The sequence below is a fragment of the Lagopus leucura genome, unplaced genomic scaffold, assembly GCF_019238085.1.
Source record: "Lagopus leucura isolate 7727_CA_CO unplaced genomic scaffold, USGS_WTPT01 Super-Scaffold_100157, whole genome shotgun sequence".
Lineage (NCBI taxonomy): Eukaryota > Metazoa > Chordata > Aves > Galliformes > Phasianidae > Lagopus > Lagopus leucura.
Genome location: NW_024962334.1, coordinates 35,438,403 through 35,547,003, shown reverse-complemented (window position 1 = coordinate 35,547,003; position 108,601 = coordinate 35,438,403). Strand labels below are relative to the sequence as shown.

The 108,601-nt window shown below is 38.6% G+C and overlaps 2 protein-coding genes across 2 annotated transcripts in view; both read left to right on the top strand.

Moving 5' to 3' along the window:
- The first annotated feature begins 17,669 nt into the window (after positions 1 to 17,669).
- Positions 17,670 to 90,399, top strand: ODAD2 (outer dynein arm docking complex subunit 2). Its single transcript, XM_042888902.1, has 19 exons — positions 17,670 to 17,893; positions 18,901 to 19,058; positions 20,268 to 20,463; positions 21,015 to 21,121; positions 21,602 to 21,738; positions 22,693 to 22,809; positions 26,453 to 26,670; positions 27,613 to 27,729; positions 27,934 to 28,078; positions 43,534 to 43,680; positions 43,996 to 44,205; positions 44,356 to 44,592; positions 46,321 to 46,431; positions 46,940 to 47,094; positions 49,860 to 50,102; positions 55,359 to 55,473; positions 69,041 to 69,229; positions 69,801 to 70,022; positions 89,966 to 90,399. The coding sequence occupies exons 1-19, from the start codon at positions 17,670 to 17,672 to the stop codon at positions 90,077 to 90,079; spliced, it is 3,162 nt and encodes a 1,053-aa protein (XP_042744836.1). The 3' UTR covers positions 90,080 to 90,399.
- Positions 90,400 to 107,477: 17,078 nt separating this feature from the next.
- The window catches only part of MKX (mohawk homeobox), a 42,273-nt gene continuing 41,149 nt past the window's right edge, over positions 107,478 to 108,601 (top strand). The window contains exon 1 of the mRNA XM_042888815.1: positions 107,478 to 107,659. Within this exon, the coding sequence (XP_042744749.1) occupies positions 107,478 to 107,659 (182 nt within the window). The remainder of the gene's footprint in view (positions 107,660 to 108,601) is intronic.

Genomic DNA, 108,601 nt, shown 5'->3' with positions numbered 1-108,601 from the left:
TGAACTCACTAAAACAGTGACAACCAATTCGTGGGGGCCAGCAAGAAGCTTCAAAATGATGCAGTGGGTGCAGCCCTTCGCCAAGATGGCTCCAGAGGCTGTGTTGGTGCAATGGGGCAGGCAGGTGGAACCCAGCACCTCGCAGAGAGTCAGAGGGCTGGGGGCTTCTGCAGGGCTTCAATGTTGAGTGCAGCCCAGGCATGCTGGGGATGGCGAGGCTGTGGGCTGGGCTGGGGAGAAAGCTTGGCTGCATTTGTGAGGGCTGTGTTGGGCCAGGCTCCTTCAGAGCCACAGCTCTGGTGGTACAGATGAAGTTCCATTTGCAGCCCTGGCTGCTATGAGGACTAAAGTGCAACATTTTTTGTGCTTTTTTGTTTGTTTTTCTTGTTATTGAAGACTGGCTTGAACATTTTGTTATTACCAGTGCTATCTGGATAGTATGAAAGAGCAGCCTCAGTTATTGGCCCTACTGGAGCGTTACTCCAGATGTTTTCCTTTACACAGCTGTTAAGCAGGAAGTAGAACCAAAACCAAAGATTGATTTGAACCATTGTTATGTCAAAAAACAGAAACGAAACTGAATTATTATCTTCTTGTGACTTCATCGAATTCAGATCATCATTGGCCACAGCTGGATCCAACCCACTCAAAGCAAATCAAGAAGCGCACAGACTTGCACCGCATTTCTGAAGAGGTGAGACTTTGAGGGCCATGAGCCTGCATCTTGTAATGAGTGCAGCAAACACTGCCCCCATGCCAACATCAACTCCATTTTATTGTGTGTTGTGCATGTGTGCATACATATGCATATGTGTGTGTTTATCAAGAGCTGCAGTGTATACCAAATCACTCCGATGGAAAAGGCAGGTATTCAAAAAACTGCTTATTGCTTAAATTGGAAGATTAACAGAATTAACAGACATCTATTTGATAAAAGACTGAAATTTCAGCAAATAGATCAGCAGTTCTACTCACTCGGGTCTTGCCCGTATCCCAGGCAGCATAGATTTTTATATTTCAACTCCACTGTTTTTCCCCTATTTTGTGAAAGTCAAAAGAGCTTGATTGAATGCAGGCTACAGATGTGTTTGCTACAAACCTCGTTAAACATGAAATCCTGCTGGGATTAGTTTAATTGTTCTCTAAATAAAAAGGCAGCTTCGTACATAGACCACAATTTTGTGCTTGCCAGATAGAGAAATGTGAAGCTGTCAGAAGATGCGGGATCTGTCGGTGTAGGAGTATCGCTGGGCTGCCTGTTGCCTTTCACATGATGCTGTGGTGTAGAACACCACCCCACAGGTTTCGTTTTACAGCAAATAGTCTCTGTGGTGGCATCCTGTGGGAACAGAGGTATCAGGTTCTATTTTCCCTTCAAACATCCAACTAACACGTACACCGTCCTGAGCTGCACTCCCTGTTGCCATGGGCCAGGCTCAGGCCAGGGGCTCTGCAGCCCTGGGGCCAGGAGGGGAGCCAGGGAGCCCTGGGCTGTGCCCGTGTTCAGGAGTGGAGATACTGTTTCTGATAAGAGTAGAAAATAACTGAGCAAGAGAGGAAAATACTATTTCATTTTTAATCTTCTGAAGTTTATTTGACACTTCTGATTTTCAGACACTACTAATATGACTGCAAACTCTTCTGTTTTTCTTCTGGCTGCTTGAAGGCAAGAGTTATCTTAAGGAATTTATAAATGTCATCCCAAAAGTTCCCATCACCTGAAGGTACCAAACAAATAAAGACATTTCTGTGACTTTTCAAGGATCTGGACCTGCCTTCTCCTACAGTCAGGCCACTGGGTCCTGGGAAGCGCATGGTTGTGCCCGTGTCACTGACTGGACAGCTGCATCCTTAGCCCTGAGCTTCCCTCATGCTCACAAGCAGACCTCCTGTTGGAACTCCTGGCTTGCTCCCAGTGACTTGTCTATCACAGTGCCACTTGTCTATCACAGTGCCCATGGAAAACACATGAGACCAGACTGTCCGTAAAACTGAGATCTTCTGTACTGAGCAGAGGAAGGCAACCGTGCTATGCTGCTCCCTGTGCAGCTCAGCTCCAGCAGTGGTTCCTTGGCTCGGGTTCACTGGTATCATGTAAAATCCTTATGGATCCTCACAGTTTCAGTGCTCAGAATTGATGAGTCTTCCTCTCTTTCAGCATCTTGAGAATAACTTAGTTTTTTTTTTTTTTTTCATGCTAATGCAACTCCCTCTCTTCCTGGTAAATTGCCTCATTTTGTGTTATTGGAAAGTGCTTAGTCTGAATTGCTTCACTGCTCATATCTAATGGCTGCTGCTGCTGCTTTCTGTATTAGGGGTGTGGGACAGGGATGAAATACCGGCAGATACCTGACACCACTTCAAGCCTTAAATGAGCGACAGTAGGAACTTCTCCTATAGCTGGGCTCATCTGCACCACTGAGAAACACAGGGCTGGTTATGCAGTCAAGTGCTAAATGGAGAAGATGGCGGAGGATAACAAGAGCGGTGCTATTGAACTAAGTTGGGAAGTTTCATTTTGATTTTAACAGAATCAGGATTTTACCTCTGGTCTTCCTGTGCCTGGGAAATGAGGAGTGATCTTTGCTTAGAAGCCGCTGTAATCTGTTGCCAGGCCTGGCTGATGTACTGCCCGGCTTTGTGCTTGCTGTGTGGTCGCTGTGATCACCGCCCACGATGGGCTGCAGCTGAGGGCTCCCCTGGGTGCAGGGACTGGCACTGGGGCCAGCAGCAACGATGGTCAGTAGTTGGGTGAGCCAACAGATGTGGGAAGCTGTTTGATTATTATCTTTGGATCACTGCCTGGCAGTCAGTTGTGGGTGCCCCGTCCCTGCAAGTGCTCAGAGCTGGGTTGGATGGGGCCCTGCACAGACTCAGCTGGTGGGGGCAGCCCTGCTCATGGCAGGGGGTTGGAACTGGGTGGGCTTTAAGGTCCCTCCCAAGCTAAGCCGTTCTATGATTAGAATCTGGGAGTGAATTTGAATTCAAATAAATCCTAATATGAAAACAATAATGAATTTGCTGACAAACCTACTGAGTCTTTGTCTGCACTACCCAGTGTAAGTTGCAGCGTTGTGCTAAGTGGGCTGACATGCCCTGTGCCGCTCAGCTCCTCCAGTGTCACATTTCCCTTACACCTATGATATGTTCCTGTCCTGCCTTCTCAAATGCTCTCACACACTCTTGGGATGGAGGCCACAGTTCATCCCCATCACTGAGCACCCCGTGCAGAACTCTCCAAAACAGAATTTCAGAACAATTAACCTTAATTAACCTTAACTCTTAAGGATTTTCTTTTGTTGCTATGCACACCTGTGAGCTGTTGCACACAAGTTGTGACCCCGGTGCTGTTGGCTGTCCCTGTGAACGCACGCAGCACACTCTGCCCGCCAGCTGGGCTCAGCTCCAAGGGCACAGCACTGCAGAGTTCAACTTGTAAATCACGTATCTTGTTTTTTCGTTATATTTCTGCGTAATACTTTCCAAACTCTTTTTTATTGTATTCCACAGTTAAAAAGCCACCTGGATATTCTCTTTTTTTTTTTTTTTTTTTTTTTTTTTTTGAAGCTATCTCTAAGCCTTTCTGCATGTTTTTGCAATGCATAAGGCAGAGCCAGACGACAGCGGCTTCAGAAGACTTGTACAGCTGGTGGCTTTTTGATGATTTCATTTCACAACACTTTTGGAATAAACGTGGGTATTAACGAGAACAATGAGCAACATGTCAGCTGTACTAAAAATAAGTGATCTGTTTTAGAGAAATATTAACACTTTTGTCAGTGCGGTTTCACCTGTGCATAATTCTGCTACAGTGGAGTAAAAACCAGAGCCCAGCAGATGTATGGTAAGTACACAAGTGGGGTGAAGCAAGGAAATATCCTAAATCCTCTGCACGAGAACATTCTGTAAACGTTTTAAGGAGTAGCAGATGGGAATATATCCAGGTGTTCTTCGAGCCCTGCTGGCTGGTTAAAGGGAGCAGCGAGGAGCTGAAGTGACAGCACTGAGATCTGTGAAGATGGACACATGTGGCTGGGGTTACACAGAAGGAGCACAAAAGGAACAAACTCTTCTTTCATGGAACAGCAGAGGACAGAGGCTGTGAATCTTTACAGCATTCTCCAAGTAGCAGTGGTTGTGGGGAACCTCCATAAATACCTTGTTACACAAGAAGTAAAATCTTATTTATCTGAAGTAAAACAGCCCCTGCTCTGCTCTGCTGAATGCAAAAGGAGAGACACCGTGAGCTGACGGCACGCAGCACTGCTGCCAGCTCTCAGCAGCACTGAGGGTTGTCACCAACAGCAAAACATGGAGTGCTCAGAGAGGGTAATCAGTTTTATGCATTTTTCAATTAATACGAAATGCTGCTTTCCCACTTTCACTGTGCAGCCCGGGCTTTAGAATGTCAAGAAATTATTTGACATTTACAAGAGACTGCAGGCACTCATACAAATCATTTTTATTCATTTATCCATCGTAGCCACCACACAGAGTGAATAGTTGGCTCTGTGCAATTAGTCTCCACGCTCTCTGACAATTTCGCCACAGATTATCAGGAATTCTATTAATACTGCAAGGTGGAAGCACTGTTCACCAAGTCTGTTATTTTACTTCTGAAAATACATCTCATTTCTTATAAATCTGATATAAATAGGCCAGCTGACAAGCATCCCAGAAGAACAGAATACACTCAGAATAGTGAGATCTGAACTGACGTATTTTTGGCCAAAAAAAAAGTTATCCAGGCTGTATTTGTCTGAAAGTTTAAAAATAGGAGCCTTTGTCATCTGTGGCAGGAGAGGCCAGGTTGAGCCATGATTGATGACACACGAAAGAACACTGTAAGCTTAGAGAATGACATCAGAATCATCAGAATTTAGGGAGATTTAGAGCGTTCCCCAAAGCCAGGGTGCAGGGATTCTGGACGAGACGCTGCAGATGATACACAGCGTGCTGCCAGACAGCAGCTGTACAGAAGCCAGGAGCCACGGTGCTTTCAGATTACATTTATAAATGATTGGTATAATTTGTTTCAGAAACATCCACTTTTAGTTCAACGTGTATTCTGAACCGTTTGCAGCATTTCGGATTTGCTGCAAGCCTTGCTTTCCCATCACAGCAGCCCATCGTTCCCTGACCTCTTGCAGACGCCTGCTTACACACCATGGTTCACAGTCAGACTGCAGCATCTGTGTGTTAGAAGTTTTCTTCCCAGCTCCCAGGCTAAACCCAAGCTGTCTGTTAGCCTGCTAACATGGGAGTAACAGAGCAGAGAAGGTGCATGGATTGCGCTGCATGCAAATAACCCTTAAATGGCACAGCGCTGCCTGGGATCTCTGTGATGGAATGGCCGAGCAGAGCACGTGCTTACAGAGCAGTGTACAGAGCAGTGAACCCCTCTGGGAATACTGCACTTTTCTCCTTTGATTCCCCACCTATGGCAATTCTTTTCTCTTTATTGTAATTTTAGTAAAAATGAATATAGTTACTGTAAGTGCATAGTGCTACTTTGGATTCGTTTAGACCTGTTTTGATCTGAAATAGCTTTTAAGTGCAAAGAAAGCAGACTGTGTGTCCTATTTCCAAGAAATACATTTGTACCTATTACAGTTAGAAGCGGCATCTTTCGTTACTAAAAAGATAGCTGTTAGTACGAAGGGAGTTGTGGAGCTGTTCAGCTCCATGCCTCTGACAATGCTTCGTGCAAAATCAGCTTTCACACTGCGGTGAGTTTGTTGCAGGAAGAGATAATTGTGCAAGCTACTCCGCAAGTAAAGCTTCCTTGTTTCCTGCTTGTTTGCACATGGCTCTACCAGTAGCTGCCATTGAGCTGCGCACACTGTGCTCATTCCTGCTCTGACAAGCCACACTGTGCATGGATTGAAGCCAGTTATTACCCATGGAGTTCTCACCTGTGGTGCTGTCCCTGTGGAGCTCCAAGCCCAGGAAGGAACCATTGGAGCGCCATGCTCCTGTCAGGAGAAGAGGCAGCAAAAGGGGAGAGGATGCTGGAGGGCTGAACGGCAAGGTGGAAGGAAATGTCTCAAACTTCTTCCTTGTACCAAAAACTAAAATAGCAAATGTCAGGCTAAATACAGAGAGAGCATTTGTGAGCAACACTGTTTAAGATACTTCTGCTAACCTGAGCATTGGGAACGTTGCTGTTCAGCACGTGTCTGGCCTTGCAGCATGTCGCTTTTTTAAGCTTTCAAATGGAGATATTGTATCACAGCCCCAACACACACTGACGCCATTAATGAATCAGTGCTGTGAGTACATATCTATTTTTACTGCCTATATGCAAAGCAATTGTTAGGGATTCAATGGACGCTGTGTATTTCTCCCTCCCCCCCCAGTCTTAACACTGTACAGCAGGAAGAGAACACTAAAAATACTGCACTGTTCTGCTGGTGAAAGTTGAAAAAGACACATCAGACACTTTACTAAAAAAATGTCTAGAAGTGATGCATGACCCTTCTGTTTACTCTCAAAATAAAACAGGATGGTTTATGTAATGATGTGATCTATCTCATAGCTCACAAATTAAAGGAAAAATGTATAGCAGTTATATACACAGCTAGCCATATATCAAGAGGAGAAAGAAAAAAAGCCACAGATTTCACGCAAAGAAAATAAGATGAGACCAGGAAAGCATACAACTTTGCAGATTTCTGTTGTATAAATATCTGTGCCAGCTTAAATACTTTGTCACTCCTCAATCTTACATGTCTAATCAAATGCCACGGAGAATTATGATTTCTTCCAAACATGCCATTTATTTATTTTGTTTACCCTATTTTATCAGAAAATTTTTCTGTCCCCCTATTAGATGATCATAGCTTTGTGAAACATTGCATTTGGAAGTGTCCGTTCCATGTAGCTAGAAGAGTCATAGAGCCCTTAAAGATTCTTAAAGAAAAGACCTCTCAGACCACCTAGCCCAGTGCCAGCCCATCCCCTCCATGCCCAGTGACCACATCTCTCAGTGCCACATCCACACGCTTCTTTAACACTCCTGGTGAGGGTGACCACCACGTCCCTGGGCAGCGCACTCCAAAAGAGGAAAGAGAGGCAGCCTGTTTCAGTAGAGGTGTGCTCAGTTCCACCATAGGCATTAGTTACGTCAGTGACCAGAAAACTGCATGAGTTTTTTCTTGCAGTCCTTGTGATCATATACTGAAATGGAAAAACTGTTATTTGTTTCCTTCACTTTGTTTACTTGAGATGCAGCCTGTGTTTTTGTTGGAGCACACAGCCACATACTCAGGATGCTCTCAAGGAACCAAAGACGAAGTTCAGGCAATCCAAATCCACAAAAGCAATTCAGAAAACCTCTGCTTGACTGACTGTAAAACCTGAATTCCCTCAGCTCCATCACTTTGGTCCGGTCAATCTGCTGAGTGCCAATGCTTCTGTTTCTCTGAACTACCTTCTCTAGCTTCTTCTAAGCCCCAGGAAGGACAGACCTGCAGGTGTTTCCTTCACACCATGTGCTTTGGCATCTTCCAGGCCATCCCTCGGTGGGCTCTGGGACCCAGCTGGGCTTTCCAAGGAAGCTGCAAGCCGTGAAGTATTCAGGTTCCTGTATAACCCAGAGCCACGACTTCACCGTCCTCAGCTCCGGTTTGCTTTGCAGGCACGTTGCAGTCACTTCATCAGAAAGTAGCATAATATTTTGAGGTGTATCTAAATACAGTCTGCACTCAGTCTCAAATGCGAAATATGAATTTAACCAAAATGTGGAGAAGGAAGAATGGCCTCATTGTCCACGCTCTTATCCATATGGCAGACAGCAATAAGTACATTCCACTTCTAGATAGAATAAAAAATGCTGAACTTCAGTGTGAAGCCTAAACACAAAGAGATAGATAGAAATCATTTTTTCCCCCTGAAGATCACACTAGTCCCTCACCATTTGGAGAACTTAATTCCAGTTTTGCTTACTTTAAGCTGAATGGAAGTTTTGTACCAAATTAGGGCAGCTGAGTCCTTCCCCACAGAGAAGTACTGAGCTCACTGGGTAATCTTCTGTAGTGTTGCCAAACCATACAGCAATCATACGGAGGATATGGATGGAAGAAAGGGTGCTCTGCACAATAATTCTGTAGCGGAATCACCACTGATTACAGAGAGGATACTTTATGGGTAGTGGTAAATTATGAGGTTTCTCTGGTAAGTGAGAACATTGATTTACATGAGTAATGCAAAGACTCGCATGTAAGCTGAACTCAGAGTTTCACTGTCAGCCCTAACACATCTATTTATTCCACAGATTTGTGCTTAGCCACTTATATTTAATTACAATCAGTTGTGCTGCCTCCATTTTCTGTGTTTACTCAGAGAATCACATTCCTGAGGTCAAATGCAATGACATTTACGCTGTAGGTATTCAAAGACATGCTTTGCTCAACATTCTGCACGTATCTGAGGACAGATTTTCTTTCTGGAGAAGATGAGTACAGTTCATCAGTCCTTCCCTACCTGAACACTTTTCACACACACCAACGTCACTCAAGGCATGCCTGTGCTACACAGCGCAGTGCTGAGCAGGGATCACCAGAGCAGCTCAGGAGGAGCCAGCCTGGGCAAATTGAGCAGCTTCACCACATCGCTTAGTGCCACATTCTGTCTCATTTACTCCGTTTCTTAGCAGAGTAAATCAGCTTTGGCAAAGCACTGCACAAATAGGCTAGCCTGCTTCCAGGGCATGAGCAAGCTCTGGCACCAAGCTCTGCACCGTACTCCCTGTGCAGTACAGCACATCCAGCAGGGGATGCAAAGGACTGCTGGCATAAAAAATTTTGCAGATTGGAGTCCTCAAGTTCTGTTCTGTGCTTACCCATTTAATGGCACAGAACTTTTTTAGCACTTAAACATCACTGCTTCTAATGTAGTGGTGCTTACTAACAAAAGTATTGAAAAAATACAACGTTGTAGAATCGATCACTCCAGCACAGCAGTTTGTGCTTACACAGTTAAATACGCTTCTATCTCCTTAAACAACAGCTGATCACAAGAATTCTTCAGGACCTTCAGCCTAACTGCTTCTAATCCTGTCATACAATGACCATCCTTACTTCCAGTGCAAAAGCCTTCACCAAAACCATAATGAACCACAAACCCTTTACGCTGAAACCTCAGCCAAGAAATTTAATTAATATAGCTACATTCTCTTTCAGAAAGTCACAGGGATGAGATGATTTGAAAGTCTGTTAAAATCAAGTTAAACTGTCTGCAGTCTGACTGTATTGCTGATGGGCCAAATTTTCACCCCACAAAATCCACAGACACTGATGGCAGTGGGAACTGATACTAAAGCCTCGCCCTGTAGGATTTTCCAGCAGGGCTGGAATCCTTTTCCAAACCTGAGCAGTGATTTCAAACCACCCCATAAAACAGTCCTGGCATCACAATCGGCGACCTTTACAATACAACAGCAATAGATGCTAGCTTGATATTCCAGGAAAAATGACGCTCAAAATATTCAGTGCTGCTCCTTCCAACGCCAAGCAAAGCCCGTGTGCTGGCATTTTGAAACAACGGCAGTTTCATCCCCTACATTTCACAGCCCCAGTTGAAAGCTTGCTGGAAATCCACAACTTTTAAAGAAAAAAGCAAAAAAAAACATACATGAAATGTTCATTTATGCATAAATTGGGTGTAAAAAGAATAGAGGGCTTTGAAAAACACCTCTGCTTGAACTATAAAAAATAAATGAAGATGTAGCAACTAGACACAACTATTTCTATAATAAACAAACAAAATATGAGAGAGCTTCAGATCCTCTAAAACAACTGTAATGACTCTAAATTTCGACTAAAACACTTGATTTTCTGCAGTTATTACAAGAGGTAGTGGAAAAAAAGCAGAGGAGTAAATGTACCCATATGGAGGACTCTAATATCCATGGCACAGATCTTGAGAATAATACCAGAAAATTGGCTGAATTAACTGTATCAGAATGTACACTATGCAAGAAGACATGTATATGTAACACGCAGTTCTGTTTTTCTCAGTAAAAATAATTTTGATAAAAAGAAAAATTTCCTCCCCAGTTTGAAGTTCTACTGGAAATGGGTTTGGAATGGAGTTGCTCCCACCCATATAACGTGTATGTTTCATCTTCACATTGACTTTAGATGTCAGTATCGTGAAATATAAACCATGGACTTGGTAGAGGGTTGGTCTTATTTTGTTTTGTTCAGTAGCTTGCATAACACAACCACAATGAAGCAGAAACTGAGATAAACTATTTTTCTACCAGGCGCTGGTTTAACGCTCAACCTGGCAACATCCAGCTTCAGCTCCACACTGACTTTACAGCCAGTTGCTGCTCAAACCCTGTAGCATTTTGGCTTTATTCTGACCTGCACTCCTCTCACCATTTCACATTTTCCCATATAATATTACCATACCACCATAAATGATAGAAGCAGTCTCTTCAAAACCTGTGATTGCTCCAAGGTGCGTGAATTTCTGCCTTACAATGACCTACAAAGAGGGGAAAGAGCCCTGATGTCTTTTCTTGGCCTTTTTTTTCCTGATTGTATAATGGGAAAAATGATTTGGAGTTTTTATCTTTTTATTTTTTATGTTACTTTCGTATGAAGTATGCAGGGAATTATCCAGAATACTAATTCTGCACTGGTAATTGCTTAGAGAGTGAACTGGGACTACCACGGTGGTAACTGCAAGATGAATACCTTAGAAGTACAAAGGTATAAAAAATAGCTAAAATCCCTCTTTTTAAAATAAGATCATGTAGTGGAGTGTTTTCTGCATGTTTGTATCAGCGCTTCATGTGAGAAAATGGTCTTTATGAAACAGCCAAACTCTCTTTCCTGATTAACAGCGCCAAGTTAAAGCCCAAAATATTTTCCACCAATACTTCTCATTTTTCCTCTAGGAAAAGAAATCCATAAATGGAGATTACTTATGACATACTATTTCTAATTTTAAAACAATCCCCCTTTCACACTCTTGCCCTAAAACAAACAGCCCAATCCTTTCTCATTTTTCTCCCTCAAAAAAAAGCGAGAATTTTTAAAAACCAGCAGGAAAGCAGAAGGCATTTGGGCATGTCAGTAGCGTTCATTTGCAAAGGATTATGTCTGAAAGCAGAGAACACCCTTCAATCACAGCATGAGACACACTGGTGTGCAGCACTGCTCTTATTATCAAGTTATTTCCAACGTCCAGAACCACAGCCTGAACACAGTAACTAATAAACAGAGGTAGCAATTTTGTTTGCTGCATTTTAAACTACCTCCCCCTTTTCTGTTTTACTGAGCAGATGGCCAAAACCTTTTGGAAGCTGCCAAAGTGAGAAAGGGTCTAGAAGCCCTCAGTAGGGTGCTTGATTTGGGGGGTTACTGCTCAGCACTGGCTGCTCAGGAGAAAAATCTGATTCACTTTTTGTAATCGAATCTCGACTGCTTTGGAGAAAAGTATCACTGTTGAAGATCCATTCATTTTTATAATAGAAATTAAAAACTCTGATTGACACTGGAACCTTAAAAGATTTCTGTATCTTTCTGATACAGAAACCCTATTCATTTTTTAGTTACACTTCAACTAACAGGCAAGTTTTAAAAAATCTTGGGTACTTCATATGAATACTGAGTTGCCACGCTATTAAAGTCAAAATAATTAAGTAGCTCTAGCAAAAGTACTTCATATAAACATCAGAATGCAAAGATACTCCTTCTATCTGGAAAAATATGCATACAAGAAAAGAAGGAAAAACTGAAGTGTGGAAGAATTAATCAGAAATGTAAAGAGAATCGGCCATTAATCTTTTCTCTGTACAAAGGGCTGCACTGCTACACGAAGCAGCAAAGGCGCCGTATGGAGCCAATACTTCAGTGACTCTCTACAATCAGCATCTTAAAATAAGTTACAATTGAGATGATAATCACATAACTGTGTTCCAGAATATCCTTCTCCAAAGCTTTCCTCACAGTTGTTACACATTCACACATTCTAATAGGAGAAATGTCAAGCTGAAATATTACGTGAAGAGGATATAGTGTGATAGGGTAGAAATTTAACAGAAAAATCATTCAATGTAATTATTCCCCAGTAAAGTACTACTAATTCAGAAAAAAAAAAAGACTGGGTTTCATTGAAAAGATACGTCAGCATGTTGAGGTCTGTGACAGCCTGAACTATATCTTGTTTTGATGCTACACAGAAAATATATGAAGGAATTTACTATATGTTAAAAAAGCACAGTGTTCTTACCTGGTACTCCAACTGCTGTTATGACATAGACCAAGTCATAACGTTATTGAACAGTACTGGGATTTTTTCCTCCAAATCATACTCAAAAAAACTCAAAAGACCTCGGCAAGCAAAAATGAACAAAATAAGAGAAGAAACAACTATCTAAAAATAGATGGAAGCACAGACTAGTAACTAAGTTCATATTCTGAAATATTCTATTCCTTACTGATAAAAAAAAAACCTATTAAATCATGTTCAATCTTGGACTGTACACCACGATTCCCATCTGGAAGCCATGTCTAAAAAAGAACAGCAGCATCTCTGTTATTGTCATTGTTGGGAAAAGAGCTATCCAGAAACTCATCCAGAACTTCTTAACCAAAATATTTTCTTGCTTCATTTTTCTTGAAGACTGTTGAAGTAACCATCTCTTTGCCTGACACCCATGCACAAAACACCATACCTTTTTGTTTCTTGCATTAACTCCCACTTGAAACATTGACTTTTTATAATTTTCTTTAATTTCAAGAGCCAAGAAGCTATACTGAACAGTGTCCAATGTTTAATAAAGCTCACTTGACATCGTTTGGCCTTTCTGAAGCACATAAATACATAGAAAACAAGAGGTAAGCAGATAATCACAACACAGAAAGCAGAGACTCAGTGAAAAATGAGTAGTCACTTGCTTTCAAAGGATAGGTTTTAAGCATTCTTTTTTATGAAAGGAATGTTGAAAGAAAAGATATCAACAGACTCATCACGTCCTCTCTCTTTTTGCATTCTCTGAGAACTCTCAAGCTGAAACCCTGCCATTCTGCAGAGCACTACTTTAAAAAGATGTAACAACAGATTGCAAAAAATTAAGCTGCATTTAAAAAGTTCATTAACAACTCTAGGCACCTAAGTACTGCCTTTATACACATACAAAACAAAGTAAATGCAACAGAACTAGATCTTTTTATTTCCCTTTCATTTGCCTCTTCATCAAAACAGCAGAACTTTTGTTTGTTCCATGAGCGCCAAAAATATGTAAATAGTTGCAACAAGAGCAAGTGAATGAGCAACCAACAGAATCTGACAAATATGAACTCATTTTCTCCCAATTTTTAACTTGTCTGACAAAGTGCCCGTGAATGGCTAAACTGCTACTTAAAGGAACGAATACACGATATTATTTACCTTGAATGGCCTTTTTTATTTTATATAAGCTTCCACAACAGTTTTTTTTACAGCTTGTGTTACTGTTCTACTTTAAAAGTATTCCACTGAAATGTGAGGAAAAAATACACGAGCAAAACTGCATACACACTCTGGCTGCAACTCTGAGACTGTAAAAAATTTTCCAACAGCCTTTCTCTCCATGTTAACAAATTCTTCATATTCCCCATTTCTTTGCGCCAGTAACTAATGATCTCATCTTTGACTAAGCTCAGGCAAACATTTCATCTACTGTTTTATCTTTTACATTAAGAATTGTGCAAATGACCACACATTTTTCATCCAGTCTTTAATTTCTGTGTTTTCAAGTCACCACAAGAATACTTTCACACTCTTATAAAATTGCTCAAAACTTGAGCTCTTAGGCAAAGCTTTCTAAGATAGCTGTTCATATTCTTTTGCTAAGAGCACTGATAAATGAAACCCGCTAAAAGCAAAAAGTGGTATTAAATAATAATATCCTTCAGTCTAGCTAAAGTGAGAGTTCCTAAGTGCTTCTATTTTTGTGACAGCTGATACAAGAAGGCACAACTTCTCGTCATCCACCAAAACAAGCCTGAGCACAACCAAGGAAATCACCCAGGGCTTCATTACCAGCAAAATAACAGCAGCAATGACTTGTTACAGCCAACTTACATCTGATAATATGCAAAAGAATACAGTGCACAGAAACCAAGAGCAGGAACAGAACTAGCTCCTATCACATAAGGGAGTGAATGAAGAGTTTTGGCACCGAAGACAGTATGCTGTATTTTCTTTCCTTTACAAATGGAATTAGGTGTTGTAAGGCTGAACTGCTATATTTTGCTTAAAACCTACAGAAAGCTACTAACTCACCAGCTGCACATGAAAGTAAGGGAAAAACAATTGTTTGTATAATTCAACTTCAAGATAACAACAACCACAAACATAACCTCACAAACAAAAGCAACGCAGAATGTAGAAGTTGAGGAACTCCAAAGGAGATAAAGACAATCAATTGCGTTGTAAAGGGTTCTGGTAAAATAGTATTAGAAACACTGTCACAGCTACTTAAGAAAAATAACTTATACTGAAACAGGCAAATAAGGGATACTAAGATAAATGAAATGAATAAATTGCAGGCAGGGACTAGAAGAGCTAAACTTGTTTAGTCTACTAAAGTGAAGTCTAAGAAAAAATCTCCAGTTCAAACTGGGTGTAAAAACTAAGGAGGAGGAATAGCTGTTGAAAATATGGTAAAGGTGCAAAACCAAATAAACACAAACTAATCACATAAGATTAGAAACTGAATCAGAAGAGCAGTCTTCAGAAGTGTTAGAATCCTCCTATGAGAACAGCTGAGCTACCAAGAAATAAATGGCAGAAGTACCTCCAACCTCTACGCCATCCATAGCCCACTAATGTCTGTTTCCAGACTCCTCACTGCTGGCTCACTGGACGTGCTCTGCATGTTCATTTTTTAACTTATCTGCCTCCACAGGAAGTTCTATTGGTAACGAAGCCAAGTTCCTTTTATGGTCAGTGGAGATGTATGCTCTGTCAGGGCAGAACATGCCATTTATCTTAGCCACTGAAATATCTTCCTTTCTCACTCTTCAGTAGAACAGAGTGATCTCATTTAAGAATTCTATTTCTTACTCCACCGACTTCTTGCTTAAAATACTTAGCTCTGTGTGAAAACTCACTGTCTTCACTCCTCACCACCCATGGTACAACATGCTTTTATTCCCTTTCATGTTTTGCTGTTTGCACCTTCTGCCTACCGATTTCAACATTTACATGGTCATTATTTCAGTAAAAAGAAGAGGTATAATCCATTCTGCAAGTGCCTTCATCAATACTGTTCAAAAAAGGAAAAATAATAATAATTGCATTAAGTCCTAAGCCAGGCTTTTGACTAAAAATGCTCTTTCATTTTCACCTAATCAAAAGATCCATTTTCTGTCTTCTCAGTCTTATGCAGCAAACCAAGAAAAGCCAATGCTATTCTTAAGTCATTACTGTGCAGACTGCATATACTCATCTGTAGTTATTGCTGGAAAGGTTCAGTAAGTAAAATGTGTACAGACAATCATCTCGATGAAAAAATGCATTAATCCCACACTGTTATTCTTCGAGCTACATCCCCCATACATTTCCTGACCCTCCTCATTATTAGCGGTTTCCTACCCAGCTGAGTTCTCAGTTGGTAAAATAACCCTTGGTTGCGTTAACTCTATGTTGTTGGGACAGCTGGGTTCTTCAGCTAGACTGCCATTGAAGGGATTCTTTTCCTATGCCTTTGGAAGGAGATGCATGGCAGTAAGAAGGTGAGCGCAGCTTGCTAGCCTCAGCCAGAATGCACTCGTAACCATTTCTCCTGGGTTGAAGCTGGCTGTCACCACACAACGGGCATTTTGGCCTCACGCCTGGGGGAACAGCAATGCTTTCCTCTCTGTGCCTGGGCTGCTGCATTTGGATATTTATCATTTTGCCCTTAATATGTGGGGAGGACTTTATTCATTGGCATAGCTTACCTTCATTTCCTTTGCTTCTTTCAAGAAGCACTAATTTCACGTTATATTTTCTTTAATTAAAGAGCATTTCAAGCATAATCTGTCATGCTGACTCAAGAAATAAAAACAGTCCATGTTAACCTTATGAATTAAAGCTTGTAATGACCAAAAGCCAGTGAAAGGTTTGAGTTGTACCGGCTTGACTTCAACCTATGAAGCAGTCAGTGGTCTTCCTTTAAATGCTGGTGCGAAGCATCTTTGACCAACTGAATGACTTCATTCAATTCCACACCAAAAACACATTCCTGCTTTCATTATTTTACATACAGACATACATGCACAGCTTCTCCCGCTCTATGCTGGGAAATTCCCTGCCCTTTTTACCTCAGCTTCCCTCAGCATACCCACGGCTGCCCGTCGGGCCGCCCGCAGTGCAGCACCGCGCTCGGGCAGCGCCGCTTCCCCTCGGCCCGTCCCGCCCCCTGCCCGGAGGCGCGACCGCTCGCGCTGTTTGCCCGCTGCTCCGGGTAACGGCTGCCGCGCGCCCCGCCGCCATAGCAACGCATCGCTTCGCTTGCGGCCTGAGAGGCGATGGCGGGGGCCGGCTCGGTTCGTCCAGGGCAAGGTATGGCCTCACAGGCTCGAGGGGCGGGTCTGGAACTTCTTTTAATCCCCTCCGTTTAAAAAAGCGGGGGATAGTCACTGAGGGAGTTGTGTATGTGGGTCTCCTCGCACAGAGGGGGCTCATATATTGTTTGTAAGAGCAGCGTCAGCTTTGCAAGAACCTTTTGTCCTTTGGAATACAGAGGGGTGTCCAGCAGGGACAGAGAGGTGATTGTCCCTCGGTACTCCGCCCTCGTGAGGCCCCAGCTGGAGCGCTGCGTCCAGGGTCTGGGGTCAGCAGCGCAGGAACGATGCAGAGCTGTTGGAGAAGGTGCAAAGGGGGCTGGAGCACCTGCCCTGCACAGACAGGCTGAGGGAGGTGGGCGTGCTCAGCAGGAGAAGAGAATGCTGCCGGGTGACCTCATTGCAGGCTGACAGTATTTAAAAGGAGATTATAAAAAGGAGGGGAATCAACTTTTTACAAGGGTAAGTGGCGATAGGACAAGTTTTAAGCTCAAGGAGGGAATGTCTAGATTGCATGTCAGGGAGAAGTTCTTTTAAAGAGAGGGAGGTGAGGTGCTGGAACAGGGTGCCCAGAGAGGCTGTGGATGCCCCATCTCTGGAGGTATTTAAGGCCAGGTTGGATGGGGCCCTGAGCAGCCTGCTCTAGTGCCAGATTTGGAGGTTGGTGGCACTGCCTGTGGCAGGGCCGTTCCAACCCAAGCCATTCTATGATTCTGTGAAAATGAATGTTTTTAGTCCTGACAGATCTGCTGTCAGCTCCCTGAGTTACTAATAGTGCCAGGAAATAATCAAAATTAGAAAGTTTTTTTTCCTTTTTTTTTCTTTTTATCCTTTTCCCACCAGTTTTCCTCTTCACTTTAAAGAAATTTGTCAAGCTCTTTTCTTCAATCCCCCCTTCATGAATTTACCTAAAGTAAAAGAATCCAGTTCCTAAGTACGTTTGTTACAGAATCATAGAATCACTTGAGTTGGAAGGCACACTGAAACTCTCCTGCAGCAAACCAGGAAACCTACAGCTGTGTCTAATTACAGCATATTGTCCTTATCATTCAAGAGCTCAGTTTAGTCATTCTCTGTGTTTGTTTGATAAGGTGTCCACCTGTGAGACAAGCCAAGACCATGGGAGCGGCACTGGCAAGAGCTGCACAGTGGACTGCTGCTGGTTCTGGAACTGGCACGCTTGAAATCACTCCTCTGAATGAATCTCTTTTAAATCAGATTGTTAAGTTTGCAGAGGATTTCAGCACTAGACACCCTCAGGAAGCAGCATTTGTCTTCAGGGAGCCCCTAGAGTGGAAAACGCAGTTGGGCTGTTCAGCGTTTGGAGAGGGTTATGAGACAGAGTAAGTCTGAGCTATAGCATGGTTTGAAATGTTGGAGGTGAACAACAAAGTGAAATTGTACTAATTTGGTGTAAAACTTTAGTGTATTTCAGATGCTAACATGGGTGAGATTCTTTACCTTTATATATTGAAATTTTTAACTTAAAAATGTTTTTGTTTTTGTTTTGGAGAGTTTGTGACTGTTCTGTGTTGATTGTGATACAGACCTTCCTGGTTAGCAGTCTGTACAAACTGCAGTATCTATTCTTATGACTTCTGACAAGGTGTCTAACTGATTAACTCTGTGATTCTCAAAAATGTTAGAAGTATAGGTTTTAATGCTGCTTCTGAAGTGGACTAACAAGCACAACCTTGAATTTCAGCTTCTTTGGGAACTATAGTTTCCAAGATCTTTATGAGCAGGCAGTTTTAATATACTAACACAATTTCAGTCTTGATCAGCATAGCAGTTATACTGCTTTGACCTACTTTTCAAATACTTTAAGAATTCTTCTAGAATTTCAAAATTAACATTGAAAAATAAATAGTCCAGAGGCACATGCTTGTTTCTTCAGTCTAACAAAATGGTAAAAATACAGCCAGATAAGCTGTATAAGCTTCTCTATGCTGCTTGATTCTTTCTTGTGGTCAGTATTTATGCCTGTATATTTCTTGGAGTTTTAAAAAAGCAGGAGGAGGAGACAGGAAGTAGCAAGCTTTGTTGTAAAACATAGTAACCTAAGCCTAAAGAAGGGACTTTCAGAGAGATTTTGATGGATGCTGTCTGAAAAGATTTCAGTCACAAACTCAGCCTTTCAAAATTATATTTAAAGGTGTTACCAGGGTAAAGCAAATGAGTTACAGGTGTGATCTGCAGTGAATAAATTGGTTTATCCTGGAAGCTTACTGAAATACATCTTAAAGAAATTGTAATGATTTATCATGTGAAGCTTGAATAACATTCAAGATTCATCTTTTAAAATTTGCTGTTCCTACTTTAAAAAGATATCATTTACTTTTTTTTTCAGTGAAGCAACTGTTCAGTCTGAAGCCAAAGATGAAGATGGACAGCCCTTACTTCTCCTCACAGCCTCAAATCTCAAAGTTCGCAATTTTGACCAGCTGTCCCATTTGCTACAAATTAACGTGGATAAAAAGTTAAAGGAAGCACAGGCATGCCTTGAAGGTTTCCTTTTTTTTTTTTTTTTTTTTTTCCCCCCCCCCCCCCCAGTCTTTCCTCTTAAAAAATATCTCTTTTCCTTGGATTTGTGTTTATGAAATGTGAAAAAAGAAATGCATGTCTTCATTGTAGGTGTTTGAAAAGGCGTTGACTCAAGAACGTGGCTGAAAGTGCTGATCCAGGGCTTAATGAAGTTTCTGTTCTTTTACTTCACAGTAATCAGTAACAGAGAAATATGAAATAAAATTAAACTGCTGATTTGCATATTCAAAATCATGTATACTGAATAATGCAGACTATATTGCAACAGACAGTAGGTTTAAGTTTCAGAAGAACAATGTATCATTAGAGGCTAATAGCACTTTTTTCCTATGTCCATAGTTAAATGCCCTTTTAAAATGTTACATCCTGTAAGGATTTTCAAATTAAACCTCATATGCTTAAGACATTCTTACCTGCACAAGCTTCATAGTGTACACTTCCAAGTCATTCTCACAAAAACTTAAAAACACGGGCACAGCTACTTTTGTGGTGTCGTATTCTAGTCCCGTGTTTCCAACCAACAAGATCCCTATGCTAAACTGGATATCCCCCTCTCACGGGAAGTAAAAGAGATCAGAAGTATTTCTAAGTACTGTTAATAGAAATTGGATCTGCAATATGTAACTGTAAATACACTGAATCAAACTTAAGACTCATCTGAGCCGAGGTCCTGTCGCTGATAGTGATCAACCATGGATAATATGGGCAGAGTATCGTGCTGATACATTCACAGCTGCATGGGACTTCATTTTCAGGAAGAGGGCAAATTGTTTTTGTAAAACCCACCGACATGCAGTCATGTCACTCTTTACCAAAAAAAAAGGACAGCTGGCACAGCTGAAGAAGTAATGGAGCCATTGGGAACGCTGCTAGAAAACTTTAAATACTTTCTTTAACACTAAATCTTGTTTCCCAAATGATCTGTTTTCAGTGAGTTAAGCCCATTCGTTTCCTGTTTTGATCATCAACTGGGCATATTTAGAGGAAAGCAGACTTTTGATAAAAAGAACTATTTAATAATCATCTCTTGATTTCATGATTTTTTAAAAAATTAATTTTGTAAATCAATAACAAAATTATTCAGCAGTTGAGATAAAAAGTGTTAGTCTCACTAACTAATCTTTTCTTTTCAATGTAGCACCCCATTATATGGATTCTATTTCATGTTTACAGCTAACAGGGATCCTATAGTTAAAATTCTTGGCCCTGAATATGGGACTGTTGAAGGAGAAGATACATCACTGTTGTGCTTACTTGAAAAAATGAAAAAAGATGATGATCCTCAAACAGAGATGAAAATGAAAATCGCTATTCTTCTTCATCAGCTGGATATGCAACTCCTTAACAGTTCTTTAAAACACATTTCACAGTAAGTGCACTTCAAAGGCAACCTTAGTATGTCAGCTCATGCGTATTTTTCATTGTATTGTTAAATTACATTGTTTTCAACCCACAACATGTGCTTTTCATGTAATATAACTATATTTATTGAAATAACTTTCACTGTTTGCTAAGTTACCGAAAAGTTCTTTTCCCTAAAGATTTTGCTGTAGGTGTGGGTACGTGTGTGCCTACAAGTGTTTAGGTTTTTTTATTGCATATGTTTTGCATTTCATAGCAAATTGAAGTAATTTGTACAAATAACAAAGTAGCAGTTAAGTATTTTCAAGGAACTGATTATTTCTTCGTGAAAGCACTTGAGTCTGTTTCATAGTTACAAGAACTTCCTAGCTGTGAATTAAATGTCTTTGAACTAACAGGTAAAACAAAGAAAATCAATGGTAAGTGACCCATCCCAGACCTCAGTTGCTACTACTAAAACTTTGTGTACAAGAAAAAAATCGTATTATATTCCATTTTAATATCTCAGTGTGCATCCTTTTGATGAATAGATTTTAGACTGTTTTATATTAATTGCAGAGATGTAAGACTAAACCCAGCTGCTGTGAATAATGAAGTGAATCTTCTCAAGAATTTCTCTGGGAAAGGAGAGAATACAGTACTGGAATCACTGGAATACACATCAGGTCCAAATTTTATCATATCTAGCATTTACATATACCTTTATTGAAGTACTTGACTGTTACATGGAATGTGTTAAAATAATTCCATTAATAAATTAAAATTGTTCTTTTTTTTTCCTCTTTAAAGATAGGAAGTCAAATAAAATGTATTTTCAGATATGGAATGTGCTTCTCTAGCCTTTACTTAGAGAAATATCATATGTCTTCATTAGAAGTAGAGGTAATAAACTGAGTCCTTGAACATGAAACGTGTTAGGCATAGTCACAGTTCTTTGTTGGGTTGGGCTGTGGTGCACAGAGTTTTATATGACTGATTCCCAACAGAGTGTGAATACTTAAGTGTAACATATTGTTCAAGGAGCTTGATTTGCACGTGTATTATATTAATCTTCAGAAAATATAATTCTAAATTGGGTTTTAGTTTAACCAATTTAGTTAATTAATTTAGTTTAAATAGGTTTAACCAATGCTAATTGGTTACAGATTACACATTCTCTAATGGATGCAGAGCTCCTCCATGGAGACAAGTGCACGGGGAAATTTGTTACTTAATCATCAAACCACATGACACTGATCCTTTGTGTATCACTTGCAGCACAGCAGGAGTGTTTTTAAATGGAGTAAGTAATATTAAGGAATACCATAGAGTAAAAAAAAATATTTTTATGTGCTACAATAAAAAGTCCATCAGGTTTGGGGTAACAGTATTGAAGATGTAGAGTTAGTTTGCTTATACTGATGGAGAAGAAATAGTAATCTAGTAGTGGGAAGGAATAATATACTAATTTTCCCATACATTTAGAGTGCTTTTTCTTTAAGCTCTATAGCAGGAGTGTATTCAATGTTTTTTGGTAGCAGAGCTTGTTTGGTCTTTGCATGTGCCTGAAGTCCTTCACACTACCCCTATTGAAAGCACTGTGGGACTAGGTACATCTCTAGGTCCTCACTGATCCTGATCTAGGATGTGATGTTACTGTATGGCTAATACTGATGATGCTTTATATTGTCACTCATACATATGAGCTTGCATTTGTATTCTTATAAGATATAAGCAGTTCTTTCTACTTTCAGTGGAGCTATTCTAGAAATTCTTTATCTCTTTTTGTCTGCTTTTCATTCCAGTTAGCTCTTTGCAGATTTTGTGGAGGGATAATAGTCCTTTATTTAGTTTAAGCAGGGACCGATATTTTGAAGAGAAACTGATGTCCATCAAGTGTAACTTTACGAAGTGCTTTTCCTAAGAATTAAAAAATAGATCACATTTAGTTTGTTTGCTTTTGTTTGTTTGTTTTTTTTGCTACGAGTCCTAAATCCTTTTCAGTTGAACAACATGCAGTACGGTGAACTTTAACTTGCAGAACTGCATATAGGACCTTAATTATCTGATGGATCCATAGAGGTGATCCATGCATTTTCAGTGTCATTTACTGAAGTCTGATGAACTCTGTGCTAAGTGTGAGGCTTCTGCACCTAATTCTTTACAGTGCATGACCCATGTGCTCTTTGGCAGTGTTTTATAATACAGATTGAATTAAGCAATACTGTTAATAACTTCAATTTATTCTTTCTTGAAGGGTGAAATAAAGGGTAAAGATGAAATTAACTATGAAAGAAAAAGTGATGTGTATAAAGATATTGTCACATTTTTAAGAGAAAGATCACCTAAGTTTGTGGAAAATATGGCTAAGCAGGTATGTATATATTGATTGTAAGCGTATATTCTAGTTTGTACAAATGTATATTGATAGGAATCACATTATAGACCTGAATATTGATGTTCTATATCAAAGTTAAATCTTCGGTTAAATGCAGAATTTTGAAGTATGAGAGATGCCTTCATTATTTTTGTTTGCACATTCTCAAATCTCAGTTAAATACATGCTTTTTGTGAATAATTAAGTTGTGGTGTAAAAAGGGAGTTATTCTGTCTTACAGAAGTAGTAAGTTTCATCCTTACTCTAATCACACCTTGAATTCAGACTTGTTATTCTAACCAACTTACCTTCCTGACAATTGCGATGTAACTTAAAGTGCAATAGCTGCCAGTTTACATTCAGGTAGTTGTTAGTTAAGAAGTACTGACATCACAGACTTTATTTTATGGCTGGTCTAAACCTTCTGAGAGATCAGTTTGTGCTTCATAGTAAGTTAGCTCCACTGTCATGAAATGGAAAATAAAAACCTTAATAAGCAATAATTATTAATGTGTAGTCTTGAATAAAACATACATGTGTTCAAGATTTCAGGAAGGTACAATTCTTCTTCACTTTTGTTTATTTGAAAATAACAATTCTATGATAAAACCATGAATTGTGTGCTTAAAAGAAAGTCTTAGTGTCTGCTTAAAGGCACAGAATTGACTGGGGTTCTGTTACTTGTGGAGAGGGCTTGTACTCCTTGTGTCCAACTACACAGCCTGTTCCTCTGTAGCATGGCTTCAATGAAACCTCACAAATGCACCTTCCCTCTGGAATCAGCCTGAATGCAGAATAAACCTGCATTGGAATCTAATGTATCTGCAAGCTTTATGCAACTGATACTGGTTCAGCTGGTCATGTCCTTTGCAGATGTTAGCAGAACCCAGCCCAATCACAAAAGAAACAAATGAAAAAATATAAAAAGAGGAACTGCTGTTGTATGCATATGAAAAATTTCTCAGGTCAACAGGAAGAGCGACATCAGCAAAGCTAGAGTGCTTACCTCGAATATGGCACTTGATATGTAGTATTAATACTAACCGTCGTAATGCTTAATGTTATTAAAATTGCTTACATTTTAGAATTGTGGACTCAAGTTTTTGGTTTTTCATTTTCTTTACTTGAAAGCAGATACTACACTATTTCAGTTATAGTTCTATCATACAGTGTCATGAGGTTTGATCCAGCATGTGAGGTCAGTTTCTAATTTTGCATTAAAAAATTCTACTTGTCTTCTAATGTTATTCCTTATGGAACACTGGAAATGTCACAGTAGGAAAATATGATATTCTTACAGAAAAGGTCAACTTTTTATGACAATATTTTTCCATGATTGAAACCACTTGAATTTTTATCTTCATTTTTTGTTACTCAAATATAAGTAGCCCAATTTTTTTTTTTTTTACAAGAACTGCCTGATTTAAATTTCAGAGCTAAGAGTTATGTGTCCAGTTTACACAATCACTGTTGTTTCAGTCACTAAAAAATGCATTTGCCATTTGTTTAGAGCTCTAAATTAGAGTTAGAAGCATCATGTTTTGTTTGTTAAAACAGAATCAGTTGTGCCACTACAATTGTAGTTGTTCCATCATTCCTGTTATTAAAAAAAAAACCAGCACATTTTTTTCAGACTTCTGTTGTGCTTATAACAGATTAATAGCTTTGTGGTAAAAATCATTACATTGTAATTATCTTAAGGAGGAAGACATTAACAGGGAAAAATTCATTTGCTTAGGTACCAGTCTGGGGAGGTTTAGGGCTGATATTTACTTTTTTGAGACAAGAAAATTTGACAGTTCTGAAAGAACAGTACATTTTAAATTGTACACATAGGTACAGTAGCTTATGGTAATGGAATTAAATTTGTAAGTTGTTTCGTTCAAAAGTGCAATGAGTGCAAAAGTTCTAATGTGGATTTTACTTATCCTGTATGCAAATATTTCTTTAATTTTATATCTACATATTGGTTTACATTTCATAAATGGGCCAATGTATGAATGTTTAGGTCGTTACTGTTTTAAAGCATTATCAAAGTGATTTGGCTTCATGTGATGGTCATGAAATGTAAAATAAGTTGATATTTTAATATTTTTCAAAATTCTAATTCTAAATGGCAATGGAGCTGATAAATATACTGTAACTATGTTTAAAAGTTAAGTGTTTAGAAGTTAAATAAGACTAAGCAAATAGAATTTACGTTGCATTCCTTTAGTAGTCACATATATAATTGATTCTGTATTCCCTGAAGAGTGTCAGCCATGCCATCCTATTCAATAGGAATATCCTATCTGGTTGCCTTGCTGATGAGCTTGTTTAGTACACTCTGCATTCTAAAATTAGAATATGAATGAGTTATTTCTGTCGTGCAGAACTACATTTGTGTTTAAAGGAAAATCACCTCTGCACTAGAACTATAAAAAGGACAAAAAAACTATTTTCGAGATCACCTGTATAAAATAAAGTACAACTGGAAACAGTTTTGGTTTATTTTCTGAGGAGCATTTCAAAAGGCTAGTTATGTACACATATATTGCAGAGCCAATTAACTTGCTTAATATCTTCTTGGCCTTGTTTGTTAGCATCTTCAAGTGCTGTGTTGGCATACACTGCTGTAGGAAATATACTTTTAAAAACATGTTTAGCTGGTGTAGCAACAGCATCAATTCCCTGACAATCACAATAAATTGCCTTGTTTAGAGTATCTTTTTGGAATAGGAGAATTAACAAGAGTTAATTTATGATAAGACATTTGGGTTAGCAAGCTAGGAACAGCCCATTCTCATCAGAGACTAATCGAAGACAGATCATACTGTGACAGTCTCCTTAAAACTGCCTTATATCAGATACGAAAGAATGTCTTTGCCTATCTGGTAGAGACAGCTGCAACAATAATGAGTAACGATCATATGCTATCTTTCCTGTAAAAATTGAATATGTTCCAATAGAAAATAACAGTTGACAGGAATCTTTGCTGTTCTGGATATTTTTGATCAGCCATGGTACCAGACATTGACAGCTGAAGGATTGGTAGGTGCCACTCAGCTCTGTTTTGACATGTGTCTTGTTCACCATTGTCTCTTTTGAGAGACAGAAAATGAAAAAAACTGAAATGGAAAGCATTTATATTAATTCTAAACTATATCAAATTAAATTACTTGGAACTGAAGTCTAGCAGTTTATTATAGCCTATTTTCAGTTTTACTTTTGTTTATTTTTTTGATGGGATTTTTTTGTAAATGCTTTGTGCAAGGAAATATTTATTAATATAAGGAATCCATAGAGAGCAGAATGACCAAGTCTTAAAACTTATTGGGCATTAGCTTCTATAAAAGTGCTTGTACTGCAAATTATTTGACATACTAGGAAATGAAATACACTCAATACCCAAGTCTATTCAAGAAACTCCAAATCTATTTATTTCATTTATTTTGAAACTTTTAGTCTGCATGCAGTTGCTTTTCAGATTAATCTAATGTTTCATTCTTTTAAAGGTAATCTCATTTTATACATATAATTTAATTCTACATTTAATAAATAATAAGCCCTTCACCTCAAATTTTGCTGATAAGTTATTGTTTTAATGTCCATTGCTCATTTAGAAGTATGACTGGCAAACCCTATCTTCTTCTTTTGTAAGGAATTTACATTTTTTAAAGAACCGACATATGAGAAAAATGATCAGCATGTAGAAGTCGTTGCTAAGGTCTCCGGCCAATCCCCAAACCTTGATGATTACACAGAAAAGAATGAATATGAGAAAAAGAAAAGTTCTGCTGAAAAAAGCAGATCCACTGACAAGAGGATATTAGAACCATCTATGAAGTGGAAGAATATTGGTCTTTCTGCTGCCCGCAGGTAAGTAGTTATCTTTATAATTGAATTTTCTGTAGCTCTCCCTAACTTGTGCTAGCAATTACTGTTATTTCTGTTTTAGTATGACCAACCCAGGCAAAAAAGTACATTTCGTTTTCACAGCACTGTAAATTAGGAACCAAAAAAGCACCAAAAGTTTTCCTCAGTTGGGCCTGGGACTCTTCTTGGAATACAAGGAAAGGAAGATACATAATATTGGGCCCACGATCAAAACAGTGGAACAGTTCAGTGTCAAGAACAGCTAAACAGACTAGGACTCCTCTACCTGGAGAAAAGATACCTGGAGGAAAATGAGAGTTTTGAAAACATGAGTTATGACTGAAGAAGGTGTCTGTTCTAATACAAAAAACATAGGACATCAAGTGAAGCGAGTCTCAGTGAGACTGAAAGTTCAGAACAAAGGGACCTATTTTTTTTCACAGAACACATCTAAGCTCTAAAAATATTATTATCATTATTATCATTATTATTATTATTTGCCACAGGATGTTAAAGTCCGTTCATTTTCTTGAGATAAAAAAAAAGCAAGCCGACAAATTCATGGGAAAAAAAAATAATTCAGAACTGCTTATGTGAGGACACTTAAGATTTCCATGAACCAAAATTTTCTGAGAAATATTCTGGAAAAAAATGATTCCTCTGTTGATCTTGTACTATTACCTAGAAAGCTGCTAGTGGTCATGGTTGGAGATGGTATGCTAGGACAGATGAACCAGTGGTCTGGCTGCATATACTTCATTGATCTTGTTTTACATACAGGTTGGCATCATGCAAATTTTATAATATTCCACTGTTTTCATAAAATAAAATTAGTCATTTAAGATACAGCATGTTTTCTTTTTAATGAAATCTACTGTGCAGATTCACGAAGTCGTATGTGCTGATATAATCTGTATCCAAACATAGCTTTTTCTTACATTTTAGTGACAAAGTTGCAAGAGAAAAAGAACAACAGAGAAAGAGTACTGTATCTGGGAAAAAAAAAAAGAAAGCCTCTGGTACTTCTTCTGAATCTGTTAAAATACCATCAGCTTTAAAATGGTATGGCTTACTTTTCTTTTCTTCAAAATTTTAATTAATATTTCCTCTATTTACAATATTTATCACCATACTTAGTGTTTGGTAGTGATAATCACGTGTTTCCAATGCTATTATTAGGCAGGATTGTTATATCTATTTAACATATGCTTGTTCATAATCCTTTAAAGCTATCTAAAGTGAATGATGGTCTTCATTCATTTTTAGTAAAATATCAGACATGTTTGAAGAAGTTAGTGAAAGTTCTTCAGAGACTGATGAAGATGAAGAACAACCTGTACGTCACCAGGAAGGAAGCACTGATTTGCCATCAGAATACTGGGGAATTCAGAAACTTGCAAAATATTTAAGGGTAAGTTAGGAGTATTGATTTAAAAAAAAAAAAAAAAAAAAAAAAAAAAAAAAAGCCACTTTCTTTTTTTCTTCTGTACATCTGAGGACACCATATCAACTTCTTGTTCTTTGTATCTTTTTTTTTTTTTTTTTTTTTTTTTTTTGTTTTTACAATAGCCCTGCCATGACACATGCTTGAAGACTTGAGCTGTTTGCTTTCCTAACACCCACCCTTATTCCCCTGCATTTTTATCTGCTGTTTTTGGCTTATGTAGACCCTTAGATTAAGCCATCTGTTCAGTGTTATTTAAAACTTAAGATGGTATAATTTCTTTATTAATTATTAGGTTTCTATTTTGCTTTTCGAAACTTTCCAAGATATTTCTTTATGTGGATAGTAACTTTCAGGAGTTTTTATTAAAACTGAATACTTGCCTAAAGTCTTTCATCAACTATGATTAACGCATGACTGAAGTAGTTCTAACATGGTCTTGTGTCTGGATAGTTGCTCTCAGTGAGCAGGAAAATATATGATAAACAGATCCTCTAAAACAAAAAAGACTTTTTACACAGAGTTGTTGAAAATCTTTTGGAGTATACAAGTAAAGATTCTTAGACTTCTGTGTATATCTGAAAACAAAACAAAACAAATCCCCTCAACTCTTCTGGAAAACTCTAGAACTAGTCATGTTTTTCTCTCAGGAAAAATTCCTTCACAAGTTTGTACAGGAATTTAATGTAAGTTACTAATGAAGTTGCTGGTTTATCTATTTTTTTGAGTACAGCTGCAGAGCATACACCTCCGACAGATAAAAATGATTGTGTTGTTGTACTTGTTGGTACAACAAAATTATTGATGAGGAGTAAGAACAGATTGATCTTCTTCCAGTCCTTTCAGCATCAGAGAAAAGTATTTTAATGCACTCTCAGTGTTTTTTCTTAGCTTATGTATGTGAGACCTGTGCTACTGTCCGTAGCCAGAGGCATGGAAACAGATGGATAATGCAAGTCTCTAAATTCTTTATGCTTCGTCCTTTCTAGATTTAACCTCTATATTCTTGTCATTTTAGCTACTCTAAAGTAAATCTTCATGAGTTTAATCTGATATAACATCCAGCAAGTAACTTGTTCAGCTATCGCTAATGCTGAACACACTACATATACGATTTCCGTGATACAGGTTGTTTTTTTGTTTGTTTTTGTTTTGATTTGCATGTGATTTCAGTCCAAGATGAGGTTTTAAAATCTTTCAGTTGACTGACAGCTTGCTTCTGTTTTATGGACCACGTCTTTGTACCTTTCTGAGAGTTGAGAGAAATAACCATGTTGCTTTTTAGTAATAACCCTCAGATCCTCCCAGAGAGAATACTTGGAATTCGTTACTGTTGATGAACGCCTAGAAATCTTTTCATTGGCATATCTATGAACCACCCTCTTTAGCTAAATGGCTCCTGATGATGTAGTTCACAAACTCTCTCTCCTCATTAGATCCTTCATATACATACACTTAGATTTTAGCACTGGACATGATTCAATACTGAAACATATTTACATTTGTTTGAAACCATTTTGAGTGAAGTATGAGAAGGGCAAATAGGAAAACAAATTTTTCATGCTCCTCCATTTTAGAAATAAATGTATTTTATTTGAGATGTCAACACGCAAAATTACTTAATGGCTTAGAACTAGAATTAGAATGGAGATCCTGTAGTGAGTACCTGGTAAGATGTATTTTTAATACAAAATTCCATCATATGAAAAGACTTTGTTTTCAGAATTTAAATGTATACTTGTTCATGTTTTAATGTACACCCAAGTCTTCCAAGCTATTTAAACTAGATATAAATTAAACAAAGTAATTGAAGATATACTTAAAATAGTTCTCTGTCAATTTTTAGCTACGTAAAGCAAGAAATCCCTAGTGTCAGATAAAGCTGAAAAGAGATGCCTCTGTGCCATACCACAGACAGTGGTTGAAATGCTTTATTGATGGAGTGCTACTTTAGCCTGCACATGGAATTAATTTTAATTCAAGTATAAATACTGCACTTCTGGCCAGACTTGGAAGATTTTTTGGCAATCTTGTTGTTCTTGTAGGCAAGTGTTCTTGACACATGCAACGTAAGAGAACATAAATTTATGACTGCGATATTTAAGTATCTACAAACATATTTACATAGACGCATACATTTTGGAGGGTTTACGTTTTGAAAAGATGAATACATTGTTTGCACACTTTAAAAATCAAAGGAAATAAATAATAGATGTTAGAAAATGCAGTCATTTCTAGATGTGACTATTTTTGAATATCTGCTGCAGTAAACATGATTTACAGTTCAGCAAGACTCCATAACATTAATGTACAAACACAAAAGTTCCATAAAACCTGGAAAATACCTGGTTTTTATGGCTCTATTAGATTACCAATCTTAAAAAGACAGTTGCATCCTGTATAAAGTAAATTTGCTGGGTCCTGTGAATTGTACTTGCAGACAATGACAAGGACAAAAATTCTAATACAGTGGAAATTCCCTTCTGACTTTTTGCCCTTCCCTGTTTTGCCTTTCTCTGTGAAAGAGCAACCATGTTGGAATTGCTCCACTGGGAAGCAGCTGCTTCTGTGGTCTGGCTCCTTGTCCTACCTTCAAGCTTCCCAGAGCTGCGAAACAGAACATAGAGCATGTGTCTGATTGCCATGTCTCCTCATTGGCTTAAGAATGGGCAATAAAGGAAGATCAGTGAGGTTGGTGACAGCATTGTGTTAAGAATCTTTTGGGACTAGATTGGGTAAATTTGGAATGAAGAATTGTTAATATTTCAACTAAGTGAATTCTACTGTTACAGCTTAGTTCCGATTTTACATTATCTATTAAAATAATGTTTCTGACATATTAGATTTCTGGAGGAAGGACTGCATTGTACATGTGAAAAAAACTTAAGAAATAGAGTGAGGGGGTCATATTTTACACCAACTTTTTTGCTAGAATAGGAGATCGAGGGGTACCAGTACTTTACCTTCTTCTCAACAGAGCTGAGGTTGATCACTGGGAAAAAAAAAATGATCAAAAACCACTCTACCAAAAAAAAATCAAAAACAACTCAAGATTCATCTAAAAGTCCTAATTTTTTCTCCTGGGAAACTGGCTCAAGGAATAAGTATCAAAGAAATCTAAGCTGTCAGTCAAGTTCTTATAATGCAAGTGTTACAATGAGTTGGGAAAGAGCTACATCCCCTTTGCAGTGTAAGCAGAGCTAAGACAGAAGACTGTCGTGGCTGGTGGCAGAATTTATTTCCATTTCTTAGGGAGCTCAAACTTATCAGTTACAGAAATGGAATTTGCAAGAAGACACAATGGTTTCTTGGCTGAGATTTTTGTACATGGATAGTACTAGCATTCTTGGGAAAGAAATGTACTGGTTAGAAATGCAGGTGAAATAATGAAAATATGCAGGAAAGCTCTGCCAGGAGCTAAGATGAAGAGTTTAGAAAGAAAGGTTAAATAGATATTGTTGATAAACAGTATGAGAGGGTTTTCTTCCCAACGAAAAGGCAGAGAGACATCTGGAGATTGATATTTTCATGGTTGGGGCATATCAAAGTGCAGAAAATCCATGTGTGAATGAAAGGAAGAAGTGTGGGCAGGAAAGGTTCAACCTGTTGCAGAAACAGGGAGCCTGTTTCAGAACACTGGACTCAGAGTATCCAAAACAGTCTTAAACGGAAGAAGCGTGTGTGTCTGGGAGTTCTTTTGCACTCTGTGGGGTTTGCAGTGTGACATTTCTCTGCCTGGGGGGAAGGGAGAAGCAGCAACAATGGCATACACACTATTATATATTAGTAGTCAATCAGAGTTTTTGTATAATCTGAGATTTCTCGTATTTGAGGTCTGAGGTTTTAGTTATCTGAAACTTTCTCATAAAATTTGTGGCAGAAAACATTCAGCCTTTCAAAGTAACCAATTATTTTGTTGTGCAAATGAAAGACTTGCTGAAGAGTGTTATGTAGCAATCTCATCCCTCCTGAAGTTTAGCAGATCGTGTATACAGCAACACTTTTTAAAGAATCAATTATAAATTTATGGCACTTGGTTAAACACTGATATGGCTTATAGGTTTTTTTTTTCAATTTTTGTATGAAATAGAGGATAGGTACAGTATTTCTAACTGCAAAATTGAGAAATCTAGCTTTCTTAAATTACAGTGATACTGGAAATGTTCCATATACTTAAGATTACATTGTACTCATTATAAAATCTTAAATCAGCTTCATAAAAATGCATGGATTAAGAAATCAGTTGTATTTTGGGAGTAGCAGAAAAGTAATTTTGTTTTATTTTCAAATACTGAACCTCAAAATAGCTCTGAACATATTAGTCTAAGGAATAAAATAGTCTTCTAATACTGATTCATCTCAAGTGAAACTAATTAAAAGTTATTTTAAATCTTGTAAAAAAAAGAAAAAATGGCATTAGTGTTGCAGTGTATCCTCTAAAACATTACTTGCTGGTCTAGTTATTTTACATATTGCAATACCACTTAAATATTTTCTGGTAGCAATAGAAAAAGTCTAAAATTGAATGTTCTCAGATATCGCTGAATATCAAACTGCCCAGAGAAATGTAAACACCACTTCTGAGGAACTAACTGCCTTTTTTGATTTGGCTTCCATTTTCCTGGGAAGATTAACTGCTGGGTACAATGGTACAATTATAATTGGATAGCTGGATGTTAACATACATGTTAGGAACTTGGGTAGATATGTAACTAACTTAGAAATTATTTTGTGTGCAATGTTATTAAAGGGATTTATCTGTAATCCTGAAATTCAGTCCTGGATGTGTAATAGAAGCAAATATTACAATCTAATAGCAAAATATCTGTATAGGAAATGTGTTGCATGTTATGTTATTTTTTTCCCACAATCTGTGGAAAAAGATGTTATTTTTTTATACTATCACGTTAGCAAGGCTTGCATTTGAGTATATTTTAGCTACTAAATTATTGTATATGAATATATATAAAACATTTCCATATAAAATTATTTTACAAGTGCATAATGCATTTTTTCAGAACTGCCAAGTTTGCAAATAATTTAGATGACCTTATTAGTAGAGTATCTAACACTAAACCTTTAATCTGCCCTTGCGAAAGTATTCACTGGAGAGTATTCAACTCAACTTGAGGGTCAAGATGAAAAAATAATTTTATTGCAGTTTGGTGAAGTGGTAGACTGATATTCTTCAGAAAATACCAAACACATGAGACATAATCATGTGCCACCTGCTAGTGTTTCTAGGCACATATTTGGCTAACCTGTCAGCTTTGGCAAGTAATCTTTTTATAACCTTCACTTCTGCACTGTACGTGAACATCTCCTGTTCCCATCTTCTGGTATTAGCTGAGATTTTCTTTTAAATTTTTTGGGGGAAAAAAAAAAGTGAATGCTGAAAAAACAGTGGGATAAAGACATGGAAAAACTATTTTTTGTAGTTAAGATATGTATTTTTTAACAATTTAGCCAGTGCTGGTCATGAAAAAGAATTTTTATGATAAATTTACTGGGTAGGAAATATTGGCAAATGGAGAACTCTCATATTATTATTATTATAATTGGCAGCTCTGAAGAACTTGCATAGCTCTCTCCTCAAAATACTGTACAATCATTCCTAATCACAAGAGACATATAAAATATATAACTGCCAGTTGATTTTTGACCATAAACACCAAGTCTAATATAGAGGTAGAGGTTAATTACTATCCTAAGGATCACCCATTTCTATGTGTTTCCTAGCTGATGTATTGAGAGACAGGTCAGAAATTAAAAATAAAATAAAATAAAAGTAAAATTCAATGAAAAACAAGGAAGAATCATAGAATAGTTTGGCAAGGTACCTTTAAGATCATCTGGTTTCAACTTCTCTGCTATAATCAGGGATACCTCCTTCTAGACCAGGTTGTTCAAAGTCCCATCCAGCCTGACCTTGAATGCTTCCAGGCAGAGGGCATTCAGAACCTCACTGGGCAACCTATTCAAGTACCTAACCACCCTCACAGTAAATAATATCTTGCTGATATCTAGTCTAAATCTACCCTCTTCCAGTTTAAAACCATTTGCCCTCATTCTGTCACTACATGCCCTTATAAAAAGTCCCCAGCTTTCCTGTAGGCCCCCCCACTTCAGGTACTGGAGAACCACTGTAAGGTCTCCTCAGAGTCTTCCCTTCTTTCAGTTGAGGAGCCTCAGCTCTCTCAGCCTGTCTCTGTGAAGGGGATGCTCCAGCCCTCTGATCAGCTTCCTGCCCCTCCTCTGGACCTGCTCCAACAATGTCCTTCTTGTATTGGGGGATGCAGTACTCCATGTGGGATCTCATTAGAGCAGAGTAGAGGGGCAGAATCACTTCCCTTAACCTGCTGGTCATACTTCTCTTGATGCAACCCAGGATACAGTTGGCCTTCTGGATTACAAAGACAGCTGATGTTGAATCTTACATCAATTGACACTCCTAAATCCTTCTTTTCAGGGCTGCTCTCAAGATGTTCTCCACCTAACCTGTATCTGTGCTTGGAATTGCCCCAACCCAGGTGCAGGACCTTGCACTTGGCCTTGTTGAACTACATAGGGGTGGCATGGGCCTGCCACTCAGGCCTGTCCAGGTCCTCTGGATGGTATCCCATCTTCTTAGCATGTCAACTGCACCACTGAGCTTGGTGTTGTCTGCAAACTTGCTGAGGGTTCACTCGATCCCACTGTCCATGTCACTTACAGAGATGTTAAATAACACCAGTCCCAGTACTGATCTCTGGGGATGCCACTCGTCACAGGTTTCTGCTTGGACACTGAGCTGCTGAATGCAAGTCTCTGAGTATGACCATCCAGCCAATTCCTTATCCAGTGAGTAGTCCATTCCCCGAATCCATTTTTCTCCTATTTGACAACTGGGATGTCATTCAAGACAGTGTCAAACACTTTGCACAAGTCCAGGTAGATGACATCAGTTGCTCTTCCTTTATCCACTGATGCTGAAACTCTGTCATAAAAGGCCACCAAATTTGTCAGGCATGACTTGTCCCTGGTGAAACCACACTGATTACCACCAACCACCAATTTTTCATTTGCCTTAGTATCGCCTTCAGGAGGATCTGCTCCATGATTTTGCCAGGCAAGAGGTAACAGTGACTGGCTTGTAGTTCTGTTGATCTTTTTTTCCCTGCACCTGTAGATGGATCTCAATGGTCCCATGGACCTGTGCACCTTCAGGTTCTTTAGATGGTCTTGAAGGGTCTTCACTTACAGCAGGCAGATCTACCTTCTACAAGTTCTTACCATTGCTTTCTGCAGCTTGTGTAGTGTTACTAGTGTCCTTCCTGGTGACAACTGACACAAAAAAGACATTGCACACATTAGCTTTCTCTGTATCCCTTATGACCAGGTCTCTAGTTTCCTTCCAGAGAGGGCCCACATTCTTCCTGACCTTCTTTTTATCACTGATGATATACCTGTAGAATTTCTTCTTGTTCACCTTCATGTCCCTGGCTAGATTTAATTCTATTTGGGTTTTAGTTTTTTTAACCTGACCCCTGGACACTCAGACAGCTTCTTTGTAGTCCTCCAATGTAACTTGTTCCTGCTTCCTTTTCCCATAGATTTTCTTTTTGAATTTGAGTAAGTCCAGGATCTCCTTATTACTCCACAGCGGCTTCGTGGCATTCTTGTATGTCTTCCTTTTTGTCTGCTTCTGGGCTCAAACGAGATGCTTCTTGAATACTGACCAGCTTTCTTGGACCCCTCTTCCCTCCAGGGCTTTCTCCCTGCCAAGTAGTTCCCTGAAGAGGTTGAAGTCTGCATTGCTGAAGTCCAGAGTAGCAAGCTTGCTGTGCACCCTCTTTGATACCCTAAGGATTTTGAGCTCCACCATTTTGTGGTCACTATAGCCAAGTCTGCCCTTGAGATTCACGTTACTCAGCAGCCCTTTCTTGTTGTGAGGACAAGGTCCAGCATAGCACCTTTTTTGCATGGGTTCCTGTACTACTTGGAAGAGGAAGTTATTATCAGCATAGTCCAGGACATTGCATGCTGCTATTACAATTATTCTACCAGTGTAGTTTCCCATTCCAAAATGATTCCTTTCTTGATCACAGAAATTAATATGACTATTTCTAGAGGGATTTGTCAGACCTTTTGGACACTGATGAGGGGAGGCAGAAAGCTTTGCATTTAAATACTGATGAGCATTGAAAAGGATGGCTATCCTGTTGCATGTGACTTATGAGTATGTAAGTCTATGCTCTCCAGAGCAACCTCTATGCTGCAGCATAGGAAGTTTCGCACAAATGTGCGTAAGAACTTCTTTACGGTGAGGGTGACAGAGCACTGGAACAGGCTGCCCAGGGGGGTTGTGGAGTCTTCTTCTCTGGAGATATTCAAGTCTTGCCTGGGCACCCACCTGTGCGACTTGGTTTAGGGAACCTGCTTTGGCAGGGGGGTTGGTCTCGATGATTTCTAGAGGTCCCTTCCAACCCCTACAATTCTGTGATTCTGTGATTCTTCTGAAGGTGAAGAGAGAGCTGAGCAGTAGCTGAGATTTGGAATGTCATGGTAAAAACGTGAATGAGCAACCTTCTTCAGGTTTGGCCTGAGAAAATTTGTGACTTGTTACTTTGCACAAACAAGGTCTTTTCATTAGAAATGCTGAAGTAAATCATTTGTATATGGACTGCGTCTGGTTTTGTGACAGTGGAAGCTGAAGACAGTACCAAGACCAAGGAAGGTGCCTTCTCTTATAGAGAATGGTGGAAGATGAAGTCATGCAATGTGTGTATGCTGAAAGGAGCTGTTATGTAGAGGATATTTTAGACAGTTGTTGAATCTGAGTTCTTTCACGCTGGAGTGTCACTGGAAGCCTACGTTTTGAGTTGGAGACAATCTAAGACTTACTGCGTAGATGTGATTACTTCAAGTTACTCTGACAGATGAAACTGAAGTCTGAACTCTGTTATGGCTACCAAAGGTACTACAGATGGTGTGTGGTAGCTAAAACTGAAGCCAGAGCTAAAACTCAGGATGACTTCAGTGCTTACACATTCTCATGAATAATGCTATTTTGCAACAGCAGTAGTTTCTGATTGATCTGTTAGATTAAATCTCAGATTAACATATATTGCAGCAATCTGATCTAGAAATCATAATGGGATTGTGGGTTTGTTGTCCACAGTATAACCTTCTTACTTTTCTCTGCAGATTTGTTTGGGTTCAGAAAGAGTAGTCCATTGTCTCTACGAAATTGTCTAGATGCAACCGGGGAACAAATACACTCCTAACATGAAAATTTCAGAAATGAGCAGATTGTTAAGACACTATGTATGTTTCCATGTGAATTGCACTGACTCTTCAATCCAATTGCTAAGCACCAAAAAGGAAAGCTAACAGAACGGGTATATGTCTAGGCAGAATTTTCGAGAAGGAATCACATTGTTTAACAAAAACTTCTGGTTCACTCAGAAAATAATAATAATAATAGATACGTTCTTTTGTTTCAAAGTCACTTTTTTTTTTCAATTTCATGAAAGATCATGACAATTTTTACTCACTGAGCCTAGGTCCTAACGTGTATGTTGCTTCTGCCACTGTGACACAGGAACAAGGTGAAAAAATTAATCTGTAACTAAAATCACACAACTTCTAAGCACTGTAACTTGTAGTCCAACATAAACGTTTTGGATTGTGTGATTTTTAATGCCTGTTATTTTCCACTGGCTTTAGCTATAATCTAACCGTTATGGTTTACACATTGCCAGGCTGTAGCCCAAGAACTCTGGAAGATTCAGGAAGTGGGGAAGGGAATTATTCCACAACTGAGTTATACTTGTCCATAACTCATCTCTAACAAGTTGCAGCTTGTATGTCTTATAAACTAAAATGAAAAATTGGAACTTGTATTTAAACCAGAACAAAACAAAGTGTTTGAAGGTTCACTAGCATAGAAAAATTGCTTTGCTGAAGCATGTCATGCATACTATATTGCAGTTCTCAGTCTTCCATTAAGCTTTATCAAAATTTATTTTAAATTTCCAGCAATAAATCACAAAATGATCTGAGATTTGAGATAGTCAAGTTCAATATAAAATCAAAATGTTGGAAAGGTTTAAATTAAGAGTTCTGTTTTGTACTTTACTACTTGTTTTTACTTTCTTGTTTTGTAAGAATAGTAGTTTGGGATGGAATTCCACTTTAACCATGGTGTTGTTCTATGAGTTTCTTTTCTGGTTATATTGAATCATATTAGTCTAAATCCAAATACAAGTTGAATGTATTAAAAATACACCTTTGAATAAGTATATTTATAAAAATGCTTCTGAGTCAGAAGTTGTATATATTTCATTTTTATTTAATTTTTTGTCTCACGAAACTGAAATGCGCTGCAACTTCTTTATAATAATATTATTTTTCCATGCGTGTACGTACATTTTCCTATGAATTAGGCAACACTTTTAGAATCTGTTTCATTATAGCCTTGTTAGTACTTTTATTATTTGTACTCCCATAACACAGCTATTGGAGGTTTAGAACAAAAAGCAAAGAACAATGCGTCCCCTAACTTGGACTGTACCAGATGAAAATGGGTTAGATATTCCAAGAATCTCCTATACAGCTCCTTACAGTCTCAGCTCTTTGAAGAGCTAATGTTTCCAACTGCTGGTAGAACATCTGCAAAAACATTCATGATCCAGAGATTACTCCAGAGGAACTTCTGTATCTTTCTCCTGTAGTCTTACTGAACTGAAATCATGGTTTCAAAATTTAAAGTTTTATATTAATTGAGAAGGGTTTTATGTAGGATGGGATATGTGATGTTGAAATCTTAATCTTGTACAATTAATTATCTATTATTACATTATAATTGAGGTAATTGTTTAAAAGAAGACAATGAGATATTAAAAATATATTCATAAAATTTCATGCTAATGAAAGTTCATGAAAAAATAAATGATAGAAATTAGGCCTAGGAAGACATTTACTCCTGCTTACTAGCAAAAATGAACGATTCTTTGCATGTTAATTTCTCTATCTTCTTCACAGTATTTCTTTTCTTCTACGGAGATTTCATTACTGGTAGAAACAGTGTATTCAAAGTACAGATATTGTGTACATTATTTTTTTCTTATACCTAGTATAAATCAGGCCTGATACTGGGTAACTCTGTCGTGTCTTATCCACAAACAACATGGAGAACACACGATTGTCTTTGTAGCTCTTAGTTCTTAGTTCTGTCTTTCTGTCCCTGCTGTTGTTGAGGAGAAACCAGAACTTGAGATCCTTGAGCAGTGTGTTGGGGGCATGCTGTACTGGAATGCATTTTTGCCAGAAGCTGTCAGAAGGTGTCCTCTGGGCAGCCTGGTCTAGTGGTTGGCAACTCTGCACATAGCAGTGTGGTTGAAACTAGATGAACATTGCGGTCCTTTTCAACCCAGGCCATTCTATGATTCTGTTATTATATATTCTGTTATATAAATACCCCCAAAGCAAAGCCCAGCATTCTTTGAGATCCTATGGAAAAATTTCTGAAAGCCTGATGCAAGCAAGTGAAAAGGGGACCTGGATGCAGGCAGAAGTTCATGCACCTTGCACAAGTTTGCATCTTGCTGTGCAGTCAGCATGGACTGATTGATAATTTCAGCCAACTAGGGAAACATCACCAAATAAGGATGTTTCTAATATTGAACTGACAACCAAGCACTGGTCAGAATTCATTTATTTATTTGTTTTATTATTGAGTTCTGGATGTAAATATGAGAGCACTCCTGAAAACTGGAAATGGCAAAGAATGTGGAATAACTACACAACATCTGATATGCAGATCTGAATTGCTTGGCAGGCTGTCTCCATTCAGTTCAAATGTATTTTATGATGCCCAGCTGTGAAGTTAGACAGGCATACAGAATTCAGAATATACATGTAACAGTGAGGGCTGCCTTCAGAAAACCTTTTTAAGAATGAAAACATAACTCAGCAAATTTTGTATGACACCTCTGTAGCTTTCACCATTGCTAAAAATCCTTTTTAAGTTGAGGAAGGAATGTAAAGACAGACTCCACACCCTGTTCAGAGGTGTAATGGAGAAATTTTCTGGTAAGGTCACATACAGGTCTCTTTCTAATCTTCCTCCCAGTGTAGAAAGCAAGATTGTACTCACAGATGTGTGTACAATCATTATCTCATACGTCTGCCTTTGTATTCATACATTAGAATTTTTAAGTAGATTAATCTATGCATTATAGTATTATAACAGTGCTCTATTAAACACTTCAAAAATAAAAGCAAGAGAACAGAAGCTTTGCTACTCGTTCTACTTTAATTTTATATAGCTATCAGTTCTGTAATTCTCAGCTGAGCTCTGAGTATCAGAATAGAGGCATTACATGCGTTTCACGAAAGACATTTTACTTATAATCTAGCAGTAATGAAGTTCTACTTTCATTCATTTTGTGGGTATATGTGTGTTATACCAATGTATATGAAGAGAGGTAGACTTTGAACTAAATCTGTGCTTTATGTGAAGCCTTAAAATGATTATTGCCTGTAGAGTTTATTTTCTATCCAGCATACCAGATTTCAAATGCTATAGCAATATGATGTAGGTTTTATGTCAACTAAGTGGAGGGGTAACTATTTCTGTGCATGTTAAACTTTGTAAGTATTGGAAGACCTGCTGAAATGATAACTTCAAAAAAGAAAAAATGATTTTTGGAACTGCAGTGTCATATTTAATAGAACTGATGCTTCAGAACATATGACAAAGATTTTATTGTGGTTTTATTTTAAAAATATAGGTTATGTGCTTTTACCATCAGCTTTGAAACTGAAAAAAATTAAATACATGTATATATATACTTCTATATATTCAATATAGGAAAAAACAAATTGTATTATTTTGTAAAATTTGGGCCATATTAAATATCTAATGCCAAGCATTCTGCATGTAAGATAAGTGAAACATGAATTACTATATTATGTGCAAATGTAGTTTCCCTATAGGAAGAGACAGCATAGGTTAACAATAATAATTTAAAGCCAAGTAAATCTCAAAGTCTAAGCTGTATGAAAAGACCAGAAACTTTACCAAAGGATAACTGTTAATTCTTCTGAGCTACAGAATATCCTGTCTGGTTTGCTATCATATTTTGTAGACTTTCACTAAAAGAGATCATTTAAACCTCAATATGCGGACAAACTTATTTCTATAGGAAAATATTTGAGAAATTGTTACAGTATTTTATTCTGTAGGAATAGATCAGAATATGTTCTTTGAGCTAATCACAAGTTTCATTTTCTACTGAAATCAAAATTATAACAAAACTAAAAAAGATAATAAAATTGTAGGAATCTTTCTTCAGTACAGTATATGTTACAGATGCTTATAGATGCATTTAAACAATTTGCTGTCAAAAAATTCTGTGGATGGGTGTAGTTGCAAGAAATGTAAGTAAAAATTGGCTATGAAGTGCCATCCACGCATACTTCATTGATAATCAGAAACGTTTTACCTGTTATAATTTATCAATCTGAAACTTCGTCAAGTGTTTTTCTCTCACTGATTTTATAATATTTTCTCATTTGTGATTCTCTACTACCTTTTATGTTGAAGAGCATGTTAAATTTAAATACTTTTTTTACAGCATATTTGTTTTACTGCTTCTGTTTACATTTTAGAGATATGCTGCAAAATGTTAATGTTTTTGCTAGATCTATTTGTTTCGCTTCACAAGCATTACTCATCTTCTATATGTTCTGTATTTCAAAATGTTGTGCTCCGATTAACAAATTTTGGGGAGTGTTGCCCTCAAGTCCTTGACAGTTGCGGAGGTGTCATTTAAAGGAGATGGGCTTGGTGGCTCAGTTCAGATCTGGATGTGAGCCAAGGCTTCTCTGGAATTCAAAGGCATTTGGGAGGTTGAGACAGTAGTTCAATTTTCTGTGTGCACTAAGTTGTAACTTCTTCATGAGCACCAGTTGGCATTGTTTGTACACTCCAGCTTCTATTGCAGTTCCATTGTAGGTCAACCCTCCTAATTTCTGTGCAGCTGGATTCCTCCCTGATTTGATAAACACTAAATCTGTATTATGAGTTCAAAATAATCCATTATTATCACATCGTTTAACTTTCTGCCTACCGTTGGATTTATTTTTGGCCTTTCTCTTAGTCTCAGCGTAGTAGCTGTTGCTAAGATATACTCTATCCAGTCTTGACTGAAAAAAATTTTCCACTGCTGGAAAATTTAATGTCACTCAAAGTAATTTCTTCCAAAAGATGATTAACAATGTAGTCAAAAACTCACACTTTACTCCTCATGTAAATTTGAGTACCTTTAACTTCAAATCGCACATCATGCTGACTTGCTAGATTGCTCTGTGATTACATTACTTTTTCTCACAGTCGTACGCTTTCATTATGAATAAATCATGTCTTAACCTACTTTTTAATAAACTGAATAGTGCATCTCATGTCTGTTTCATACAACAGTCTTGCAGGCTTACAATAACTTCTATTCACATGTAAGTGAACTTGAATTTGGACTTGAAGAGACTGGTCTGGAGCAGATCATAAGTCAGTGTAGCCCAGTATCCTGACTGCAAAAGGAAGGGAGATAGAATGTTGACAACAAAAGTTTTCTTTGCTTAAAGCTCTTCTCTTCCACTCCAGATGGACTAACCTTTGATTTCCACAAATGTGGGAAATTTTGCTACATAACTTACAGTAATGTGAACCTGCTTGTAATCTACCAAGGAAGAAGAAACCAAGACCCATAAGTGGATGCTCAGGGCAGGATAGGAACATGGCAAATACAAGTCTCTCTAATATTCTCCCAGCCCTACCCGTGTGTAGCTCAGGCAGTTGAAAACTGAGATATTTATGATTTACTTAACTTCAATTGATTATTTTTCATGAAATCATTCTTCTGAAGTATTGGTTTTCATAGAATCACAACTAATTCTACTTGTCTAATACCTTTTTTTAGGAACAAACTTCTTCTATTTATTTTTAACCTGATTCCTGTTATATCTCAATATTAAGAGAGACAAAGTCAGTATTAAAGGAAACTTTGAATGGTCAGTCCCTATATACTTGCTCAGTGCTATCCCTAACACTGAAGGCCTCTTCTAGTCTGAAAGAACCTTGAATAATTTTTGTTTCTTTTCCCTCAAATAGTCAATACTTGACTATCTAATTTGCCAGTCCATTCTAAATAGGCTGTATTAGTCATTTGTCATCTGTGCTAATTATTCTCACTTCAATCTATGTGTTATTTGAAGTCTTGATCAACAATTCCATTTCTTATTATGTCTACATTATTTAATAACATAGAATAAAAAAAATTGAGCAGATTTCTTCTTTGGAAGTAGTTTTAGAATTAGTAGAAGAGATAAGTTTCATACTTAATACTCTGTATATATGTTAATTATTTGCTATATTTTAGGGAGGTAATCCAACAGCTACTGTAATTGCACTGTGTGCAATGAGAGACTTCAACCTTGCTCAAGAAACTTGCCAGCTGGCCATCAGAGACATTGGATGTCTTGAAGTGTTAATTAATTTGCTTGATACAGAAGAAATTAAATGTCAGGTAAGCAGCTTTTTTGAATAGAGCAGTAAACATACCTTTTCTATTAGGATTTTTTTTTTTCTTCAAAATTTTTAGCTTGTATAGGATACAAAGTAATGATTTTTTTTTTTTTTTCTCATTTTATTCCTACATTTTCTCAATTTCAAGGACTCCTTAGAAAAAATCATTTTCCTTGATTTTTGGTTTCCTTCTTTTCTTCTGATCCTATTTGAATGATGAATTGTTATGTAACCCAGCATTTTAAACATTTAAAATATTTTTTCTATTTATGTATTCCTAAATAACACTTATTGTCTATTATATTTCATTATTTAGATTGGTTCATTAAAAATCCTAAAAGAAATTAGTCAAAATACACTGATCAGACATGCAATTGTGGATCTTGAAGGCTTACAGATCATGGTGAAAATATTGGACTCTCCAGATACAGATCTAAAATGTTTGGCTGCTGAAACAATTGCTAATGTTGCTAGATTTAAACGAGCACGAAGTACAGTAAGACATTATGGAGGAATCAAGAGACTGGTAAGCAGACATTTCCCATAGATTTTTTTCATAAAAAGTTTGTGATGTGTTGTTTATATGGTTCTTCAGATAGTAGTTGCCATCACTGAAAAAAGCAGTATAGCATCAAACACACTTGTAGAAAATTAAAAATATGTTTGTTTTTTCTAGGTTGGGCTGTTGGATTGTATGTCAGTGAGATCGACTGGTCTTATACCGTATCAAGCAAAAGATACTGAAAAAGCACGCTGTGGGGCTTTAGCACTCTGGAGCTGCAGCAGAAGTACCAAAAATAAGGAAGCAATCCGTAAAGCTGGCGGCATTCCATTATTAGCTAAGTGGCTTAAAAGTTCACATGTAGACATCCTAACCCCAGTTGTAGGGATATTACAAGAATGCGCCTCAGAGGTAAGTAAAACCTATGTATATGCTATTTCTAATCACTAAGACAAGTAACTATTAAAAGGAAGTATTGCACTTGACTATCATTTAGAAATGAATTTTCTCCAGGACAGTTACCATGGCATTTATCCCATCAGGAAGTTTGCATTTTACACGTAGACACTCTGTGCAAAGTGTTTTTGAGAAGATTGCAGGTTGTATTAAGGACCACTTTTTAATTTTTATTTTTAAGGCTAAGAGTACTTTGTGAAAAAAATAGAGAGAAATGAAATACTTAACGAGCTTCTCATTTTTCCATGGAGCTTAATGAATGAAGTTTGGCAAATTAAGATGATATATTTAGTTAATCAGGACATTCAAGTTCTGCAATGATAACCTGCAAATGTTGCCAAGAAGATCCAATGTAAGATGCAGGCAGTGTGTTCTACCATCTCACTTAATTCACGCTGACAATGCATCTGATCAATTGCAAAAAGAAGAGAAGAATATATGTGATTTTTCTACAGATTTTCTTGTCAGGTTTCACAGCTTTGAGTGTATTAAATTTTTAAATTTGAATACAATTATTTTCACCCTATCCATCTTAGATGAATTGTTATTTCTCCATTTGTGGACTCATTTGAAATTAAAGGTATGTTGTGCTTAAGGTCAAAGATACAGATAACTTTTCTTGATGAATTTGAGACAGACATAATTTTTCAAATGATTTTTCATTATAAAAGTTTATATTTTCAAAAATAGTTTCTTGAACTACACAAACTTATACATGCTCAATGTGACAGCATTCTTAGCTTTAATAATGAGAAGGAAAAGTATTAAAGAGTTCCTTACCTGGCCAAATTTGGACATACTTTGGGGGGAACTCTAAATGAGTTTACACAGCTGTTTCCCTTCTCTTAATTAATGGTGCTCTGCTCCAGTGTCTTGGTAAAAAAAATGGGGAAAGATCAATGAAAAATATTAATGCTAAGAATATGTTTTTCTAACCTTATTATAGGAACCATAGAATTACAGAATGCCTTAGGTTGGAAGGGACCTTAAAGATCATCCCATTCCAACCTCCCTCTCTGATCAGGGACACCAACCATTGACCAGACTGCCCAGGGCCCTCATCAGCATGGCCTTGCACTCCTCCAAGGATGGGGCATCCACAGCTTCTCTGGGCAGTCTGTTCCAGTGCTTCACTGCCCTCTAAGTCAAAAAGTTCCCTTCTAGCATCTAACCTGAATCTCCTCTTTTTTAGTTAAAAACCCTTTTATACCTGTGCTATCTATCATTCAGTGTAAGAAGTCAGTCTCCATATTGTTATAAGTTCCTTTTAAATAGTGAATAGATCTTTCGTTCTGGTTAATGACTGTGGATGAAATGAATGGGTATTGGTAATCCAGTTCTGAAGAATCTGTTTCTTCCCTGGCTCTGAGCAGGAAGTCTGAACACCTTTCAGAACATTCTGCATTCTGGTTAAGGAAGCTGGTTACAATGTAGGCACTGCAGTTCCTGGTTTTATTGTGACACAGCCCTACAGTGAATTTATGTAATTGTTTAATTTTGAGAACATAAATGGTATATTCAAGGCATTATAGTTTACTTGAGTTTAAAATAGAATACAAAGTTTCACAATATCAAAGCCTAGAATTTTAGTACTGTGTTATTACTGGGATTAGTGATACTGACTGCATTGACTATTGTCACTGTTAATACACAGGGTTTAAAATGCACTGTTTGTATTTTTAGCCAAGTTACAGACTTGCAATAAGAACAGAAGGAATGATTGAAAACCTTGTGAAAAATCTGAGAAGTGAACACGAGGAGCTTCAAATGCATTGTGCCAGTGCCATATTCAAGGTAACTGTATTATCTTAATCAGTAGATAGGAGCCAGGAGTTGTGCTTTATTTTCATATGTAGTTTTCACTTATCTTTAATATTCCTCAGTTTTACTATTTCCCTAAAGTGTGAGAAATTATTTTGCAAAAATAATTGATGTTCTTTTGCTAAACTTATGAGGGTGTTTTCACTGCATATTTGATATTGCAGTCCCATTCTTGCTCCTCTTGTATGTAAGACCTAAATTCCACTGTTAACCAATGGGGTGAGGTGGTGCAAAAAGCAACATTTTTAATGTTTATTTGCAGGCAACATCAACAGTACAACTTCAGAAGCACTGCTACATATTTAGTAACTCTTTACTGCCTGATTTCCCTTAGTGAGATGTCAGCATATTCAAGTAATTTAATAAAATATTTGCATTTTCTTCTGTATGAGTTTTGACTAGTTACATCATAATATACCTACATTTTGAAGATGCTGCTCTACGTATTTTGTATAATATATGTATTTAATTTTTTGTATAGTGTGCAGAAGATAAGGAGACGCGTGACCTGGTTAGACAGCATGGAGGTCTACAACCACTGTCTGTTCTACTTGATAACTCTGAAAATAAAAGACTTTTAGCAGCTGTGACTGGAGCAATCTGGAAATGTGCAATCAGTGAAGAAAACGTGTCAAAGTAACTATTCAGCTTCACAATTTTTTTGTTACGTTATAATGTCTTTATTTTATGGGCTTCTATTTTTGTGAAAAATATTGTGTTGTGATTCCACAAAACCGTGTTTTGTATTTAGTGAGGCTTTCAACTTAGATACTGAGAAAAAATTGCTGTGTGACTTCATCAGAGTGCCCAGGAAACAGTGTTAATTTCCTAGAATTTTAAAGGTGATTGCGGACAATTGGTGGCTCTGAGTACAGAACATTGAGGCAGGAGGTGTACTAAAACAGAAAACATGCTACATGTGAGTATATCTGATATCCCCGCTCCTCTCTGTCTTACGAACAGGGATCATGGCTACCTGGTGGAGAGTAGCCAGTACATTCAGCTTTAACAGTTCAGGTTGAATAGGAGAATACACATTATCTCATTCTGAGGCACATATTAGGTCCACTTTTTTAGAAATATATTGGAATCTAGAACAATTAACCTAGAATCCTCTCTTTTTAACTACAGAAGAAGCTCAGGAAAGCAACTTAATCTGGACACTCAGCTTCTATTGGACTAGATTTAAGTGTTAGGAATCCTAGCATAGACACATATATTTTCTCAGTATCAGGGCCCAGAACAATTATCTAAGAATTTGGCATCATGACTTATCACTCTCTATCTTTTATGATAATTTGAATTTAATCTCAGTTTAATGACTGAGAATATGTAGCCCCTCTCATTTTGAATTAATTCATCAGATTAATGCACATTACCTTGGTAAAACCCCTGCTCCACTGAAGTATGTATTAGGCTTTCTGCTGAAGATACCCTACCCTGTAGAGGAATGCAGGATTGACAGATTGGGAGGTGAAACAGTAAGAAGTAACCTCTTCCTGCAGCCCTAATTTTAGTACTCTGCTGGACACAGATACAATGAGTAAATGCTGGATAAAAATCTGAAATAATTCCAATAATCTTAGTTTAAAATCTGGCTTTTTATTGTTCTGTATGAGTTACCAAACTGTTGTTATACAGAACCTTGGTCTCTACATACTTTTCTTCTGTCCTACTTTTTGCATTGCTCATTTTACAGTAACCTGGCTTTTCAGCAAGGTGTATCCTTCTTTTCTGTGGGCTTTGGGTATCTGCACATAGGTTTCAGACCAACGATTTAGTGAACTGAATGTCTCCATCTATACTAATAAAATAAGTAGGACTATGCCTTGGGTTCCATCGCTAAATTACAGTTATCCATACTGTTTAAGTTCTAGCAGTCTCTTGCATGGTTTGTCCTGTGCCAGGAAGCAGTCTCCTGGGGAATGCTCAGGCATGGCCAGCAGAAGCAATAGATTTTTTCCATTAAGCAGAAGGGGTGAGGCCACCCTGAATGGTGAGGACAAAAGATTTTACTGACACAGATGCTATGTTGTGCTTCTTGTCCTCAAGGCTACAGAATGAGCCTTTGCCTGTTAAATAAATAATTAGTGTAGCTATTGCCAATAATTCTGTGAAAATTCAAACAGATTTTTTCCAGGTTACTCATGTATCTTCACAAGGGCATGAAGCTCTGTGAAGGTTACTAGTCAGGCGTTGCTCCAGACTTGTGCTGAATTGATGTATTATGTACTGCTGAGTCTGAAGCAGTAAATCCTATCTGAAGTCAGGATGGGAGTACACTGCAGAACAGTGAGGGAGGATATTGTGAAAACACAGAGTAGATCTGGAGGGATGAACTTGAGTTTGGCACGAAGCTAGAACTAGCAAAGCTGACTGGTTCCTGCAGGACCACTTAATAATTATCTCCAGACTACTCTGCAGTACTTCCTCTACAAGAAATAAATTGCTGAGAAGTTGTGCTGACTCAGCAGTGAGCTGATACAGGTGCCTGGGCATGACTAGCTCAGATTCATTAGTGTGCGAGCAGCCGTACTGCTTCTGGACACAAGATGGCCCGAGCCAGCAACTCCGTCAGTCTGTAGCCTGTCCATCTCAGAGCCTGCTCGTATTATTTCACCTATGAAGCAATTAATCTGCAACAAAGATAAAGTAGCCAGAGAAATAAATATTTAAAATTTTTCACTTACTTTGTTGCTTTTTTTTCTTTTTTTTCATGCTATGGATGTCTCCTCTTGAAAAAAAGAAAAAAAGAGACATTTCCAAATTAAATTGAACAAATAAAGATTTTTTCTTTAAGTTAAAGTATATAAAAAACAAGCAAATCATGAAAAAGGAGTTTCTCCTTTCTGGATTACGTTAATTGTTATATTGAAACCAGCTTGGAAAAACTTACTTCTATTGTAACTGCTGTACATATGCCATCAGAATCTAAAAAATCAGAATTAAGAAAATGCACATATTAGGCTTGAGCAAGATATAGAACTTGTGAGACTAACATTTATTGAAAAGTAAGGGTGGTCCTTTGGCTCCAGTGAAGTGTAAGAGAGTCTCATATACTCCTGCTTGAGCTGTTGTTGATATGGCAGGAAAAAGAACTGGAAATTAGGATGCCACTTTACTTGCCAGTCTTTCAGTGTTTTCAGCTAGTGATAGATATTGCGTCTATATGTTAAGTTTTAAACAGCCCTCAAATGACTCTGTAGATTCTCAGAAAGTTAAATCAGAGAAATATATTAAAAAATGTAAAATAAGAAGTGGTGCTGTATGTCAACCTTTCAATAACTGATTTGGATGTTTTACCTGTACTGTGATTTGTTCTGCAAGATAACTTCCTTAGGATTACCTTACAATGGTAACACTCTGAAAATAACAACTTTGTTTTTATTGCTGTTGTCTAGATTTCATGAATATAAAGTCACAGAAGCTTTGGTAGGACTGCTCACTGATCAACCTGAAGAAGTTCTTGTAAATATTGTTGGAGCACTGGGGGAATGTTGCCAAGAACCAGCAAATCGATCAATTATCCGTAAATGTGGTGGAATACCACCCCTAGTGAAGTTACTTACTGGAACTAATCAGGCATTACTTGTGAATGTCACGAAAGCAGTGGGAGCTTGTGCAACAGAACCTGAGAATATGATGTAAGCTATTCATATTTTTAAATACTGAAAAAATAATTACTGAAAGACATTGTTAATATTTTTGGGTGAACATTAAAGGTAGAAAAAGATGTATCTCAGTAATCAGATATCACAGAACCAATGTGGTTGTAAAGGGCCTATTCAGATCATCTAGTCAACCCTTCCTGCTCAAGCATAGACACCTAAAGCAGGTTGCCCAGGATCACATCCAGTCAGGTGATGAATATCTTCATGGATAGAGACTCAGCAGCTTCTCTGGGAAACCTTCTCCAGTTTTTTAACTTCCTCAATGCAAGATAGTTTTGTTTTGTTTTGTTTTGTTTTTCTTATGTTCAAATGGAATTTTATGGCATTGCAATCACAGAATAGTTAGTTCATGTAGTAAATGTTTGAAAAGATATTTACAGTTCATGGAGTTTAACTCAGGCAGTTGATGGACTATCTACTATCCTACTGTTATCGTATTGTAATAAATAATTTCCTAAATTAGAGAAAGCCATTTCAGAAGGAAAGTTTACAAAGTTTCTTGACTTTTATGATTAAGCATTCCAGTTAAAAGTTGTGGTGGGCATTTACTGTGCTTACTGTTCCCTAGCAGGGATATTTACCTCAAGATTCTCTGCATATTTCCCTCCTTACACAGATGGAAGATCAGAAAGAAAGTTTTAGTAAGCTCTTCCTGATCTGATTTGCATAATTCACTTGATATTCATATAGCAGTGCAGGGAATTCTTTTCCTGAATAGGGTGTTTGTTTTCATGCTTTGGCTGTCACCCAGTGGCAAAAGGATAGATGGTACACAACTGTAAACATGGGTTGTGCAAACTGTCAGCCATGTAGTGTAAAAGTGCATGTAAATCAAAAAATCTTCACTACATATCTCAAATGAAGAATACTAAACTTCTACCTCTACAGGAATATGTTACCAAAATTAACGCTGCAAATCAAATGAGAAATTTCAAAGAAATTTCAAATATAAATTGATATTATGAAATCTCAGACTCAGGACTATCACTTCTATTATCCAGTATGGATAGCTTCACACTGGAATGCGGTCAGTATAAGCACCAAAAATAACACAAATTGCTGCTAAAATTGTGATAAAACAAAGTCCAGCTTGTTTTTCAGGAGGAGAGAGTGCAGGTTGTTTGGGAGGAAATTTCAAAGTTTGCCAAGAGCTGGTGAAGGATTCAAATGTTGAATTCAGTTCATATGAAAAAATTCTCTAGTGAAGGTTCTCAACATTGAAAAAGTTTTGTTCCTTGCTTGTTTGTTTTTAAAAAATATTTTATAACATTAATGAATAAGGAAGATCTTAGTCCAGGAGCAAAATATGCTAATTAATACATTACACAAAAATTGCTCACGTAAGCAAGACTGTGATATTTACTGGAAGTATTGTAGCGGAAGTTCAGACTTGTAGCACTAGAAAAGATAATGCTGTCTTTATCAGAAATATGATTCAACCAGGTGAGGACAACTTTGATCCTGATCGAGGAAAATATTTAAACAACACTTAGTTCAGACACTGATGTCAGTACAATTACTCACATCTAAATAATTTGTTTGGTTTTTGCTCTGCCTCTAGCAGAGTTAAGGTATTCAATTTCTTCCCCCTAGAAACAAAGACTACCTGTTTCTTGTTCCTTCTCCTTAGACCAGTATAGAAGGAATTGAAGCTGTAGCTTTTCATACAGACCCCTTTTCTCTTTTTTGAGAAGAGTAAGTGGCCAAATACAAGGAGTATAAATAGTCTGTAATACCATTTTGTCCCAATTGCAGAACTGGGGACTAAGACTTTTGTTTCTGAGAATTTTTTTAACATCAAGAAACATTTATATGTTTCTGCTCAATTCGATAAATAAATAAATGACATGAATTCCAGAATTGAACACTGGTTGGTTCGTGGGTGCTCAAGTTCTGAGTACTGGATGTGATGTGTTTCTGTGATGCCACATCCTTGAAGGGGATAATGGACCACAAGTTAAGGTTATATATTTTGATAGTGTGTGTGTAGTAGCATGTACATATTCCTACTTTGAAAACAAATGCTGCTACAGCTTTATGATATAGATCAGATAAACAGCTTTCCAGTCATTAAGTCCTATTTAAAAAATACAGGTAAATATATGACATTCTGGTGAGCACTATATTTTAGCCAGACAGATGGAGTTTGACTCACTGGTACAAAGCACCCTATAGCAAATAGTGAAAGTTTTAAGAAACATGCTAAATTGTGGTTTCAGAAAAGACAAGATTACATTCTACCAGACCCTGTAATCTTTCCAGTGAGCACAATACAGTCAGTATAACTTTGTTTATTTACATTTGTATTTGTGGTCTAGATTGGCAGGCTATAGTGCTAGAGTTCTCAAAAGATCTGGCAAATAATACTGTAACAGAAAAAGATGGTAGATATGACAAACAGACGTGTAGGCTATGCGTGTGTATGTGTATTCAACCATTCATTTTGACGTTTCTACAGGAAATGCTCAGTATTAAATCTGAGTTCTGAAGAGAACTATATCAAATCAGCAGCTTAGTTAGTTTCAGGTATTTTATAAAGCAACATAAATTCTGAGAATTGTGACCCTTTTTTTTTTTTTTTTTTTTTTTGCATAGATGTATCACAATGTTCAGTGAGGCTATGACATCAAGTTTCTGAAATGAAATGATGCAAAAAAGCTTTTACTAAACTTTCATCTGCAAACAGCCAGTGAAAGTCATTCAAAAAATTATCTTGTAGAACTACCTGCACTGATCAAGTAGCAAATAGCAATTCACAGTAACCTGAGATTGCTCAGAGGGTCATCTAGGCACTCAAGTAGTCTAAGAATGGCATTAATTTCATTAAAATTATTTGCCCTTAAGGTGTATTCTATATTCACAGTACATAAACTGTTCTGTGTGGAAGCCAGAAAAGTATTTTGCTCACATGCCCTGTAATTAATCTGCTGAAAAAGTGATGTTGAAAACATTAGTAGTAGCCGTATCCCTTCACCTTTGCTCTCATCATGTCTGACTGATACCAGAATGCACGACAGGGGCACCTCCTCACTCCACCTGCGTCCACCTACCAATACAATCACATATTAGGTTTTTTGAGGTGCAGAATAATTTACACCTTATTCTAAATAGTATCAATTATCAGTCTATGACAAGATGTCATAATTTTGAATGAGAGACGCAGGTTTATTCTGAGAAGCTTTAGTTGTGTTAAACCATGGTAGTTCCGAATCTGGGCTCTTGATTTTGAGACTTGCATGTTCATGTGTTGTTACTACTTATACTGAAGAAAAGGAAAGCAGTTACTTATAATAATGACATAAATGTTTCTACTTTGATTGACTTTTCCATTGGGTCTAAAACAACTTCTCTTTCTGGTCTTCAACTGAAAGCAAGAAATTTCTTCACAAATGGAACTGTAGGAAAGGTGAAGAAAAGATAAAAAAACCGAAAAGTAAATTTTATATTGAGAAGAAGGCTTTGAAAAAAAGAGAAGAAAAGGAAAGATAAACCATCCCTGAGATTATTTTCTTAAACATGATTGAAAAATCTGTGCTCAGCATTTGGCTTCTATTGCTTGATTTTTATATACTGATTGGAGTTGAGTAATTCATATTTAGTTCCTCTTGGGAAGAAGTACTGCATGTTGGTAAATGGTGAGTAGTCTGCTCGACTCATGAAGATAGACTTCTGGATTTTTTTCCAATATGGGAAAAAAGTATTTCTATTTTCTGAAATTACAGGAAAGCATTATTAAAAATTGCTTGAAAGCACAGGGATTTAAGAGCTTGTTTGGATGTTTTTACTGAAGTCATCCTTACTCTGAACATGTATGTGTTATTGTATGGTTTGTGCTCATGCTGTTCTAATTTGTTGTGTTTCTGAATTTTCCCTTTAAATAATGATATGCAGTTGATTTGGAGCTGAGTATGTATAATAAGCTGCATTAAAATTATCAGGTCTTAAAAATTAATAGTTCATCAGCTTAACTGATCTATTGAGCAAAAAGTCATTGTTTTGAAAACAAAGATTTTTTTAACCAGCTTGGACAAAAATGTTTCAAATGAAGTCCCTGGTTACTGTAGACAGAGTTCACGTCCTTAACTATATTTTTGTCTTTCAAATGATGGTAGAATTGAGTGCATAAGTAGTTTGATAATTAGTTTTGAAATTTCTTGGCAAATATACATATAGTGAACACAGGTTAGATGTTTTATGTGATGTTTTTAGAAGTAAATCGTATTTTATTTCTCTTATTTTGTATTTACAATTAAAGATGTAGACTTCCATGTATACAGCAGATTTTTTACTTTTGAAGTTAGAAAACCAAAGTACACTTTTTCTTCTCTATCTTCAACTCATCTGCTTTGGGTTTAATATATCTTCTTAAGAAAAGTAAGTTTTTAAAGGCTATTAAGTTTTGTTTGACCTTCATTTCCTTTTAAGGTACTCTCTGGACCCTATGATCCCAAGTCTGATTGTTATGTAAACATTAAACAGATGGCATAGTGATGATTCTGATGATAATTCAGCTAGTCGTGAAGATACTTTGATTTCAGTGCATTTAAGTAATTATAACATAGTGTTCAGTGTTAGTCTTGTTGGTGAGGAATACCTGGGAAACAAGTTGCACGTTATTCACAACCCACAAAGGATGCAGTGTGGTGTGACCATTTTAATTTCTAATGCTAGATTAGTAACATAGAACTTTGAAATATGTTGTACAGTAAAGTAAATACATTAAGCATAGACTGAATAAAAAGTTAAGTACATATTTTGGGCATAAATATTTGTTTTGGAAAGTATTTGTTACTACGTGAAAGAAGCCAGTATGCTTGAATTCGGATTCTACTTTGCATGCAGATCATTAAAAAGTCACATGCTTGTTTTTACTTTTATGCGAGTTCTGGTAATAATGCAATTCATTTATCTTCTGTAAGCATTTCACGTCACAGTACTGAGAAAAATGTAAACAAGATGCACGAGATTTAGAAAATGTATTCTATCTTAACATAATTTGTACACACTCATCTTCAATAGCAAGAAATGCCTACTGTATATGTTAAGGGCAATCAACTGACAATAAAACACAAGCACTCATGTAAAGCAAAATAGTATGCTAAGGAAAGCCATACCAATACTTTTTAAAGCAATTTTCCAAACAAACAAACAAACAAACATAAGTTAAAATTGAACATTGTGTACTCCATAATTAAATACCTCTTTTTTTCTGTTCTATTTCTGCAATAGGATAATTGACCGTTTAGATGGAGTTCGTTTGTTATGGTCATTGCTGAAAAATCCTAATCCAGATGTTCAAGCAAATGCAGCTTGGGCTATTTGTCCTTGCATTGAAAATGCCAAGGTGAGAAAGTAATAGTTTTGTTACATATATAGTCAGATATAATGGTTGTATTTAGATAGATGACTTCTAGCAATACTTTGCTGTTTGCAAAGTATTACTTTTTACTATACTTACTCTCTGTTAATTTCTCTGCTTTAAATATTTGGTAAAATAATTTTTTAAATGCAGCAGAAGTCCTCCATCTAGCACTTATTTTGTACCAGAGAGAAGCATTCTGTTTTGCCTTAAAAGCTCTTAGTGTATTTAGAAAATATATTTTAATAACTAAGAAGGATCCAAACTTACTGTTCCCAAACAAAGCATGCTGAAAAAGTCGATCTGACAGTGCTGGAAACAGAAAGCTTTTACTCATGATCTATGAATAGTGCAGGTAGTTGTAGTTCACCGCTATGAGGTACTTCGGCTGTATTCTCAAGAGACTGCCTCTTGGTTTCAGAGCATATTTCAGACTTGCTGCCAATGTAATCCTTAGATTTTCTGTTCAGACTGCCAACAAAAAGTGCCAGTTGTGAATAGTGGTTGTTGTGCAAGTCAGTTGTGCACAGAAGACTGAGCTATTCATTTATTTTGTGTTGATTCCCACACAGATAAAATGGTGTGTATAATCTCTAGCTCATCTTCAATGAATTGGTAAAATAAATGCAGAAGATTTTGTCTCTCATTAGTTTCATGGAATACTAACATTGATCTTTGTACAGCAATATCTTCAATTTCTGATTCAATTATCTATTCAATGTAACTTTTTCATTTTCTCTCTACTGTACCACACATACATATTCTTCTATCTGTTATTTGCAGTGTGACTATGTTAAGAATGGAAATTCACTCAAAGTAGTGTTATCCTTACCATCCTCTGCAGGTAGTGTTTCCTGTTCGGAGTTGAGCCTGTGTGGTTGCTATTTACCTATATAAATAGATATAGGTATAGCTATATAGATGAAGGCATTTCTAGGACATTTGCTTGTGATCTTTATAACTTACACAGTTTCTATTTCTTCAAAACGATTTTTACAATGATACCTCAATTGCCACTTTCCAAACTCCTGATTATTCTGAATTATCTTCTGTTGTTGTTGTTGTTGTAACATACATTCTAGTATAAAAGTTTTACATTACCTAATGGCGGGTTGTATACGTGTCTCTTCTGTCAAAGTATGGCCATATCTGCCTCTTTTGTAAATGATATTTCTGTAACTAAATGTTAAGATACTGCTTTATCTCGTTAGTTAGGCAATACTCATTATATATAAAACTCTGTGACCTACAGTGTCAGAGTAGAACTATGCATTCCTAGAGCGTCACTAAAAATGCTTTTTCAGAAACTAGAGGAATAGAGTATAGCAACTGAAATTACAGACGATGTGGGCTGTTTCTCTCTGTTTTTTGCTCCGGGTATTTGATGAGTGTAAGCCATGTACATCCTTAGTGTAGCCACTCTCCTTTCATCTCTCTTGGCTGCCTGCCCAAATGCTAATCTGCAACCTCACAAAGACTTCTTTGTGTGAGACCGAGGCAGAGTGGCACACTGAAACAAATCTTCCAATAAAACCCTGTCCTCTGACTTTAAATGGGAAGAAATATGTATAAAATGACAACTGTAGCCAAACTGTGGGGATACAGTGACTATTTCTATCTAAACTAAATTTTCATCTTCATTCACAGTTAATAATATTCAACAGTTTATACGGTCTTCCAAAAAGCACAGTCTGGTTTATGCAATGTTTGATTCAAATGTAGAAATAAGCATATGACTTCAAATGAGTTATGGGTTTTCTGGATTTTCCAAGGCTGTACTTGAAACTGCAAAGCATGTTTCAAGTAGCTTTCAGCCTTTTATTGTCATAATATGAGTACACAGGTATCTCACACACTTAATCTTGCCACAGACTGTTCAAAATTAGAAAATCCACCATTTCTGTTTTACAATTAGAACGTACAAAGTCAAAAAATGCCCAGTCCTGAAATCTCAAGAATAGTTTTGGGCATTTGGATCTAAATAATTTGCCCGTTGCTAGACACAAAGTTAATAGAAAACAAGGGAGGAGAATTTAAGTGCCTGTGGGTCTAGGTTATATGAATTACCAGTTACTTCACAATAACTGGTTCAGAGTACTTCCTATGGAATAGCATCATAGAATTTGATTGGCAACGTTGTTGAATGCATCCATATGTTGTAGCTAAGTGATATTGTTTATTACATCAATAGGATTTAGCGCAGTGATATTTGGTCTGTGACAGACTGAAGACTTTTAAAATAGAGGATTAAATTATACATTACAGTACATAAATTGTTACAACTCTGCCTGTCATAATATTGGCCCATCCTCACTTTTGATAGCCAGCGCTAGTTTTAAAAATTTTTAGTCTTCAGAATTGTTTGTCGAGTGAAAATCTGAAGGTAGATTGCCAGTGACATAGTTTAGGGGGTAGAACTCTCCTGAGAAAATCTGTTCTGCCCTTGTCAGTGCTATTTGTGAGACTTAGAAAAAAAAAAAAAAAAAAAAAAAAAAAAGACTTGTAATTTTGGATAAATTAGTGTACACTTTTCTTTAAAAAGAGTTGTCATTTTTTTTTCAAGTGAATTATTGTAATAGAAGCAGGTTCTTATTAATTAGTTACTTCCAAAAGGAAAGGTTACTACTGCAGGCACATTGGTAAAGTATAAGTGCACCATCCAAGAAACACAAATGATTATGAAAAATTGCTAAGAAAAGTCTACTCAACTCTGTTGATGTTGGAACAGCAATACTTGGTTATGATGCTACTTTGAAAAACAGTATTCATAGTGTTGTCCCCATGCACATCAGCCCAGACAGAAAAACTGAGAGAAACTGTACAAAGATGTTATTTAGGCTATTATAGAATTCAAAGATATTTTGCCAGAAATAGGAGCACTACCAAATTAAGTTTGTATAGGAATACCAATTTCCTCACAGATTAACCTTTAAATAGCATGCTTTGAAATAAAAACAAAAAGACATGTTATTTAGAGGTTATTTTCATTCATTGTACTTAACAGAATTTTGGGTGCAAACAGTTAATTGTCAGGCACATCCTTTTCTCTGTCTTTTTTTCTGTGTTTGCTTGTTAGCTTTCTTAAGTTTAAATTCTAACTTTTGTTCTGACTACAACTGTAAAGGTTCTCCTAAGGAACTTCAGGAAATAAGGTATGTGTAAAGTCTGTCAAAATAATTTAAGTAAACAGTCTGAGAATTTTGATTTGAGGGAAGAGAGAAAGAATCTTTTTTAATTTTATTTTCTTAAAATGTACTTGTAAAATACTATCTCCTGTTTCTAGTAAAGTGTGATTTCCTCCTCTCCCCCTATGCTATTGGCTCCTTTTCAGCCCAACAGTGGAATTTCATGGGTGTGATGGAGGACCATTGGACATATAAAGATTACTGTGTATTTCCTGAACACAGGGAAACACTCTGGAAAGAGTGATCTGAAGTTAAACTACAGGTTGAAAATGTGCTGCAGATGACTATTTAGATCCTATTTAGGATTCTTATATAAAATTTTCTTGTTACTGAAATTTTAATGTAACTGCATGTATAAAATCAGGAAGGACATTTCTCTATTAGAATAACAAAGAAATGTAGTTGAACTTGCAAATTGAACTTGGTGTTCTGATATTTAACAAATGCTAAAATTATTTACTGTTCTATATTAATAAGGTTGATTTTTTTTACACAATTTACTGATCAATAACTTCTGTATGAAGATTTCTCCATTATGCAAACTGCTGTTCTTGTGCTTATATTTTAAAAATTGTATCTATATTTCGCTGTTAACATACTATTCTTTTGCTAAACCTATGTCAGAGTTCCCTGCTTGAGTATGTACAGCATTTTCCAGTTTCTTTGTTTTTGTTGCTCTGCCTCATACATTCATATACAGAAACCTCAGCAGTTCATAATAATGCTCTTTAGTCCTTTCTCTCAATTTTCCAATTTCTCTCTCTAGCCATTATGATACTTTAATGTCATTTGTATCTACTCTATATTTGACCTCATTTAAATGCTTTTAAAATCTGTATTATCGGAATGTAGACTTTCCAAATTCTAAACTATTCCTATGAACTGAACTTCAAAAGTTACTGTAAGAGAGACAAAGAGGAATTTTTAGCTTGCCACTCCAGAAAAACAGAGTCCTTGGAGATATAGGATGTCTACGAAGTCAAACTTGGTGAGCTCACAGTTGGCTGCCATTCTTGCTGAGGGCATGAAGAACCAACCTTTTCAATGACTTTTGCTACAAGCTGCATAGAAGTTTAATGAACCAATCATCACAGAGTTTGGGTTCCAGTAGACATATCCTAGAGATCTTGAAGGGACTCCCATAAATTGCCCTGAGGTCCTTAGGAGCCCAATTCATGTAAAACACAACCTTGAAAGCTGGGAAGTAACAGGAAACTAAGAGCATAACCCATGTCTCTTTCACTGGGGAGACTCAGATGTGAAGTTCCATTCAAAGAAGCTGAGTGAGAGCTTGAAGAACTTAAGGAGTCAAAAAGCATAGGAGCTCCTGGAGTCCTGGCTTTCCAGCTGTTTGGCAGCTCTTTGGGCAAGAAGTCAGGGATTCTGTGAAAACCAGAAGCCTGGCAGGCTATTCACCAGCCATCTGGCTGACAAGAGAAAGATGAAGAGGCACGTTGGTAATTTAGCCTGCCTTTATGCCTGGTTTCTGTCAAAACTTTTCAAGAAGTCGTGTTCTTATGGTAGGTTTTGGTTCCATTCCATTAGCATTTTCTGATGGAATACTATTCCACTGGAAAATATTCGACCAGTTTTCCTTGTAGCTTAGTTTATAATAGATACATATACTAGTCAACAGCTTGTCATGTAGCTTCTGTACTTTTAAATTAGACTTGCTAATCAGATTTAAAAATCTATAAAAAGCTTAAAGCTCATATTCCTCCCAGTCTTTTTTTAATCTCTTTTCTGCTTATCCTTGTCCATCTCACGTTTTTCTGTCTTTACCCCCTCACTTACCACATGGGACTGCTGTAGATTTTAAGGCAAAAAAAAGAGCATGGAGATCATTGTGTCTCATTTGCTGCATAATACAAACCAGACCATTTCAAGCAATCATTTTATCTAGTCCAGAAGCTTTTGACTGAATTATATATTATGCCTCATGTTGCTCACTCAGATTCTTAGTGGTCTGTAATTGTAATTGGTAAAATATGATATGATTGCCTTCTCAAATACCACTCTAATCTATGGAACCATGCCATGAGTTGCAACGACACAAACAGTAATTGTTATAACAATTCATTTGTTTGTGTGGTCAGTGCATTGATTGTTTTGCTAAACTGTCCTTGGAACATTCTAATATTACTGTCTTGTAACACTACAGTATTAACCCACATTACCACCAGTATTTCATAAGTATGTTATAATTATATGAAGAAGTTTACTTAGACACTTAGACTCAATGTTTTGAGAACTTACTTGGATTCAGTTCAACTCAAATCCAATGGACACAATGTTTAGTTTTTTCAATTATTCAATGTCATCAGTTTCTCATGCTTCCATTATTATAACACTTTTCAAAATAATCTAAAGCAAATCATGATTTTTTTGCCACTGTGGCCTCAAAGGACTCTGATATTAGTAGTTTAACTTCTTCTGTGAAAAGAAAAATAGGATTTGGCATTTACATGAGACTGAGAGTTGTGAGGAGTGAAGGGGAGGAGGAGAGGAAGAGTAGAAGTAGTCTGCTAGGCTGAAAAGTAAGAAATAGACAAAAGCACTTTATAAATTTTGTGAGAGACTATGAAAATCCTTTCCCCACTAACTTTTAGAGAACAAGCATTGCATGCTTTATTGGCCAGTATACTTGGCTAATAGACTTTACCTTTGTTTCTTTAAACTATCAATAGCAATATACCCACCAAATATTTAGGTGTGAAATGATCCTATCCCTGGAGAACCAGAAATAGATTATTCTGCTCTTCCGAGCTACTTTTAATCCTATTCTGGAGCAACATTGATACTACTAATTGTGTCAGCCTTCTCTTCACTAAGCCTTCTCTGACATCAGCTGCTTCCGAGATGTAAAGAGATCAGAAAAATATATTTTGACAGTCTGCTGTTACTTTCTCACAAGATTGCATTCTAGAGAGGAGTTGTGAGATGTAGTAAAATGGTCTCATCTTGCAAGAGATTTTTCTTTGTTCTACTACAGTGGAAGCATGCAGCTCTACAGACTGGAATAAAATTAATATTTAAATATAAAATCATTTGAATTAATATTACTGTTATGTTTAATTTGAAAAATGAATAGAAATATTCATATGTAAGTTGTATTTCCTTTTTCCACTGAACAGTTGTACTGTAGAAATTTATCTATTGCATTCCTTTATTTTTAATCTTAAGTTGATTTTGCATTATGGTAAGTAGTTCAGTTGGCAACAGGGGATAGAAATGGACTGCTTCCTTCAATAAAGTGAAGGTAGACCAAAGATGATTCTAGATAATTAAAGTTTATTTACACAGCCATACCATCACTTTTTTGGGCAAAAGCATTTCAATTTGACAAATCAGTTGTGACACCTTAAGCTTTTTATGATGTTCTAAGAGTGAAATGCTACTTGTTTTTAATGGAGAAACATTTAACTTTCAAGTGGAGTATTTTTAAAGATAAACACAATGAATTTTTTAATACAGTTTAGCTTTAAATCTTTCAAATAGAGAAAGCAGTATTCATTTTGGAAGAAATAAGAACGGAATCAAATTACAAAAGTATTCAGTAGTGCCTGTTCAAGTACTGTATGTCTCGACTGAGGCTGATCAACTTTATTTATTTAATGAAATAACTACAAAACAAAACAAAACATGCATAATATGATAACAAGAGAAGATAAAAATCCCCAGCGTTCTTCTTGCATAAGTATTGCAAAGATCAAATGATTTTTCCAAATCTTTTTTGCAAATATTGTAGTGCTTTCTGCTCTCAATTAAAAAAAAAAATTAAGAAAAATTGTCTATCTCACAGTATGTCTGCTCTTGGCAGAAGCCAAAGTAAAAATATCTGAATAGAAACAGTTAATTTTCTTAGCAGGGAAAGTTAACTAAATTTTGATAGTGATCATGCTGAAAGTATGTGATTAAAGAGTATGAGGATGAACCTTTTACTAGCATGGCAGGTAACTTGCTGTCCTCAGTATCTATGCCAGCTATTCCTTATTTTTTTTTAACTTCTTGAAATTGCAAACTCCTCTCTTTGAATCCATCATTGAAATAATATTTATCCTACTTTCTGAGAACAAAAATGTTGCTGCCCAGTAGTTAGAAGAAGGATGTGGTCTTGTGAAGTAATAAAAAATCCTGTTATCTCCTCCTATCTTTTCCAACCACTTAAAAAGTAGTATAACAAACCAAATTTTTTTTGTATCAGTTACATTAGATTAAATTTTGCATTGAAACTTGTAGTATTGATGATGTTAAATGAAGATATTTCCTGCTGGTACAGTACAATGTTTTTGCCTATGTTTTTTTATATTTTTATTGTTTCTTTAAATGTCTTTCTTAAATGTCATTATCTGATATTAAGCTAGTTGTACAGCCCAGACTTTGAAACAATGCCATGTACATTTGTGCAGTGAGTTTTAAGGACTACAGGTAAATACGAAAGCTTAATACACACAAATATCTGGAAATGACTATCTCTTTGAGTTAAAGCTCACATCAAAGCTGTTCTTTGATTATTTTTAAAGGTGGAAATTAAAGGTTGCTATTTTTTTAACCTGAACCCAAAAGAACAAAAAAAAATTTCCAAAAACATTTTATATCTGATTTTTCTTCTCTTATGTTACAAAAATAAATGCAGATGAAAATGCCTGAGGTAACTATTTGATTTGGAAACAAAAATCATGGAATTTGTTTAGACTTTTTAGTGTGAATAGTTACCTGACCATTAATGAAATTATACTCGAACACAAATTCAAAAGAATTGAGTCCAGACCCCTGCAATCACAAGCAGAGCTTTGTATAATTTCTTCACATGACAATGTCTTTAAATTATGGAGACTGTGTATTATACATAGACATTGCAGTAGAAGAAAAGAAAGTGGAAATTTACTGTACAAAGTGAAACTATGGTTTTGCTAAATTGTGTCAAAATCATCGTTTAAACTTCTTTGAAAGAAGAAAATTTTTGTAAATAGCAATGGATTTTAAAGCTTTCATTTTATTCCGTCTTTCTGCTCATTGTTCTTCAAATTTCTTGCTTTCTTGCTTTTCTCTTTGTCTTGTACAGACCACCAGACTACACCCACAATCACATTTGGGAAACTTTCCTGACATGTGGTTTCTGCAGTTTCCCTCTGCTTTTCATCACTGGTAGAAAGTTCTGTCCCTGCATTTAGCTGGTTTCACAGACAATTATTGAAACTCCCTCTTTTACTTACTTACTTTACTTCTGGATTGTTTATATATTATTCCATTCACTCAATACGTCTGTACTCTTTTACAAAATGTGGAAAATACAATCTTGTCAGAAGAGAAGTTTAACAAGTAGGTTTCTAATCATCTGGAAAGAAAATATATACAGGTAGGAACATACAAGATCTACTTGCTAGTTGATCACAGTGGGAGATAGTTTATCTTCTGTCTTCTTGAAACTTTTTCAAAGAACACAAATAATACAGGGATACTGGAACCATGGAGAAAAGCCATATCGTATGCTTTTATAGCTGGGCCCTGTACAAATCTTAGATAATTACTGTAGGGTTTATTTGCTGAACAGAAGCCTTTCTCGTTTGTTGAGTCAATGTTTAGACACAAGGTCATGCACATCTATGTAGTAAGTTTCAAAGAATTTAAGTAAATATAAAATACATTTTATTTTCCTGTATCTAATCACTTGGCTGTTCAGATCTCTGATACACACAGTAAGAAATTTCTTTATAGATTTTTTTTTCACATTTTCTCTAGCTTTTGATCGAGTTTTAAAATATCAAGTAAGATATAAACATTCTTATCTAGAAATATCACTTTTAGTCAAGTGATTGCAGATATAATATAAACCAGCGATGATACAGAGACCTGTATCCTACATATCCATGGGAAACATGCTGTAAGCCCACCTCCCTTTACATTCAGCTCATGTGGCAATAGGATTGGCAGAATGCTGTTCTTTCTTCTGTGTTTCAGCTGCTTCTTTGAGTCACAAATATATGTTGTCCTTATTTTGCTTGAATATCTAAGTCCTCTTTTAATATCTGTTAGAAACTCTGTTATTTATTCATTCAGTTAATTTGGGGACTTAAGCCTAAAGTTTGCTCTTGGATATTATCCTTCCTCCACATTTTGTGGCTTCTGGTTTTGACCGTCAAACTGTATGGATTTAACCTTTCCAGCCTCAGGAACTGCCTTGCCTGTGATGGAAAATGTGTTCCTTATGGGTCTTCCCACAGCTTTTGCTTTTTGTTCAAAGGAAGCATTACAGGAAAGAGTTCTGTTTGGTGTATAAACCCAGAATTAGAAAAGTAGGAATTTTTATTTAATAAGTCCATGAGCAATTTGATTGATTTGCTCAGCAAAACTAGCACAATACAGTTGGAGCCCTTCTCTGCTCATAAATCAGCCCAGAAAAAGAAATAAATATAATCTAAACCATTCTTAGTGTTAAGGTCTCTCCCTGGCCCTAGGAAAGTTTGTACGGTCTGTGTTTGTGTTTTCATGAAATCTGAAGACTTGTCACTCCAGAAAGGTTTCAGGAGAGATTGTGGTTGTTTTCTTCAAAGTTCTCCTATTGACCTTTTAAGGAAAATGCATGAATTAAATTCCACTTGCAGACCTTTCTTTTCACATTTTCCACCACTGATGTGCACAGACTAAAATTTCTTCTGCAAATTTACTTCTGACCATTTAACTGGACACTTCTACTCTCCTTTGAGTGTAATAACAGTTTGACTCCAGCCCATCTGATGCCCCTGTGTACAGTAAGATGTCACCGAGAATTTTTCAAAAGAACATGTACTTAGTGCTCTTAGATTCTGCCTTTCCCCAGCAGACACAGAATAGTTACAAATCTTTCTTAGAATTAATATTAATGTTAGCATTCTTAAAGAGAATTCATTTACACCAGTCTTTGGATCCATGTGTCTTCACTACCTTATTTTTGTCTTATACTGCAAATGTATTATTGTCATTCAACTGATGATTGCAAGTAGTATTCTTATTTAGAGGTTTACAAATCTCTAGCCTATGCTAAGAAGTCCAGTAATGTATAGAAGAATGGTTTTGAAGGTCCCCTTGGGAGAAAGGGGACTCTAGCTCTGCCAAAGGCAAGGTTTTGTGCTCAGTTGAACAGCACTGTTGAGATCCATTGGAGTGCTCCAGCTTTACTTAACTTAGCTTCTCAAAGTGCGTATTATTTGTTGTCTCTCAGCTCTCTCAAACTAGACTCCAGGGTTCTTCAGGAATAGAGTGCTCTGGCCATCACCGCCTTGCAGCACCAAGCACTTCAGATTGCTTGAATGCAAATTGCAGATTCAAGTATATACCATAATTTATGTATTTCAGGACTGGGACTTCTCAGATACTGAGAAACTGAAGTGTTTTATCTCAGAGCTCAAGATTAGTGCTTAAGTCAGCATCAGGTGTATTTTTGATCTATTAGTTGGAAAGGGTTCTGCCTGGAAATGTGCCCTAGCAATTTTAATCTCAGAATATTTCAAGCATCTCTATCCAGACTAACAGAATACAGACTAACAGAATCAAATGCCACCTGCTTACGTACTTATTGGATGTCCTCTGAGGCTTTAACAGCCTTCTCTTCCAATAATATATCTCTATAAACAGCAAAAGGGAATCCACTACATCCACCTGTCTGAACAATATCAACAGAATTCTCAAAGATAATCCTCTCTAGTTATATCTGATAGTTGTCTTCAACTAGATCCATGGTTTCTACTTGTTTATAAAAACAGTGTCCTTGTTATTAATCCATTCATGAAGGATCAGATTTGGGTACTAATGGCATACTTTTGGTAAATAGTTTTCCATAAAAATTAGATGACTGTAGAAAAAAAAACACATGAAGGTTTTCCCACAGTAGTTTCTGACTTTTTATCTTTTTATCTTTTTCAGGATCAGCGGGTTATGTTAGGTTTTATGCTTCTACCGAAATCCTTGTTAACCAAAATTTAGTCATTTGTTAGTTTGTGTGATCACTGACCAAAGAGCTTTAAGAGAACTGCTCATTTTCCCACGCCAATACTTGAAAGGTTGAGAATTTACCAAGTCAGGGTTACAGATTATTTTAAGGAGTGATACTATCAGGTATCTGTGCTTAGTATACAGGTTCACTCATGTAAGTAAGTGAAGGGCCAGTTCAGATAACAGTAGTGATTTGTTTAGCTTATATTGCAGTGCTTGGTATCCTCTGTATAAGCACTTGATGTTCCACCCACCTCTGGTAATTTTTATGCTTGCAATTAAGTTTCTGAAAATGATACTGCACTTCACGGTGTTGTGTCTCAGGCTTTTTGTAAGTAGGCATCCTGTGAATCTCTCGTAGGTCGCTGACAGAATGCTTCTTAGAATTAACTACAGATTGAATAAATATATTTATAAAACATTTAAAGAAGTTGATGTTTTGCTATTCTGGCTTTTTTTTTTTTTTTTTTTTTTTCCAGGAGGAATGTGAAAAGAGATTGACTAAAGTAATACACGGTGGAACAAAGAAATAGAGAGACATTTCATTTTTGACAGTTTCATGGACTGTAATGGATCTTGTTGTACAGTATTAGTCAGTGACTGTAATTTAATCAGTTAAGAATTTGTGCTTAAACAAAACTTAGGTTTATATCCTGTGTGCATTTAAGGGTACATGAAGTACTGCATGCTGCATGCCACTTTTGAGATAACTGCCAGTTCCTCTTTGCCTGAGGCAACCAAATGAATTCCATACCTGTTAGCTCAGTCTCACAGTGCCAAAACTGCTGGTTTTCTGTTTTACACATTAACATGTAAATATATGCTTGCTAATTTGAGTTAACTAATAAACACAAGAATATAAGTACAGCCAATTCTGTGTTAGGTCAAAGGTTCACTGACCCAGTATTCTGTTTCTCATCCTGGCCTATTGGGAATGCCTAAAGAATGATAGAAGATAAAGATAGAAGAATGTGGCAAACTCATAGCAGTGGCTCCCCTCCCCAGAATTCTCTCCCACCTTAGAGAGATCTATGGCCCTTGAACTTTGAAAATCAGAGGAAATGCTTTTATACTAAATAAACTTTAATGATTTTTTTCCCTGTGAATTAGTCCAGCAAATTTCAAACTTAGAAACTTTTAGCAGCTCCTATAATGCTGCTCCAAGGGCTTCAACATCATAACTATGCTAACATGCCGTCAACTAATTTCATCTGATGCTTCCAGTTTTCTCTTAGAAGAAAGATTTCCTGTATGACCTTTCTATTCATCTCAAGACTCTATACGCTTCTATCATATCCATTCTCATTTTTCACTTTTACAGCCTTGAATGTTGTAGTTGATTAATCATTCCTTCTAGAGAGCGGTTTCCTTCCTTTGATTATTCTTGTTGTCTTTCCCTAAATCTTTGCTAATTTTACTGTAATTTTTTTGAGACGGAAAAAATGGACCACATCTGCATCCTAAATTCACAATTAAGATACACTATTAATTTATATGGAGGCATAATGATGTTCTATGTCTACTTTTCTATTTCTTATCTAGAAAGACGTTTTTCTAATTTTGTATTTGTGTCTGTTACCTACATTTTATGTTGATTGTTCAGACTCTGAAGCGCACATGATTCTCTCACAGTTGCTGTCATGACTTGTGTAACCTCCTCTTGAATATGTTTAAAGTATTCCTGAAGAGCACTGAAGAAAAGAATATTACCACTCCTATGTCTTAGCTGTCAGAAAGTGTGAGAAACAGAAGACATTTAGGAGAGCCTAAACTTAAAGAGAGTAAATTTAGGTTGGATGGAAGGAAAAAGCCTTTTACAGTGAGGGTGGTGAGGCACTGGAACAGGCTACCCAGAGATGTGGCTGTTCCATCCGTGGAGACATTCAAGGCCAGGCTGGACCAAGGTCTGAGCAACAGGGTCTGGATGTGTATGTCCTTGTTCACTGTAGGGGAGATGGACTAGATGACTTTTAAATGTCCATTCCAACTCTTAGGATTCTGTGATTCTAAACAAGGGTGTCTACTGTTGTTTTAGATGCCATAGAGTATATGAGGCACATCCTGGGAAATACAATATAGCAGGTATGGGAAACTTGCATACTTTTTGGAATGACAAGTTGAGGTCATAAAGAACATCCCATGGTATCTAAAATGACACTAGATACCTTTACTTAGGCAATGAATTTCTGCCTACGTGGTGGTATGTAAACAGTCTACCTCTTATCTGTCAGTCAAGAAAGTTTGACTTTCCTATCTAGCCATATTTCTTGGTGAAGAAATTAGTTGCGATTTTAAAAAATTCTTCTGACCCTTTGCTGTCTCTTTGTTGTATGTAACATTTTAATATGATATAGACTCAGTATTCTAAAATAATGTTTCCTTTTATTCTTATTTAGGATGCAGGGGAAATGGTTCGGTCCTTTGTGGGTGGCTTGGAGCTTATAGTCAATTTGCTAAAATCAAAGAATAAAGAAGTTTTAGCCAGTGTCTGTGCAGCCATTACAAATATAGCTAAAGATGAAGAAAATTTAGCTGTTATAACAGATCATGGAGTTGTCCCTCTGTTGTCTAAACTAGTAAACACAGTAAGTAACAGCTAAACATATTGTATTAAGTATCTGAATTTCTTTCATTAATCTGCATTGTATCCAAATAAAAGATTGTGACAAGAGTGATAGATTTTTCAGCAGCTATAAGGAAGAGCTATAGAATTCCTCTTCTATGAGCTGTATTTTGGACATGAAAGTGCTCTGTGGCTGGTACTAAAATTGCTTTGGAAGATGAGCTTCATTTTAATAATCACTGTTGCCGACTATTGCTTCTCACAGCTGCTTTATGGAAAAAGCATGGAGAATTGAGAGAGCAATAAATCTGAAACACACAGGGAATCATAATTATAGGGCTGTGTGTTAAATTTTGATGCTACACTTATAAAATTTCCAGCCAGTCTAAAAGCATGTTTAAAACAATATAAAAATTAGCAGCACTTCTTATAAAGTGCTACTAGCTCCATGTCTCACAGTTCTTTCTAATCCTTAATTGTGCTACAGTAAAATTGAGATGACTTAAAGATGTTTGAGAATGCAGTTCTGCTTTCTATGAAATTTTTTATTGTATTATATTTCTGTTAATTTATTATGTTTTTACCTTCTTCAGAACAATGACAAATTAAGACATCACTTAGCAGAGGCCATTTCTCACTGTTGCCTGTGGGGAAACAATAGAATTACCTTTGGAGAGAACAAGGCAGTAGCTCCTCTAGTACACTACTTGAAGTCAAATGATCCATTGGTCCATAGAGCTACAGCTCGGGCTTTGTATCAGCTTTCAGAGGATCCCAGCAACTGTATCACCATGCATGAAAATGGAGTGGTGAAGGTGAGATAGAAATTTTCTTATTTGATTTGGTAAAAGAGATTTTTCATTTGAAATAGCTTTTAAATGCTGCAGAGTACCTCAAATATTCTGAGCTTTGTCCTAGAAAAGCTCGATGGCAGTGAAATAGTAAAGAGTGTTTCAGTGCTAAAATTATCACAGCTTGGTGATGTTATGACATCAACATTCACTTCTAGAGTGCTTCACTTGACTTTGACCTCAGCTGGTAGTCACATTACCTCAGCATTTTATCAGCATGCTTGATTCATGTATTTTAACAGCATGGATAGTTGGCCACTGTGGCAAAAAGACACTGTGTGTAACTGGATTTGGGGAAAATTTAACATTAAAATTAAGAAATGAAGTTTACCTGGAACCATGCAATAATGAAAAATCTTATTTTAAGAGTTCAGCAGGAGAACATTTTGTAAAGGTTCCAGAAAGAATTTTTCTGTGAAAATGATTTCTGAAAGGTTTTATCTCATAACGAAGAGAGGTTCTTTACTGAATTGCATGATACCAGGACAAGACATGATTGAAACTGATGGATTCCAGCTAGATATAAGGAAAAAACATTCCACCAGGAGGGTACACTGGAGCACTTTCCTACAGTGGCTGTGGAATCTACATCCAAGAAAATCTGAAAACCTCTCTTGAAAGAAATCAGCAACCTTTTCTGGATTCAAAGCTGACCTTACTTTGAGCAGAAGGTCAGCCTTGATGAGATAGCCTTCAAACCTGAGTGATTTGGTAATCAAGATTATCTGACTTCTAACAGATGGAGAATAAGGATTGAACTTTGCAGAATTCCACAGTCCTTTGATAGTGGAGAAGTATACTCCATCTTTTCTCTGTATTTTATTGATTCATTCCTGTGGCATATCCACTTAGGGAAAATAGCTGGTTTTTTGTGATACTAGTCTTTTCTATTTTCTATGCAGAAGCAGTCACCCGTTCTTCAGTGTACTTTGTGAAATGAGCATCTCAGAAGAAATATTGTTAGAATAACAGATTTAATCAGTCTGCTTTTAGATAGTTAAAGAGAAGTGTAGGATAAAGTGTCTGAATTCTACTCTTTATCATTCAGAAATGGAATATTCATTCCATAAACAGGCAATTCACTTGAATTTTAGGTCTGGTTTTCAAATGTAAGTGACTAAGAGATGCAGTGTTATTCCACATACCTCAAAGTATTTCAGAATTCTACAAAGTTTTGCTAATTCTCCTCTGTAGTTCACAGTATCTCAATTTTTAGGGGAAAACAGTCTTACTGCAAAAAAAAAACTGGCTCCTTAATAGATCCTTAAAATGCATCCTAATGTGATCAAGTATTAAGAGATTAATGGAGAGTATTAAGACAAAAACACTGATGACCACATTTTGCCATGAAGGACCTGGAGCAGCTCTTTATACCTGCTAGGTGTCACACTACACAAAAGTCTTGGGAAGGATTTTTTTTAAGTTGATTTGAAATACCATCTATAATATTCCAAGGCTCCACTGTCAACTGATGCCATAAGCTGTTCCATTTGGTAGAATGGAATCTTCTTGTAGCTAGGAGGTGTCCATGAACCAAACAGTTAGGTGGGAAAAGGAACACTGGTTCTTTAGTGCCTATTCTTCTTACTGGCGGTAAAAATAAAATAACCTTTGAAGGCACTAATATACCAGATGGTTTAGCTATTGCTGCCCCCCCCCCGAAAAAAAAATAATGGAAGTTTGGCAGTGTTTTTTCAGTCAAACTAGTTGGAAGGTTGATGCCATCCATATCAAAGACTGTCAGCTAGCAGGCAGTCAAATGTACTAGGTAATTGCAAACTTTTAAGAGGGGTTCATAGAACCATAGAATGGCTTGGATTGGAAAAGACCTTGAAGATCATTTAGTTCCATCTAGTGCCATGGGCAGAGTTGCACCCAGGGTTGCCCAGTCTCTCTAGTGAAGAGCTGACTGAGAGCATGCTTTTATAATTACGTAAAGGTTATTGTGTCCAGAAGTTTCCATGACACATCCTATTTTTACTTCTGGAATTTTTTTCTGGATTCCTTTGATATTTTTCACCCTCTACCAGATATCTAATGTTTCAGTAATTGTGACTGGTTGGATTAATGGAGTAGCTACTGTGACTCTGACGAGCTGCAATACATTCTGAATCCTGGATGTTCCTCAACCCTTGTTCATGTGCTATGTTCAAGTGCACAGAAAGTCTGATGTTTCAGGGAAACATTTACTCTGCATGAATAACACATCTCCTGAATGCTTGAGCAGTTCATCAGAGACCTTTGCAACGCATGAGATTTCTGACCATTCTCTACACAATGTGTACGCACAAAGTTCTATCTAGGAAACCAGGAATAAAAATATATAGAGGCAGATTCTCATATTTCATATTTTACTACTGCAAAAAATAATTGCTAATCACTTGTTTCAAAACAACAGGTGTATGTGCACAGTTGTGAAAGAAGAACAGTTTCAAGTTCTCAAATATTTGTAGCTGCACCCAATATACAGTCAGTTTTTTCATGCAAGTCTGAGTGGCAAGAAGTTATGGAAACACTGGTGTATGTGAAGACAAAAGGATGATTTTGGAGGAAGTTTAGAAAGGCAATGAAGGAAGTTTTTTCTTTTATGTTCAGTTCCACATTCTATTCTTCTGACTAGGAATGGAACAATGGTTATGATGTGACAGGTGAATCAATGCTTTCTTTCTATCAAACACCAGAAAATATTTCCTCCTTCTGAAGTAAAAATTCATGGCTGTACTGTAAAACTTTTTCAAAGATCAAGTAATGATGTGTGGGACACTAGAACATGGGGAATTTTTAGACATTAGAGTAAGGAACAGGCATCACCCTGAATTCAAGATGGGAAATAGCTGTCCACAGACCAAGAAGAGAAATCCGGCAGTGGATTAGCAGTTTTCAGCCAAGATACACATGAGTGCCAGGCAACATGCTTCACATTTGGAGTTCCCTTACAATTACAGAAGAGAAATAGTAAAATCACCTGGGATCATAGCATTCTTCATGGAAACATGAAGCTGTTGCAAAGGAACAAAGACTTTTACCTATGGTTGTGTGCTCTTGAAACTTTAGAGAAATCGAACTTGTTCAAGAAAAGATCTCTGTTAAACAGCATAGATTTTTTACAAGCTTTCTCTTTTAAGGTGAAGAACCTTTAACTGACACCCAGCCTGAACCTCCCCTGCTGCAGACCATGCCGTTCCCTCAAGTTCTATCACTTGTTACCAGAGAAAACAAACCAAGGAGCTTCAGCCACTCCTTATGTTTCTTCATCTCTAGACCCTTTGCTGTGCTTCATCTCTCTCCTAATTTAGACATTTATGCAAAGATAAGGCACCCCAGTCTCTACAGCAATACTGTCTGGTCTCCTTTAACTATAATGGAAGTGCAGGTACAAAGGTCAGATTTACGCAATTGCATCCCCCCATATCTGTGTTTAAGGGGGTGCCTCACAAAGTTCATACATGTGGACATGAACTGCAGTCCAGATCATTATTAGATAGGAATGACAATAGTGCAGTATGAAAGAGGTATTCAAAATGTACTTTGCTCTTGGAAAAATACAGATGAGGTGTATTTATGATATGTTGGTGATGAAACACTATCTGCCCAACAGTAACTGAAGCACACTTTAAACATGACCTAACAAAGACAGATGTTTTGAATTAGTGGATCTAACTAACTTGAATCCAGGGATTTTGAAGAAGGACTTTGGAGTATTAGGGATGGATTCCATTCATCTGAATTTGGCCACTTTTAGGTGTGGTGTTTAAAGCAATCTAAACTAAGACACCTTCATTAGCCAATGGAAAGAAAGGCACCTGCAGACTTATGCTAGCTGAGATTAGATGCCCAGAATATTGGAAAAGTAGAGGCTCATGAAGGTTTCTTGTTTTCTCCACTAAGTATTGAAAGACCCTAGGTCTGTAGCTCAGACTAAACAGCTGGCTTTCAGACAGCTAAATTTAAATTACTATCCTCCTGAATGTTGATTTTCGGTAAGCTTTGCAGTGCAAGGAAACTTGAAGAGTTCAGAGAAAAGTAGTATGCCAGTATTTTAAAAGCCTAAATAAGATTATAGTCCTGTAAACTGGACACTATTCTGATGTTGAATAATCATAGATATGCATTATAGTACTACGCTGTACATTATAATCCTAGAAGAAATGATTGTAATGGTCTAGTCTGATGAGCTTTGCTCATACAAGCCAGAGACATGGCTTCAATTTATTTCTGTTTAGAATAGAGTATATCTTTTAGAAAAACACTGACTCTTTACTTAAAAAATTCCAGCAATGGAAAATCTAGTAGAGCCATCAAAACTTTTTCCAGTAGTTAAATACCTTCCCCATAAAAACATTTGCATCTTATTTGTAGCCTAAAGTTTTATCTTATGCCGTTACATGTATGATACTGTTGCTTGGTAAACTGAAAAGCCTTATATAGCTTCTGTTTTCATGAATGTTCTCGTAGTGAAATCAAATCATTCCACTGACATCACTTTAATGAGTGTAATCTCCAATGTAATCTCTGTCTTTTCTATTGTTTATTTTGGTGGGTCAGCTCTGAATCTTTCTCTGAACTTTCCTTTTTTGGACTCAATTTCAGCATATTTCAGTACAGAATTCACTATTCCAGTAATAGTAGTATAAATTCTTAAAACAGGTAAAATAACTTCCCTGTCTCTATGTAAGCTCTGTTTGAACATCAGAGATTTTCATCATTCTGTTTGGCCTCAGAATTGCCCTCAAAGTTCATATTCAGCCAGTTTTCTTCTTTGACTGTTCAGCAGGCTAGCTGTTCCCATGCTAGAATGCTTTCCCACACAAAGGTAGAAGTTAACATAAGGTAATACTGTTGATATAAATCACTAGTGAATTTAGACCTAGTGAAGTAAGCTCATTTTTTTCCCTAAGAGATTAAATCATACTTTAATTTTGTCAATAAACTTTGTAAATCTCAGATGAGTTACCTGTCTTTTTTATATTAATCATTTACAGTATAAAAGCAGCCACAAAATGCATTCAAGCATTTTATTATTTTAGAAAAGAAAATCTTAAGACACCAACGCAGTGACTCTTCCAATAATGCCTTTAAGGCAAAATGCTGCCTTTTCCATAACGGAAGATTCCTGTTTTGGCAGAGACATGATTTGTTAGAAAACTGAAGTTTTCTGGCTGAGAGTTGAGCTATGTAGGCACAAATGGATTAAGGTCTATGTAAAACATATTAGTTGTTTTGATTGTAAAGTATGAGGCTAAAACACACGCATTCTGTTTGCTGAAAATTTTGCATTTGCAAGCAGCTGATCAGATGGTGTACAGATATTCTAAAACATTCAGGGATATTTTCCCAGTGAGATGAATGAGGATCTACTGGCATTTTGACTTTGAGTAAAGTTTGTGCTTGAATTCCTAACTAATAAATAATGTTATTAAACTTATTATTCACTTGTTTATCTATATTGCCAGAGCACCTAAAGCCATTGATCCCAGTTGAATTGTTCACCTTGCTAGGCAGTGATGTATGGCTGTATCAGAAAAAGACCTCAGAAAACCTATTGTTTGAATGTAAGGCACAACAAGGTGGAGGTGAGCAGATAGAAATTAAATAGCAGGAAAAAATCTAAAAAATACATATGTTGCTTATATGTGGTAATTTAAGCAAACCAAGATCAATCACTGCTAATTTGTAACTCCAACTCTATTATTATAAACAAAATATAAATATAAGATGCTGGCTGTAAACTTTTTGTGAAAATCAAGAGAGCAGAGCCACCAGATAGTACCCAGTCACCCAGATATTAAGGTACTTAACCCATATGAGAGCCATAGCTGGTGCTACTGTCTATCTGCCAAAGGCTACAGAAAGTTAGCTATGTTAGCTTGTTGAGCTCTTTTTTCTTCTAGACTGTTCTTATTATTCAGAAAAGTTGATATAAAGATGGTATTTTTTCCTGCACTATGTATAACTCTATTTTCACCTGTTATTCCATTGTATGTAGACATTTTTGGGACAGAAGATCCACAAATTGCAGTGCATATCTGAAATGCAGATCAGACTTTCCAATTTATGTTCTGGCACTTTTTAATATTGAAAGTGTCCATCCAACTTGCCAGTGTATAGAACTGATCTTTAGCCTTACTCTTTGGTCTCACTGAATTATTTGCACAATTGTAGGAGCACTCAGTTTTCATAATATTACAAAATATCAGTAAATACCGTCTGGAATATTAGTTACAGCTAGTAGGATCTTCAGCAGGAATATTGAAAACTTAATTTTAAAACCTTGATACAAGAGAGGTAAAATAGAGTAAAGAAGCTGTAACAGATAAGATATATTTTCTAAATTGTACTATGAATTAATCTATGAAATATTTGTACTTTTTTAATTCTATTATTAATGGTAGAAAAGCTAATCACACAAAGGCTCTTCCTTTCCCTTGTTACAGTCTAAGATTTAAAAATAGCTGGTTTAACCATGATTTATAAAAGTTTACTATGAAATGACATTTTTCTGTTTGAAGAGTTCTTCTGTACTTTGTTATAATGACTGTATTAAAGAATGTATTTTGGGTATTTTATTTTGAATTGCTTTCAAGTTTTGCTCATTACTTACTAAACCATAAATCCTTACAAGTTTTGGCTAATTTTTTTAACACGAAAAGACTTTCATAAGATCATCTTTGTGAACTATAAACTATGGAAGATGATTACTAGGAATTTTTACCAAATTATATGCTCTTTACCATATTATATGCTCTTCAGCATATAATATATATATCTGAGGATCAGAAACTGAAGTACAAATGCACTTGCACACCTAATTCTTTAGTTGTGTTTGATCAGAAGGTTAGTTTTTTTGTGGGGGTCATTGTTGAGAACATTGATACAGAATATAGTTTTATGTTATTAACCTTTAAGAAAATACTTTTTTAAATCAATCCAAAATATTTTATATAGTATCTATGCAGTAACATTATCCATGTGCAATACATATATACCTGCATATTTGCATATTTACATTTTTATTTTCAGTTTAGAAGAGCCCTCTTTTTAACAGTCATGGTTGGCTTTATTCAGGCTCCACTGTTCAGACTGGAGATACAGTTGTTTGGCACATACCTCCAGGCCCATGCTTCTTGTTTTTCATAAATCAGTTGTTACAGTTCTTAGATGTCAAGGAAGAGGGCACTAGATGGCAAAACTGCTGCATGGCTGTTGGCTACAGAAATTATACCCAGTTCCTTCACCCACAGATATGCAAGATTTTCCACAAGCTAAGTAAGATACTGGCATTTGTTGTTTTGTTTCAGAAGGATTAATGATAGCTGACAATGTTACACCAGTGCAATTTCTATTGTGTTGGCAACTGCCAGCTGTGTACATTTTTCTTACAGTTTCAGCTCCAAGAAACAGAAACCAGTAAGCCTCTACCTTCTTAATAAGTAGAATTCACCATTCATAAAGTAGGGGTACTTACATTTAAAACACTTCACTTTTGCACCATTGCCAAAGGTAATGATGTTTGACTTCAGTGTAGATTAAGCCTCAAAGTTTCAATGATTTTTAAAAATTTTACACTGCTAAAGTTTATGATATGTAGCAAGTGTTCTGTCAAAATCTGGCTTACCCCAATAGGTAAAAACAGCAGCCCGAGGGAGATCAGCTTATCTTTGCTCAAATCCTATGCTTCAGAAGACCTCTAATTTAGTAACGTTTGGATAACAAACCTAGAGGCTGGCATAAAACTCCACTTGGCACAAGTTAAGCATCTTTCAGTCTTATAAAAAGAAGCTTGTCCCACTAAGCTGTAGGTTTGTTGGAGCTGTTTAACAGTAGCTGTGCCCTGCAGCTCTTTTAGTGATAAATGAACTGCTTCAAATAAGTGCAATTGCAGCCAACTGTGCAGAAGGAATCATTAAAAAAATTTAAATAGACATTTTTGAAGCTTAAAAATGCACAAACAAAGTATGTTAAACCAAAATATATGGTGCTTCTTTTAATGGAAAAGATTGCTACTGGCTAAGTCTGCCAGCATCAATAGGTGTGCCAAAAAGCCAAGGAATCTGGCAGAGTCCATAGATAGCTGTTCCATCTTTCATCTATATTTCTTTTCTGTATTTATCTTGCTTTAGAAAATGCAGAGAATGTCTTTTCCTTCCGACTTGGCACTTTTTTCTAAACCACAGAAATACACAGAAGAGCTTCTTGCAATTGTTTAGCTCCCTGTACTAAGTCTCATCCCTGTGTCTGTGTGAAGTATTTGTTTCGAATTTGGTAATAATAAGAAAAAAAACATTGAAATATTTTATTTTACATGGATTAGTAGCTACATTGTCTGATATTAGAATTAGTTTTGTTAATTGAGAGGTACTTGGCTTAATGCACAAGGGCAGAATGCCAGGTAATTATTTTTGGCATTCAGCTGATCAAAAATAGTTTCCTTGTCTGTAAGGAGCTTTTCAAAGAAGATGAATATAAGAAATAATAAGGGCAATATATACATGCGTAGATATGTAGAAATACATATGTGTAAATAGAGACTGAATTGTCATTCGGGAGTCCTTAATGTACCAAATTTTACATTTTGCATTGTTGTCTATGAAAACTCTCCTTTCTTCTTCTTCCTGCAGGATCAATCACTCAGTTAGAGCTGGCTTCAAGCCCTAGACATTGTATTCTCTTTTATGTTGCCGTTTCAAAGAGCACTCTGCAGTATCTTTTAATAATATGGCACATCTTGCTGCTGTCACTTTCATGGTAAAGATGCGAAGGAAAAGCCCCCTTGCAATGTGTAGATGATGAAATGGGCCCTTGTGTTAATGTTGCTGATTAACGTTCCATATTTTGGCATAAAGTCTAAAGATTTGATCAGGCTGCCAGAGCACATGAGGTTGATGAGAATTGCGTCGCTGACTTCAGTGAGGGCTGGATCACATTACGAGTCACAGTTGCAGTGGTGATTATACAACAATCAACCAAAGGCTAAAATATATCTTCTGCTAGACTACAAAAGTCCATGCATTTTCATTTTATAAAAAAATCTCTTTTTATTGAATTTCACATTTATCTGCAAGGATCATAACTGACTGTATTTACCAGCTACTAATCAGTGCAACTAATTGCAACTGTTTATGTTTAATCTCTGGAAGTTTTGAAGAGAAATAAATGAATGTTGAAATAAGAGAGTATTGGTCAGTATCGCGAGTCAGTTACAAAAGGAGTCTGATAAACTGCAAAATATGCAGGAAACAAGAAAGATAGATCGTAAGTGAATTTAGGTCGTATCCAATATGCTCACTGCATTTGTGTTGAAGATAAAGATAAAAATATGAAAATGTACATGATAAAGAATTGAGTAAACAGGTGTGCATGAAGTTGCTTCCACAATGCCATACAGAAATTACAGTTCCAAATACTCGACTAAGGGTAAGATATATAATTTTGGTCTCTGTAGCAAAAGATAAAAAAAATCTCCAAACGTTATTTAGAACACCTAAATTCAGAATTGCCCTGGAGAGTTCACAACTTTTTGCCTATCGCCTATCTTGAGCCCAGGTATGCAGGAAGAATCTGGTTAATTTGATATTTTTACCTCTATACGTTTATCCCTAAAACTTGCATGAATCTAAAAGTCATCAGATTGGCTTACCCCCTTTACAGAAATCCAAAGAGAGAATTTCTGGACTTCAGAGGTATTGTAGGCTAATGGAGTGTGTATATAGTTCAAACTCTGACATAATTTTGTCCTGGATTTCCCGAGCATTCACTGTGTAAATAGTATTTTATTAGTCTTTTGCTTCTTGAAGTGTTTCATCTTCTCATCGGTAGTCGTACTCTTTTATTCATGTGCAGTAATCCTCTTCTTATTTTAAGTATTGCGTTTACCCCCCTTGTGTTGTAGAAATCCGTTCAAGAGAGCTCTTCACCAAAAACTCATAAAGAAATAAAATTGCTACGTCACCTTTTTTACATACCATACATTTACTTCTGTGTCTTTTGTCCTTCATACATCACGAAAGTGATGATAAAAAAGAAATACAAAATGTGCAGTATATACAGAGTTCTCTAAATGCCAAAATCAATTTAAAGATAGGAAAATGCATTCTAGCAATTCATCTGTCTCTGTAATCCAAAGCAAAAACTTGCAAAGTAGAAAACTAAGAAGTAGGCTAAGAAGTTTTTTTTTTTAAATCTACAGATATGAATTAACACTGCACACAGATCTTTATCCATGAAGCAACCTGTCTCATTTCTTGCTTTCTCCCATTCGGAATTTAGTATTTCTTTGAGTAAAGCTGAACCATGTTCCATACATTGATTTATGCTGTGCTAGTTTTCTTTTGTTTCCTGTGTTTAATGTAGTTGTACTCTACTAATTATCCATAGTAGTGCCCAAACATAAAAGAAGTTAATACAGGAAGAGAAACAACCACATAATCAGTTTGAAAAGGCTTCTCATATTTACACCTAAGAGAAATGATTGCCTTTCTAGACTGGAAGAGTTTCTAACTGTGTCCAAAGGAATAGTTAATTTATGTACGTGCTTATTCTTATTTCATGTTAAATATTATTTGTTTTGGGAAGTTACCTTTAGTTAGGAGGGACTTCAAAATGTGAAAAATTAAATCAAAATTAAGTTATCATTATTAAATTCTATTTTTCATCTCAGAATCTATCCAGATTGTATTACAGCAGTCGTTTATTATTTTTTGACTGTATACAGTAATTTTTTGTATTAGTTTAATAAAACATTCTAATGGAATGTTGTATGGGAACTGCGGAGTCAGGGCCTGAACCTCTGATTGATCACCTGAGGCGAGCACTGAGTCAGCCAGAGGAGCACAGGTGAAGGCAATTCTCCTGTGCTGCTGGAAGGGTGGAGCCTGGCTGCACCCCTCCTAGACCTATTTAAGAGCTGGCTACCAGAGGGGAAGGATCTCTTCTGGAGATCGCCTCTCTTGGTGTTTTGTGGTGAGCTCAGCCGAAGGGTAAGCTCTTCCACTTATTCTCTTTTTGTTATCGTTGTCTACTTTGCCTAACTCTCTTGATTATATTGTGATTATAACATCTTGATATCTATTGATTATACAAATGTTCTCTAGTTTAAAAACAGACTATAAATTGAACAATGCTAGTCACCTTCCAGTTTACGTAAATATATGCACTGTTACCACAGATCTTAAAATGTGAGGATATAGTTCTTCTTGTTTCCCCCCCCCCCCCCCCCCAAAAAAAAAAGTGACTTGAATCTTTATTTGAAATAAATGCTGTTGTCAGTGTCTACAGCATGACTGTCCTGCCTTTATCCCCAGAATGTGATACGTAAGGTTTACTAGCAGAAGCACCCCATTGGTTTTGATCACTACAGTCCTACTAAGGCAGAGAGACACACACTTGGACCATTGGACTTAAATCTATGTTGGTGTTATAGAATCAAAACCAGTAGTTGTAATGGAATACAGAAGAGAGTTTGAAGTCGGTCCATGCATACCAGTAGATGTCACATATTTTTAAAGCAGTAGTACAGTAAGGTTTTGCACCTTGTTCTCAGAATAAGATGCAGCTTAAGATAACATCAAAGCACTTGTCAGTAGTCCAGAAGCTGCAGTTTCCCTTTACTGTTGTTCAGTGCTGACTTCAAAAATAAAGCACTTCAGGAATAGTAGGTAAACAAGAGAACAACATGTAAGATGTTTTCAGGGTTTTGCTGGGAAGTCGGGCAGAATCTGTCAGTGTATGAGGGTTCCTGGACAGCTCAAGTCTCCTTTTTTTTCTGACTTGCTCCTGAGAGTTTATTTGCAACTGATCTCCCTTAGCTTCTATATAGTCCTCGTGTGACTCACAAATTGATAGACAGAGACAGTATTCTTAATAATAGTCATTTTTTTACATTTTGAAAACCAAAGCTGAATTAGCAGTTCTTTCTCAAACTTCCTATGCTACCTTCACAGAAATATTAAGGAAGGAAGGGAAGGCAGAAGTTATGCTTCTGTAAAATGAAAAAGAAAGAAAAATATGAAAAGAGCAGGAATGAAAAAGCAGATGAGTACTGAAAGTGAGCAGGGAATAAAAGATTGATCAGGGTGCAATAAAATAAAGAAATAGTCTCCAATGTGTTACAGAGCCAGACTGCGTTATGAAAGGAAAGGAACGTCCATGAGCCTGCTTGTGTCCATTACATGTTGTTAAGTAAGCAGGCTCCTGTTTTAATACAATGAATTTCCAGTGAATTGAAAAAAAAAGTGTTTTTTGTATTTTTTTTTAATGTAACTGTACTGATGTTATGAAAAAGTTCTTTATTCTCTCTGTGCCACCAAGGGCCTTTTATGTGTTAATCTTCTCTTGAAAACGACATGAAATAAGGATAAAATGAAGTGGTTCAAATGAAAACATGCTGTAAGACCTTGGGCTTCATCACTTCTGGATTATCTGATCTGCCTCTTGCTTTTTGTGGGATGAATTTCATATCCTGTAAGACCCTTCTGTACATTGGAATGTTCATGATGATTGAATTCTTTCTTAATATTGCACCAAACTTCTTACAGCTGAATGTGGACTCAGATTATCTGCCTTTAAGGACTCTGATAGGTTGTATGTAATCGTACCTTTTAAACAATGATTTAAAGTTGCTTTTTTTACTAGTTTTATTTAGCTTTATTACCTTTCTATGATATGTTTATATTCACTTCTATCTGAAATTGCAGGAAATATTCTTTGTGATGGAAAAGCCTTTCAATTTAGTGTATTTTAGTGCAAGTTTACCAAGTTTTAAAACTATTAAAACTATTCTACATTTTACCATTTAGCGTTTTGTTTCTTGTCAGATATTCAGAATCTGCTGCTTTTGCACAGAAGTGGGGCACCCTTCCCAAAATAATTATTTTACTGTGAAAAATAGATAGTTAATACAGATGAGGTGTTGAATAAGCTGTAGAATATTTTGTTCATCTTTTGTACACATACATAGATAAGGAATTATGTAGGTATATTTAAGTTGCATACCATATTATAATTTCCTTTATGCAACACTGCCAACAAGTGAAGTAATTTCTCCTTTAAAATAATTGGATAGTATGGGAGTTATAATTTATTTTGTATTTTGTTAGTGTTTGCCTATGAGGATTTCTCTTCAAGAGCAAGGAAGGCACAGTTCAGAAAGCTAGCTGTTGCCCCTTTTTGGTTTAGCTGTAACTAAACAAAAGATACAGAAGATATACAAAACTAAACGAAAGATATACAAGATATACAAAAGAATAGATAGCAAAGTGCACTGCAAACTGCAGACAAGTTTTTCCCACCAGGTTCTGCACCTGTTTGCAGAAAGAATACAGATTTCCGCCTGTACTCTTTTCACTGTTGGTTTTGGTTGTTTTTATTGTTTGTTTGGTTGTGGTGGTTTTTTTTTTTTTGGTTTTTTTTTTTTTTTTTTTTTTTTTTTTTTTTTTTTTTTGGAAGGAGTAAGAAAAAGATGGGACAAAGGAGACAGATCCTGCCCAATCTGCTGACTGCCACCGCTTTCAGGTGTGCCTTGGCCTGTATCTTTCAGGCCTTGTCATCCCTCTGTAGTGCTTGACTATCAAGGGCTGTTATTCTTTTTCCATGGCTGCTAGAATGGAGATGTGTTTCAGGGGAGAGAGAAGAGGAAAGATAGGAGTAAGAGAATGAAGAAGAAGAAACTAGGTGGGATCTTCCTAGGATTTCACCATGCCCAAACAAGGAGCTTCAGTTCCTGCACCTTCACATTCTGTGTGGGCAAGCTGGGCTGCACTGACTTCAGTTCCAGAGAAGAGAGGCATTCCATGAAAGGCAGTCAACATCGTGCGTGTTTGTCCTGCCCATCTTTTGCACTTACTGGGACTTGTAGTGCTGGGCTTTCTACCTCTGCTAGCTCAGCATTCCCTGACCCAAGGACTTTGCATCTGAAATTAATTGTCTTTGTGTTGCATAAGCAACAAACAAAATCAAAATCAAAAAACAAAAACACAATCAGGAGAAAACACTGTAGAACTTGCATAAGCATCTTCTTAGCGGAACATGCATTGCACATGGTACATCCTTTCTGCTGAAAGAGAAAATCAGAAAGGTCCTGAATTTCAATTTAGAAGCAGCAGCTTACTTTAACCTTAATTATGCTTTGATTGAGGAGTATGCTTTATTATTTAGAATTTAATTTCATGAGAAATATTTTCATAGGAATACGTGTAACGTAATACTCAAACTAGGTGCTTTAATATTTTCCAGTGTGCACTATGGTGTTGAAAGTTAGCAAACTGCTGGCTGGATCTAGACTGATACTTTCTTGGATAAGCTTCTACCATATGCTTTTATTTAAAGTATTTTTTTCTCTTAGGTTAGGTTTATAAAAAGCATATGAAAAATGTCTTTTTTGGAAAAGAAGTGTTACACAATTAGAAAATCACAGTGCTAGAAAATTAGTATCCTTTAGGAAATGTTGCAAATAAAATAATTCAGATACTAAATCTAAATTTAAAAAAAGAAATGGCAAGTCCTATCACCAACTGGAAATGCTGTCAGTCTGCAAGATGTCATCACCAGCATAGCAGATAGAAGCAGCAGTTATGTTGAGAGTCTTTATTTCCGGGAATTGTAAGCTCGATGTGAACTGTGACTAGCTTCCCAGTATAGATATGAATCTTGTTGAAGGAGCCTGTCTATATTTCCTTCTAAAAAAGAAAAAGGCTTGAAAAATTGGCATCAAAAATTATTTTGATAGCTCTTCTTCCTTCATTTTTTGCTTTCATTTTCACAGGACTCCAGAGTATTGCTTAGGCTGATCTATGTTTCTGTTTCGCATGAGCAAAGGAACCTCTCTCCATAGTGCTGTTCCACTCTTCCCACTGTTTTGGAAAACCTGCACAAGCACCAAGTGACCAACCCCCTTTTAAAGAATATGTGCAAACTATATTCTTTCTGAAAACAGTGCTTCTTCTGTTTCCTGCTTCCCACCTGTGAGTCTGAAAGCTGCAATGATTGTGACTAAAGGAATGTAGGAAAGGGAGGACTTAGGAATTATTGTACCCAGTGCGTGGAGCATCTGAACCTTACAAGATTTTGTTCATTGGTTTACTGGAGGAATACTTGTCTGCATCTCTTTCTTCTTTAAAATCCTCTTATGCTATGCTTTTGTAGAAGTGAAAAATTCTAGAAAGACATCTTCATAGAAAAAAGAATTACTAACTTTTATTACCCATTTTGGAAGGATACGTTTACAAGTTCTTTTATCAACTCTTGATTTATTTTGTTTTTTAAAAAAAAAGTTTTCAATTGATGATTTTGTGATTTCAGAGATAATATTCTCGGGAAGCTCTGCTTTCAGAGAGTATCAGGCAGCATCATTCATGGTACAGTAACATGCAAGCCAATATTCTGGCTTACCCTTGTATGTCTGACTATTGCCTTGAAGAGCAACTGTCATAACTTTGATATACCAGAGAACATGATTGCCAGAGAGGAAGGTGGTTTCCATATATTCCAGGGCAAAGCTGAAACAGATCGGTGTAACACTATGAAATTCAGCAAGGATAAACGCAACATCCTGCAGCTGAGGACTTGCACTTGCCCTCACAGTGATACTGGCTAGGGACTGAGTGGATGTGGAACGGTTATATGGAAAAGGGCATGAGGATTTCAGTAGGCAGAGGGCTACATTAGCCAGCAGTGTCTCCTGAAAGCAAAGAAGGCACAGTACTGGGCTGCAATAGAAGGAGTGTGGTCAGTATGTTGAAGGAAATGATTTTTCTTCCCCATAGTACACATTAGACCACTCCTAGAATACTGCAGCCAGCCCTCCAATACAGGAAAGACTTGGCTCAACCAGAGCTAGTGGGACCAGCAGAGTGCCACGAGGATTAAAATTGGTGCACCTGTCCTGTGAGGAAAAACTCAACAGAGTGGGTTTTTCAGCATGGAGAGAAGAGGGCTTCTAGTGAAATTAACATCAGCTTCCCAGTACCTACAAGGAGGTCAATCATCAAACAGATGTAGCAAGGCTTTTCCCAGTGATGTATGGCTTTTGGGTGAGAGTCAACAGGCATAAACTGAAAGAAGGGAGACTGAATATAGGGAAAATCTTTTCCCTATGAAGACGGACAAACACTGGAACAGGTTGCTCAAAGAGATTATGCAGTCTCTGTCCTCAAAGGTTTTCAAGATTGGGCTGCATAAATCCCAGAGCAACCTGGTCTAATCTGATGGCTGACCCTGTTTTGTGCATGAACTGCACCAGAGACCTTTTGAGACCCCTTGCATTCGGGGCTACTCTGACTTTGCTGCTCTGAAGTGGCCACACCATTCTGTGCTGTTTTAAAGCTAGGACAGTAATAGCAAAATCTTCTTAATTGTTCTGAATATTTAAATGATTTGGCTGTGCGTAACTCTTACTTTTGGAACCCATATATGCTACATATGCTCTGTACATTCTCCAAACAGCTTGTATTTGTGCTTATTTGCTGGTATGACGTGCTAACTGTGCAAAAAATTTTGGACTCTTGCCTTAGAATATAGATACCTGCCAACTGAAAAAGAAGTCTACATAGTACTGCAAATGCTTTCTCTGTCTATGGAAAGTGCCTTTTATGTGCCAGAAAGAAGCATTTATACCACATGCTTTTTTATTGCTTCTCACATCTGTTAACATTTACATGTGTCAGAAAACAATACCTGAACAGTAAAGGGAAGGGATACATGAAGTTCAAGGGCACTGCATCAAGAAGAAGGACATGCAATATTGCACTGGTGTACTGGAACTAAAAAGAAAAAAGTTTTCTTGGACTTGTCAAATATATGCAATATGTGGACATGGTCTGTGTATACATTCTGTGAATACATTTCTACAGCTGAATTGGGTGACCCAAATTACCAGTAAAGTGAAATGAATCCACAACAGTTTGAGAAGTGCAGTCGGGAAGTGAGAGAATTATAGCTTAGTTGGTATATATGAAAATGATAAAATTTTGCTTCATTTAAAACAGCATTTATATCTAAATCTTTGATGTTAGATTCCTAAATATGTAAGAATTACTTGCATGCATTTAAATATGTTGCATTTTAAATAATCTTCTCTCCACTTTCCTTCTCACAACATGGAGTAAGTTGACAGACAAATGTTTCTGTATATCCTCTATCCCTAGCAGCTGCTACTGTATTAGACTCTGTTTCCAGGAATATTTCTTTGAAGTCATGTTCTGAAAATCCTGAACAAGGATTTTGTATAACGTGGCAGTTCTTATGGATGTTACCACTGGCAAGTGATTTAGAAGAACAACAAATGAGAGAGCAATTGATCCTTTAACCGCCAAACTCAGAAGGAAAAAAAAAAAAAAAAAAACAACCAGTTTTTAATGTTTTTGTAAAAGTGACTGTTGCATTGTTGTTTTGCACTAATTCTTAAGGAATCAGAAGAGATACTTCAGATCTGTGTCCTGTAAGGTGTTGTCCTTTGATACTAACCCCTGACTCTCCAAAAAGCAGCTGCAATAGAGTGGAGATCACCCCTTTCAACCCTGCCTCTACAGTCACCATTGCTGAACATTAAGTTCACCATAGGATGCAACAAGAAGTATTTATTTTCCTAAGTCTTCTGAGCCCAGAAGTAAGAGATGACTAAGAGATGATATCAGTAACCTAGTATCAAGGACTACCTAACATGGAGTCATAACAGAGGCAGAGGTTTATTTTTGTTGGATTTTTTTTTATTTTGCTATTTTTCTAGTTAAAAATATGTTTCTGAAATATTAATTTCATGACAAACTTCTGTTCTCATGTACTGATAAAAACTCATGCTGAATTTATTATAAAAGTTTGAGTTCCACATTCACTACATTTCAGAAAGCTTTACATTAGGTTTATGAAGATGCAGTGAATAATTACATAAGGCACATAGTTTCCTTGCTCCCAGATTTGAAACTTATGGTGTTACCAAAACCACCGTATGAACGGTATGTGCATACATATTTTTGGTTTTGAGTCAGGGATGTGAAGGATCTATATCAGTTTTTGTCTGTAACTTATACAAGAAGGATGAGAGGCACCCAAAGAAACATTTAGGTTAATGAGAAATCTGGTGGAAATTAGGAGGGAGAAAGATCTTTATTTAGCAATATTTCTCTTAAAAATGCTAGGTTCCTGGTAAGGCTTGTGTTCTGGCCCTTGTGCTTTGTTGAGCAGCTTGCAGAGACATGCTGCTAGGCCATTCCACCAGCTGAAGGCAATGGTGAATCTTCACTGACTCCACTAGCCACTGAACCTGGCTCAGATTTTGCCTGCAAATAAAGCACAGGAGTACAAAGCTTTCTTATTACATCTTCTAATTGTGCCATTTTCCCTGTTCTATATCCATTCAGAAGTGTTCACACTGTTAAGAATTCTTATCTAGCTATTTGGACATAGACAGTTTGTTACATGAATGGAAATAATAGTAAGAAGAATTACTGGAAAATTACATGATTGATGCTTAATTTACATAATAGTCTTTTTGACATGATATGTGCATGTTGCAGGCACTCTTACAAGTTACATATAGGGGTCAAAGGGTGAAAGGTGACTGGCAAGATGCTTGTTTGGTACATTTGGCTAACACTAATACTTCCTCAAGTATGAAATGCTTTGATCTCTATAAGCAAATGCCATATGTGTGCAGCTGTGGCCCATGCCTCACTATTGCTGGAAGGTTAGAAAAAGGTAGCATATGAATTTGATGTCTGCATTCAATTTATGCTTTTATATTTAGCAGTTCATAATTTTATGTAATATTTTAGCTATATGAAAAATATATACTAGAGTTGAGTGATAACAGATTTTTTTGTGGTTTGATTCAACATTGTTTGGGTGAACACAGAATCCTAAGTATTGCAGACTGAAAATATAGGTTTTAATTAGAGCTGTCTGAGCTTCAAAATACCTGGATGCGCACTATGCTTGGCAGATTTTCAGAAATCTGAGGATTGTGAAGTGCTGATTTAAACTAGCAAAGAATCTGTTTTTTTCTGCTGTTTTCTAGCATATATTGTATTTACAGTTGCATCATAGGCTTGCAATATTCTAAAAAAAGAGATCCCAGAGTATTATTAACGATTTTCTGATATGTAAAAGTGTTTTATTATCAAGGTCTGCGTTATGTCATGCTGGTGTGGAACAGCACCTTACTCCAAGGGAATTTCCATTGAAAAAATTGAATGACTTCCAAAGTAAAGGATCTACTCCACATGACTGAAGAGCTGAATTGATTCCAAAAGTTTGGTGCCTCTGTTGGGCCTTTGTTTTGTGTTTTTCCATGCAAATATGTAAGAATGGCATTCCAGGTCTGTATCCGTCAAGCAATTTCACACGAGTGGTTTGCTGTGACGGTGAGGAAACCTACTGCAATCAGCAGGACGCTAGGATCCTTCACATGTTTTATGATGAAAGCCAAAAAGAAAAACACAGTCTTGCTTATTAGAAGTCTGGAGCATATACAAATACATTAGTATGCCTTCAGGGGAAACAGTGATTTTGGTTTGCATATATTCAATTCCTACTTACAAGAAAAAAATCCAATTCAGAACCAGTAGACAGGTGTGAAAGAATAAATAGAAAATCAGACAAGAAAATATCAAATTACAGGTACAGATATAACCAAATATAAAGTGTGGTGCTCTATACGTATGCTAATGCATATAGATATATAAAACCATGCATAAATGTGTATATATATGTACCTATACAATACAATGTTTTTGTTAATATAATATTCAATGTTTTATTTCTTGTACGTGTGAGTAAATGCATACAGTTGTTCAAAGTACGATTTGAGTATTTTTAAATAGTAGCCTACAAATGTTCAAAGTATGATTTGAATATTTTTAAAATAGTAGTGTACTTATTTCTATTTCTTATACTATTTTTATTGTTATTTTCACTAGCTCCTACTGGCTATGGTAGGCTCTACAGATGAAACTCTGCAGGAGGCAGCAGCTGGTTGCATAGCAAACATTCGCAGATTGGCTCTAGCAACAGAAAAAGCAAAGTATGGCTGATGCTTTAACAGCTTTTACCAACACCCTTGAGTTGCAATCCAACGACATTTGAATATGTGATTACTTCTAGCATTGGTGTTTCATAGCAGAGCTCATTTGAATGAGAATAGTTCGTTTAAAAAAATACATCTGTGGAAAATGGTTTTTGGATTTGCTTTAATAATTTGTCACACCTAAAGTTCAGACAACACTCAGCTAGTTTTCTGGATGTTTTAGTATTACATCTTATAAAAGAATACCAGTCATGTCTAAGAGATGCTTTCTACAATAATAAGCTTGTCTTTGTCTTTGAAATTAATTGTAGATAAATAGTGGTTTTGCTTATCTGTGACACTGCAATAAATACATTCTCCATCCTTGCGTGTGTGATTGTGAGGTAATTGATGAATGTCTTGAACAATTCCCTTTGTGCTAAATTAGTCTAATCATTCTGTCATTATGTTTTTGCCTGTTTGATCACCTGCAACTCACAGGAGAGGACAAAATACAGACACATCAATCTTACATCTGGTGTTACATAAGGACTGCAAACAGCTGTAGCTGTGGGCATCACTCAAAATTTCCTGTTTCTAACAAAATCAAACAAAATTGAGCTTAAGTTTCTAGGTAGCTGGTGAAATGTGTTTTAATTAACACGTCTTTAAATAAAATTAAAATTTACCAGCTGTAAATAAGAAGTAGAGCATTACATTTGTTTACACATTATCTGATTGTTTTTCCATTTTTAAAATGAGTACAACATTGTATTGATGTAATTACTTTATTTTCTGCATAAAATTATATTCACAGAGTTCATTTCAATAATCACGTGTTTCTTGTTGTTAGTACAGATAAGAGAACCACTCTACATGCTATACTCAACAAATAACACAAAGACATTTCCTTGAGAGCAGGAATGTCTTAGTTATAAGCACAGTCATCTGACAAATCTAAAAAAAACAAAACAAACACCTTAAACCAAATGTTTAAATAACGTGTTTGTCAAGTACCCCTGAATGATTTTCTGCCTCACATAGTAATTTACCATTTTCTTGTTTTGGAAGCAGTTTAAAATTCCATTATTGCTCCTCTATCTGTCATGGCTACTGAAGGCAACTGATTTTACTGTTGGCAGCTTCTAATGAAGACAAAATGTAAATCCAGCTTTTCATTTGTTTTAAAAGCTCATTTAAAGTTTCTTCTTAGAAGACTGATAGAGTCCTGAGAAGGGAGGATTGCATAGGGCCCTTTGGTAAGTAATAAAGAGTATCTTAAAACAAACTAAGGATAGGTGCTGGCACTGTGGAGATAAAATATGAATCCAATTAGTATTTTCTGATGAGTGCATGATCATGAGCTTGTCACCAATTCTGTCAACAACTAAGCAAATATTAGTCTATGTATTTTCCAGCTCAGCCCTACAAACCTGATACATCCATATAACCGTTCTGATGACACTGCTGTAGTAATATCATATGCCTTATTGCTGTACCAAAAAATACTTATGGTATAAAATTGCCAGATTCATTTGGAAGAGGATAGATTTGATTTTTTTAAAATTATAGTTATTATTTATTAATTTATTTTTCTGTAAGAGTAGCTATAGGTACAGTTTGTCACTGTCTTGCTTATGAAAAATACATAAACTGGTGGATGATTTTTCTTACTTTTGTGGGGAAAAAGACTCCTCAACAATAATTGTCCTTATTGTGACCTTTCAAGGCACTCTTGACTGTTCAACACAGATTTCAAATGGAACAAGTTCTAAAGTAAACCTAATTTTATGATACAGGTGTCAGGGCAATAAATGTCAGGTTCCTGACAATTTAAATGGCCTCAGTTTGACACTCAGGCTGGTAGCCCATACGCCTCTGAGTAGTTAATCTGAAGTCTTTTATTTTAAGGTTTCAGACAGTTCATCCCAGACTTAAACCAAATTATTTTCATGCTATTTTCTTCTACCATGCCCACACTTTCTGAGTTCTGTACAAGTAGTTTTGAAATTGATCTCTACACAGTCCAAGGATCAGTATTAAAAAGTACATCTTCCTTGGCCAAAGCTGCTGAATTCCACATAATTAGTATAAAGTGATTTAGCTGTTGGAAAATGAATAAATGAACCCGGTTCCTGGCTCCCTAAAGGCCGCAGTACAGCATGTACATTGGAAAAGCTTCCACTTTCTCAGCAGAGCAGCGCTGAGTTCCACAACACCACAGCCTCCTGAAAAGCCTGCTCACAAAGCAGGGTGCTGGCAGCTCACAAAGCAGGGTGCCAGGCCCACGCACATCCCTTCCTGGCGGCCCACAGCCCATTCAGGCTTTGCAGGCCCGCAGCCCACTCCGGCCTGGCAGCAGCCCCGCCATTTGCAGTGCTGAGAGCCGGGCGCTGGCTGGCTCGCTCCTCGCTGCTCCTGGCAGGGAGTGCCTCCATCCCTCTCCCCGTCCTTACCCACATAACCCTGAAGCCTCTGAGGAAATACACTGATGTGGAGTCTCGAGCTATTACTTTCAGTGCAATTTGATGCACGAAGTTGATCCTCTGTCCCCTTCCTTTGCTGTGTCCTGCTCCCTCCTTCTCGATCTCTTTCTGTATTTTCAGTCTTTTTACCACCCGCTGTTTGTTTATACTGGTGTTACCATCAGCTGAGAGTACCCATCACTGCACAGTTCTGGGAGCTCCTCCGTCAGCACAGAGCTCTGTGCTGCAGCTCGCAGCGATATAACAGGCCCGCTCTTCCCCAGCTGCTCCTTTAAGCAGCTCGCTTTCATCAAAATGTCAAAAGTTCCTCATTTTCATCAAAATGTCAGAAAATCTAGAGGCCAAGTAAGAAAGGTTGTCAGCAGAAAGCATTGCTTCAAGTATGGAAATACTGGAGTTGGTGAGAAAAAAAGCAAGAGAAGAAATCTTTCACCTTGATGTAATTACTTCTGGAACCTGAAAGGTCCATCAAATCTTTCAGTCTGTGCATCTGTCAGCAGCAAGACAGCTTTTCTTTTACCCCTCTGTGAGTTCATGATTTATTGCTTGGTGACAGATAACCATTATCAATAATTTAATTGCCCCAGGATGTTCAAACTGCACATTTAAATCTGAGATTTATGTTCATTTCCTTTTAATGTTCATGCTAATGGCAAGTGCATGTGTTCTGACACACCACACTGTCTCCAAGTTGTTGGGGAAAAATAAACTTCATGGCCTGGGTGCGCTGGATCTGTGATGTATTAAGGGCTGTTATTTTGCTTCGTCACCAAAATTTTTCTTTGGTGAACGAATGAGCAAGAGATTCATGGGGCTGTCTTTTGTGAAACTGTGATACCTCTTTGAGTCCATGTCACCTAAAAGGAGTCAAATGAGCTGCTGACACTGGGGTGAGATGGGAACTGTCCCAGGAGGTTGAGCAAGATAACATGTTAGTTTAAGAATTTCATCTCATAATAAATTGTATGATTGTTCCTTGAACATCTATATGAAACTAATCTTTGTCTTACACACGACAACAGAATGACTACAATGGAAACGTATCATATGTTTCTTCAGCAATGGTATTCAAGTTTTCATGCAGGCAGTTTGCAGAGCTTATTTCCAGAGGCAGAAGCTAACTGCTCCCCAACTGTAAATTGTGGCTTGCCTCTTCTTTAGCCACTTAAACTTTGCGCACACTGCTCAAGATCCAGAACAAGAGAAGGAACTGTAGGGGGATGCTACATTACACAGCTTCAGAAGGAAAAAATCTTACCAATTATTGTTTAATTCGCTGCATAAGCAGAGATATTCCTCAGTGCTTCACATTTTGCTGCTTTAGGAACTGAAGCAAGTAAAGAATCAATCACTTTCAGGAATCTTTTCCTTGAGTGCAGTTCGACTTTATGCTTTCTGTGTAATTGCTTGGCTATCATTTCAGCAGTAGCCATTGCTTGCTGCAAAGGATCTCCTTGGACAGCATTGCCTAAGCTTGTGTTTATTCTCTCAACTTTTGTGTGCTATCTGCCAGACACCTTTCAGTTGGCAAGGTCTGCTCCCTCTCTCAGTTGTTGTCATTGGCAAGTTGTATGTTTTATCCCAGTCTACAGGCAGCACACTGTCTTTAGCTGTCTGATCTTTCTTTTATGACAACTGTAATAAATTTTATTTTGTATACAAAGGTTTTCTTCCTGAAACATTCATAAACCCATGAAGGGTAGTTTTAGCTTTGGCTACCAAATTATATTATGTGACCTAACCCTGCCACTTTTGTAGCTCTCAAGCTACACAAAACCATCTTTGCTAATTTTTGTGTGTTTTCATCCAACATTTGGGAATCTTGATGTGGTGATATGAAAGCAGTTGGCCAGTGAAAAACTTTGAATGTTGTCACTTTGAGCATACGCTGGACAAGGGCCAGAACAATGACATTATCTTAATGCTGAACCATGAAACATTAGGTCATAAAACATTAATTTCCATGAAACTCCCCATTGCAGCAGGACCCTGAATGCCTTAAAGATTCCCTCCTCTTTGTTAGCTAGGAATCTGCTTAGGTGCTTTGGGGGGCAAATATGTTCATTAAAATCACAATGGTAACTTCTGCCTGGACATGCTGAGACAATTTCAGCTTCTCCGAGGAGCGTGGCAGCTGCAGGAGAGCAGCGCAGAGCACCTATGGTCTGCAGGGCACATCTGGCAGCGGGGATTCGCTTCTCTGGCCAAGCTGTGAGCTGCACGTTCTAATACCCAGGTTAAATAACGAGGGATTTGTGTACTGCTTCTGAAAAAAGTAAAAGAAGGGTTTAATAAAACCGGTAATTAAAAAGCTACAGATGCTGATAAAATTAAAAACATATGATACAGAATTGAAATGAAAAATGCCGGCCGATTCAGTAGTAGTTAAAATTTTTGAATAACTTGTCTTGAACAAGCAAATAGTTTTAAGCATTGGCTATGTGTCTCTTTTGTAAAAAAATGTGAACTCAGATCATGTTGCTAGTTCCCTCTACCACAGACTGGTAAAGGCTGTGCTATAAAATTAGTGCAGTAAACCGCTCATCTTTCCAGTTGCTGCATTCTCCTCCAGTCGACAGCCTTTTGGGGCCTCCTTGGCTCTTCAGCAAAAAGCACCAAGTGCATTTCTGTTGCTCTAATGAAAAAATAACAGCAACGTCTGGGAAACCATAGAATGATGCAATAGCCATGCTGCTCTGCTTCCTTTAATGTGATGAAGCTTGCATATTTCCCTGGCCCCAGTGTTTTGCTCCTGCCAGTATTGTACTGTAAAGAGACTTGGCAGAACACGTTCAAAGTCTATTCGTGGTTTTTCACTCAGCATTAAACCTTCCAGTGACGGAAGGGTGGGGGAACCCATATTGGGACAAACAGACTCTCCAAAAAAATGTTAAAAGGAGCATAGTGGTGGATGGTCAGAGGTTAGTAAGCTTTGGTTGTGGAACTGAAGTTGACTGTGGCCAAGCTTAGACCCACTGAGGGATGTTGCCTTGCATTAAATAGGCATAATAAAATTCCTTGGGGGCCACCTGGAAAGAAAGCCAGCTTCTGATGTGCTCATAGAAGAGGCACATGCTGCTTCACTCTCACTAAAAGCACCTCGTCCTTTATAACTGTGCTTGATCATGATTGATGTGTCAGTGCAGGGCACCTTCTGAGCTCTTTGCCCAGTATTTGGAAAATTCCTTTCCCCATGGTTGCTTGTCTTGCTCTGCAGACCTTCGTTATACTCATGGCTGATGTTCTTTTCTAGTTAGACCATTTGGAAAGCAGAATATGTAGCTCTTACCTCAGCCTGAGGTTAGGCAGGAAAATATTTACCACAGAGCTGGAGAAACTCTTTGAGAGAAATATTCAGTATGCACTTGCAGCTGAGGGGCAGAGTATGTTCAGAAGCAGAAGTTACGGTCAGATTGATGCCTCCTTCCAGCCCGTTTCACAACTGTCTGTGGTGGGCTGTCATGTAAAAGGAAAACTATTTGGAAAAGCGGACATCTGTGGGCCAGCCTTGGTATGCTTCCCAGAATGTAATGACTAGGTGAATGTTATTCAGCGTAGCAACTCAGGAGTAGAGGTGGCTGCCAAGCACTGGATCTGATGTGGGACGAAGAGGTGCGAAACAAAGAAGAGTGATTTCTCTGAAGAGACTGAGGCCTAATTCTTTCCAAACTCAGCATAAAGAAAAAACACCCCCGAAACATAACTTTCTTAATTCTCCCCATGTTTCTTTCTATACCATTGCATATCTTTGAGGTTCTTCTATCCTGTAGACATGCTCATACTCTATAGTCTTAGGGCTGTACAAGTACCAGCATAGATTCATAATTGCCAGCATTTCTAAATCAACACTGTTATTGAGAGCTGTGTTACGATTTCAGTTCCACTGGCAATTACTGATATCTAATTACCACTTAATCCAGTCTGAACTTTGTAGGAATGTGTAATAGAAACCACTTTAACTTTTGCTAGAAGGGAATGTGAATCATACGTTTCCTCTCCTACATGACCATCACATCCACATTCACTGTCCTGAAGAATTGAAACACATTTCAGCTTTAAGAGCGGAATACCCTGTACTCCACCATGGGCATCTGTGCTCCGTGAGATGGGGAGTGCAGGCTCAAGTGCCAAGCAGCACCCCCAGATCCTCTGTACATTCCAGGGAATCCCCATCAGAGAAAGCCAATGTGAGAGAGGAGCCCTGTGGCCTGGGAATGGCTATTTTATACTGTGGACAGCCAGGGCAGGACAAAATACAGATGTGGTACTGGGACCTCAGAAAGCGCTGACCGAAATGCTCAACTCCAGCAGCTCTTTGCTAACTACAGCAAGTGTCTGTGACCCTTAGAGGGCTGAGATCGAACACAGAGCTTCTCTATCATGTTTCCCAGTGCTGCAGGCCCCAAACTTGGTGAATTCAGCAAGTCCATGCAGTGGAGGTGTCCAAAAATATTCAAGAATATGGAAAGCAACATAGGGGGACTGAAGGGTCCCAGCACTGGAGATCCATAGGCATCCAGCAGCATGGTATGCTGGGCCCCATGGCCTGGCAGAGTGTGCAGGGTGCACAGAGGCATGCGTTTGCATAGTAGATCTAAGTGGCAGTTTAGAAAGGCTGAGCCAGCCAAAGAAAACCCTGGAAAACCCCACAGCATGAAACAATAAAGCTGTCTAAGAATTTAATCCAACAAGAAAATTAGTAATTGTCAGAAGTCCACAAGATTTACCTTTCTAAAATGAAGCAGTTCAACAAAGTAAGAAAATTGTGTTGATACAATCAACTAGTAGCAGTTTAGCAAACTGCTAAGAATATGGAAGAAATGCCATTACAAAAGGTGGCTGCCACCTGCAGGCACTCATTCAAGGTTTTAATCAATAATGTTTGTGGAAAAACACATGAAGTCTTGGCCTTGGCTCTCATTTAGCCTGGGCAGGTAACATTTCTCAATGGCCAACTGTGATCTTAAACAACTGCTCCCCAGATGATGGTGTGAGACAGTAGGAAAAGTCCTACTAGGAGATGTAGGAAAAGTCCTCGTGGCTGAGGGTGTGATGGGAGCCAACCTGCTATGGGCAAGCACAGGTTCCTCGTGCAGCTGCAGGTGGTAAATCCAAAGATGGATGCTTCATACACTACTCTCATGCTGCTCTCCTTTCCCTAACAACTTGAAAGTCTGTGATGATATCAGTCATCCTCCTCACTCTCCTATGAAAAGGGAGCTGCAAGAGTACTTATAGAAACCTTTCTTGCAGTGCTGTTTGCAACATGACCTGTCATTCAGTGCCCTCCTGGTGCCCCAGCACTCACTGAATGCCAAAGGGAAACACTCAGAAGGGGACCCCATCAGTCTGTCCTGACTCCTCTGTAGTGAGGTTTTCTATTTCCCACTCCTGGCAAGAAGCTGAACCACAAGGAAAGCAAAAGAAGACTTGCAGAATGAAAACACGCTAGGCTCCAGCGGCTGCCTTGCCTCCAGCTCAGAACAGCTCCTTCTGTCTCAGCCCAATAACTCGGTCAGTCTCCCGAAACCTTCTCAGATGGCTTCTATCCTGCAGATCTCAAAAGAAGTGGTATGAGAGAGAATTTACAAAAGGTTCGATATCTCCCCAAGCAGTCCCAGACTGTGCTAGATTAGCAATGCAAACAAATGAAGGCTTCCTGGAACTGGTTGAAGACTTTTGGCAAACCCATGTGTTTGTGACTGCTACCTTCATTGGAGATGACTGACATGACTGTGTCCATTCCAAGGAGCTAAGCATTTCTGCACAATCAGCCACCTGGTTACAGGGTGGAGGAGTCTCTCCAAGAGAGGGCAGAAGCACAGTGACTGCTTGAAGCAAATCCATGAGTATAAACATTAAAAAGCTGCATTTTCACTTTTCTTTTTCTTTTTTTTTTCTTCTTTTTTTTTCTTTTTCTTTTTCTTTTCTTTTTCTTTTTCTTTTTTTCTTTTTTTTTTTTTTTTCTTTTTTTGTGAGAAATCATATTCTTTGGCTGGACTGAAAATGTTCATTGCAAACTATCTAGTGTTGCTGCCAAAGAGAATTACCTTAACTGGTATTTTATGGCTCAGTCCATGGAGAGTCTCCCACACAAACACAGGCACTAACTGAAGAGCCTTTTTTTGGAGGAAGTGATTCTATCTGGGTGCTGGCATCATTGTCACAGCCTGTTACAGGACAGTGGTGACAATGACACTGGAACAGTTCTCATGGATGAGTTCACTGAGTCCCAGAAGCTGCTGAGGATGTCTTCCTCAAGGGCTCCAGCCTCTTCTGTAAAGGCAGAAATGTTGCCTGTGCACTGCAGAGGGCTTCTCATCAAATATCTGCATCCTGATGCACAGAGGCAGATAGAGGCTCTTGAAGGATAGTCAACAAATATCCTGCTTCAGTGAGCAAAAGAGGTCATATGGGCACCTGAAGAAGAATCATAAATCTCACAGAAAGGACCAGAAGGACCCACCTTTTCTGTTACACATCTCCATTTAACTCCCAGCAGAGAATGGACAGTGTATCCAGAACAGGATCCCTTCAGAGCACTCAATTTGAAATGGCATGATCTGCCTGATCTTGGGTCGTTTCAGTGGTTTTAACCCAGACATTGTCTGTAGAACAGTGAAATGCAAGATCCTCAGATAGGCTTTTGCTTTGCCTGTTCCTAAGTACCCTCTTGATCTGAGATCCAGGATACATAATAGCAGGGCTGGATCACAAAGTGCAGGCTAGAATTCTGTAAGCATCCTGGTGAACTGTGGCTGCCAGACCCACCTGTAGAAAGGCACCAGTACCTCAGCTGTTCTCAGCGAGATTCTCAGCACAAAAGCAGAGGTCTTCTCTCTGTACTTAACCATGGCCCGACTCACTTCACCACAGCACTAATAGGCTGAGAGCTTTCCTAAGAAGGGCAGTGTGTGGGCCAACCTCCTGGTGACACTGCTGGTTCTGGGCTACCAGCCACTACTCAGATCCATTGAGATCTGGGCTCTCAGTGCTGCCTGGTAAGTCCATGGTGCTGTACACTTTTCCTCTCATTGAAGAACCTGGTTTATGGGAGATTATGAGAGAGGCACCTGGATCCTCACTGGAAAAAGCATCACTCCTGTTAGCAGTGTCTGAAGTGCTGCTCACTAGTCCCTGAATTTCTTTCCTTACAGAACGGGCAAGGAGAAAACAGGCAAACACAGCCTTACAACATGCCAGGCTATGCTTTGTTTTAACCTGATGGAGAAGGCAGAGTCCAGGAGGGTTAGATGCCCTGCTGTGCCACACCAACATGCTTGCAGCACCACTCCAAGATGCTTGCAGCATCTCTCCCATGCAGAAGGACATGACCCTGCCAGTATCACCAGGACTGGTGCACACAGCCTCTCCTTCACGCTGGAGTTTCAGCCCAAGGACATCCCCAGCCTGATGGGGCTAATTGCCTTGGGTGTGAATTGCCCAGAGGAGCACACACATGGACATGGACACGGTGTCAGATTGGATATTTGGGAAAACTTCTTCCCAGAAAGACTGTTTGGGCACTGGAATAGGGTGCCCAGGGTGGTGGTGCAGTCACCATCCGAGGAAGTGGATGTGGTACTAAGGGACAAGGGGAAGTGGACAACATTGGTGGCAGGGGGATGGTTGGATGGGGTGATCTCAGAGGTCTTTTCCAATCTTAATGATTGTGCGATTGTGCAGACACGTGGCGCAGCAGCAGCAGGCTGTGACCCCACTCTCTGCTTGCTCTCACGGCCGCTGTTTACCCTGGCAGCACAGCAGTAACTCCATACCCTTTTGCTACTTTGTGGAAACTCCGAGAGGTGACTGGCACCTGAATTTGTTGACAGCTTTGAAAGAAACAATTTAATACGCAAAGCTGAGGCTGATTCTGTCCTTACACCACAAGGCACGATCCCGCGAATCGTCACCAGGCACTCGGGGCAGCTCCTGTCTCCAGCCCAGCAAACACTCACTGCACTGCACGTGTACATCACATAGAGGAGAAATGGCAAAGCCAGAGGGGCAGCCAGGGGGAGAGCCAACACTTATGCACATGATCAGATGCGCAATTTAGGTCAGAGCGCTTTGTCATTTTCTTGGAGCGTGTTTAAAACAAACAAAAAAAAAACAAAAACAAAAAAAAAAAAAAAAAGGAAAAGAAGAAAAAAAGGATGAAAACCCACAAATCACATTTAACCTAGCAGAATGATTTATTAAGAGAAAACACTGATGGATTTTTGAAGTATTGAAAGGGTTGAAACAGTCTGAATAGAATAAAAATTGACACAAATTTTTACCACAATGCTGGAGGAACTTGAACTGTTCTAATAGGAGTTTGCTTTAATGTTCATGCATGTCTTCACATCCTGCTTTTGGCAATGGCCAGGAAAGAACTACCGAAATACTGTGAGAAAAGCTGTTCTCATGTTATTTCTGGCCCCGCTGTAATGCGTGAAATCAGGACATCTCATGAGGGAGACTGATATTCAAGATTTTCAGTCTATTTTTCAGACATTAAAAAAAAGCCTGAACATATCGCTAAACTTCTGGTTTTAGTCATGGCGAGATCTCAAAGCGACAGCAAAAGTATTCCTGAGGTTGCAAGTCAAATAGTCCCGCTACAGAGGAAAAGATAAGAGTTACAGTCAAATGACCGACAAAGGCAACATTCACTTGACGTGCTCGGGTGGGCAGCACTTCCTCCGCAGTGCCCCTAATGGCATCGAGGCATTCCCTACGATTATACACGGGTGGATGGGGGCAAGGATTGAGCCACAGGTGCTTGGAGCTGCCAGTGTGTGCCCTGGGACTGCCCCATGGATGTGTGGGGCTGCAATCGGCCGGGGAGCCCTTTCTGATAAACACCTCCAGGACGCAGAGGAACGCGGGGCTCTGTGAACTACACGGCTCCCGCTGCCCCTGCCAGCTCTGAATAAATGCGCTGTGTGCGGAGCCAAGGGCTTGCAGAATTATTTCCTGAAAACTACTTTAGAACCAAAAGGAATTAATGAAGATGTGCCAGCTATTTCCTCCACTGGCGTGCATGCCTCAGCCTCACCAATAATAAATACGAACTGTTTGTACAGGAGCTGCAGTGCCGCACCGCGCGGTTTGCACCCTGCAGGACCCACTCCCTGCACACAGACAGGAGAACACGGTGTGTGAGCTCAGTGCCCCTTGGTGGGCACTGGCTGCGGAGGCCGCTGGCATGGCCAACACTGAGCTGCTGCTGAACTGCTGGCTTTTGGCCCCTCGGGAATGGCATTTGTGTATTTTAAAACTCTTCACAGAGCTTTAAATTCAGTCCCACTAAAAGAAAAGAATACAGCTATCAGCACCGGCTATGCAGATTAATAGGATCTGCCTGGCTTTTTAATCTGCTTGGACAAACATTTGTATTTATTATTACTGGAAAACGCAGAGAAACCATCTAAGTCATCACAGATTTATGAATGATCAATTATGTAAGAACGAGAGCAACTGGGGAGACATTTTTATATAACTGCAAGTTATAAGGAAGGACATTTTCAAACTTGGGCCAAAAACATTAATTGCAAAGCATCTCAAGAGAATCTTTCCCTCAATCCCATTTTGTTCTGTGACTTTCTCAGGCTCCATCTGTAGGGTGAGCCCAAGCAGAGCACTGTAAGCAGGGTCCCACCAGCCTGCAGTGACCCACACTGCCTGCAGATGTGGTGCTTTGCCTTTGGGGTTTCCCTCAAGGACACAAATCTCTCTCAATTGCATCACTTCCAGGCAGAGCACCCCTGCAGCCCTGCCTGACCATCTGTACTGCTGTCTGAAAGGAGGTTGTGCGGAGGTTGGGGTCAGCCTCTTCTCTCAGGTAACAGCAACAGGATAAGAGAGAATGGCCTCAACTTGCACCAGGCTGGATATTAGGCTATCCAGTGGTCGGGCCACCATAGTGGTGAAGTAGTGAAGTCACCATCCCCAGAGGTGCTGAAAAACATGTAGATGTGTGGTACTAAGGAACATGGTTTAGTGGGCAACATTGGTCGTAGGCAGACGGTTGGACTAGATGATCTTAGAAGTCTTTTCCAACCTTAATGATTCTATGATTCTGTGACCCATATGAGGCTTTATGCAGTGCAAGCAGCTCAGAGTGTTCGAGAGCTCTACACAGCAACAGGAGGGCCATCAAACTGAAGCGTGTTATGGCTGCGTCTCTCTGCTTAAAATCCTAAAAGTCAGAAGGAATTGTGCATGCTCTCTGTCTTGTCTCTGGAAAGAGCCTCAGATCTGGGGTTGAAAGGCAATACGGCGCGGGCTGACACGCCGGGAGCCCTGCGCAGAGCGCTGTCAGTGCGAGGCAGAGAGGAAACGTCTCCGCGAGTATTATTAACATGTCAGTAGCACTGATAGATTCCAACTGAGATCAAGCCTTCTCGCATTAGCTGCGTGCCAAAAACAGAGGAGGAAGCAGGGAAAGGAGAGGAAGTGTTATTATTCCCACGTTGCAGCTGCAGAATAGAGGCGCGGAGGTTGTGCAATCCTGGAGGTCGCGCAGAAATGCATGTGGCTGAGTGGGAAGCAGGGTCCCACCGTGCTGCAGTAACCTCCACCTAACCCTAAGCCCAACTAACCCTAACCCTAAAACCCTAACCTTAACACAGCCCACTCTCACCTCCTCACCCTGCTGGCATCAGTCATATGTTCAGTCACCTGGGAGCTGCTGGGGAGCTGGGGCTCCTGCTGCCACCACTAGCTGCTCTTCCCCCACCTGGGGCTCAGAGCTCCCCATGGTTTTGAGCAGAGGATTATTTAAAACAATGACTGGACCTCTGAATCCATCATGCTGAAGATTATTGGGAGTAAAATACCTGACTTCAGAGTTTCCAGTGATGCTAGATGGGAAAAACAGGAATAAATAGTAAGGAATTCAGTAACACTGTGTGATGTTTATTTCTGCACAGGTGGCTGAAGAAAAATTACCATAATTATTATTGTTGTTATCAACTTTTCAAAGTTTATCCCTACATTTTCAAAGTAGATAGGAAGTTTCTGCAGCATGATCTGCAGTTGGCGTTACATCCAAACAAATCCACATTCATTTCTCAAACGTAGAGCAGCCGTCAGCTACATGAGACACTGCAGAACAACACCATCATCCTCTGACCAGGGAAAGTGGTGAAGCACTGAGCTGTGTTTGCAAATGCAAAATGCAGATTTCAAAACTCAGTTAAAACAACTGTGGTCAGGAAAAGAGTGAGACGTGTAACGCAGCGAAACTACTCATGTCTTGCTGTGATTGACTATGTTGATATATCACATACTAAGAATAATACAGTGTCTAGAGGGTGGTGGATGCCCCATTCTTGGAGACACTCGAGGTCAGGCTGGAGGGGGCTCTGAGCACCTGATCTAGTGTAGGTGTCTCTGTTTGTTGCAGGAGGGTTGGACCTGAGGCCTTTAAGGGTCCTTTCCAACTCAAAGGATTCTATGGTTTTATGAGTTACACCAAAAAAAAGCACCAGCAAAGCAGAAATGGGCTCAGTCACACATTGTGCTGGTGTGTTTGTGCCCTGCACACAGATTTCCATCTCAGTACATCTTCCTATTAACTTATCCAAACCAAATACCCATACAGAAAAAAAAAAAAAAAAAAAAAAAAAAAAAAAAAAACCACATTTTATCTTTCATGTACTTTTGATGCTGTTGAGATACCTCCCAAATCTCATTGCTCCACAGCTTTGTGCATGCAGGAAGCTCCATGAACAGGAGGCAACTTCACAGCCTATCTTTGCTTTCCAGAGAGACAACAAAATGATCTCCACCATAGATAGTCTGCCCAGCAAAATGACCCAGCAGTGTAATTTATGGGCACTGACTCTGTGAGGTGCCCAAGGATAGGTCCTTCCTTAGAAATATATGCCCAGAAAAGTCATGGGTTCCCCTTCCCTGGAGGTGTTCACAGCCAGAGTGGATGGAGCCCTGGTCTTGCAGGTGGCATCTAAAGATTGGAATAGGATGACCTTTTTGTTCCCTTCCAACATAAGCCCTTCTATTGTTCTATGATTCTATATTCTATGATTCTGTGGTGATTTCACTGGTATGAGATTTAGCTCCATTCCTGCTTGATGCCATCTCCGTGCTATGAGGGCAGTGAGCAGCCACAGCTGGGCTCTGGCTGCCTGCAGACGCAGAGCACATTCCAGGAAGCACCATTTCAGCCACCTCTGGTCATCAGGTGGTCCTCATGTATCTCCAGTGCCAGCCCTATGATTCTCCCACGGATGGCAGTACTCTCTGCAGCCGTGCTGCCTCTGCAGGTAGCTGTGTTGCACTGTAGATAAGACCCATTTTGCATAATCCCAAACAATCCCACACTCACCCGACACGCAGTTATTCAGCCGCCCACCATGCCATGGCACCATGTACCAGGGACACAGGGAAATTCTTGGAATTTCCAACACACATGTTTACTGGGAAGGAATCCACAGCTGGAGGGGGATGCTGTGAGAATGCACTGTCAAGGGAGTACTGCTGAAAGCATACAAAACACCCATGAAGTAGGGAGGGAGCAAAGCAACCCCTCTGCCAGCTGCCGCAGGAGTGTCACCTGCCCTCAGTGGGACCGGAACACCTCGTGCTGCTGGTGCTGCTCCGGCCTGGAGCAGCCATTGCCTGTGCCATGATCAGCAGGGTGAGTCACCTTAATTAAAAACACAAAGCCTGCAGCTCCTATCACATCAGTAATGTTAAACAAGCTCTGGAAATAGAAGTCCTGTTTTCATTTAAGCTTTTCAACTGTGATCTAGGAAATAAAATATGGAGGGGGAGGATGTGTGTGAGGTTTACATGTGATGATATGGGAGATGTCGTTGTGTCAGAGGCTCAGAAGGCACTGCAGTGCCAACAGCTCCTGCCACTGCTCCCCGCCATGGTAGCACTTGCTCTGCATAGGTTTTGGTTATTTCCAGCACTGTTTTCCAAATGCTGATCCTTGCCCTCAGCTCTGGTTGCTGTGATTTGTTCTGGGTGCAGGTGGGGATGTGCCAGGACCACAGCAACCTGCGGCCCTGCTGCCAGAGCAGCCCCACTAAGTGGCATCAGCAGGAGATGGAGGGGGAACCCCTTTGTCTGAGTGGGGTAGAGGCTGTCCACACATTGTCTGAACGAAGGGTCCCACTGTCCATATGCAGCCCCACGCAGTCTGCGTTAGCCATGGGTGTAGGCATGGGACAGTGCATACTGGGAACAGTGGAGGCACAGCTGTGGGATTTCTTCCTGCAGTTCAGCCCAAAGGTACCCAGAGATCCCAGAGGTGGAAATAAGTGTCTTCCACTGAGGCTCCCCCTCCTGAGCACCCTCATCCACAGTGGGCAGCTGGGAGCAGAGGGACACGGGAAAGCAGCACAGCTGCAGGTGGAAGGATCACCTTCCCACATGGCAATGCTTGGCTCTCACAAAGCTTCTCATTTTCTCAGCCCTCTCTATGTAATACAACCACGACGGCACTTCCCAGTTACAGGCAGCTCACTCAGGCATGGCAATAATGGAGCCACTGTGCAATGCTTTGCCCCAGAGTCATGACAGCACTGCACATTGGCTGTACCTGTGTTCTCATTTCTATCTATTTGGATTTTTCTTAGATGGGGACCATCAGTGACATGTTCATTTTTTTTCCCCACAGTGGCGGCAGAGAGGGGCAGTGATTTGTTCCCCTGAGCGACAACGAGGTGTGCTCAGTACATTGCCTCTCGCATCTCCATGCTGCAAGCACCACGGGGTGGGTGACCCCACCACCAGAGTGCCCACAGACCCCCTTCACGGCTTGCGTGGCTGTGTGATGTCAAAGAGTGTGGCCGTGACGTCACGCTCCCATCTGAACGCCGCAGCAGAAGCACTCCCTGCCCCGGCGGGTGGGATCGGGAGCGATCGGGACAGAATTCCCCGGGGGGCTGACGGGCAGGGGAGGGCCGCACTGCGGGAGGGGGCAGCGCGGAGCGGGCGGTGCTGATCAAACAGCATCTGAATGACATCCGTGTAAATACTGACCGTGGCCATCTTCTGCGTTGCTGCGAGCTGGAACCGAGATGTGAAACCCGGAGGGACCGAGCTCGGGGTTGCGGGGGGCGTGCGGGCAGCACCGCGCATGCTGCAGGGCGCGAGCTGCCTCCGGTTCGGAGTTCGCCCTCATAGACCTTATAGAGGCTGTGAGACGGGACGGGGGGGCGAGGGAGGAGGACGAGAGGAGCGGAGGGAGATGTTTGCAGGTTCGGCTCCGTTAACGGAGGCGTTAATGAGCTGCGCGTGACTGCTCCGCCCGCACCGGCGCCAGCTGCGCCCCGTGGGCAGCGCTGCCCCATCGGGTGTCCTCGGCCGGAAGCCCTCCGCCGCGCACCGCGAGGACCGCTCCCACCGCCGCCCCGCGCACCGCCTCCGCAGCGCCGCCCGAGCGGGGCCGTTGCCCTTCGCGGGGTCCCCCGACCAGCGGTGCCCTCCGCCCCGAGAGGGGAGCGGCGGTCCCGGGGTGCGGGCTGCTGCGCGGAGGCTGTGCCTCACTCGGGCGCTGGCGCTGCGCATTTGGTGGTCGTTAAAAACAATTTGTTTCCCTCCCCCCCGATACGTTTGGGGAGGGGGAAGGGGAAAATTGTTCCGGAGGAGGGGAGGGGAAGGGAAAGGAAAAAAAAAAAAAAAAAAAGGAGGGGGAGAAAGAGAGAAACGGCACAGAAAGCCGCGCTCCGAACTATTGCGACACGGAGCGAGGAGCGCGGCGCAGGCTGCGGCGAGGTGCGGGCGGAGCGGGCCGCGGCCGTGGGAGCGGGCGGAGGGCGGGCGGCTCCCGGGGGTGGGCAGACGGCGCCCGGGGCTGCCCGGGGCGGTGCGCGCGGCCGCCGGGTGACCGCTGCCGCCTCCCCGCAGCGCAGAGCGGAGCCCCCGCACCTTGAAGCCGGCGGCCAGCCCGACGGCGGCCCCAGCCCCCCCACCATGAACACCATCGTCTTCAGCAAGCTGAGCGGCCAGGTGCTTTTCGAGGAGGACGCCAAGGAACGGGAGCGGGGCGGCCGGCCCTACGTGGGGGTGGTGGAGGGCCCTCACCACGCCGAGGTGCTGCTCCCCGACAGCCCGTCCATCAAGGAGAGCCTCAGCCTGCGCAACCGGAGGACGGGGTATGCCCCGCGCTCGGCCCCGGCACGGGTTGGGGTCGCTGGTGAGGGGGGGGGGGGGTCGGACGGGCTCCCTTCGCCCCCGCCACGACGTTCCCGGGTCTCCCCCGGTGGCAAATTCCGCCGATGGGTGATGCAGAAACGCTCGAGCTGTCGGAACGCGTCCGTCCGGCGGCGTGACAGCCTCCCCCGGCGCGGGCACAACCAGAGCGGGGCGATCCGCGGTCCCCTTCGCTTGGGAGCCGCACGTAACGAAACCCCAAAACGGAGCCGCGAGGCGCAGGGCTGCAGCTGAGTGCTGCCTTTAGTTGGACGCGTGGCGGTGCGGGACACCCCCGCTGCCGCCGTACTCGCGGCGTTCGGAGCCGCAGGGGGAGGAAGGAGATGCCGGTGTCGGTGCTCTCCCGGAGCGGGGATTTAAAGCGGAATAACGGCCCGCGGTAGAGCGGGGATTTGCTCCGAAGGCACGTGAGCCGCTCGCGGCTGCTTGGCTCGCTGTGGGACAGGTGGAATAAGAGATGGGAGGACCCAGGAGCTCGGCCGGAGAGCAGAGGGTTGAACCGGCGGCCGCCGACCGAGCGTTTCGGGTCAGCTTTAGAAACTAAAGGAACGCAGCGAGAAGATACCGAGCGCGAACCGTTCCGAGGAGCTCTTTTCGCTCCTCATTTCCACCTTAACGATTGCATCAGCTCCCCGCGGTAGCGGCGCTGCGGGACGGCAGCGCGGAGCTCGTCCCAGGCAGGCGCTGCTCCCGGCCGAGCGCGGAGGCTCCGGGCTGCGGGGAGTCTCGTCCGGCACTGCCCGGCCCGGCCCCGCGGCGCCCCCTGCTGCCCCCGCGCCCTTCTGCTGCCCCCGGGCGCGCTCTGTGCATTTGCTTTCCGATGCTTTATTTAAAAAGAACGAACACCAAACATCTTCCCCCTCCCGCAACTCCCCCCCCCCTCC

Bases quoted from the DNA above. Each gene is read 5' to 3' on its own strand.
- ODAD2 (XM_042888902.1), top strand. From the start codon at position 17,670: ATGGGAGCGGCACTGGCAAGAGCTGCACAGTGGACTGCTGCTGGTTCT. The intron at 21,739-22,692 runs GTAAGTAATATT...TCTTTCTTGAAG, and splicing joins CAGGAGTGTTTTTAAATGGA to GGTGAAATAAAGGGTAAAGA. The intron at 55,474-69,040 runs GTGAGAAAGTAA...ATTCTTATTTAG, and splicing joins CTTGCATTGAAAATGCCAAG to GATGCAGGGGAAATGGTTCG.